The sequence below is a fragment of the Salvelinus namaycush genome, chromosome 12, assembly GCF_016432855.1.
Source record: "Salvelinus namaycush isolate Seneca chromosome 12, SaNama_1.0, whole genome shotgun sequence".
NCBI lineage: Eukaryota > Metazoa > Chordata > Actinopteri > Salmoniformes > Salmonidae > Salvelinus > Salvelinus namaycush.
The window spans coordinates 1,734,273-1,859,505 of record NC_052318.1 but is presented as its reverse complement, the minus strand read 5'-3'; the positions used below and the strand labels follow the sequence as shown (position 1 = coordinate 1,859,505).

General features: G+C 43.2%; 7 protein-coding genes, 3 long non-coding RNA genes and 3 other non-coding genes across 15 annotated transcripts; 7 read left to right on the top strand and 6 right to left on the bottom strand.

The window, feature by feature from the left end:
- Positions 1-6,018: 6,018 nt before the first annotated feature.
- LOC120056808 (pterin-4-alpha-carbinolamine dehydratase 2-like) lies at positions 6,019-16,625 on the bottom strand. The gene is made up of 4 exons (XM_039005010.1): positions 16,363-16,625; positions 14,786-14,917; positions 7,075-7,155; positions 6,019-6,188 (listed from the first exon to the last, which is right to left on the bottom strand). The coding sequence occupies exons 1-4, from the start codon at positions 16,459-16,461 to the stop codon at positions 6,093-6,095; spliced, it is 408 nt and encodes a 135-aa protein (XP_038860938.1). The 5' UTR covers positions 16,462-16,625; the 3' UTR covers positions 6,019-6,092.
- A 1,632-nt stretch (positions 16,626-18,257) lies between these two features.
- On the bottom strand, positions 18,258-22,908 carry txndc15 (thioredoxin domain containing 15). The gene is made up of 5 exons (XM_039004567.1): positions 22,718-22,908; positions 21,723-22,171; positions 20,598-20,761; positions 20,157-20,287; positions 18,258-18,932 (listed from the first exon to the last, which is right to left on the bottom strand). The coding sequence occupies exons 1-5, from the start codon at positions 22,812-22,814 to the stop codon at positions 18,736-18,738; spliced, it is 1,038 nt and encodes a 345-aa protein (XP_038860495.1). The 5' UTR covers positions 22,815-22,908; the 3' UTR covers positions 18,258-18,735.
- Positions 22,909-28,053: 5,145 nt separating this feature from the next.
- On the bottom strand, positions 28,054-29,814 carry LOC120056807 (UPF0461 protein C5orf24 homolog). Of its 2 annotated transcripts, none has more exons than XM_039005008.1 (2): positions 29,587-29,814; positions 28,054-28,945 (listed from the first exon to the last, which is right to left on the bottom strand). In XM_039005008.1, exon 2 carries the CDS (start codon positions 28,937-28,939, stop codon positions 28,334-28,336), a length of 606 nt encoding a protein of 201 aa, XP_038860936.1. In that variant the 5' UTR covers positions 28,940-28,945; positions 29,587-29,814; the 3' UTR covers positions 28,054-28,333. The 2 variants fall into 2 exon arrangements, with proteins under 2 accessions (XP_038860936.1, XP_038860935.1); XM_039005007.1 differs by having other exon boundaries at positions 28,054-28,942.
- Positions 29,815-30,899: 1,085 nt separating this feature from the next.
- On the bottom strand, positions 30,900-53,908 carry ddx46 (DEAD (Asp-Glu-Ala-Asp) box polypeptide 46). The gene is made up of 23 exons (XM_039005006.1): positions 53,770-53,908; positions 52,950-53,141; positions 52,696-52,815; positions 52,511-52,598; positions 52,240-52,408; positions 51,867-52,099; positions 51,615-51,725; positions 51,211-51,376; positions 48,425-48,545; positions 47,150-47,325; positions 46,792-46,913; positions 42,292-42,370; positions 41,168-41,250; positions 40,842-41,006; positions 39,101-39,263; positions 38,278-38,471; positions 37,598-37,735; positions 37,168-37,317; positions 34,904-35,125; positions 34,594-34,812; positions 31,932-32,076; positions 31,709-31,782; positions 30,900-31,442 (listed from the first exon to the last, which is right to left on the bottom strand). The coding sequence occupies exons 1-23, from the start codon at positions 53,784-53,786 to the stop codon at positions 31,395-31,397; spliced, it is 3,195 nt and encodes a 1,064-aa protein (XP_038860934.1). The 5' UTR covers positions 53,787-53,908; the 3' UTR covers positions 30,900-31,394.
- A 225-nt stretch (positions 53,909-54,133) lies between these two features.
- On the bottom strand, positions 54,134-58,524 carry LOC120056406 (calcium signal-modulating cyclophilin ligand-like). Its single transcript, XM_039004566.1, has 4 exons — positions 58,235-58,524; positions 55,921-56,396; positions 55,698-55,763; positions 54,134-55,566 (listed from the first exon to the last, which is right to left on the bottom strand). Exons 1-4 carry the CDS (start codon positions 58,371-58,373, stop codon positions 55,366-55,368), a joined length of 882 nt encoding a protein of 293 aa, XP_038860494.1. The 5' UTR covers positions 58,374-58,524; the 3' UTR covers positions 54,134-55,365.
- Positions 58,525-59,928: 1,404 nt separating this feature from the next.
- On the top strand, positions 59,929-61,583 carry LOC120056731 (proline-rich extensin-like protein EPR1). The gene is made up of 2 exons (XM_039004937.1): positions 59,929-60,033; positions 60,246-61,583. The coding sequence occupies exons 1-2, from the start codon at positions 59,929-59,931 to the stop codon at positions 61,581-61,583; spliced, it is 1,443 nt and encodes a 480-aa protein (XP_038860865.1).
- Positions 61,584-62,138: 555 nt separating this feature from the next.
- On the top strand, positions 62,139-65,110 carry LOC120056405. The gene is made up of 6 exons (XR_005477795.1): positions 62,139-62,461; positions 63,062-63,143; positions 63,427-63,469; positions 63,693-63,752; positions 64,248-64,304; positions 64,839-65,110. It is a non-coding gene; the product is annotated as an uncharacterized LOC120056405 (long non-coding RNA).
- LOC120057675 lies at positions 63,535-63,609 on the top strand. The gene has a single exon (XR_005477960.1). It is a non-coding gene; the product is annotated as a small nucleolar RNA SNORD65 (small nucleolar RNA).
- Positions 63,832-63,903, top strand: LOC120057676. Its single transcript, XR_005477961.1, has one exon. It is a non-coding gene; the product is annotated as a small nucleolar RNA SNORD65 (small nucleolar RNA).
- On the top strand, positions 64,090-64,164 carry LOC120057674. Its single transcript, XR_005477959.1, has one exon. It is a non-coding gene; the product is annotated as a small nucleolar RNA SNORD65 (small nucleolar RNA).
- Positions 65,111-72,130: 7,020 nt separating the features above from the next.
- On the bottom strand, positions 72,131-77,854 carry LOC120056730. The gene is made up of 2 exons (XM_039004936.1): positions 77,761-77,854; positions 72,131-76,517 (listed from the first exon to the last, which is right to left on the bottom strand). The coding sequence occupies exons 1-2, from the start codon at positions 77,852-77,854 to the stop codon at positions 72,796-72,798; spliced, it is 3,816 nt and encodes a 1,271-aa protein (XP_038860864.1). The 3' UTR covers positions 72,131-72,795.
- A 19,713-nt stretch (positions 77,855-97,567) lies between these two features.
- Positions 97,568-101,153, top strand: LOC120056404. 2 transcript variants are annotated; one of them, XR_005477794.1, is made up of 5 exons: positions 97,568-97,818; positions 98,158-98,288; positions 98,889-99,000; positions 100,153-100,499; positions 101,114-101,153. It is a non-coding gene; the product is annotated as an uncharacterized LOC120056404 (long non-coding RNA). The 2 variants fall into 2 exon arrangements; XR_005477792.1 differs by lacking the exon at positions 98,889-99,000.
- A 17,437-nt stretch (positions 101,154-118,590) lies between these two features.
- LOC120056403 lies at positions 118,591-121,485 on the top strand. Its single transcript, XR_005477791.1, has 2 exons — positions 118,591-118,684; positions 120,865-121,485. It is a non-coding gene; the product is annotated as an uncharacterized LOC120056403 (long non-coding RNA).
- Positions 121,486-125,233: the final 3,748 nt, after the last annotated feature.

Below are 125,233 nucleotides of genomic sequence, written 5' to 3'. Positions count from 1 at the left end.
CAAGTGTGTGTGTGTCCGATAAAGAGTTATGACATCTAACGTTTAAATGGAACATAAACAAGTAGTTTTTCTTTAGCCTACACATTCGAACCCGCCGCTGTTGCTGCTGCTCTCCCAACAGCGTCCCAGTCAGAGAATCTTCGGAGCGCTATCTGACTTGCTCCCTTTTCAATGATGAATCTAAAATATCCGCTTCCACTTTCTTTGACGTCTGCATTTTGCTCCATCTTCAGTACCAAACTCCTGAGGTAAAAGCATTGACTCTCGTCGAACTCCTCGGAAAAGGGAAAATAACCAGGTAGCACTCAACAACAATGACCTCGCAATGAAATGGAACGTTAAATAAAATAAAAACGTTCTTATTTACACATCACAATTGACACTTCACTAAGCCCCGCCTAATCATTTTGGGTAACCAATCGCAGCGCTCCGTTGGATAGCAACATCTCTAGTCTATTTGCCTCTTAACGAGTCCCCAACAACCGGATGTTCCGGTTTTTAGGAGAAATGGAAAGTGAGCCTGTGACACAACTTCCGCTTTTTGGACTTTAACAAGGTGACACCCTTGAGGTCTAATAAGAAACTGGAGACTGCTTCCAAGATGTCCAACCGTTGTTCTCAAGGTAATCTACTCACATTCGCATACAGAGTGCGAATTACAGAATTACACAATGACATTTAGGGGGGGGTTGCATGCACTAATCTTTTTTTATAGACCCAATAATAAAGGCATCATTTAAACAGTAAAAATGAATTACCTTTCAATGTGGCAGGAACACAACCAGTCATGATATTTTCATCTGATTGTCAAACAAATCACTTAAAAAAGTAGGCTACCTGTGCATGTTTGTCCACTCCAAAATAATTACAGCATCCAAACTACATGTAGGCCTATGCTCTAACCATTTTATGAATGGAAATAGACTTCTGTTACAAAACACCCAAAGGTGTGCCTAATGACATTCAGCGATTGCCATTGATTATGTCTATATTGATTAGGTCTACATTGATTAGGCCTACAAATTGATGCATCTTGCCAACAAATTGAACTTTTTTTTTGTTCCCTGAAAAGTCAGAGTGGCTGAAACTGTACCAGGAAAAGTGGGATGGTCAACCTAAAACACAGGTCAATTTACTAGACTAGGCTACAATGTGTATTACCATGAACATCAAATAGGTCTACTGGTAGCACGTGATGTAGTGGTAAAAAGAAAAAGAAAAGGTGGATAAACTCTGATTGCCGATCGCGGTAAAAAATAAATAATGCTCCTTATACATCCAATGTAGGTGGGAAAAGGTCTCCTCCACTAGGTCTACACCACTGCCAATAGTCTACCCTCTCAACCGAGGCAATTTTACACACCTGAACACACGCAGAACAGGCAGCCTACATTACATTTTAATACATGAGTTGAATCAAAACATGTTTTACACCCTAGTTTATGAGTTGTCCATAATTCACGAGTTAATGATTAGAGTCTTCACAGATCGTGTGACATGAAACACTACCTATCTTTGTGTAACCGATGTGAAATGGCTAGCTAGTTAGCGGTGGTGCGCGCTAATAGCGTTTCAATCGATGACATCACTCGCTCTGAGACCTTGAAGTAGTTGTTCCCCTTGCTTTTACAAGGGCTTCGGTTTTTGTGGCGCGATGGGTAACGATGCTTCGAGGGTGGCTGTTGTTGATGTGTGCAGAGGGTCCCTGGTTCGAGCCCAGGCAGGGGCGAGTCTATACTGTTACATTTGCATACATTAATGACAGTGTTACTTGTAATTATTAGCATTTAACAATTCAATTAGAAGATTGAACTTAAACCCTGTACGAATCATGGATCTTGGAGATCTCAGAAACGGCACTGTAGGTGTAGCTATGCCTACGTAACATTTCAATATGTTTTGCCGAAAACAGTTGTCATGGGAACAAAAATCCCAAATAATGTAGGCCTATGCCATTGCAAAATCAAATGCTTCTAACCGAACGTTAACCTCTTCTAACAGAAAGAATCACCTTATAGGCCTACTGTCATTAACGTATAGCCTACTTGTTGGATGGATTGGATGTGCATTGGTGTCTAGCTGTAGGCTACCTGTCTAGTGATATTGGTGTCTAGCTGTAGACTAGTTGTCTAGTGATATTGGTGTCTAGTTGTCTAGTGATATTGGTGTCTAGCTGTAGGCTAGTTGTCTAGTGATATTGCTGTCTAGCTGAAGACTAGTTGTCTAGTGATATTGCTGTTTAGCTGTAGGCTAGTTGTCTAGTGATATTGCTGTCTAGCTGTAGGCTAGTTGTCTAGTGATATTGCTGTTTAGCTGAAGACTAGTTGTCTAGTGATATTGGTGTCTAGCTGTAGGCTAGTTGTCTAGTGATATTGGTGTCTAGCTGTAGTCTAGTGATGTTGGTGTCTAGCTGTAGGCTAGTTGTCTAGTGATATTGGTGTCTAGTGATATTGGTGTCTAGCTGTAGGCTAGTTGTCTAGTGATATTGGTGTCTAGCTGTAGGCTAGTTGTCTAGTGATATTGCTGTTTAGCTGAAGACTAGTTGTCTAGTGATATTGGTGTCTAGCTGTAGGCTAGTTGTCTAGTGATATTGGTGTCTAGCTGTAGGCTAGTTGTCTAGTGATATTGCTGTCTAGATGTCTAGTGATATTGGTGTCTAGCTGTAGTCTAGTGATGTTGGTGTCTAGCTGTAGGCTAGTTGTCTAGTGATATTGGTGTCTAGATGTAGGCTAGTTGTCTAGTGATATTGGTGTCTAGCTGTAGGCTAGTTGTCTAGTGATATTGCTGTCTAGCTGTAGTCTAGTTGTCTAGTGATATTGGTGTCTAGCTGTAGGCTAGTTGTCTAGTGATATTGTTGACCATCATCAGCTGATCCAGGAAATGAAAAAAATATTGATAGAAAATAAAGCTAAATAATTGGTCTAGTACTTCTGGCCACAGACGGTATGGAGAACAACAGTACCCCTACGGTGCACCTGAAAAACAAAGCAATGAGCGCCGTAAACAGCTGACTGACAAAAGTAAACAATGATAAATCAATAGATAAATCTAATGCATTGGAACAAAGGTTATTTTCATCAAGGTCGCATGGAAAACAACTGGCAAAAATGAGGAAGTACAAAGGAAAATCTTGCGTTAAGGAGTTTAGCTGAGGCCGAAATTCAGAACTACTGAGTGGACAGCCCCCCACATAGAACGAAATGGTTTAAACCATGACAGAGAGGTGGGGGTGTTCGTTTAATTTGGAAGCTTTTATTTTCTTATTTACCACTACATTTTAAACAAATAGGATAATGGTTAAATTAGCATTATTTAGAGACGCCCACCCCCAAATTAGACTTTTGTTCCATTTAGGGGAGATAACGTCTCATTCAGGGGAGCTGAAACCCCCCCCTGATTCCCCCGTAATTTGCACCTTGTTCGCATACACCGATTCATGGACCATCTATATCCAGGTTGCATCCGGTTTATATGAACCAACCTCACATGCACACTATGTAACGACTTTCCTCTTCTTCTGACGAGGAGCAAACTAAAATAAAGACATAAAAAAGGAACTAAGGTCAGAACGTGACACACTAGCACTCAGTATGCACAGGGAGCAGCGCAAGCAACGACGATGTCATCACGTCTTCCAAAAACATGTCAAACATTGGATGAATATATTTCTTTCTTTTTTTATCGGCCTCAGCGACACAATTATTTGAATAATTCAATGGACGTTTTGTGAATTGTACATTGTTTCAAATAGCCCTTACACAGCCCGGAGGTGTGTTTGGGTCATTGTCCTGTTGAAAAACAAATGATAGTCCCACTAAACCCAAACCAGATGGGATGGTGTATCGCTGCAGAGTGCTGTGGTAGCCATGCTGGTTATATGTGCCTTGAATTCTAAATAAATCCAGTGTCACCAGCAAAGCACCCCCACACCATCCCACCTCCTCCTCCATGCTTCACAGTGGGAACTACACATGCAGAGATCATCCGTTCACCTACTCTGTGTCTCACAAAGACACGGCGGTTGGAACCAAAAATCTCAAATTTGGACTTATCAGACCAAAGGACAGATTTCCACCAGTTTCTTGGCAGCAATTCGACCATGAAGGCATGATTCACACAGTCTCCTCTGAACAGTTGATGTTGTGATGTGTCTGCTACTTGAACTCTGTGAAGCATTTATTTGGGCTGTAATTTCTGAGGCTGGTAACTCTAATGAACTTATCCTCTGCAGCAGAAGTAACAATGGGTCTTCCTTTCCTATGACGGTCCTCATGAGAGCCAGTTTCATCATAGTGCTTGATGGTTTTTGCAACTGCACTTGAAGAAACTTTCAAAGATGGACTGTCGTTTCTCTTTGCTTATTTAAGCTGTTCTTGCCGTAATATGGACTTGGTCTTTTACCAAATAGGGCTATCTTCTATATACCACCCCTACCATGTCACAACACAACTGATTGGCTCATAACACATGAAGAAGGAAAGAAATTCCACAAATTAACTTTTAACAAGGCACACCTGTTAATTGAAATGCATTCCAGGTGAATACCTCATGAAACTGGTTGAGATAATACCAATAGTGTGCAAAGCTGTCATCAAGGCAAAGGGTGGCTACTTTGAAGATTCTTAAATATAAAATATATTTTGATTTGTTTAAACACTTTTTTTGGCTACTACATGATTCCACGTGTGTTATTTCATAGTTTTGATGTCTTCACTATTATTTTACAATAACCTAAAACAAAAGGCCAAATATAAACCGCAGTTGCTTACCAAGACTACATTGAATGTTCCTGAGTGGCCTAGTTACAATTGTGAACTAAATTGGCTTGAAAATCTTTGTCAAGACTTGAAAACGGCTGTCTATCAATGATAAACAACCAATTTAACAGATTTGGAAGAATACAAAAGAGAATAATTTGCAAATATTGTACAATCAAAGTGTGCAAAGCTCTTAGAGACCTTTCCCAGAAAGACTCACAGCTGTAATTGTTGCCAAAGGTGATTCTAACAAGTATTGACTCAGGAGTGTAAATTAACTATGTAATTAATTTTCAATAAATTTTACTTTGTCATTATGGGGTATTGTGTGTAAATAGATGAGACAAATCTATTTTATTTATTTTAAATTCAGGCTGTAACAACAGAATGGGGAATAAGTCAAGGGTTATGAATGCTTTCTGAAGGCACTGTACCATGAGCATCATGGATTAAATGTATTGAAAATGAAGGCACATACGTAAACTAAACCCTTTAAACATTATACTTATAAATATTTGTTTTTATTGATACAGATTTCTGGTACCAAATTCATCTGTAAAAGTGCACCTTGGAGATTTAGGCTTGTGATTATACAGAAATCATATTAAAAACTTATCGGAATCATACTAGACACCTAAAAAAAAAAGAAGCACAATATATTACTTATGTTGATAATGTACAACTTTAAACTTCTCTAGAGCCTGTAAAATACAACTTATTTATTTTTTTACTATTGTGACCGATGGGATTAAATGGGTTAAAGTGAATATCCTGCAATTCTACACATTTTTCCATGAGGCAGAGAGAAAACTTTGCAGTTTTAAATCGTAAATTGCAGTGCATTTATGTAAAAAAAAATGTAATAATAATACTTTGAGGGGAATAGTTGAGTCAAAAAATTTATAATTGGTGGAGTACTGTGGATGTCAATATCCCTGTCAGCTTGCCAGGCCCATGATGCCTAGGGTTAAGTACATTAACAATAGGACATTGTATTACACACCAATTTATTACAGGGATTGCTTGGCCAAAAGTCATTTAATCTGGTAGTAACATTCATAAAAAAAAAAATGTAAAGCTATACAAATATTTTTGGAGCTGGCCACAGACACCCTGCACTACCTCCAGGGACCTGCAGTGGTCCGCGGACCCCACTTTGAGAACCCCTGGCCTAGGCAGTGCTCTATTTAATGATTAATTCCAACTGTAAAATATAATTACATCATGAATGTGTATTTCATAAAAAATTATTAGGCCTACACATTATAATGAATACATTTTATTTGAAATAAAAGGTTGTACAAAAAAATCATGTGACATATACAGGAAGAACATCTACATGGACAAGGTCACTTTGTCAATAAACTTGGCCATCTTGATATCCCGTTTGGACAATCCTCCACAGTCATGCGTAGTTAGTGTTATCTGGACCTGAAAACAAGCGAGAGTGGAAAAAAACAAAGTATGAAGAATATATAAATATATGACATATGAAAACAAAACAACTAAATGTTCCTCTAAACAAGATCATAGTTACAACACATCCATATCACAGCCTACACATCCATATCACCCTACACAGTGGCGCAGCGGTCTAAGGCACTGCATTACAGTGCTAGAGGCGTCACTACAGACCCTGGTTCGATCCCGGGCTGTGACCGGGAGTCTTATAAGGCGGTGCACAATTGGCTCAGCATTATCCTGGTTAGGGTTTGGCCGGTGTAGGCCGTCATTGTAAATAAGAATTTGTTCTTAACTGACTTGCCTAGTTTAAATAAAAGGTTAAATAAATAACCTACACATCTATATCAGACTACGCATCCAAGTCATATCATGTGTTTTTTCTTTTCTTTTTCAGAGCACAGTGGAAAGTATTGTGAAGGCCCAAAAACCTGTAGACACTTTAATAAAGAGAGGATTAATGTTGAATTCTTCTCAGCGCAGTCGGTCCGCCACACAGTAACTCAGTGGCTAAAGCTTAATGCTGAGAGATTTTCAGGGGCACTGTTTTTGTCATATCAACTGTGACTTATTTCTACACGAAGGGGGAAAAATACACTTATTAACAGAGATTTTCACCAAGAAAATGTCTGAATTACTGTTGAAAGCTACTGCTTTCCCCCTGCTCATCAGTTTGACTTGTGTGCGATGGCCCCTGAAACATAAGAAAGCCCTCCCTGTAGCCTAACAATTGTTTCACGTGGTAAATTCAACTCTAGCAAATGCCATTTTGTGAAGGATATCAAACCATAGCTAATATAAAATACGTATTCAGCAGTTCAACTCTTAAAATAAGGAAACAGCAGAGGGTTACTACCTTGTTATAAACATTGAACCACTCTGGATGGTGGTTCATCTTCTCTGCTTGCAAAGCCACTCGGGACATGAAGCCAAAGGCCTAGGTGAGGGAACCAGGAGAAAACAGAGTCAGTAAACTGCTGGCATCATGCTTTCTGAAATTCAGGAAGAACCCACACCACCAACACGCGTTCTCTCTCTCTCTCTCTCTCTCTCTCTCTCTCTCTCTCTCTCTCTCTCTCTCTCTCTCTCTCTCTCTCTCTCTCTCTCTCTCTCTCTCTCTCTCTCTCTCTCTCTCTCTCTCTCTCTCTCTCTCTCTCTCTCTCTCTCTCTCTCTCTCTCTCTCTCTCTCTCTCTCTCTCTCTCTCTCTCTCTCTCTCTCTCTCTCTCTATATATATATATATATATATATATATATATATATATATATATATATATTTCTGGTGGCATGTGTGCACTCCAATCAGAGTCAGGCATAAAGGGAGTGATTATGGTTTTTCTAATCTACAAAGAAGGGTGCAATGCCTCACTCCACACCGTGTTCCCACTGTGAATAAATCAGGCAGAGCCATTTTAGAGCAATTTCCCACTGCAATCTCAATTAAGCCCCTAAATACTTCCTCCTCAGTTAATTACATAAACTGAAACGCCATTGTTTACAGGCCATCTCTGCAGCCAAATCTGTAGCTCCACCCACCTGACATGACAGGTGTGTCTCAAATGACACCCTATTTCTTATGGGCCCTGGTCAAAAGTAGTGCACTATATAGGGAATAGGGCTCTGGTCAAAAGTATTGTACTATATAGGGAATGGGGCTCTGGTCAAAAGTAGTGCACTATATAGGGAATAGGGCTCTGGTCAAAAGTAGTGCACTATAGGGAATGGGGGCCTTGGTTAAAAGTAGTGCACTATATAGGGAGTAAGGTGCCATTTGGGAGGCATCCGACTAAGCAGAATCAGAGAGAGAGGAAGTCACGTTTAGTCTTTAGAGTGTTGTAACCAATTTGGAGACCTCCTTTTTCTCCCCGGCATGATGTAACACGATCGGCGAACTTGATCAAATTGGTTATCAAGGAAACCATCTCCTGATCAATTTAAGTAATTGGCATATTCCTGCAACTTGACCCCTTGGCACCAATTTAGGTTTGCAGTCAGTCTGCTTTTTGTCAACTCTCATTGGCAATAATGGAGATTATTAAATAGGCCCGCTGCCAGGTCAGGTGTTGTCTAAACATTTCCCTCCCTGTGCTAACCAGAACTAATCTGCACCCCGTGACTGACTGACTAGTCTCCAAAACCCAACCCTAGGCAACGGTGACTAGGAAACAGTGACTAGGGTCTGGTTTCAATGACGGACTCTTTTGGCATAGAGAAACTACGTCACGACCTACTTCACCGCCTTATCCGCTTGAATTAAATACTAAAGAGTAGCTATCGAGATGGAGTTTATATTATCTACAGAGTGCATTTCACAGGTGGCTAGGTTGCATCAACTACCTTCACTGCAAAGTTTTTGTCCTGCAAACGTTGGTTTCGAATCGCAACGGTTTGGCATGTCTGCCTCATGATTTGTTGGGAGACTCTCTAGAAGTGTTTTCTCCCTCAGACGTAGACAGTGACGTACTGTAGTTCCTTTATGCCAAACGAGTCCATCATTGAAACCAGATCTTAGTCACTGTGTTGCCTAGTCACTGTTGCCTAGGGTCGGGTTTTCCCGACTAGTGACTGACAAGTATACAGTAGGTACAGTCAACCGTGTTCAGTCAACCGTGATCATGTTAATTATTTTTAAACTAAGTCTAGTGTTCCTTTCAATGACATTCACACAGTGGACTATTTACACGGACCAAAAATATAAAACGCAACATGTAAATTGTTGGTCCCATGTTTAATGAGCTGAAATAAAAAAATTCCAGACATTTTCCATATGCAGAAAAAAAAGCTTATTTATCTAAAAATTGTGCACAAATTTGTTTACATCCCTGTTAGTGAGCATTTGTTCCTTGCCAAGATAATCCATCCACCTGACAGGTGTAGCATATCAAGAAGCATGATCATTACCAAGGGTCCACCTTGTGCTGGGGACAATAAAAGGCCACTCTAAAATATACAGTTTTGTCATACAACAATGCCACAGATGTCTCAAGTTTTGAGGGAGTGTGCAATTGGCATGCTGACTGCAGGAATGTCCACCAGAGCTGTTGCCAGAGATTTGAATGTTCATTTCTCTAGCATAAGCTGCCTCCAACGTTGTTTTAGAGAATTTGGCATTACGTCCAACCGGCCTCACAACCGCAGACCACGTGTAACCACGGCGGCCCAGGACCTCCACATCTGGCTTCTTCACCTGCGGGATAGTCTGGGGGGGGGGGGGGGGGTGGTACTGAGGAGTATTTCTGTCTGTAATAAAGCCCTGGGGATAAACTCATTCTGATTGGCTATGTCCTCAAAGGCCCACCCATGGCTGCGCCCCTGCCCATTCAAGCGAAATTCATAGATTAGGTCCTAATGAATTGTTCAATTGACTGATTTCCTTATATGTACTGTAACTCAGTAAAAATCTTTGAAATTGTTACATATTGTTGCGTTTATATTTTATATATAAAAATACGCAATGTTTTTGTAGGCTATAGAATTTGGCCTATATGTGTACAGGTATGTTGTAAGTTCTGTGGCAACGAGGGAGGTCTCTTAGGGCAGTAAAAGCAGTGTACGTCCCAAAGAGCACTCTTTTCCTTGTATAGTGCACTACTATTGACCAGAGCGATAGGGTTCCCGTACTACATAGGGAACATAGAGACACAGCCCAGTGTGGTTTAACCAAGGTCACCCAGAGGTCATCCCAACACCCCTCAGACAAGAGAAGGCACAACCCTCAGCTCCGACTGACACCAAAAGGTCAGAGGTCAAGGACTCTCCCGCTCTGGACTGTGTGTTTACCTATCATGAAGCCTAGCATTGGGACACACAACGCACCGGCCCGTTGGCCACACTACTACAGCCCACATACGAGCTGTCAGTGTCTGCTAATTTGACGTGACACAGCACAGACCCCCATCTCAAATAATCAGAAACACCCAACAGACGGGCCAGTGGGCCCTGGTTCCCCACGCACCGCTTTTTGACTGGCATTTTTGGGCTATTACCGCCGTGATTGTCATAAAACACTGGATGAGACCATTTGACGTCGGAGAGCTTTTCCCTCGTTGCGGCCGGGGCTGAAACACAGCTCTAGCTTCAAACACATGTGCCTGACATTTACAGATCGTTTTCCACCGCCTCGCGGTCCAAGGCTTAGGGACGCCTGGACTCTCTGCCAGGAGTAAGTGCATGCAGATTGTGCCACTCACCCCCCTCCCCACCCGCTCCTCTACTCTCTCTCTCTCTGGTGATTACATTACCATCCAAGACCCATCAACACTAAAGCTAGCTTCAAAATGTTCATAGCTCCACACACACATAGACAGACCACAGAGAGAGACAGAGAGAGAGCGGTCACAAACGCAATGATGGTGCTGATGACCACACCACCTTACATTTCCCCTCCTCTAGGTCGGAAGATACATTCCGTTGCCTCATAATTGGCTTCACATTGGCTCTCTATGGTGCAGTAGTGCATCAACGCTGTGTTGTAGTCAAGACTTTCAAAGGACACATGATCCATAGTAATCCCATGGGATTAACGTTCATAACATCAAACTTGGAATATTTCATGAAAATAAACTTAATTCTATCGCACTGACAAAAGGTGCAGCATATCCATGACCCTATGAAAAAAAAATTTTGGTAAAGCAAATAACATCATATGGAATAAATGTTGATAAAACCGTCAACTCCTATTTATGTAAGGTGTCGTGTAATTGTCTTCTACTACAGGGTTACCAGACGCTCCATAACTAACAAATCCTTGGCTCCTCAATAGACAGCAAACGTCATGGCCATCTTGTCTTACCAAGACTGATAGGCCGATTATCTAACCACCTCCGCTTGGGCGCCACACCTCGCAGGTCCCCTCCAGCCATTTCACAACACAAGCAGCTCATATCAGATCAATGGAAGAATGCCTGCAGTTCCCAGGGAAAGTGCCATTTCATTTGAGACGACACACAGGGGGGGGGGGGGGGGGGGGACTGTACTCCACTGAGCAGATTAAGCAGATTTAGCTGTACGAAAACTTACTCAATACAAACAGAGCCCTTAATGAGAGGGAGAGGCTTGAGAGAGATTTGGCGGAGAGGGAGGCACCTCTCAGAATATAAAACGGGGGATCAGCTTCGCACAGAGTGGATCTGGGGGATATCTCAGGCTCGTACAGAGTGGCACTGGGGGATGTATCAGCCTCGGACAGAGTGGACCTGGGGGATGTTGAGGGAGCTGTGCAGATAGTCAGACGGATAATATCCTCTGGAGCTGAAATGCAAATGTCTTCCACTCACATCTCATGTCTGTGACCCAGGACAACCATAGAGACAAACAAACTATTTTTAAGGTATTTTCTGATTTTATTGAACAGATAGAGGCTGGCTGTGGGGAAATACAGCGAGGTTGTGTCAATGGGCAGTAGGCCGGATTTGAACCTAAGCCAAAACTGTAGACGTGTGTGCCGCAGTCGGAGGCTGTGGCATTACCCTGCTAGACCAGCCAGGCCAGAGATAGATAGCTGTATCTCTATGGAGACAACCCTACGGGACAACCAGGTGGCCAGGCCTCCCTGATATTACATAGAAGCGCCTAGACATGCCAGTGATTTAAACCTTTACCAATGGCACCGCCTTGTTGACAAACACACACACACACACACAAACACACAAAAAAGTTTGTGAACTTTGAACTTTGTCTCATTGGCTGAAAATAGAGAAGATTTCTCATTCCTCAGCGGTTTGGCAGCAGCTCCTTCTGAAGAGAGAGAATCATCACCAGCCACCTTGTAAGTTTGAAAATAACATCCATTTGGCTTTAATGCGTGGTTACAGCTTTTATAGAGAGATTCTGGGGTCAAGTCCCATATTGCACCTGATTCCCCCCAGAGCTCTGGGAAAAAGTAGTGCACTAAATGGGGAATAGGGTGCTATAGTAGTGCACTAAATAGGGAATAGTGTGCCATTTGGGATGTAGGCTTGGACTTTTATCAAGGCTCGGAGATAAAAGCTTAGACTTTTCTCCTTGGTGGATGAAAGAATGTTAAGAGGTTGATGGAATGTGTCATTGATTTAACTCCAGGTCACAGGTCATGGAACAAAACGATATAGCTACTGCCTATGTTGCCTCTTAAATTCAGACATTAAAATACTGTCATGTGTATCCATCTGCTTCCCACTCCTCAATGAAAAACAGATGACTGTTAAATTATTATTCTTTTTTTAAAATCAAATCAAGGAGTTTAGATTTCTAAATATTAATGACTACAGCTATAAAAAAAAATGCACATACTGTATAAATAATTATCTGAGCATAGAAATATAACAAGAGACATTTCCACATGAGACCGTTTGGATGCCCGTCAACAAGCACTGCTCCAGAAAAGGGATTTTCAACGTTCAAACTGATTAGATTTTTCTCCGGCTTGACAAGGAATATAACTCACATTTACTTCTCTGACTATTACGAATAAGAATGTGCTGTACCCCACTGTCTGCAGATAAATTACTACTGGTTTGGTTACAGCATTATTTATGACAAGACTTCCACTTTCTGCTGTAATCAAAGTAATAAACATGAAAACTAAAAGCCTACTGTCTTGTTTATTCCTGATTGGCGACTGTGAGTGGCATACAGCCTTCACTGTCCATCCTCTCTGTTTTACACATGAATTGATGGGTAAAATACTAGCTCCCCCCAGAGGACAAGTGTGGAAGGGATCCCTTTATGGAAAGGGATGTGTGACTCATTAAAAACTCATGGGGATCTGATTTCCTTCAAGCCCATCACTTGGAGATAAGTGGCAAATGGAAATCAGCCAGCATGTCACTCTTCATCTCCATCGCCCTCTGGTAAAAAAAAAAAGGCCCTAAAGAACAGCCATGAAAAACAAACAACACAAATTGTGAAAATATATAAGAGAAAGAGGGAGAACAAGGGAGGAAAAATGGACGAGATGTCAAATTGGAACAACTGAAGCTCGTCCCCATTCACCATGAGGCACAAACAAGGAACAGGGAGGGAGGGAAAGTTCCAAAGCGGGATTGTAAGGAGGAATGGTGGGATTGTTAGTGGTTTCTGAAGCAGATGAAACATTTTAACCAATTTGATTGTTTGTGAAAGAAATAATTCTGATCAAAATCTCAATTGCTGCCAAATGCCCCTCTGGTCTGCCTCATGTTAATGTGTTGTGACATGTGGAGGTAAGAGGAGAGGCTTTAGAGCCAGAGAGGAAGACGGGGGAGGTCAGAGCCCAGCCTGCGACTTCAAACGCAGCAAAGTGTAAAAACAGAATATGTTAGGGGCTAAAACAGCTAACCACTGGATCAACGTCCGCTAAGTGGCCTTGAGATGCTGCACTTTACATCTGAAAAAAAAAAAAAAGAGACAAATTTACAAAAACGGTAAAAACATGGACCTTGTGAAAACACAACTTCACATTTCCATTTTCTTGTCTTGTCCTTGTTTGAAGGGGTGCAGATGGATTTTAAGGTCGCTCTGCTGACTGAGATACATGCATCTGCACTGCTCAAAATACTTTTAAATTCACTCCTTACTCATTGAGAAAATGCTGACTCACAAGCAAAGGTGTAAAAAAATTAAATAAAGAACAGAGGCTACTTATCTAGTATGAGGTTGGAAATAGGAGAGTATTATTACACAAAAGTACCTCACACACCTGTAGGCCATCATTGTAAATAAGAATTTGTTCTTAACCGACTTGCCTAGTTAAATAAAAGGTTACATTTAAAAAATATATATAATAATTCTCTAAGGGATTACACACTCCAGACAGGACTGATTGAAATGGGGGGGTCCAAAAACCTGTCCCTTCCTCACTGCACCTGCAACCAATCAGCTACAAAATACACACAAATTTGTCTGTTTCCGATAGTAACTATTCCAGCTGTCTTTCTCCTGATCCTCATGTAACAAGTCTGAAGTCCACCGCCCCCAAAAGAGCAGTATAACAGGACTAGGAAGTCACTACCTTTAGTGGAGGGAGACACACACCCCACACACACACACACACACAAACACACCCTGTACCAAACTAAGCGGGATATCGCACTCCAACCGTCTCTACAGAGCTCCTCTACTACAAATGCCATGGAAGGTGTAACCATGACTTTTATTAACTTCTACTGGCAGGGGGAATAGACTCCAGGTGTAGCAGCGGGTGTCACCTGCAATAGCACCGTGAGATAGTGCTATTCCATTGGCTGTAAGGGTAGCTGCCAGTTTACCCTTCCCTACGGAAACGCAGGGCCATATATATATATATATACATACATACACATTGTGACAATAATATTGGATCATGGAAATAATAACAGAACAAAAAAAGGTTTACATCCTGCTCCATGCAATGGGACATTCGCTGCAATGGATAGGGGGAGAAGATGTAAGCTGGCATACTTGTAATAATATTAACCCTGTTCCGTCAGGCAGTGGGGTTTCAAACATACTGACCTAAAACTGGGCTTGGGGGTCAGAATTAGGTTGATGGTGTTAACTTTATTGTTAAGAGGATGAGGATATGGGAGGGGGGGGGGGGGTTTAGAGGTCAGGGGTCAGACACACACACACCTGATTAAAGGTTTTGAAGTGGAGCTCTTTGTAGATGGCATCCCGCTCCTCTACCTCTACCCAGCCAGTAGCCTTCAGCTCCATTAGCAGCTGTTCTCTGTCAGCTGGGGGCAACCAGTTGGGGTCTCCAGACTGAAGGGACAACAGAGAGAAAACACAATGGCTGTAATATAGAATAATGTGTAAAACGACATCCCTTTAAGTGACCTCTCAGGTGTATTCAGTGAAGTTAAAATGTTCACAATATTGCATATAGAAATGTAACACAATACATTATATATGGCCAGTGGGGGTCTCCAGTAGGCTGTCAACGTAAATAAGAATTTGTTCTTAACTAAATAAAGGTTCAATTTAAATTACATTTAAAAAAATGTATATGAGCATTCTGTTACGAAGTACACCCCTGAACCCTGGTCTGACCGATTTCATTTGGTGAAAATCAGTGGTGTAAAGTACTTAAGTAAAAATACTTTAAAGTACTACTTAAGTAGTTTTTTGGGGTATCTGTACTTTACAATTTATATTTTTGACTTACTTTTACTTTACTACAATCCATAAGAAAATGTGGTACTTTTACTCCATACATTTTCCTTGACACCCAAAAGTACTCGTTACATTTTGAATGCTTTGCAGGACAGGAAAATAGTCAAATTCACACACTTATCAACTGAACATCCCTGGTCATCCCTACTGCCTCTGATCTGGAGGACTCACTAAACACACATGCTTTGTTTGTAAATTATGTCTGAATGTTGGAGTGTACCCCATGGCTTTCTGTAAAAATTTACAATAAACAAGAAAATTATGCCATCTGGTTTGCTTAATGTAAGGAATTTGAAATGTTTTACTTTTGATACTGAAGTATATTTAAAACCAAATACTTTTATACTTTTACTCAAGTAGAATTTTACTATGTGACTTTTACTTGAGTCATTTTCTATTAAGGTATCTTTACTTTTACTCAAGTATGATAGTAGGGTACTTTTTCCACCACTGGTGAAAATGATCAGATAATGGTTGGTTTAATACGTCTGCCATCGACCAGCTGAGGTATATGATATGGTTATAACCGTTTTTCCCTGTACATCCCCTAATCTTTGAGTAGTTTGTACCAGCCAGTGTTTATTCAATGACATTATGGGAAATATAGCTACTACTATTTAGCAGTGCAACAGGTTGCATGAGAAAGACCTATAAACGTAACTCAGCAATGTTGCTCTTAGCAATGTACCGTTCAGCAATGTCACTACACCACCTGCTGGAGAAAATAAAGTATGACGTGCCTTTAGCCACTCCCCCTTATTCATGGCGTACAGTATTTTGCAACACAGGTGAAAGTGTTACATTGTGGAAACATAGTGATAGTCTAGCTCTTCCACGATAAAGATATTTTGTTGACAATGACGTTTTTTAAACGGTTGCACAATGACACATAAAACGCTATCACGGTTCGCATTGAAATAATATTGGAACAGATGCAGCTGTCACGTTGCAAGTCTAACGATGCTATTTGCTGCAATGTACTCAACGACTACTAAATTAGTATTAATGTTATCGACTTAGCCAGCAGCACTTACCATTTTGGATATATATCTGGGCAGTAGTACGTTGCCCAGTCTCTGGTATGCACACGGCCATACACCGCTAGACCTGAGAGTAAACATTAACCTATGCATAACATTTGGTCAACAGATATATCCTCGTGCCCTGTCCCCGCTCACAAGTAGTCAATCTAGCATTTTTTTTTTAAATGTTCCACTAGATAGCACAGCCACAAAGGAAAAAGTGGCTATATCGTCAATAATTATAAAACTAAAATGTAGCTTTTTGTTCTTAATTTAAGGTTATGGTTAGGCATACGGGATAGCAGTGTGGTTGAAATTAGGGTAAGGTTTAAAATCACAACAAGAAGATATTTTTTTTAAATAGGCGGGGTTTAGGACTTTGTGGCTGTGGTAACTAGTGGCGACCATTTAAAATGGTGACTGCCTGTGAAGTTGCCTGATTTAAATATAAAATAAACTCTAATGGTCAAGTCCTCTTCAAATTCCAGGTTATTTCAAGTCATAATGTAGGCAGGATTCCTCTGCACATCTTGATATGTATTGTAAGGGGTCGCTTACACTGTGCCCCTACCTTCACATGTATAACCTGGTTAAAGCTAGCCCAAGAAGTACTCTTAAGGAGCCTACCTAACCTTATATGTTATTTTCAGAGGTAGACTGGGTTTTTGCAGCCAAATAGTCAGAATACTCAAATAGCAAAATACTCAGAATCGATTCACAATTGGAATACGGTTCTAGAAACATCAAAATCATTTCACAAATGCTAAATATACAGCTACTGTGTACACTGTTTTAACCGGCTTTATCATAGTTGCAGCCAACATTTTTCAGTGACAACACGTTTCTGGCGGCCTTCGGTTACACACAGGTGTTAGCAGCATGCTAGACAGCTAATTAGCACAAGTGTCTTCCGTAAACGCGCTGTATTATGGAGATATGGGAACAATAATCCTATAAAAAAGTTTGTATTGTTGATAATTGGATATGGAGAAGGGTGAGCCGGTCAAGGATCGATTCAGACAAGGTGATAAATTGTATGACAAGCGACAGTTTAATTATGAGTAAAGATATCTGGTACAAGCGTATACGGTCTCGTTCCTTTGGCTCATAGAGAACCTCCAGAAAAAGCCCAGATAACAGAATGCATAGACATTTTATACAACACAGAAAGTAGGTTGAGTCTGGAAGTTCTGGTCCTTTGGTTGGTTCTGGACAGGTTGTTGTCTTCTCAGATTGGTCCTGATGAGCTGGGCGTCATCCTTCTGAGTCTTATAGCAAAAGTTCTTTGTTATCAAATGTTCAGCTAAGCAGGAGATTTTGTGTGTGCGTAGTCAGCCCTCTTTCCTTGGGTATGTGTGTGTGTGTCTTATTATCTCGTGAAATGCGGACCCAAGCACCCTTTTCTTATCAGTGTTTATGAAAGGTTTACGTCAGCCCTCTGTCCTTGGGTGTGTGTGTGGGTCTCTGTATCTGTTTATGAGTTTGTGAGAAACCCTGCTTAGAAAGAAGTTAGTTATAACAATGTAATAGCAATATGCTTGTGTTATTTTAAATGGTATTTATTACAGTATCAATTTAACCTTTTGTTTTTTTTGCCTCTGATATAAAATATATGGTCCTTATGCTTCCAAAACCGTAACGCAAGCACTGCGTGTTCAGACCGAGCATTTGGGCTCTTATTTAATTTAACCCTTATTTTACCGGGTAAATTGACGAAGAACACATTCTCATTTACAGCAACGACCTGGGTAATAGTTGCAAGGGAGGAGGGTGATGAATGAGCCAATTGTAAACTGAGGGTGATTAGGTGGCTGATGGTATGACTGACACATTGGGGCTCTTTAACAGAATACGCCTAAATCCAATGACTCTTATGTGTAATGTAATGAAGAGTCATGATCAATGGCTAGGTTAAACCCTGCATTTAAAACATGTTTAATTTGACACTTAATCACAACACCATCAAAACATTTGCAAATAAACAGCATGTCACTCTGACTCATTGAACACGTGTGTTCAAACATCCAAGGGGTAATTCAATTCAGCAAACAATTATGTATATCCATATCACAGTAGCAATGTTACAGCGAAGCCAGCAGTTAACGGCGACAACCATCAGGGCTGAGCTGGGGCTGTGTCTTGGGCTGTCTCCAAAACCTGGGGTCCGTATTCGTAAAGGGTCTCAAGTGGTATGAGTGCTGATCTAGGATCAGGTCGTTCCAATCTTATTCATTATGAGCTGAGGCAAAACTGATCCTAGATCAGCGCTCCTTATCTGAGACACTTTCTGAATACATGTCCAGATTTACCACACTTATGCCCAACAACTCTCACGTCGAGAGGAATTTTATTCACAGGGGCTTACAGTCTGTGGGGTTGTATATATTAGTCCTGGTGCTCATGCTCTTGGCCTGGGATGAGCCAGCGGATGCTGTCAGTCCGTAGGATGGCGTAGGTGGTAAAGCCGGAGATGAACAAGATGGAGAACACCAGCAGCCAATCAATACTCTTCACTGGGACATTGGGAAGAGGTCCAGATAAGTCCTCCTCTGTTACATTCTGATCTGGGCTCACTTCGAAACCTTAAGAGGCAGATTGAAAAACAGTTTTAATGAATACCAATGACCTGTCTTTCAAATATTGGAAGTACATTTATGAGAACAAGCAGATGGGTCCCCAAGTTTACATTCTGTCAGGCAGGGGGAAATGCATCGGATGGGCAGTGCAGTTAAACTAGATTTTCCCGTTTTTTTTAATGATATTTACACACTATGATTTGATTTAGGAGGTCGGAATAGGACTCGAAAATTATGATAATTTCCTTTTTGTGTAAGAGCTGTTTGATAATGCCTGGAATTTCAGACTGTTCAGTGGGATGGAACTTTTGGCCCACATCATGATGTCACAATGTGGTTGATTATAATAGACCAATGACTGTTCATCTGGGTAAGGGGTGGGCTCTAGACAATCCTATCAGCCGATCAGGGCTGTAAATATCTTAAAATGTGTTTCCTAATGCCCACACAATCAGACTGAGCATTTCAAGGGCCAAAGTTGGCTGATTAAAATAATTGATCAAATATATTTTGGAGTTATTTTCATTAAATAAAACAATGATTCATTAGCAATGATTTATAAAATACAATTACAAAGACTGCATGGGGGCTTTTAAGGCTTACAACACCAAATCAAATTGTATTTGTCACATCCGCTGAATACAACAGGTGTAGACCTTACCGTGAAATGCTTACTTACAAGCCCTTAACCAACAATGTAGTTCAAGAAATACAGAGTTAAAAAATATTTGCTAAATAAACTAAAGTAAAAAATCTAATTAAAACACATTAAGATTACAAAACAATAACAAGGCTATATACAGCGGGTACCGATACTGAGTCAATGTTCGAGGATACAGATTAGTCAAGGTAATTTGTACATGTAGAGGTAAAGTGACTAGGCATAGATAATAAACAGTGAGTAGCAGCAGTGTAAAAACAAAGGGGGGGGGGGTCAATGTAAATAGTCCGGGTGGCCATTTGATTAATTGTTCAACAGTCTTATGGCTTGGGGTAAAAGCTGTTAATGAGACTTTTGGACCTAGACTTGGCACTCGGTACTGCTTGTCGTGCGGAAGCAGAGAGAACAGTCTATGACTTGGGTGACTGGAGTCTTCGACAATGTTTTGGGCCTTCCTCTAACACCGCCTACTATATAGGTCTAATCCTGCACTGTCTTTCATTTTGAAATACTATACATCCAATACTAAATGATCGGGGACTGATGCCTCGTTGCCTTTGTTTACATACCTGTCTGATTAGCTATGAAAGACACCAGAGTCTCCAGGTTTCTGTCAGTCTGGTTGAATCTGGCCATTGGTTTCACACCTTGAAACAGGAGGATGTTGGGAACTGCTACAGTCCCAAACCGTGTGGAGAGACTGGAGAGAAACACGTTACAGAAAGATAACATGTTATTGTTACGCTCAACACAACGACAGAAAACTAAAGTGACCTTTCTCATTGTGTTTTCATACAAATGAGGACATATTGATACACTGGTGTAGAGCTACCCTCCTGTAGGTTTTTGCTCCAACCACAGCTGTAACTAACCCGGTTCAGTTTATCAACCAGCTAAATTGTTAGAATCAGGTGAGCTAGTTTAAGGTTGGAGTGAAAACCTACAGGACTAGCCCTCCAGGAACAGGGTTGGAGAGCCCTGCACCGGTGTAAAGTATTTTGGTAGTTTACCTGCTATGCTGGGAGGCATCCAGTGCCAAGAAGTGCATGCCGGGGAAGACCCGGGGCAGTGCGTTGAAGTGAGGTGCCAGATTGGCAGAGAACTGGCACCAGGTAGTGAAGAACAATACCAGAGAGCACTCTGTGCCATTTACATTCAGGAACTCCATCAAGTCCTGTAGGGGGGGGGGGGGGGGGGGGGAAATCCCATTGGACATAAATAACAAGTTATCTTTGAGGTCTATGGCAGGGGTGTCTCTATCAGATCCTGAATGGCTGCAGTGTGTGCCAGGCCTTTGTTCCAGTCTGGACCACACCATGATTAGTTAAATCAAGCTAAGCTAGAACAAAAACCTACACAAACTGTTGCAACCCAGGACTGTGTTTCAGACACCCCGAGAGTGTGTTTGACACCCCGAGAGTGTGTTTCAGACACCCCGAGAGTGTGTTTCAGATGAGACGCCCCGGGAGTGTGTTTCAGACGCCCCGGGAGTGTGTTTCAGACACCCCGGGAGTGTGTTCCAGACACCCCGGGAGTGTGTGTCAGACACCCCGAGAGTGTGTTTCAGACACCCCGAGAGTGTGTGTCAGATGAGACGCCCCGGGAGTGTGTGTCAGACGCCCCGGGAGTGTGTGTCAGACACCCCGAGAGTGTGTTTCAGATGAGACGCCCCGAGAGTGTGTTTCAGATGAGACGCCCCGAGAGTGTGTTTCAGATGAGACGCCCCGGGAGTGTGTTTCAGACGCCCCGGGAGTGTGTTTCAGACGCCCCGGGAGTGTGTTTCAGACGCCCCGGGAGTGTGTTTCAGACGCCCCGGGAGTGTGTTTCAGACGCCCCGGGAGTGTGTTTCAGACGCCCCGGGAGTGTGTTTCAGACGCCCCGGGAGTGTGTTTCAGACACCCCGGGAGTGTGTTTCAGACACCCCGAGAGTGTGTTTCAGATGAGACGCCCCGGGAGTGTGTTTCAGACACCACGGGAGTGTGTTTCAGACACCACGGGAGTGTGTTTCAGACACCCTGGGAGTGTGTTTCAGGCACCCCGGTCTAGGGAGTATCAAGGCAGTGGGACCTACTATTTCAGGCACACTAGTTCATGTCATGATGCATATAGTTAAACAAACCCAGACATCTGATTACCTGTGAGGCATTTAGGACCTGCACGGTGAAGTTGTCCATCCCTGTTATGTTCCTTTTATCACAGTTGACTTTGTAAGTCTTTGTAGTTTCTGTGGAGTTCTGTTCTTCATTTGTCATGGCGTCTACGTGGACCATCCCCAATATGACTGGTTCCATGGGTTCTGAATTCTTGGACTCCTCTTGGGTCAAAGGTGAGGGACATTTTGCCTCATCGTCGCAGAGTGGCGAGAACCCTGTCTGAAAGTCTTTCACATTCTTGGGGATCAGTGACTCGATTCCTGCTGGGTTGACAGGTAGTTCGGTTCCCATTACCGCGTCTGCGATCTCTGCAGTCTTGTACTGCCTCTTTGGCTGAGACTCAAGGTCCTCCATTCCCACAAATTTGGGAATATTTTCCATATCAGAGGCCACGTCCTCAGAGAACTTGAATTCTGGTATTTCATCATTCTCTGTAAATAAAACAGGTACATATTATTACATCATTTCAGAAGAAAACTGTAGAAACAACGTTATGAAATCAACCTACTAGATGTGTTCAGTTGGTTCTAATAATTAGGCTATTAAACAGATGAATACACCATCACTGTAGACGAGGTAGAACGAATAAGAGCCATCCTACACATGTATACCACTGATCCAGCTTGCATGTGCTTGCTTGTCAAATACGACCAGACATTTTGGAATATGTTTCGCCTCTTCTTCTCTGACAACCAACTAACGTTACTAGCGCTAAATGATAACGTTAGAACATTTTGACCTGCACAACATACTGGGGGTAAACATGTACCTAAATATGTAACAAAGAAATAGCTAGAGCTATGTGACCAGGTACCATTTTGGACTCCTTTACACAAGAGCAAGTAATAAGATCGCTAGGCTGTCAACTTTGCTGGCTTTATAGTTGAAACTAAACAGTTAACGTTATAGCATGCTCGCTAACTAGCTACATTACAAACAGCTAACACTACCTAACTGCTGGCTCCCCCTTCTCTTACCTTGAGCTGTTACTGACGATGCTTTCTTTATTTCAGAAACATAAATCGTAAACCATACAATACATGTCAACATGAGCCTACTTGATATTCTGGACATAGTTACTATTAGCTACAACAATATATATAAGTTACGGGCATTTATGATAAGCGGAACCAATGTTGTGAGTCGCTGTCGGAATATCAAGCGATGCACTACTGTAAAAACTTCCGGGTCAATAATTAGAGCTTGTGCACGTTTGATATTGCAGCCGATTTGAAAGGCGTGTCGAGACTGACTGATCTGCAAATCACCTTGTATCATAAATAATTACTCAATATGATTTGTAGATCAGTCAGTCACAATTTTCCCATGTTACATCACGGGTTTGATGCTCTCGAACACTGCCAATGACAGAGGCAAAGACAAGTTCTGACAAATGACTGTATGGTTCTGACTCACAGAGAATGATAAAGGCCTCTAGTGGACAAAATACCGTATTGGCTGTGGTATTAGCAAATCATTTTTTTAAACTAACCCTCATTGTTCTATCTGTGGTATAGACACGGGCAGTGCCATTGAGGGCTTCCACCATGAAATGTAGTCAGCTGGGTAGGACTCCCAACTTAATTTGCTGATCCAACCTGATGGAGTCATGTCCAACTGGGTCATCAGGAGGGATCAGCTAATCGTGAAGAAAATTGACTACTTCAAAATGGAGATTGCATCAGTGGCGTTAGACACCATAACGGGAAGTATATAGGGATGCATTCTTTATCATACTATCTTCGGACCATAGAAATAGAACGAATAGAACGGCCCTGGAACCTCTAACCCTGGCAATTTGACTGGTAAATAGAATGAATAGAACGGCCTTGGAACCTCTAACCCTGGCAATTTGACTGTTAAACTCATGGGTCTATTCACAATGTCTGCCTGGTATTGTAATGCAATAATTTCCATGGTAATGTAGAATGTTCATTTAAATGATGCTAACTGATGTGGCTTATGCAACGGAATGTATTCTTTGCAATGTCAGTTGAGTTGTTTTTTAAAAAATCACAGGACAGACTGATGGGTACACTTCCTGCTTTTACATCGTGCTTTGCTCGTATGGGCAGCGACAGAACAGGAAGCGAACAGGAAGCACCCCACTCGCTGTTTTTTTCTGATTCAATGAAAGTCAATGAACTAAGTAGACCAGACCCAGCTGCTATTGCATTAGTGTCTATGGGAGACCCAACCCGTTAAGTAGACCGGAACTGACCATTTTTAATGGTAAACGGCATGAGTGAACTATCTGCATTTATCCACCAGCTTTGCTATAGGTACTCTCACAATGGCCGCCCGTCCACCCATTTGGAGAATTAACGTAGCAGGTTAGGATAATTAAGTGAAGGTTAGGGAAAATGCTCTCCTAACCTGCTACGAAAAGTCACTTCCGGTCGTAGCTTAATCAAAGTGCCGTGTTGATTAGGGAGTCCCTTGAGCCGTCATTTACTTGAAAGGGGATGTCTGTTCTAAGTATTCTATTTCTATGCTTTGGAATTGGTCAGTACCACAGAGGAAGAAGACATTTTGTCAATACTGGGCTGTGTTTGAAATCAGAATATTTTTGAAATGTTTATATCATTTTGTAAAGAATAATCTAGTACATACACCCAATGTAGGCTGTATTGCGATGCATCTAATGACAGCCTATCATTCAAGAAATATATTTATAATTTGTTTATTACACAACTTTCAACACTCAACAATCATGCAGGGATAGTAAAACAATTAATACAAATTCCTATCATAGTGATTACAATGTGTTCGTAGCATGGGCCTTACAATTCCATTGAAATAAATACTTGAATGTTCTGAGAAGGAAATAAAACGTTCTGAGAAGGAAATAAAACGTTCTGAGAAGGAAGTAAATTGTTCTGAGAAGGAAGTAAAACGTTCTGAGAAGGAAGTTTGTCATTGCAATAAGTTGCTAGAAGATATTGTAACAGATCCACGGGTATCTAGCAGAAACTGTGGCGGGGGAAAGAATACAGTAAAAGATAACCCCATGTAAATAGTTTGACATAGAAATTATTAATAATGATCATCAATTTCCAAATGGGTAAAAACAAATCTTCCCAGCCATTCATGTTGTTTTTTTTCACCTAAAAAAAAGAAGGTCCGTTTCATATTTTGGACTGATTGGATGCAGTGATAGGCCTACGTAATTACAAGTAAATGATTGCCTCTAATGATACAAGATAAAAGGTTCAGATAAATATACAAGATTAAGGTTGACAAGATAAATGTTCAAAATGTCCTATAACTGAAGTGCAACTAACTCAATGTTATAAATGCATTATTACATTTGATGCAGACAGAATGCAATAAAATGAATAGCCACGTGGATAAAACTTTGTGTTTCACAAACATATTTCAAGCAGAGTGACGAAGCAAGTATTTTCAAATAGAAGACTCTGGTATAGAAATCAAGTATACTCTTATGTAACCTGCACTTATGTTGACATGGGTGTAACCTATGTATGAATATATGAATAACAAGAATATTCACAAAACACCAAAGCAGAATGTACAATCCCCCCCCCCCCCCCCCCCCCCCCCCCCCCCCCCCCCCCCCCCCCCGTTATAACATAAAATAACATTGTGAACTTAAACTAATATATTTTTATTTCTTACCAAACATTAGTTTTTATAATGTCAATACCTAACCCATCGCAGTAAAGGGAATGGTATGTTACAATACATGTCATAACACAGTAGAACATTATAATATGGTGAATACTGTATGGCAATAAACAGTGAATGTAATATAAAACATTGCTACATAAGCACTACCTAAAAAGGCTTTTGAATGTATTGCAATGCAAAACGAAAAGCTCTTTGCTTTTTGACTAGATACGCAACTATTGTTTCTGTGTTCAGAAACTATAATGCATGTACTTTGATGCGCAGGTGTACATACTGTATACAACCGTCAAACAGAAATTGAGTATCGATTGTATTGATTATACCTGTGGCAGATATAGCAGATTTAAATACGTGTTTGTTTTTTTCTCCCAAATACAAGTTACAGAATGTTATTTGTTAAGAGGATTCATTTTTATATTTGTTCAAAAGATCTGATTAGTTGTTATGGGCTACGCTAGCATGCATTTACTTAAACATCTCAAACTGAAAGGCAGAAAACATCTGATTCTTTGGTTAAGATGATACAATACTGTAGATTGATTTGAACATAGTAGTACCCTATGTCATCATTATTCAATTAAAAAATGAATAATTTATTTTACATCCAAATGCAACTAATCTCTCCAATGGACAAAGCATAAATTATTGTGTGGGTCTTCAATGAGAAGGCCTCAAGTGCTGTACACAATTCAATAATAAACATGATCATATTTGAAAGAATAGTATTATTTTATGATGTAAAGCAATTTGTTACTTGTATTGAAAAGCACTATACAAGTTGTTGTTATTATTCTTCTTCTTCAAGATGGTGATAGAGAATAAATCATAACACAAAACATTGCACTGACACTATCCTTGCTCCGAGGTAAAACAGGGAAAAAATACCAAGTTAGAGGAAGTGGTTCAGGTATTTACAAAACACAATAACCCAGCCATTCCCATAAGAAGCCCCCCCCCCCCCAAAAAAAAATATCCCCTACTCAAATATACCTCGACTCTCCATAACATCCCATGTGTTCCCCTCAGAAATCACAGCACAAAAAAAACTATGAAGCAAGTATGCCTCTATTATTTTAACTGCATGGAAATGTTAATATGTCATTGGGATTACAGTGACATGTACTATATTGATGTGTATTCTTCATAGCTGTCAAAAATGATCAATAATTCCAAAAGTAAATCAAAACGTAACAGGTAAACAACACTCCGCACCTATAGAGACACTAGTTGCTGATTGTCTGATATTGAAATTACAAGGCAAATAATAATTCAAATGGTGTAAAATGTTGTGTTTTAGTACGAAGGGGAACCCAACGAAACGGACTGGAGGATCTCTTCCTGTGAGGAATTGTGCTGGCATATTTGGTGTAATACTAGACCAACACATACAGACACCACTGTGACACCAGCAACAGGTCACATTCAGTAGTCAAAACGTTCTGGAACCTAGCAGATAGAAATAAAACGTTCTGGAACCTAGCAGATAGAAATAAAACGTTCTGGAACCTAGCAGATAAAAATAGAGCTGACACAATGCCTTGTTCTACATGTCAGAGAGGCGTGTTTGTTCTACATGCTGTTTTTCTATCTGAACATTGAACAACGTCCTGCTGAACGCACCCCCAGGCCATGTTAGTCACGTGTTGACCTATTAATAGAGTGGTTCATATGAAACAATAGTTTGCTGTGCAGCCGTAATAGAAACCATGTCAATACATTCTGAGATACATAGCACCTTCAGGATCTGTTGATTTTAAAACAATAGCCAGTTCACAGTATAAAACATTCTACAGAGACTTTGTAGTAGGACAGCCTCAATACGTAGCCATTCTGACAGTAACAACAAAGACTGACCATCTGCTGTGATTTGTATCAACAATGTTTATACCCCATGTTCAAATTCAAATATAGATTAATTAGTGTAGACTCATAACATCCTAATTAAGGGATAGTTCTGTTTTTTGTTTTGTTTTTTACTGTTAACATCAGCATAAAATTCATACTGTATTAGTTCATTGAGAAAAGACACTGCAAACAATAGAGATTGGATTAACAGGAATCATGTTCTTAGGTGAATTACAGTTCTGTGGAGGAAATTCAGTGGAAAATAATATGTTCACTTTCTCATGTCAAACAATAACTACTCTAGTGTACCTGTACACCCGCTGTTCTTCATCACATGATGTATAAGCTATACCTATATCACATACACTGAGAATAACAACAAAACATTAAGAACACCTGCTCTTTCCATTACCTAGACTGACCAGGTGAATCCAGGTGAAAGCTATGATTCCTTATTGGTGTCACTTGTTAAATCCACTTGAAATCAGTGTAGATGAATGGGAGGAGACAGGTTAAAGAAGGATTTTAAAGTCTTGAGACAATTGAGACATGGATTGTGTATGTGTCATTCAGAGGGTGAATGGGCCAAGACAAAGTGCCTTTGAACGGGGTATGGTAGTAGGTGCCAGGCACACCGGTTTGTATCAAGAACTGCAACGCTGCTGAGTTTTTCATGCTCAACAGTTTCCTGTGTGTATCAAGAATGGTCCACCACCTAAAGGGCATCCAGACAACTTGACACAACTGTCGGAAGCATTGAAGTCAACATGGGCCAGCATCCCCGTGGAATGCTTTCGACACCTTGTAGAGTCCATGCCCCGATGAATTGAGGCTGTTCTGAGGACAAAAGGGAGGGGGGGGGAACTCAATATTATGAAGGTGTTCCTTATGTTTTGTCCACTCAGTGTAGTGTATAAGCTATACTCTATATTACAAAGGAATCCGGTTTGGATAGAAACATGCACACTGAGGCACATGCCAGTAATAGTACATCTGTACACTCAACCAGGGAAACGGTACAAACAACCCCTCTATTTGACAGCACTTAGGACATGCAGCCTTTTATTTCTCCAACAAGCCATGAGAAAAGTAGGACTTTACTCGTTGGTCTCCTTTTCCTTGCACGAGGGTTCGCAGAGGCTTCCTTTGTTCATCATAGTGTAGGGGAATGCTGCAGCGCTACACGTACCATAGCCTAGTTTGTTGAGGCGAGACAGGGTCTTGATACTGCCAGGGGGCCTACCAGGGCTGACCTTATATCCCGCTGCCTTGGTCGTTCCCAGGGGTCTCCCTGGGCTGGTCTTGAACCCGGCTGCCTTGGTGGTTCCTAGAGGCCTCCCTGTGCTGGTCCTGTAACCTGCTGATTTAGTGGTCCCCGAAGGTCTTCCTCTCCTTCCAGACCTCCCCGGGTTTTTCTTTTTCTTGGAGTCTTCCGGCTTTTCATTGTTCGTGATTCCAACAGCTTGGGGTTCACTGAGGCCATTCTGCCTCTGACAGGGCATGGGTTTCAGGGTGTTCTGGGGTGGCAGGGGCAGAGGGGGCAAGGTCATTTGCAAGGGAGGGGGCGGGGGAGCTTGGTAGAACTTGTTGGACTGGGCAGTGCATAGGTCAAAGTGACTGGTGGGGTGTCGGCCATCCTCTGCCAGGCATGACGGCCTGCCACTCATGCAATAGTCATTGTTGTTGGTCACCTGACGCATCATCTTCTGCTGGAGAAAACAACGGGATACACGAGATGTATTGTTGATAAAAATGCAAAAACTACTTCAAATGTAATGAATAACCTTTTTACAGGTCTAATGCTAGTGCAAGTTAGAGTAGACACAGGAATCCTATTCCAGTCTCATCCACAAACTAGTTGACTAGTCAGTAGTGGCATATTGTGTTTCGCTGTTCTGTTCAAATCAATGCTGGTGTAGAATACTTCAAATGACAGACAACGTCTGTACTGCACCCATAATGAATTATTAAAGTATATAAGTATAGAATATCTTGACTCTTGTAATGGTCTGTTGTCAACATCCAATGCTAGCTTCGTTGAACGTGCAGGGGTGGTGCAGCTCGTCATGATAAAGACTCAATGTTACAATGGGAGTTAAAATGACTAGCCTTCCCACATCACAGTTGCCTAGTAATGCCTACCCTCTTTTTCAGCGAAATATATTAATCAGCTAGTTGTTCGTTGTATTTAGCAGACAATCCTGACACAAAAGCTTTCGTTTTCGCAACACATTTAGGAAATCACTTACCACACGCTCATATACAAGTAATATGTTCAGAAATTGATGTTTCGATAACATTAAAAACATGGCAAATTAAAGTAATTCATAAAACCATGCATTTACTGTACCTCGATTGTTTGTGATTCATGGAAGGCAAAGGGTTAAAAATGACAGATCTTCTATCTTCAAATTCTACAGCCGATCCATTTTTCGTAGATCACAATCGATCGATTACTATTACTAAATCGATAACGCCTTTTGTCAGAGTTGCAAATAAATGTCGTATTTATAGGTTCGTTGTTTCGCAGGAGAGGTTTAGATGAGAAACGCAGCCATTGCCATTAAAAATTAATAAGGTACAGGGGACAGACTGCGCATGCGCGATACTCCAACAGGGAATTGCAGCAACTCCAAGCAAATTATGATTTACATTTTCATCGTGTTTACACCCGTTCTTGAATACATTCGCAATTGTAATATCAACTAATTTCTTCACAATATCAATTTGTTCTATTATTTGCATGCGCAGTAAAGCTACGTCATACACTATTTCTCCAAAGACCGAAACACTATTTGGAAAGTAGCAATATGATCAACGGACCATGAAATAGTTTCAACTACTTTTTCTGCAGACTAAATAATTTAGTCCAAAATAAAAAAAAATCCGTTGTGCTGGTTCTTTCCACAGTAGGTATGGCACAGTGCTATATTAACCAGACCATCCCCTGGCACAGTGCTATATTAACCAGACCATCCCCTGGCATGGTGCTATATTAACCAGACCATCCCCTGGCATGGTGCTATATTAACCAGACCATCCCCTGGCATGGTGCTATATTAACCAGACTTTTCCCTGGCATGGTGCTATATTAACCAGACCATCCCCTGGCACGGTGCTATATTAACCAGACCATCCCCTGGCACGGTGCTATATTAACCAGACCATCCCCTGGCACGGTGCTATATTAACCAGACCATCCCCTGGCACGGTGCTATATTAACCAGACCATCCCCTGGCACGGTGCTATATTAACCAGACCATCCCCTGGCACGGTGCTATATTAACCAGACCATCCCCTGGCACAGTGCTATATTAACCAGACCATCCCCTGGCATGGTGCTATATTAACCAGACCATCCCCTGGCATGGTGCTATATTAACCAGACCATCCCCTGGCATGGCACAGTGCTATACGTAATTATTAAGCAATCAAGGTTAGAGTACTTATACAAACCTCCATTGTCGTCATGGTTATGCTTGAATTCTGTCAATAGGTTTTCATCTTGTTGTTCACATATAATATGCCCTGTTTTTTAAGCCACTCAAAACCCAAATCATAGCCTGATAGGATTGTCACTACAATGTATAGAACACCAAATCCAGATGTAACACACAAACCATTGGTGTATAATGTATCTAACACAGACCAGTGACAACATGTTCCTTACCAACACATTGTTTTATTAGAGAGGGAAAGAAGTAAAAACACAATACATCATTCAAGGGCTGTTTAAAAAAAAAAATAATAATAATCAACGTGTGATTCCTTACTTGTTCAGATGACTGCAGACCAGTGACCCAAAATGTTATTTTACACACAAGAAATAATACAGGATCTATAACTACTTATGCTTAATGTTTAAGGACAAAAATAAGCAAATGTTTGAATCATGGTGGTAGAGAACCCGTTACATTTCAGCTGGTATATTATAGAACGGATATGAGATACATTTCGCGCCGTGAAACCAAAAAAAAAAATCACGACTAAATCTCCACTTAAAGTAGAGAGGAAAAGAGAAAGTACTCTCACAAGAACAATCCCTTCTGGAGGTCACTGGTCTTACAGTGAAACAATATATACTAATACATTCTGAAACAAATATGATGAAGCGTTGGAGAAAGAAGTCACTGCGTCTGAGCCCAATCCCATCGTCACTACAAGACCTTGTATCTTCCTTTGCTGGTGGGTTGGTAGGAGTTTTGCTAAAATGAGAGAGAACATTTATTGAGCAATGAGAAACATTTTTTATTTTGACATTTCCCCCCCCCCCCTCGCTAAGTTAATTACTTTCAGTACTTTTAATACATTCAACTTTTATTACTGGTGTTCATACAATGATGCAACCAACATGTAGACTGACACGAATGATTATAGAATGATTCCCTAGGCCTAGCATCAGTAATTAGATAGATAGATCTGAGATAACAGAACCATACATATGGATTCTATTTCTATGGACAGAACTTACTAATCTGATAAGCTCCTCCTTGATGAGCCGAGTGATCTCAGCCTTGGCCTTTGTAACGGCCAGCTCATTTGCACCTGTCAATCGAATACGTCAAAATATTACGACAAGTGACATCCATCAACAACAACAACAAAAAACACTCACTACTGCTAACATGCAACCCTCAACTCTTCAACATTGGTGAAGAATTGAAGTAGTCATTGCAAGTAGAATAGCTGCTTACTCTCAATAGCCAGGTAGATCTTGCGTTCTCCCTCTTTGGGTTCTTTGCCTGGAGGGAAGTAGGTTCCTCTGATGGTGATGGCTGCCTCGGAGTATTCTCCGATCCTCTGTAGGGCCTCCTTAGACGTGACCTTCCACCTCGCAGTCTGGTGGAACACAGGAAACAGACATTAAAACATCTTCCTGTTCGCGTAGGCCGTGTTCACAAAGCGTCTCAGAGTAAGTGCTGATCTAGGATCAGTTTTGCCTTTTTTTTTTAGATCATAATGAATAATATTATATGGACAGATCCTAGATCAGCACTCCTACTGAGACGCTTTGTGAGGTCAGTACCACCTAACACTTGTGGGATAAACTACTTAAACCACAATCACTTTGCCCTATCAACAAACAAATGTCAATCAAATGTGATTTGTTTCAGGAAACTAGGCGTATGTCGCATGCCACTACTTCACAGGAGAGGCATTTGAACGTAAAACTTTTTTTGTTGTTGATCTAAATGCGTTTTTTTGTTGTTGCAGAAATGCCTTCAGGAATATGGGAAATTTCATGTGCCTTAACACACTTCTATATCATCTGTAAATACGAATAAAATAGTTCAATTACAAGCCTAGTTGGTTTAGCCAAGGAAAAAAATCCGGAATCTTCCCGCTAGCCATGATTGGCTGAGATAATGGATGGGCTGGACATGCCGAGAGATGAGTTCGGATTGGTCTGCCATGTAGCACGCATCTGTCTATAACATGAGCTGCTCGGTATGTGTAGGTACTCCTTTCTAACGTGGCTTTTTTTTGAAAGACATCACGAAGAACTGCAAAAGTGTTACTAATGCTCTCCACTTTCTAGAAAACGAACGTGCTATGCCGACTCTCAAAATGAATCAGACGATGAGGAAATCCCTGATTTGGCAAAAATAGAAAAAAAGTTGTCATTGAACCAAAACATTGTGGTCTTCTGAAACACGGATCAACAGTGTTGTTGTCACGGAAGAAATCAGCAGAATGCCCGGTGGAAGCAGAGTATGAGGAAAACTCTGCTGTTTGATTGCAAATATGCAGAAGGAGTTGAAAAGAGAACACACAGAAGGCTGTTGTATAAAACTCTTGTCTTTTCAAATTAAGGGCAAGAAGCGTTCATACATGTATACGGGTAAGAGTCTATCTAGCTACATTTTCAGATATTATACGTTTCTTATTTTGTCAGAAAGTCATTTAAAATTGCAAGTTAAAGCGTACTGTTGGCTTGCTAGCTAATGTTATCTGGCTGGCTCGTTAGATAATTTTACGTGTTTGATCTGTGCAGTAATATTATTTGTATCTCAGAAATCCATTTGTGTTGCTAGCTTTAGCCTAATGTTAGCTAGCTAACATTGAAACTAGTCGGTTAGCTTTAGCTACTTGTAGATTCATGCATGGTAGTAACGTTATGAGTTGGAATTATGGTTCATTGTTTAGCTAGCTAGCTACATGTCTAAACAAAAAAAAGACTCCACTATGCAAGTAACCATTTCACTGTACCGTTCACACCTCCTGCATCCTGTGCATGTGACAAAAACGTTGATTTTATTTGATATAGGGTGTGTTTACCAGAGACGGTAATGTGAAGAACATGACCTGCACCAAAGCCAAATTAGGATATAACGTTAGGCCAATGAGACAGTGTCCAAGTTATAAAATTCTCAGGTAGAAAGCCCTGCTTTAATTTCGTCACACTCACAACCGTAAGCTAGCTAGCTAACTAACTAACATGCTAGAAACGAACCAAAACATTGTTAGAAAGTTGCATTTAGTTGCCTGGTTTGTTAGATTGACATCTACTAAATTCATTTTTAAAACAGATGGGTTTATTGGTTAAAATGCAACAGTTATGATATTTTGGACCACCAGCCAGCCAGCTCATGTCATGCATGTTTTTGTGTTTATACTTTTTCAAAATGACAAGTTTGATGTTGGACGACAACAGAATGTTCATGTCACTACGACAACCGTCTACAGACATGCGAATAGATGTAGTATAAACCAGCCTTTAGTCTTGAAATCTTTGGATGTTTAGTACAGTATCGTATCCACTCTGTGAAGCCTCACATGTCAACCCTTAAAGAGATGGGTGAGGCTAAGGCTTAAGAGGGTGTGAACAATGCTGAATGGATGTAGACAAAGAAGAGCTCTCCAATAGGTGTACCAAAACAAGTTTATCAACTTTCAAAGCAGAATTACTTTCCCCTTATTCCTCAACTGTACGATATACCATTTTCTAACTCTGAGTCTCTACTTTAATCTAAATGTAAAAAATAATAATAATAATCAAATTTTGCTACATAAGATCGAATCGAGCCGGTCGGTCACAAATACGAATAAGATCTACCAGCTAGTGTTTTACCGTAAGCTCCGTCCGTCAAGGAACAGACATGGTAAATAGACCATTCAATGTTCAACTGAAAGAGAATCAGCATGATAAAGTAATGCATAGTTCATATAGAAATGGTGAATACCTTTCATTTAGAGATTCAAATGAGCAGTCCTCCACCTACACCCTAGTGTTAAGTCCCAAAGACAACATATTCCCTATGTAGTTTACTACCTTTGACCAGGGCACATAAAACAGTAGTGCACTATATAGGGAATAGGGTGGCATTTGGGATCCAGGCCCATATAAAATCTGACCTGAGGGAAATCATTGATTTCCAGCTCCTCTTCGTATCTCTTGACGGTCTCGGCCTGTTCAGCCGCCTGCCTCTCCTCCTCCAGCTTCTCCACAGGGATGTAGTTGAGCTTGGCGTTGATCTTCTCAGCCAGCTGCTCGGCAATGGTTTTAGCCGAGACGGAGGGGGCCATGATGGTGCCTCCTCTCAGGATGGCATTGGTGGCCTGTTGCATCACATCCTGTCCAGAGAGAGAGCAATGGATTATGTCAGGACAGAAGGTTGAAGACTACTAAAGATCACACAGAAACACAGACCCCACCCACACCCACCTGAGCCTCAGCCCCCAAGTTCTTCTGGGCGTTGATCCTGAGAGCCAGTCTCTTAGCCATCTCCAGTTTCTGGATGTTTCCAGCAGACGGGGCACCGAGATTGGCTAGGCCCCCTGCTGCTGCAGCCGCCACGGCCGCAGCGCTGGGCGGCCCTCCCCCGGGAGCCGACAGATCCTTCACCCTCTTCTTGGAGTTGAACATGCTCTCGATCTGCTCATCAATCTGTAAGGACAGGGGTGAGATATTGTGTCAATATAGTACGTATTCTATGAGGTTTTAGAAATGTATTGTTTGACCCACAACGGAGGAGATGCGATATACATTATCAAGAGTCTGGAACCAGGTGAGTGTTCCCTACATAACCCTCTATAACCCTAGTCTGGAACCAGGTGAGTGTTCCCTACATAACCCTAGTCTGGAACCAGGTGAGTGTTCCTTACATAACCCTAGTCTGGAAACAGGTGAGTGTTCCCTATATAACCCTCTTCTGGAACCAGGTGAGTGTTCCTTACATAACCCTAGTCTGGAAACAGGTGAGTGTTCCCTACATAACCCTCTTCTGGAACCAGGTGAGTGTTCCCTACATAACCCTAGTCTGGAAACAGGTGAGTGTTCCCTACATAACCCTCTATAACCCTATGGGCCCTATATAACCCTAGTCTGGAACCAGGTGAGTGTTCCCTACATAACCCTCTATAACCCTAGTCTGGAACCAGGTGAGTGTGTATGTCCCAAATGGCTCCCTATATAACCCTATTGGGCCCTGGTTACTTACAAGCCCTTAACCAACAATGCAGTTCTAAGAAAAATAAGTGTTAAGTAATTTTTTTAAATAAAAATAACTAATTAAAGAGCAGCAGTAAAATAACAGTAGCGAGGCTATATACAAGCCACAGTTGACATTCTACTCTAAGCTTTACGAGAGTGTGGAACCTGTACTCGCATCCAGGGCCCTAGCTACACGATCAGAACCTGTACTCGCATCCAGGGCCCTAGCTACATGATCAGAACCTGTACTCGCATCCAGGGCCCTAGCTACATGATCAGAACCTGTACTCGCATCCAGGGCCCTAGCTACACGATCAGAACCTGTACTCGCATCCAGGGCCCTAGCTACATGATCAGAACCTGTACTCGCATCCAGGGCCCTAGCTACATGATCAGAACCTGTACTCGCATCCAGGGCCCTAGCTACATGATCAGAACCTGTACTCACATCCATGGCCCTAGCTACACGATCAGAACCTGTACTCGCATCCAGGGCCCTAGCTACACGATCAGAACCTGTACTCGCATCCAGGGCCCTAGCTACACGATCAGAACCTGTACTCGCATCCAGGGCCCTAGCTACACGATCAGAACCTGTACTCACATCCATGGCCCTAGCTACACGATCAGAACCTGTACTCGCATCCAGGGCCCTAGCTACATGATCAGAACCTGTACTCGCATCCAGGGCCCTAGCTACACGATCAGAACCTGTACTCGCATCCAGGGCCCTAGCTACATGATCAGAACCTGTACTCGCATCCAGGGCCCTAGCTACATGATCAGAACCTGTACTCGCATCCAGGGCCCTAGCTACACGATCAGAACCTGTACTCGCATCCAGGGCCCTAGCTACACGATCAGAACCTGTACTCGCATCCAGGGCCCTAGCTACACGATCAGAACCTGTACTCACATCCAGGGCCCTAGCTACATGATCAGAACCTGTACTCGCATCCAGGGCCCTAGCTACACGATCAGAACCTGTACTCGCATCCAGGGCCCTAGCTACACGATCAGAACCTGTACTCACATCCAGGGCCCTAGCTACATGATCAGAACCTGTACTCACATCCAGGGCCCTAGCTACATGATCAGAACCTGTACTCGCATCCAGGGCCCTAGCTACATGATCAGATACTCGCATCCAGGGCCCTAGCTACACGATCAGAACCTGTACTCACATCCAGGGCCCTAGCTACACGATCAGAACCTGTACTCACATCCAGGGCCCTAGCTACACGTTCAGAACCTGTACTCACATCCAGGGCCCTAGCTACACGATCAGAACCTGTACTCACATCCAGGGCCCTAGCTACATGATCAGAACCTGTACTCACATCCAGGGCCCTAGCTACACGTTCAGAACCTGTACTCACATCCAGGGCCCTAGCTACACGATCAGAACCTGTACTCGCATCCAGGGCCCTAGCTACATGATCAGAACCTGTACTCACATCCAGGGCCCTAGCTACATGATCAGAACCTGTACTCACATCCAGGGCTCCATCCTCGTCATCAGAGTCCTGCAGACCCAAAGCCGCCTTCTGCAGCTTCTTCCTCTCGTTAGCCAGGGCATGCTCCGTCTCGTCAAACTTGAAGCCCTTCCCTGAGAACCCGCTGCTGCTCTTGATGCTTTTACCCTCCTGGGGAAAGAAAAGGCCGTTATAGAGAGGGTGTGTTACATTCACCTACTGATGACACAGTGCTAGCAGCAATGGGAAGTAAGCCAGGGACAAAACCGGTCTAATCTTGTTGAATAGGAGTAGAAGATTTTTTTTTTTTAAAAGGACACAGAATATAATATTGAATTCGTCGCTGAAAATCATCAACTCTAATGCACAGTTTTTTTGCTGGGCACACATTCTGCATACAAAGACCGGGTAGTTTCCACGACAACACCGGAACAGCACGACTTCCTCTTACCGCTTGCCGTTGGTTTTTGAAGGACAGCCACAGCTGCTCCAGCTCCTTGGGCACAGGGGACCCTGAGAGCTCCAGGGCCTTGATGATGTCCCCAGCGTAGCGTGCCTGCTCATCTGTGATGAAGGTGTAGGCAAAGCCCTGGGACACAACAAATCAGGGTGGTTTTAAAATTAGGGTTGTAACGGTACACGTATTTGTTCCTGAACCGTTTCGTTACCTGGGTTTGGTCCTAGCGGTGAACCCCGAAAAAATACTTAACATATGTAAACGATTAAAACACTAGGCCTATGCCTTCCACTGAAATGTGTCTTCCGCAGGCGATGCATGCCTCGTGTAAATCTGAGCTGGGGAAAAAAATACATTTCAGGCTATTCCCGTTAAAACTACTAAAGCCTATGCAGACATTGTAATCAAAATTCAAGACTTAAATTGTCGCATTTCAAAACTGTTCTTTTGTAAAGGTGCAGCGGGGAACTAGTTCTGTACGATGGAGAGTGATGGGCTGGATAAACCAGGAGGATTCTCCATCATCGTTAGGATTAGGGTTTGAAAAAAAATCATTTTTGACCAGTGATTTGTTCAATTTTAGTAATCAGAATTGCTGGAATTCTTGATAAACTAGTAACAATAACTAATTAGTTTGATGGACTACTAGTGTATCCTACAGGACCACTACTCACTTTGTTCCCGGCTCTCCCTGTACGTCCAGCCCTGTGGACATAGTCCTCGTAGTGGTTGGGACAGTTGTAGTTGATGACCAGGATCAACTGCTTGATGTCCAGCCCCCTGGCTGCCACAGAGGTGGCCACCATTAGCCGACACGCCCCGTTCTTAAAATCATTGATGACGCTATCTCTGTCGTACTGGTCAATGCCTACAGGGAGGGGACGGAGATAAACAAACGCTTGTTATCAAATTATATAGTTCAAAACAACTAACATGATAGAGGCGAAATGTTTATCTGCCATAAACATGGTTTAATTAGAAGATATAAGGAAAATGGTCTAGGACACTGGTCACTTTCAAACCCTGGACTAACTCAACTTATTTATTTTACCAGGTAAGTTGACTGAGAACACGTTCTCATTTACAGCAACGACCTGGGGATTAGTTACAGGGGAGAGGAGGGGGATGAATGAGCCAATTGTAAGCTGGGGATGATGAGCTCAGCCCGGTCACTTTCAAACCCTGGACTAACTGAATGAGCTCAGCCCAGACACTTTCAAACCCTGGACTAACTCAAAATGTGTCCCAAATGCCACCCGATTCTCTACATCAGGGGTATTCAACTCAGACCCTACGAAGTCCGGAGCCGGCTGCTTTTCTGTTCTACCTGATAATTAAAAATTGCACACACCTGGTGTCCCAGGTCCACTGTCTTCAAGGTTCAGAGTTGAGTTTGAAGGTGCTACTTAATGACCTACTTTTGACCAGACGACCAATGTTGTGGGTGGAGCCTCAGACTAATGACAATAGAACACCGGTGTGTTTGTATGATATTACCTCCGTGCAGAGACATGCAGGGGTAGGAGGCCTTCATCAGGTCTTTGAGCAGCCCGTCAGCATGCTCCTGTTTGTCCACGAAGATGATGACCGAGCCCTTCTCCTGGTAATGGCCAAGGATCTCTAGCAGCTTCAGGAACTTCTGGTCCTCCTCAATTACCAGCTAAATGGAGAGAATACATGATGAGGGGAAAACATGGATGTCTGTGATGAGAGAAATGGCAGCAACACTAATTTAACAAATTACCAATATGGAATATTTAAAAGATGGATGGTGGTGCTATTGACAAAATAGGAGATATATTCATGGTGAATAGTTACGGACTCAAGACAATTCCGCTTTTCATTTCTAAACAAGTTCTAAAAACATAATTCCACTTTGACATTATGGGTTATTGTGTAGGCCAGTGTCACAACATCCAAAATCTAATCAATTTTTTAAATTTAGTAACACAAAAATGTGACATTTCTGAAGGTACCGAACAAAAAAATATAAAAATGTAAAAATGCAACATGTAAAAGTGTTGGTCCCATGTTTCATGAGTTGAAATAAAATCCCAGAAATTGTTCATACTACACAAAAGGCTTATTTATCTCAAATGTTGTGCACAAATTTGTTCACATCCCTGTTAGTGAGAATTTCTCCTTTGCCAAGATAATCCATCCAGCTGACAGGTGTAGCATATCAAGAAGCTGATTAAACAGCATGATTAATACACAGGTGCAAAAACCACTCTAAAATGTGCAGTTTTGTCCCATAACACAATGCTACAGATGTGTCAAGTTGAGAGAGCTTGGAATTTGGAATGCCCAACTGCAGGAATGCCCACCAGAGCTGTTGGTATAATGTTAATTTCTCTACCATAAGCCGCCTCCAACGTTGTTTTAGAGAATTTGGCAGTACATCCAACCGGCGTCACAACCGCAGACCACGTGTAACCACGCCAGCCCAGGACCTCCATATCCGGCTTCTTTACCTGCGGGATAGTCTGAGACCAACCACCCCGGACAGCTGATGAAACTGTGGGTTTGCACAACCGAAGAACTTCTGCACAAACTTTCAAAAACCGTCTCAGGGAAGTTCATCAGCGTGCTCGTCGTCCTCACCAGGGTCTTGACTGCAGTTTGGTGTCGTAACTGACTTCAGTGGGCAAATGCTTTTTTCTTGAGCGAATGTTCAGGGGGCCGGAACATAATTACAAATCATTTGTAAACTGCAAATTTTAGCCCAAACAGATATAATATTTGAATAAAAAAAACACAATTTCAAACGTTTCTTACATTGGTATACGATCACATACAGTATATACTGCATCTGTATTATGCGTTGGAATACTCTGGAACAGATTTCCAAAATGTTAAAATCATCTAGAGCTGATTTGCTAGTGTTTTATGTCCAAAAATAAAAACGTTTTTTTTGCTCACAAAACTTTAGGCGCAAAATAAAATCACCGGCCTGCGGGCCGCCAGTTGCGTAACCCTGCTCTGACATGATGGTTTACATATGATATAATATCCAGAGTAGAACAGGAGTTTTTCCTCATCACATGACTGACTGACCAGGAATAACTCCTGGCCCTATCCACGGGGCACCAAAAAGGTTAAAGAGATGGAAGACGCACCCTATTCCCTTTATAGTGCACTACCTTTGACCAGAGCCCTATGGTCCTTGGTCAAAAGTAGTGCACTATAAAAACAGTAACATTTAGGACACACAGAGAATGTAAAAGGCCAGTCTTACCACATGTTGCTCCACATCAGAGCACACCACGCTCCTGCCTCCCACCTGAACCTCGATGGGCTTGGACAGTATTCTCCTGGCCAGTGCCTCCATGGCCCGCGGGAACGTAGCCGAGAACATGACCGTCTGCCGGTCTGGACGCACGTTGTCCATGATACGCATCACCTGGGGGAAGGAACATTCCAGGAGAGGATATGACCTATTATTCTGGTGCCAGGGTCAGGTCTAAATAGCTGCTATAAACATGAATTGAAGCAAGTCTATTTTCCTTAAAAAACACCTCCTTGGATTAATTATTTACACAGGAATGATAATAACGTGTCTACCTGTGGCTCAAAGCCCATGTCGAACATTCTATCCGCCTCGTCCACCACCACATACGTGGATCGCCGCAGGTTTGTGACTCGACCTACACACCCAAGGAAAGTATAGTGACACAGGAAAACAAGTTAATCTCCGGAAAGTGGGCTCACCCAAAGCTTTCACACAAAGTTCCTGAACCTCCTGGTAAAATTTACCTCAACAAGCCAAAAAAAATAAAAAAAATAAAATAAAAAAGGGTCTTTCCTTTTCCTAAGGCATTAAATACTTCACTTCAATTCACACAACTGCCATTTATTGTGTTCAGGCCTACTTTTAAGCGGCCAGATTATTAGGTTTCTATATTTGTCTTGTCTTGCGTACCATCTCAGGGGCACGAGGAACCTGTAAAAATGTCAGAAAACAGCCAATACAATAAAAGAGACGAGGCCACGTCAAGCACTATGTGACCGCCGTTTCACCTACAAAATGAAACAGAGAGATTACCTGGCATGTGCGGAAGAAAGGAACGCTAAACTGTCAGTTTCATTACATGTTTTTATATTTTTTAAATTTAGCATTTACACACAGTCATAAAACACTGACTTTTTAAATACGGATGTAAACATATTCACACTTGTCAGACAACCATGTTATACTTTAGGCTTCACATGTTATTCAAATCCCATACGTGAGTGAAATGTCTGACTTTTTACATGACTAACAAGTAAACTTGACTTGTGGATAAAGGTTTGTTGAAAACTTGACTTACGCCTCTGAACGTGAGGACCACCCACGAGGCAGTATCGTCTCTTCACCTACTTGTAGCTGATCATTATTCTTCAGGGAACACTTCAAAAATGGTCGGATATGATTCCCAAGGCGGTCAGATAACGTTGACAGTTTTAGTAAAAGTGGTACTGACTTGACTCTCGTACGGAAACATTTCATGCAAAGCAGGACATTTACATCTTTCTATCAGTACCTGCGTTGCTCGTGTTTTCAGGGTCAGAAAGTGACATCTCTAAGTCAAAATAATTATAACACTGGACATTGCACACAGGTTTATCACATATCAGAAATCCCTATCATTATATGTTAACTGGATACAATAACACAAGAGATCTATGAGACAAGGTGTGTCACTCACCGCTGTTGGCACCTAACATGTCAATCATTCGCCCTGGTGTGCACACAATGATCTCTGCTCCCCTCTTCAGCTCAGCAATCTGCACCACAAGCAAGAAACAAACTATTTAAAGATAACGATAGTCAACCAATGTACAATCCTGTTTTGCCTTTTCCTAACTGATTACAGGGCTTGACATTTACATGTTTAATATTGACTTGCCCAAAAGCTCAAGGTCACGTGTCGTGTCGCCCCCCCCCCAAAAAAAGGTTTGTAACACCATGTTAATATTTATATGATGCAAGGAACAAATGTATTACAAATCTTTTTACCAGAGAATCCGACAGAGTTGGAGGATACACTATGCCTACTGGGCTTCTCTGCATATTCAAGCCTGTCTCAAAACACAACACTGCCCCTTTAAAAGGCTCTCCTGGAGGATGGTTGGCCACACTTGGGAGCTTATCAAATATAGCAACATTACAACCAAATACTTTTTATGTCTTTATAAAATAATTCCCTCCAGGGGCTTGAAATTAAGGGTGAACCGTTGATTTAAAATATAGACGGTTGAAAACAGACTCTGGGACAGACTCTGGGACGACATATCCAAAATTCATTCAACCACTGCACTTTAAAACATTTTTTTTTTTAAAGCAAAATGAGGCTGATGCAACAGATCAGACCGTTTCGCTTAAAATGTTGATCAAGTTTTATTTCTGATATAAATCTGTTGCATCAGCCTCATCGCTTAAAAAAATTAAAACAACTATATGCAATTAGCAGGAAACTCCCGTTATCAAAAGCACTCAAGGGGTTTCATGTGACCGATAAAAATATCTTGTTAGAAATTAAGTGGAGATCTAAAGATGTAACAACTAGCACGGTTTGCTAATATGACTACTGATGTAACAACTAGCATGGGTTGCTAATATGACTACTGATGCAACAACTAGCACGGGTTGCTAATATGACTACTGATGCAACAACTAGCATGGGTTGCTAATATGACTACTGATGCAACAACTAGCACGGGTTGCTAATATGACTACTGATGCAACAACTAGCATGGGTTGCTAATATGACTACTGATGCAACAACTAGCATGGGTTGCTAATATGACTACTGATGCAACAACTAGTATGGGTTGCTAATATGACTACTGATGCAACAACTAGTATGGGTTGCTAATATGACTACTGATGCAACAACTAGCACGGGTTGCTAATATGACTACTGATGTAACAACTAGCATGGGTTGCTAATATGACTACTGATGCAACAACTAGCATGGGTTGCTAATATGACTACTGATGCAACAACTAGCATGGGTTGCTAATATGACTACTGATGCAACAACTAGCATGGGTTGCTAATATGACTACTGATGCAACAACTAGCATGGGTTGCTAATATGACTACTGATGCAACAACTAGCATGGGTTGCTAATATGACTACTGATGCAACAACTAGCATGGGTTGCTAATATGACTACTGATGCAACAACTAGTATGGGTTGCTAATATGACTACTGATGCAACAACTAGTATGGGTTGCTAATATGACTACTGATGCAACAACTAGCACGGGTTGCTAATATGACTACGGATGTAACAACTAGCACGGGTTGCTAATATGACTACGGATGTAACAACTAGCACGGGTTGCTAATATGACTACTGATGCAACAACTAGCACGGGTTGCTAATATGACTACTGATGCAACAACTAGCACGGGTTGTTAATATGACTACTGATGCAACAACTAGCACGGGTTGCTAATATGACTACTGATGCAACAACTAGCACGGGTTGCTAATATGACTACTGATGCAACAACTAGCACGGGTTGCTAATATGACTATTGATGCAACAACTAGCACGGGTTGCTAATATGACTATTGATGCAACAACTAGCACGGGTTGCTAATATGACTACTGATGCAACAACTAGCACGGGTTGCTAATATGTCGACTGATGCAACAACTAGCACGGGTTGCTAATATGACTACTGATGCAACAACTAGCACGGGCTGCTAATATGACTATTGATGCAACAACTAGCACGGGCTGCTAATATGACTATTGATGCAACAACTAGCACGGTTTGCTAATATGACTATTGATGCAACAACTAGCACGGTTTGCTAATATGACTATTGATGCAACAACTAGCACGGTTTGCTAATATGACTATTGATGCAACAACTAGCACGGTTTGCTAATATGACTATTGATGCAACAACTAGCACGGTTTGCTAATATGACTATTGATGCAACAACTAGCACGGTTTGCTAATATGACTATTGATGCAACAACTAGCACGGTTTGCTAATATGACTATTGATGCAACAACTAGCACGGTTTGCTAATATGACTATTGATGCAACAACTAGCACGGGTTGCTAATATGACTATTGATGCAACAACTAGCACGGGTTGCTAATATGACTATTGATGCAACAACTAGCACGGGTTGCTAATATGACTATTGATGCAACAACTAGCACGGGTTGCTAATATGACTATTGATGCAACAACTAGCACGGGTTGCTAATATGACTACTGATGCAACAACTAGCACGGGTTGCTAATATGACTACTGATGCAACAACTAGCACGGGTTGCTAATATGACTATTGATGCAACAACTAGCACGGGTTGCTAATATGACTATTGATGCAACAACTAGCACGGGTTGCTAATATGACTACTGATGCAACAACTAGCACGGGTTGCTAATATGACTACTGATGCAACAACTAGCACGGGTTGCTAATATGACTACTGATGCAACAACTAGCACGGGTTGCTAATATGTCGACTGATGCAACAACTAGCACGGGTTGCTAATATGACTACTGATGCAACAACTAGCACGGGTTGCTAATATGACTACTGATGCAACAACTAGCATGGGTTGCTAATATGACTACTGATGCAACAACTAGCATGGGTTGCTAATATGACTACTGATGCAACAACTAGCATGGGTTGCTAATATGACTACTGATGCAACAACTAGCATGGGTTGCTAATATGACTACTGATGCAACAACTAGCACGGGTTGCTAATATGACTACTGATGCAACAACTAGCACGGGTTGCTAATATGACTACTGATGCAACAACTAGCACGGGTTGCTAATATGACTACTGATGCAACAACTAGCACGGGTTGCTAATATGACTACTGATGCAACAACTAGCACGGTTTGCTAATATGACTATTGATGCAACAACTAGCACGGGTTGCTAATATGACTACTGATGCAACAACTAGCACGGGTTGCTAATATGTCGACTGATGCAACAACTAGCACGGGTTGCTAATATGACTATTGATGCAACAACTAGCACGGGTTGCTAATATGACTACTGATGCAACAACTAGCACGGGTTGCTAATATGACTACTGATGCAACAACTAGCACGGGTTGCTAATATGACTATTGATGCAACAACTAGCATTGGTTGCTAATATGACTACTGATGCAACAACTAGCACGGGTTGCTAATATGACTAATGATACAACAACTAGCATGGGTTGCTAATATGACTATTGATACAACAACTAGCACGGGTTGCTAATATGACTACTGATGCAACAACTAGCATGGGTTACTAATGACTAGAAATATGCATTTGGTTGCCGGACAATAAAATAGTTAATTTGAAACCCAATAGAACATGAGAATGCCATGGCAACCAGCATTTAAGTGTTTATAAAATAATTCCCATCAACATTTCTATTGTCAGATTTCAGCTAGGCTAATTTGAAACAAAGACATGTTTCATAAAATGATAAAACGTCTAGGTTTTAATATACTTAAAGTCTCAAAGGTTGGCATCATTTTATGGCGCCTTCCTCATGTCGGCATCGGTTTGGACATAAGGCTGTAGCCAATATGCATATCACCTAGCCTTTTGACATATATTTTGTACATGAAAAATAGATTTGAATATTATGCCAATGTTGGCCTCTCTGATCCAATTCTGATTGGAGTAGGCTAACTGTTTGATAGTGATGTTTTTATTTATTTATTGTCCATTCAGACAACTTAAATCTATATTCTTCTTGTCTGACATTTATTTTACTTGTGCCAGACAAGAGAACAAGCATTAATGCTGTGTTTTTAAGTGTTGCTGCCATGCTATGGTCTTAGGTCTCTCTTTATGTACTCTTATGGTGTCTCTCTTGTCGTGATGTGTGTTTTGTCCTATATTTTATGTTTAATCCCAGCCCCTGTCGCCGCAGGAGGCCTTTTGCCTTCTGGTAGGCAGTCATTGTAAATAAGAATGTTCTTAACTGACTTGCCTAGTTAAATAAAATACATTTTCTTTATGTCGAGCTCAATATTATTCAAACCTACAACCCAGGATTTCTTTAAATACAATGTACTTTTTTTTTTTTATCATGGTAAATCGTAATTACAACCAGGTAACACTACTCCATGATGAGGTACTGGTTAACAATAACCCCATGACCCTACAGCGTTAGAGGAAGTGGTTCTACCTGTTCACTAATCCCAGTGCCTCCATATACACACACCACCCTCAGGTTCAGGGGCTTGGAGAACTTCTTGCACTCCTTGGTGATCTGCAGAGCCAGCTCTCTAGTGGGAGTCATGATCACAGCTGAATGGGGGAAGAGAACGGACAAATAGAACTCAGACAACATACTCTCATTGTTTATTTGCCCTTACAAAATACTTAATTGAACAGCTTTCATATCGTCTGATAGGACCATTCTGCTCAGCAAATTAAAATTGTGATTTACACATAGAAATCAGAGACGCCAGCTTTCAGGTTAATTTAGGTATAATTGATATCGGGTGGTATAACAGAAAACGAGTAAAAAAGGGGGCCCTTACCGATGGGTCCCTCAGCCTCCTCCAGGGGCCTCTGGTCCATGATGTGACGGTACATGGGAAGGAGGAAGGCGATGGTCTTTCCACTGCCGGTCTTAGCGATGCCAATGAGATCTCTCCCAGACATTATGGCTGGAATGGCCTGAGCCTGGATTGGGGTGGGCTTCTCATAGCTGTGTCTGGAGATGTGAAGACAACATTACTTAACACACACCCATCTAGAAGTGTATAGCAAGTGAATCACAGGCGACATCCGCACTGAGCTAAAAAGGCTAGAGCTGCCGCTTTCAAGGAGCGGGACACTAATCCGGACACTAAGCCCTCCGACGAACCATCAAACAGGCAAAGCATCAAACTATCACGGATTACAAATGGAAACCAAACGCGAGCTGTCCAGTGACGCAAGCCTACAAGACATGCTAAATACCTTCTATGCTTGCGTCGATGCTAGCAACACTGAACCATCCATGAGAGCCCCAGCTGTTCCGGACGATAATGTGATCACGCTCTCCGTAGCCGATGTGAGAAAAGACCTTTAAACAGGTTAACATTCACAAGGCTGCAGGGCCAGATGGATTACCAGGACGCGTACTGAGAGTTTGTCCTGACCAGCTGTCAAGTGTCTTCACTGACATTTTCAATCTCTTCCTGACCCAGTCTGTAACACCTACATGTTTCAAGCAGACCACATTAGCCCATGTGCCCAAGAATGCCAAGGTAACCTACCTAAATGACTAACAACTCATTACACTCTCAAAGCATTTCATGGCTACAGATGTAAAGCTGGTCATGGCTCACATCAACACCATCATCCCAGACACCCTGGATCCAATTCGCATACTGCCCCAACAGATGACAATCTCTATTGCACTCCACACTACCCTTTCCCACCCAGACAAAAGGAACACCTATGTGAGAATGCTGTTCATTGACTACAGTTCAGCGTTCAACACCATTGTGCCCTCAAAGCTCATCAATAAGCTAAGGACCCTGGGACTAAACACCTCCCTCTGCAACTGGATCCTGGACTTCCTGACGGGCCGCCCCCAGGTGGTGGGAAGGGAACACATCCGCCACGCTGATCCTCAACACATGGGCCCCTCAGGGGTGCATGCTTAGTCTATAGTCTGTTGTTTACGAAGTATGTGACAAATAACATTTTGATATGATCAACTGCAGATTACATAACAAATGTATGATAAGGTCCTATTCATTTGGACCAATACGTGACTTACTTATATCTGCTACAATATTAAAACTTTTGTCTGTGACACTCACCTCTTCAGTGCACTTAGAATCTTCATAGACGTGCCACACTGAACCCATGACTTGATGGGCTTGGGACAACCCTTTCCTTTGACAGCGATTCCCTCCAGGTCCAGCCTGTGGACATTCACCTCTGTATGCATTCACCAAAAGGAAAGGAGTTAGATCAAGGATGGGCAACTTTGATAAGGGGTGGGGACACACACACACACACAAAAAAAACTGAACTCATCATGACGGGCTGCAGTGGCTCGCAGGTCTGTGTTCATTTCATGCAATTCTACACATTTTGCCGTGGGGGCGTAGAGAAATGTTTGCAAATAAATATATGATTTCTGAGTGAGAGTGACTAACAAAGTCAATGCCACCCCCGGCTGGAAATTCGAACATGATTACTACAAGTTTAGATAGCTGGCCGCTAGACTAATTTACCAATCTACCATTTTTTTTTTGCTAATGTGCTAATTGAGTGACTGTCAGTGACTTGACATAAGAGAAAAACTGCTGATGCACAACCACATTTTGAAATTGCACTTTGTATATTCCACTACTCTCTCAACATTAGGTTGAGACCCCAATCGAGTTCCTAAATTGTTGAAAAAAATATATATGTGGGAGGGGAAAATCGATCCGTGGACCTACAAAAGGGGGGGCCAGTTGCTCATCCACGAGCAAAATTGACACGTGTCATTTAGAAAACAAAAGCAACAAAAAATATCCACACCAAGGTTTCCGTGAGCCGGTATTTGCCAATAAATTAAATTGGCACTGGACGGGAGAAGAAAAATCCCATTGGGAAGTGATGCCTTTTAGCCTAGTCATTGAAGGAAATACCAGTCGATGGAAATACATTTGACCGGTCAAGCTTATCCGTCTATAGGTTAATTTGCAAAACTAAGTGGAATTAAACTTGACTTACCTCCCTACATTTGCACACACTGTACATAGATTTTTTTTCTATTGTGTTATTGACTGCACATTTTTGTTGTTTTTAAATCGCACTGCTTTTCTTTATCTTGGCACGGTCGCAGTTGTAAAATGAGAACTTGTTCTCAACTGGCCTAGCTGGTTAAATAAAAGGTGAAATAAAATATATAAAAACTAGCCCGTGTAAATATTTGTTATGCATCTTATTTACACAGCATACCAGATACAGATTGAGAGGAATATCTGTCAGACAGCGCGGGAGCTGCTACTACAGCATCCCAAACAGTAAATACATAGGTAGGAAGGTGGGCTTCATCCGAGCGTCACACACCACTTTGCAATGAGCTGGAGGCAGTACGCATTTTGAAAACAGATACTTAAAAGTTTGAAACCTGAATGTTTTTACTACATATTTATGAGGCATGTTTTACCTTGCTTCAAAGTAGCCTAGCCAAAATCAGACCCTATCCGTGGAGGCAATTATTTTTTAGATATCAACTTTATTTCATTGTCCAGTAGTCAAAATGCACAATTCTAGTTATATTAGCAACCCATGCTAGTTGTTGAACATTATAGCTCCCCTCTTTCTAAATATCTAAACTGATATTTGAATGTCTGTCACAGGAAACCGCTCGCTTTTGACAACAGTGTTTTCCCGGCTGCTTTATGGAACAAACATTTAGCACGTAGCCTGCTGCCTTGTACACATTCCTGCGCTTATAAATGTGAAGAAAGAAAAAGGTAAACCATTTTATTGGTCAGTTTGTCAAGAAAGAAAGAAACTATTCCAAACACACTCTGGGACAGTTGTGGGATGATAGATCCAAAATTCATACAACCAGTAGGCCTAGGCTACATAAAAATAAAAATAAACGTTAAAAAGCAAATGAGTCTGATGCAACAGATCAGAATGTTTAAACTAGTAATTTTGCTGTTCGTTACTCATCTTGTTGGCTGAGGAAAAGTAAATGTGGGCATCGGAATTTAATAAAGGACCACAAATTGTTGTATCCTCGATTTGCATGTTCTGTTGAGATGAATTACCATATTCTAAAATGTGATTTGTCATTCTGAGCACCGTGGTTGGACACCCTAATCAGGTTACACACCCAATGGTTATGGGTCCAGTAAATTAAAATGCTGCTGGTCAAATTTCCTGTGCCACAATTTCCTAATGGAAACCCTGCCACACACATTGGTTCGGTTTGCTTTTGGCAGAACTCGGCTAGGCGACCATCTGTGCTCATACTCCTCAAAGTCCTTTGCTTGAAAAACTAGGGGGGGGGGAATTGTAATATTACTGTTGTTTGTCCCTTTTGAGCCACCATAGCAACAACATAGCCAGATACACTTCCTCAAAATAGTCCAAATTAATTAAAGACAAATAAAGAAATGTGATAAATTTTTATCTTTTGCAAAGGACTTAGTGGCGCAAATTTACATCTAGCTAAGATGTTTGGTGCAGCATTTCTTAAGTGAAAAAATGTGCATGAAAACTAGTCGTCTCTCATTGAATGACAAACAATTGTTGTTCTCATTCCTACTAGGATTAGTACTGTTGACTAATCACTGATGAAGGGTCGTAGACTTTGGCTACCGAACATCAACTTGCCTCAAGAAAAACATTTGTGAGCACAAACAGCCGGGTAAACTTGCAAAGACCAAAGTGGAAAAAAACGTCACAAAAAGTATTCATGATATACATGCAAACAGTTTCGACTGGGAAGTATACGGTAAGCTTTACAGTTAGTGCAGTCAAATAAGTTTTACGGGGACAACGACCACTATCACAGTCATTGCAAATAGACCCTTCCTCAAAAAAATAAGTGTGGGTGTGATTTAAAAATATATATATATACACATGTACATACCCTCTGGAGACATCTTGGCCAGCTCTGGCACCTCTACATAGAAGTCCTTGCGGTATGGTTCGTACTCAATCTTCTGGTGATCCACTGGCTCCAGCACCTTCCTCTGTTTGGTCTGGTAGCCAGTCAGGGCTGTCGCCAGATCCACTTCCTCTTCCTCTGATGAGTACTGGGAAGACAGTGACACAACATGTAGGAACCTGCTCTCTTCAGTGAGAGAACTTTGAGAGAAGTTCTTGAGACTTCTGGAAGAGAGTTTCCAGGGAGATGGACCGCGTACCAAATGGCACCCTATTCCCTACACAGTGCACTACTATAGCACCCTGTGCACTACATTTGACCCCATGAGCCCTATACATTTACACAAACAATCACAATGAGAACATGACAGGACAAAAACTGCTTACCTCCATTGCATCCTGGTCATTCTCCATCAGCTCACCCTTCTTTTTGTGGACATTTGGTCCCCTCTTAGTTTTGCATACGGTGACAACTTTGGATACGTTTACTCCTCCCTTCTGTTTGTGTGGAGGGCCAAAAAAAAAAGTGAGATTGCATCACACACAAAAAGACCAAAGCAGCACATACTGACAGCAATGTTTCCAAAGATCTAGATAGTGTAAGTGTGAAGGAAACTATTGGGGGATGGTCTAACTTACCTTGTCGTTCCCTTTAGACTGGGGGCCCATGTTGAACTTCTTGACTTCCTCCTTGACCTCCTCCATGTAGGCGTCTAAGGTATCCAGCTCATCCTCTGCTTCCTGCTCCATGGGAGTAACCTCTTCCTCCTCTTCCTCCTCCTCCTCTTTCTTTTCCTCCTTCTCCTCCGGCCCCTTACCCTCTTCGCCTTCTTCAGGCTCTTCCTCGGGAGCTGTCCCTTCCTCATCATCATCTGAAAGGAAGAGAAGTCTGGTGAGACCCTGTATTGGCAGTTATCTAAATCAGTCTTTGAAAGTGGAAACTAATGCATTTAGGTACATCTGAAACCCACAACACAACCATGAAAAGTAGAAGTGTCAGCTTGTTCCTCACCGTCATCATCCTCCAGACTCCACTTCTTTCCCTGCTTCATCTCCTCAATCTCTCTCTTGATCTCCTCGATGTTCCCTAGGGCCTTCTTTCTTTGGTCCTCCCTCCACTTCTCCACTCGCTCCTTCCTCTTCCTCATCTCTTCCTCCAGCTTGTTCTGGTCAAAGTCTTGCTGTGGGGACAACACATAAAGAATGCACAAATATTCAAGTGTCATATTTCGGGTCAGAGTTTCCAAATTGCTGAACAACATCTACAGCGGAATAGGACTCACATCCTCAACAACCTCCTCTTGCTCTTCTTTGATTTTCTTCTTCTCTGCAGAGGCTTCAGGGTTGTCTTTTTCCTTGCTTTTAGACAGACTGGCAAACCAAAACAGACAAAGGAGAACAAGTTAAGGTTGGGTGTAAGTAGGATTTATTGAGGGGGGGGGGGTATAACCCTTTGGTAAAAACTCACGTCTCATCAGTTTTCCTGCTTTTGCTGGGGCTTGCGGATTGTGATCTGCGTCCTCGGCTCCTAGACCTTCTATTCCTGTCACGGCTCCTGGAGCGCCTCTTCTCCCGACTCCTAGAGCGTCTGGATCACATCAGCCAAATTCAGTAACAATATCAGACCAGGTATTTATTTCACATTCAAAGACACACCCTTATTACTCTGATGACTTTGATCAATCACTCACTCTTGGTCTCTCTCTTTCACACACAGCTCACCTGGGGCGCTTCCTGTCTCTGGACCTTGATCGGCGGCGGTCACGGCTGCGTGACCTCTCTCCACGCCTGTTGCGGTCCCTGTCTCGGTTTCGTGAGGCAGCCCCATCATCCTTCTTGGAGCGTTTGTCTGGGGAACGGCTCTTTGATCGACTCCCGGACCGACCCCTCGATGCCGACCGTTTCCTGTAATGCCTAACAAACATTGACAAAAATTATTTAAAACACTTCAGAAACATCAATCACTTAACTAAAACGACATATATATATATTTTATGTCAGTTTTAAAAACGTCGTTAGTGCGAGAGAGTAATGCCGCGTTCGGAACAACTGGGGACTCGGAAATGTACGACTTCATTACGTTCAAGACAACTGGGAACTCTGAGGAGAAAAAAACACGCTCGGACTGGGAAAATCGTTTCGAACAGTCATCCAATTCAGAATTGCAAGTCGGAAACTCGGCCATCTATGCACAGATCTTTGGCCTCCGACTCCGACGAACGTCATGATTTGACCTCGTCCCCCCCCCACCCCACCGAGTTCCTAGATTTCTTGAAAGCTCCATATACAACTGCACAGCACCTGGTCAATGTGTTTTAAATAATTGTGTCGTTTGTGAATGCATTATCAAGTATTTTTACTTTGTCTATTAAGCTAACTAGCCAGCTAGCTAGATATCTATCACATTCAATGGTCTGTAAACGTTAGCTAGCTTATTAGCTAGCGCGTTGGATCAACGTTGCAGACTTGATAGCTAGCTCGGTTTTTTAATCCTTCAAAACAGACAAAAATAATACAAGAGACCCTTAAACTCCTCACTTACCTTGACTCGCGCCCCATATTTACGTTGAGTCCTCAAAGAGATTAAATATCAATGTTTTATTGTTAAACTTTGTGCATTTGTTTTCATGCGTGATCACGTTAGCTGTTTCCTGGAACGTAATCAAAAAGTGACCGTTCTTCTTAGATTACGTAGCTGCATTGAATGTGTGCGCCTCTAGTGGTGGGATGATTATTTTAACGTCATATTGTAGAAATATTGTTAGTAAAAAGTTGAAAAAATATTAGCATTTACTCTCCTAGTGCATAAACACATCAGACATAGTTGACATAAACCCAAATGTACAAGGTCACTGCCTACATCTAGGAGTTTAATGACTGATCTAAAAATCAACCAGAAACAATTGTGAAATGTTCCAAGGTTTTATTTGTTTAACACAGCATATTCATTACAGCATGTTGTTAGCAGAACTTAAATACCACTATAAGATGCAACATTCCCATCTCTTTATCTTTGTGTTTGATATTGATTTCAATATTTCACATACAATAAATAAAGCATGAATAAAGCATTTACCCTTAACAAAATTATAATTTTCAAAATTATGAAAATGAATCAAGTCGATCTGACAAACAAGATCACACCAATGAAGTTACAAAGAAAATAAAAAAAGCCTCACACCAACTGAATAACTTAATTTGGATGCCATGTAGGATTTGGGGAGGCAGGTAGCCTAGTGGTTACAGTGTTGGACTAGTAACCGAAAGGTTGCTAGATCGAATCCCCGAGTTGACAAGGCAGTTAAACCCACTGTTCCTAGACTGTCATTGAAAATAAGAATTTGATCTCAACTGACTTGCCTTGTTAAATACATTTGTTTTGTTTAATTAACAGATGATGTAGCATGCCACAGAAAGACAGTATTAGTGAGGCTGGGATAACTAGGAGAGCAATACATGACATTTCCACAAATCAGAGTTATTCAGCACAGATAATATACAAGCTAATAAGACCCCACCGCCCAACACTGAATAGCAGTGACAAAACACACGTTCCAAAAAGACAATCCTAAGCAATTATTCTCCTAGTTCAGATGACACAATTGAACTCTTTTAATAAGAGCTTGCACATGTACAGATAAAGTCAACAATGTCTTTAAGCATAAAAGGGTGCAAAAAAAACATTCAAAAAAAAAAGACAAGTGCTTCTCCTGTCTTCCATACGAGATAGATTAATTCACTTGAAACAAACAAAATCGCAAAGTAACTGAACCCCTTATGTAAACACTGTAGGGAGCTACTTAAACAGTAACTTAAAGCAGCTCCTATGGACAAGATTCATATGTAAGATGTTTAATATACAACAGATAGGTGCAGTGAAATGTGTTGTTTTACTGGATAGTAGAGGGCCAGAACACCAATGCATGTTATGTTACCTTGTTCAACCAGTTAGTTCTGTCTTCCTCTCTTATCCACCTGCGGACCCTGCACCTCCGAACACCCTCCCCTATGGGGTGTACTGACTCAGGATGGGACATGGTTGGGAGGTAGGGTGAAGGATCACTATCAGGGGTCATGCCCTCTTGTCACCCAGAGGGGGTGACATTGCCAGCGCCATAGCACGGCGACCTCCAGTCCATCAGGGAGTATCAGTCTCTTCTGAACTAACCAACAGCAGGATCTCGTGACTGAGGACGAAGGTGAAGAAGTAGACACAGAGGTCGGCGAAGACGTCAGCCATCTTCCTGTAGGTGTCCATGAAGCGGTTGATGACCTCAGCGGGGATACCAGACAGCAGGAGGGCGGCGGTCAGCACTGTGGTCTGCATCTTCTTCTCAACCTGGTGGAAAGTTATTACACGTTTATGGATGTATAATAATACTGCACAGGATAATGACTACATACATCTGACCCATTTGTTATAGCTGTGCTCCATTCACTACATAGTAACGGTGTAGACGTATCTCAAACCTTTGGAAAATACTTGTACAACCCCATGTAGGCCAGTTCGAGGGTGAGAAATGGTGCGAATATGGACTGCAAAAGAAAAGAGAATAGCCTAGTTAGTGAACTGCTACAGGTCTACTCTCATATCACAATCAGTGCAGCCGAATCGAAGACAGAATTGGTCAGTTGTATTGAACAAATTCCAAAACCTCAAGGGAAGATGCAACACTTTTCTGATCCGACTCACCAGATACTTGCAGACAAAACCTCTGACAAAGATGGCGAGGAGGACACTGCCGACAAGCCTGAAGAGCCTGAAGGAGTCCAACTCTTCTGGGTCTGAGCCAGCTGCATCCTGGGCTTGATTCTCATTGGCCAGTTGGCCTCTGAGCTTCATGGCGTCATCAAAGCGGGACAGATACTTCTGCAACCCTCTGCGTGGGGATTCGGAATGGCTGGGCTCATCAGCTGCCAGCTGGGCCTCTCCCCGTGGCCTGTGTCGGACCCCTGGAGTCACATCCTTGTCTACACCCCCCCCACCCAGCACCTCACTGCTGTCTGGCAGGGGAGACCCTTTCCTCTCTGGAAGATCGCTGTGGGGGTGGCTGCTGCCTACTGCCTCTGGGAGGAATGGAGACAGTCTTGGGGATGAGGATGCTGACCACGGCTTGTTCCTGTCCAAGTCCAGATGGAACCTAGGCTCTGTGACAAGACTTGACGCTCCTGTATGAGACGGCATTGTCAGTTTAACGGATTAGGCTAACTAGACTTCTCTGTGAAGTAAGATACAAACAGAGATTCTATTATTGGATATACACAGTACCAGAATCTTATTCAAGAGTTTCTTTATTTTTACTATTTTCTACATTGTAGAATAATAGTGAAGACATCAAAACTATGAAATAACACACATGGAATCATGTAGTAATCAAAAAAGTGTTAAATCAAATTATATTTTAGATGATTTTAGATTCTTCAAAGTAGACACCCTTTGCCTTGATGACAGCTTTGCACACTCTTGGCATTATCTCAACTAGCTTCACCTGGAATGCTTTTCCAACAGTCTTGAAGGAATTCCCACATATGCTGAGTACTTGGTGGATGCTTTTCCTTCACTCTGCGGTCCAACTCATCCCAAATCATCTCAATTGGGTTGAGGTCGGGTGATTGTGGAGGCCAGGTCATCTGATGTAGCACTCCCCTTCTTGGTCAAATAGCCCTTACACAGCTTGAAGGTGTGTTGGGTCATTGTCCTGTTGGAAAAACAAATGATAGTCCCACTAAGTGCAAACCAGATGGAATGGCGTATCGCTGCAGAATGCTGTGGTAGCCATGCTGGTTAAGTGTGCCTTGAATTCTAAATAAATCACAGACAGTGTCACCAGCAAAGCACCCCCACACCGTCACACATCCTCCTCCATGCTTCACGGTGGGAAACACACATGCGGAGATCATCCGTTCACCTACTCTGCGTCTCACAAAGACACAGCGGATGGAACCAAAAATCTCCGATTTGGACTAATCAAACCAAAGGACAGATTTCCACCGGTCTAATGTCCATTGGTCGTGTTTCTTGGCCCAAGCAAGTCTCTTCTTCTTATTGGTGTCCTTTAGTAGTGGTTTCTTTGCAGCAATTCGACCATGAAGGCCTGATTCACGCAGTCTCCTCTTTACAGTGGATGTTTTGATGTGTCTGTTACTTGAACTCTTTGAAGCATTTATTTTGGCTGCAATCTGAGGTGCAGTTACTTGCTGATTTTTGAGGTTGGTATCTCTAATGAACTTATCCTCTGCAGCAGAGGTAACTCTGGGTCTCCCTTTTCTGTGGCGGTCCTCATGAGAGCCAGTTTCATCATAGCGCTTGATGGGTTTTTGCGACTGCACAAATGTTCCACATTAGCTGACCTTCATGTCTCAAAGTAATGATGGACTGTCGTTTCTCTTTGCTTATTTGAGCTGTTCTTGCCATAATATGCACTTGATCACCCCTACCTTGTCACAACACAACTGATTGGCTGAATCAATTGCTCAAATTAACCATGAAGCTGGTTGAGAGTGTGCAAAGCTCTCATCAAGACAAAGGGTGGCTACTTTGAAGAATCTCAAATATATTTGGATTTGTTTAACACTTTTTTGGTTACTACACGATTCCATGTGTTATTTCATCATTTCGATGTCTTCACTATTATTCTACAATGTAGAAAATAGTAAAATAATGAAAAACCCTTGAATGAGTAGGTGTCCAAACCTTTGACTGGTACTTATATATAAAAATGCACATTTATATTAGTAAGCTTTTTATATATTACAGAAGGGCACTGAATTGTCATGACTACAGTACATTCCACACTGACGCATGGTTTCTCTTCAACTCACTGCACCATTATGGTCCCTAGCTAGCTCAGTAAGTGTGTACTGTGCAGCTAACATTTAGATGGTAACAAGCTACCGTTAGCTGCCAGTTTCGATGGTAGAGATGCAAGCTAATAAACTAACAGGCAATGCAATTTGCTTGTCTGATCAGCCAGCAAACCATTTACCATCAGTTAGATTTTCCTTACCGTTCTTTTCAGCTTCAGCTTTGGTGAAACCCACGATTCTGTTCATTCGGTCTTCGGAATTCATGAGCAATTTTCGCCTCCGAATTTCTGCTCTTCTTTGCGCAGCAGAAAGACAAGTTTTCTCTTCGGGGGCGTCCATAGTTTCAGAAATATTAAGATTATTTGATATATATAAAACACACTATTTTCTGATCTGTGTAACCGTGCACACAAATCCTTAGATTATTACAGCAGAGAACAGCGAACACTAAGTGGGACACGTCATAATGGGCCCTATTGTCTGTATAAGTGCGCACGTTGATGATCTCATGCCGCGTTCATGTCCTACCGGAAACTCAGAATATCCGAGTTAAAATGAATTTAAGTTATTTGCTAAGAGATTTTTCTTTTTTGGTGTGAATTTCCGGCAGACGAGGTGCTGTGTTGTGTATTTCTGCCTTTCGCAGGTCGGAGTGTGGATTGCACATTTTAGTTACAAGAAAAGGGGAAACATTTGAATTGCACCACCATCTAACCCTTCACCTATACACAACAGGAGGCTGCTGAGGGGAGAACGGCTCATAATAATGGCCGGAACGGAGCAAATGGAATGGGATCAAACATCTGGAAACCATGTTTGATGTATTCGTAACCATTACACTAATTCCATTCCAGTCATTACCACAAGCCCATTCTCCCCAATTAAGGTGTCACCAACCTCCTGTGCTATACACTATCCCCCCCCAAAAAACAACCACCCCATCCCACTACTTTGGGCCTAAATGATCCTACACCAGGCCGTCGGCCTGGGAGGATGGAACCCCTTCTCTCAAAACTACCTGTAGATCATCTGCACTAAAATCTCTCACCCAAATGTTTCTCTGCTGCTGCAACTACCTCATCTATCTTCTGTGCTTTCTGCTCCATCAGTGCAGTGCAGTTGATCACCATGGCTATAAACGCAAGAAATCCAACCTTACTAAAACTCATCCCTTCTGGCTCTCTCTCTTCAGGCCTACTCACCAGTTGAATCCCTCACCCTTTGGCTATCCTCTACTGTCCTTACTGCTTCAGCATATGAAACCTTCTTCCCCACTCAAACTCTGGAAATCTCAACTTGTCTCTCTCGAACAGGCCACTTCGGAGAGTGGCGCAGCAGTCTAAGGCACTGCATGTTAGTGCTAGTAAGCATCACTACAGACCCTGGTTCAATTCCAGGCTGTTTCCCAACCGGCTGTGATTGGGAGTCCCGTAGGGCGGCGAACAATTGGCCCAGCGTTGTCCAGATTAGGGTTTGGCCGGGGTAGGCTGTCATTGTAAATCAGAATTTGTTCTTAACTGACTTGCCCGGTTAAAGACTAGCAGGTAGAAACTCCATATCAAAGCTCAACAAGACAAACAGGGTATCCTCCATCTCACCATTTCCACAGATTCTGATTCTCACGAAATGCTGGGCATCACAAACACCAGTAATATTCTTTCTCATCTTATGATCTCAACGCCACCCCACTGATCATTATTTTGAGCGACGCCCTGCTCCGGAGAGCGGAGCACGACACAGGAACACGTGATGCGGAGCACCTGCTGCCTCTGGACGGACGATGCACAAAAAAAAAATCATCACATTTCCATTTCCCCGAGACTTTGACAAATGTAACAGTTCCCAGTTTGTTCTTCACCCAGCTTCACACAACATATGTATCGGCCAAATAAACATGGATCCACTTTCTGCAAAAATCTCACTCCTAACGGTCCATAATCATTTCTGGTTTGTTCATCGGGGCAAAGCTAGGAAGTCTCCGCCACACCTGTTGCCACAGGTAAGGCCGACCTCATCTTGGTCAGGCTCAACTTCAGAGCAATCATTACTACCGGCTGACTCCACCTCGAGATCCTTACAGTTCTCAAGAGAGTAAGTAAAGGTAACTCCACTTGGTTTGTACTCAGGAGATGAGGGTCTGTACTTCGCGCTATTCTCATCGCACTCCCTAGCTTCCTCCCCAGCCTACAGACTCCCTACCTTCCTCCCCAGCCTACAGACTCCCTAGCTTCCTCCCCAGCCAACAGACTCCCTCCCTTCCTCCCCACCCTAGACTCCCTACCTTCCTCCCCAGCCTACCTTTCTCCCCACCCTACAGACTCCCTACCTTCCTCCCCAGCCTACAGACTCCCTACCTTCCTCCCCAGCCTACAGACTCACCTACCTTCCTCCCCAGCCTACAGACTCCCTCCCTTCCTCCCCACCCTACAGACTCCCTACCTTCCTCCCCAGCCTACAGACTCCCTACCTTCCTCCCCAGCCTACAGACTCTCTACCTTCCTCCCCAGCCTACAGAGTCCTACCTTCCTCCCTAGCCTACAGACTCCCTACCTTCCTCCCCAGCCTACAGACTCCTACCTTCCTCCCCAGCCTACAGACTCCCTACCTTCCTCCCCAGCCTACAGACTCCCTACCTTCCTCCCCAGCCTACAGACTCCTACCTTCCTCCCCAGCCTACAGACTCCCTACCTTCCTCCCCAGCCTACAGACTCCCTACCTTCCTCCCCAGCCTACAGACCCCCTACCTTCCTCCCCACCCTACAGACTCCCTACCTTCCTCCCCAGCCTACAGACTCCCTACCTTCCTCCCCAGCCTACAGACTCTCTACCTTCCTCCCCAGCCTACAGACTCCCTACCTTCCTCCCCAGCCTACAGACTCCCTACCTTCCTCCCCAGCCTACAGACTCCCTACCTTCCTCCCCAGCCTACAGACTCCCTACCTTCCTCCCCAGCCTACAGAGTCCTACCTTCCTCCCCAGCCTACAGACTCCTACCTTCCTCCCCAGCCTACAGACTCCCTACCTTCCTCCCCAGCCTACAGACCCCCTACCTTCCTCCCCAGCCTACAGACTCCCTACCTTCCTCCCCAGCCTACAGAGTCCTACCTTCCTCCCCAGCCTACAGACTCCTACCTTCCTCCCCAGCCTACAGACTCCCTACCTTCCTCCCCAGCCTACAGACCCCCTACCTTCCTCCCCAGCCTACAGACTCCCTACCTTCCTCCCCAGCCTACAGACTCCCTACCTTCCTCCCCAGTCTACAGACTCCCTACCTTCCTCCCCAGCCTACAGACCCCCTACCTTCCTCCCCAGCCTACAGACTCTCTACCTTCCTCCCCAGCCTACAGACTCCCTACCTTCCTCTCCACCCTACAGACTCCCTACCTTCCTCCCCAGCCTACCTTCCTCCCCACCCTACAGACTCCCTACCTTCCTCCCCAGCCTACCTTTCTCCCCACCCTACAGACTCCCTACCTTCCTCCCCAGCCTACAGACTCCCTACCTTCCTCCCCAGCCTACAGACTCCTACCTTCCTCACCTACAGACTAGAGGAGCTTACTATTAGTCGATTCTGGTACTTTCAAGTGGGAAACTCAGAGCTCATGTTTCTTCAACGAATTTCCAAGTCAGAAATGTCCGAGTTTCGATTAGTACGTGAACGTGTCATCACCCTCTCAATATAATGCCCGGAGACCAATGGTGCGTTCTCGACAACTTGGAACTTCAACCTAGCTCGGGAACTCGGGAATCTCCAACCTCCGACTTCAGTGCGTTCAAAACAATTGGGAACTAATAAAAACGACCTCTGACTGGAAAAATGTGTTTTGAACGGTCATCCAATTTGGAATTACTAGTCGTAAATTCGGGCGTCATGCCGCTTTCAAAACAACTGGGAACTCTGGATAATATGAGCTCGGACTGGGAAAAATCATTTTGAATGGTCATCCAACTCGGAATTCCAAGTCACTCTTTCTACGTCGTGATTTGACCTCGTTTCTTCCGAGTTCCCAGTTGTCTTGAAAGCGCCATCACCCAAGAACTCTAATTTCTCTGACATGAAGGTCACTGACGTCACGATCCAGAGATTTTTTTCCCCCATTCCGCGCTCGTTTTTCCCGAGTCCCCAGTTCTCTTGATTGTACCAAGAGAGTTTATATAGCGCAATGGACTGGCCAGCCACATGCTCGCTCATTCGATTAGTCTTGTGATCGACCTGGAGACGTCTTTCTCAATGTCGAAGTTATATCTTAGAAATGCTTCATTAGTGTTTAACGTTAGTTATTGGTACACTGCTGCCACTTGAGTCTTGCAATGCTCCTGAACTGGTCATTAACGTTAGCTCCAAGTAGCTAGATTGGTAGTTGTGGAGGGTTGGGCCTTGCAGAACCATGCACGTGGGGAACTGAAGATACGTAAACCATGCCGGGGTAAGTCTGTGTTTGGCGTGGATGTTACTGAATTAATTGATCATGCGTAACTAACGGTCGATTTTGACAATTTGTGGGTGTGATCTTCTAGTAAGACGAAGATTCCTTAACTGTTAGACATCTGTTAGTTTGCTTGCTATCCATCTGATACACGGAAAACCAGTTTACGCAATGGAAATGAGCGTAGTTAACTGTAGCCGATTAAACTGAACTCCACGCTATATGATTGAGCTGAGGGGCGACTAGTGTGGTCGAACTGGCGTTCCTACGTCACATAAAATGGAAGTTAACAACTACTGATTTCAACACCCAAAGAATATCCCGAAATTACAGCAACATGTTTAATTGCGGCCTGTTCTTTGGGCGCTGAAGTCAGTCGTTTTTTGTAAACGTAATTTTTGTGACGTCGGAGCTCCAGTCCGCCCATTAGTCGCAACTCAACTCAATCTTAAATTTACATTTACATTTAAGTCATTTAGCAGACGCTCTTATCCAGAGCGACTTACAAACAAATCGTTTAGTTGGCTAAGCTAACTAGCCCACAGATTTTTGAAATGCAAGTCCTGTTAGTCCTCATGCATTAACCAAATTGTACATCAGTTCTAGATTCGGGAGACCACTCCTTCTGGACCTGGCCAGTGTGGAGTGGACTGGAGCATGCACCATTGACTGCACATGGCTGGTAAATTCAACGGGCTATTGAGGCCTGACTAGTAATGTCTAGTTGGGTATTCAATGGCACATTTGTTTATAATTTAAATGATTTGGTGTCCTCTGATCAATGATTTTGAATAGGCACCATGGCCACAGCTGTCGATGATGAAAGCTTAAATAGGAAGAGTTTGATGCAACAACTGATGATTAACGACTTCTGAGCAACAGCTGTTACGAAAACGTCAGCCATGTTGAGGAGATAATTGCTTTCATATAGATGCTCATAACCCCCCTGTGATTGTTTTGAACAGGAGTGACACTGCCCCCAATGAGTTGATGACTAGGAGACTCAAGGTAAGACTACCACACCCACTTCACCTAGACTTCACTTTGACATTTATCTTCTCTGTCTAGTCTCGTTGTGATGAATACTAAACTGAAAATAGCTGGAATTACCGTCAGATTGTAAAGTGGTGATATTCGGTTTTCTGAACATGACTGGCAGTGACTTGGAACTTGCCTATATAACATTAGTACATTTTTCACATATTGTAATCTTAGATTCTCTACTTTTCAGGTGGTGTCCCTTTGAATAACATCCCTATAAGGTCTCCCTGAACTGGACATGTAGACTGAGGTAAGGACATTCACTCTGGGCTCAAGCTGCCCTAGCTTGGTCAGCTGGAAGAAAGGAATACTTGCCTGTGTTTATGCTATTGTGAATACTAAACTGAAAATAGCTGGAATTACCTGCAGATTGTATTGTGGTGACATTTGTGTTTCTGAAACATTTGAGCATGTTTTAATTTGACAGCTCTAGGTTTTTTGACTAATTATTTATTTTCCGTCTTCCTCGTCTGTCTGATTGCCCCTTGCTGATTCTCATCTATCCTTCAGGTGAGTAGTCACTTTCACAATCTATGAAACCCGATTCTATATCTAAGCTGTATGAGTTTTTACGTGTCCTGGTGTGGTAATGATGAATACTAAACTGAAAATAGCTGGAATTACCGTCAGATTGTTTAGTGGTGATATTCGGTTTTCTGAACACATCAAGTGGCAGTTATTGACTTGACCGGAGTTCAATGTGATAAAATGGGAATTAACTCTTACAATACTCAAACATTTTCAGATTCTCTTCCACGTGGCCGGAGTTTCCAAGATGGTCAGCGCTTCCTTTCTTGCTCTGGTAACTTGACACAGAACTACCACTAGAGGCCAGTGTTAAGATCAACAACAATGATTTTACATATCCATTCTACTATCCCCAGGGTGCAACTTCTGCAGCAGCCCTGGCTTTAAATGATATAGTAAAGACTATGGATAATAAACTGTAATGTGCTGATCATTTTAGTGATCTCTCTAAAGCCGTATACTGTTGATCGTTCCTTATTGCATAGACTCCTCTAATGGGTTGGGTAAAGCAGCATTTAACTGGTTCCATAAGTACCTGACTGATAGGACTTGACGTATTACTACTGATGGTCTACGATCTCACTGCAGTTCCTCAAGGTTTTATTTTTTAGGACTGTTTAATTCTATTGACATGACGGTAAAATAATGGTACAGACCCTGCTTGTGGAGGACTAGTTTTTAGACTTGTCTTTGATTTTAATTGAATTGTTTGTTCTGTATGGTAGGAAATTATATAATATATGCTCATATTTTGATACATTGAATGTTAATGTTGTGAATCTGTTCTTTTTTTTATCTCCCGTTTCAGGAAGTGATGTCACTGAGGGGAACAGCCATCAACTGGAGGAAGAAAGGAATTGTGTGGTAGCCCATATGGGACCCACCTGAGACATGGAGACCTAAAGCTCAAAACATTGTTGTAATAAATATCACTTGGGAGCAGCAGTGTACATTGTTCTCCTTATGCATGTTCTGCTTTGTTTATTTTGAGGTTTTGCTGAGTAATGGTGTTTTTTTGTCTGTGATTATAGAAGAGACAGTCTCATTCTTTGAACTTCAATAAATAGGTTTTAACCCGGGTCTTTGTTTATCTGCAGTTAACTTGTGCATGAATGTGAAATAATCCTTTGACTGTCATATGGATGTCAGGTAAGCAATGACTTGATCAGCAACATGAGTGCAGGAGTTATGTCAGAAGGGTATGTTTCCCATGCCGCTGATAAACATTGCATGGCCCTGGTATAGGATTGTACAAATCGACCGTTTTGAAGTCAAATGGCAAATTGTTCACCTCGCAGCAGAATGAGGGGATCCGACCTATGCATGGAAGAGGATCTGCATCTACACACAGCTCAGTGCAGAGCTGCAGAAACAGGGCGACCTTCAATGATGTGAGATTCCAGCTAAACCTGCCAAAATTCATCTTGACCTTAAACGTTTTACACTTTCAAGGAGGCTCAAGACTTTTTAAAGGAAAAACATCAAGCCCAGCAGACAAGGGGATGAGCTGACAGCTCTGGGATTGGCTCTATATTCAGGTATGCTATCAAGCACAAATGTAACTAAGCCTTTGGCTATGATGCTTCCTTCCATAAGACGATGAGGACACCCCTCAATTGGGTAAAAGGAGCACTATTGCATAACATTGGACTTTGTTATATTTTTCTATGGTCCAGGCCATTCAGACAATATATTGAAGTGTCATACAGACTGGGGCTGCTTCCTGGTGGGGATATAGTGTTGCATCACTATATGGTAATATAAATGGAAGCTAGTCTTTATTTTTATTGTCCTATGGTTTAGGAAAGATGGCCAGTCCTGTAAGATCTACTACACAATTCCTTTTTTCTTCCTGTTGATGGCTGTTCCCCTCTTACGCTATGGAATTTATCTCCCAGGGAGGACTTGGCCTACAGGCCACTAATTATTTATCTCCCAGGGAGGATTTGGCCTACAGGCCACTAATTATTTATCTCCCAGGGAGGATTTGGCCTACAGGCCACTAATTATTTATCTCTCAGGGAGGATTTGGCCTACAGGCCACTAATTATTTATCTCCCAGGGAGGACTTGGCCTACAGGCCACTAATTATTATGAGGATCTATATTTGACTGCATTGTGCAAACCCCTGTCTAATTTTGTTGGTTTAGAGCATGGTTCTCCAGTGCAGTTCCTGGAGAGCTACTGTCCTGTAGGTTTTCGTTCCAACCCCAGTTTTATCTGACCTGATTCAGTTTATCAACCAGCTAATTATTAGAATTGGGTGCTCTAGATTAAGGTTGGCTCAAAATCCTACAGGACGGTAGCTCTCCAGCTACAAGGTTGGAGAGTCCTGGTATGAAGCACAAAGGCTTCATGGATTCCAAAGGAGCTCATACTCCTTTGCAGAGGACTACAGCGGAGAAGTGGCTACTCATAGCGAACCTACACAAGCTACTGTGGAATCCATGCCCGCATACTTTTTTTCTGTTCTACCCCAGTAGCCGGATGTTGCTCTGACCTGGTGGAAGTGTTGCCTGCCGTGTCCACAGCCGACTGGCCGGGAACTCTGCAGGGATCCCTTCCCAAAGGGGTCTAGAAATGGCTTCTCCACCCTAGATGAAGAGGTTCCGGTGCCTTATTCCCTGGGGGCAAAGACTCCGGTCATTCATCATCCACAATGGATACTAAAGCTAGTTCGGGTCCATCGGGAGCCATCGCCCTTCGGTCCTCAAGGGGTTTGCGAAACCACTCAAGGCGAAAGAACCAGCTGTTGTCATTGGCAGGTCTATGGTAATCAACATCTTGGTTCCTGGGGCAAAACCCCTGTGCTATCTTGTATATCTTGTAGCATGAGTACAGGACATAAAAAGCCTACTTCCGACCGTTCTGCGACAGCTACCGGGAGCTGACACTGCCGTAGTCCATGTAGGGTCAAACAACAGGAGGGCTCGGCACTGCTGAAATTGCCTCTTCAGGATTGGTGTCCCACCCACGGGACGGTTGAGCTAACGTGATTAGCAAGACGTAAGGAACAAGAGAATTTCCTAGGACATAGCCATGTCTTATATGGACAGAAAGCTTAAATTCTTGTTAGTCTAACTGCACTGTCCAATTTACAGTAGCTATTACAGTGAAAACATACCATGCTATTGTTTGAGGAGAGTGCACAGTTATGTACTTGAAAATATATATATTGACCAATTAGGCACATTTGGGCAGATCTGATACATTTTGAACAGAAATACAATGGTTCATTGGATCAGTCTAAAGCGTTGCACACACACTGCTGCCATCTAGTGGCCAAAATCTAAATTGCGCCTAGAGTCCTAAATCAGATAATGGCCTTTCTCTTGCATTTCAAAGATACAAAAAAAAGAGAAACGCATGTTTGTTTCGTTACCTTTTACCAGATGTAAAGTGTTATTCTCCTACATTAATGTCACATTTCCACAAACGTCAAAGTGTTTCCTTTAAAATGATATCAAGAATATGCATATCCTTGCTTCAGGTCCTGAGCTACAGGCAGTTAGATTTGGGAATGTCATTTTAGGCAAAAACTGAAAAGGGCCCGATACTTAAGAGGTTTTAAGTATTCAGACCCTTTGCCATGAGACTCGAAATTGATTGATAATTATTGAGATGTTTCTTGGAGTCCACCAACTTGGAGTCCACCTGTGGTAAATTTAATTGATTGGACATGATTTGGAAAGGGACACACCTGTCTATATAAGGTCCCACAGTTGACAGTGCGTGTCAGAGCAAACACCAAGCTATGAGGTCGAAGGAATTGTTCGTAAAGCTCCAAGACAGGATTGTGTCGAGGCACGTATCTGGGGGAGGGTACCCAAAAAATGGCTGCAGCATTGAAGGTCCACTAGAACACAATGGCCTCCATTCTTAAATGGAAGACGTTTGGAACCACCAAGACTCTTCTTAGAGCTGGCCGACCAGCAAAACTGAGCAATCGGGAGAAGGGCATTGGTCAGGGAGGTTACCAAGAACCAGATGGTCATTGATCGAGCTCTAGAGTTCCACTGTGGGGATGGGAGAATCTTCCAGAAGGACAACCATCTCTGCAGCACTCCACCAATCAGGCCTTTATGGTTAAAGGGGCAGACGGAAGCCACTCCTCAGTAAAAGACACATGACAGCCCACTTGGTGTTTGCCAAAAGGCACCTAAAGACTCTCAGACCATGAGAAACAAGATTCTCTGGTCTGATGAAACCAAGATTGACCTCTTTGGCCTCAATGCCAAGCATCACGTCTGGAGAAAAGCTGGCACCATCCCAACGGTGAAGAATGGTGTTGGCAGCATCATGCTGTGGGGATATTTTTCAGCGTCAGGGATTGGGAGACTAGTCAGGATCGATGGAAAGATGAACGAAGCAAAGTACAGAGATCCTTGATGAAAACCTGCTCCAGAGCACCCAGGACCTCAGACTAGGGTGAGGGTTCACCTTCCAACAGGACAACGACCCTAAGCACACAGCCAAGACAACGCAGGAGTGGCTTTGGGACAAGTCTCAATGTCCTTGAGTGGCCCAGCCAGAGCCTGGACTCGAACCCCATCGAACATCTCTGGAGAGACCTGAAAATAGCTGTGCAGCGACGCACCCCATCCAGCCTGACAGAGCTTGAGAGGATCTGCAGAAAATAACGGGAGAAACTTGCCAAATACAGGTGCGCCAAGCTTGTAGTGTAACGGATGTGAAATGGCTAGCTAGTTAGCGGTGATGCGCGCTAATAGCCTTTCAATCGGTGACGTCACTTGCTCTGAGACCTTGAAGTAGTGGTTCCCCTTGCTCTGCAAGGGCCGCGGCCTTTGTGGAGTGATGGGTAACGATGGTTCGTGGGTGACCGTTGTTGATGTGTGCAGAAGGTCCCTGGTTCGTGCCCGGTTCGAGGCGAGGGGACTGTCTAAAGCTATACTGTTACAGTAGCATCATACCCAAGAAGACTCGAGGCTGTAATCGCTGCCTAAGGTGTTTCAACAAAGTACTGAGTAAAGGGTCTGAATACTTATTTAATTGTCATAAATGTGGAAAAAGTCAAGGGGTCTGAAAACTTTCCAAATTACCTGTAGTTCATCTAGGAAAACTAAAGTTCCAAAGACTGGGCCTAATATGGTGTATAAGAGGTCATTCAAGAACTTTTGTGGTGATTCCTATGTTGCTGATGTAAAGAATAGTTGCTGGTCTGTGGTGTGTAATGAATTGGGATTGGGAGACTAGTCAGGATCGATGGAAAGATGAACGAAGCAAAGTACAGAGATCCTTGATGAAAACCTGCTCCAGAGCACCCAGGACCTCAGACTAGGGTGAGGGTTCACCTTCCAACAGGACAACGACCCTAAGCACACAGCCAAGACAACGCAGGAGTGGCTTTGGGACAAGTCTCAATGTGCTTGAGTGGCCAGACACTGCACTTGACATATTTATGAAATTGCATATTCCTGTTACTAGGTAGCATGCACCCATTAAGAAAATGTAAAAACTGTTAAATCCCTGTATTTGTATTTATTATGGATCTCCATTAGTTCCTGCCAAGGCAGCAGCTACTCTTCCTGGCATCCAGCAATATTAATTAAGGAAGTTGTACAAATGTAAAAACATTACAATACATTCAACAACAGATTGATGAGGAATTCAAAAACATTGTATGGTTAAGAGGAATGAGGCAAAAGAAACGGCTAATATGTCTGGCTGCATTACCGATTGGCAAACGTATTGCGTATTGAGAAAATGTTGACTCAACAATAAAAAATAAACTACTATGAAAGCAAGATATTTGATATAAAAAAAGATGGTAAAAAGCTTTGAAGCACCTTAAATAAAAACTCGGCTTCATCATTCATTGAATCAGACGGCTCATTCATCACAAAACCCACTGATATTCCCAACTGCTTTAATGATTTGTTTAAATTGGAAAGATTAGCAAATTTTAGGCATGACATGCCAGCAACAAACGCTGACACGGAATTATATCTGATAAAATTATTTGAAAGACAAGAATAGTAATTTTAAATTCTTGTAAAGTGAGTGTGGAAGAGGTGAGAAAAATATTGTTGTCTATCAATGATGACAAGCCTATTTTACTAGGCAAGTCAGTTAAGAACAAATTCTTATTTTCAATGACGGCCTAGGAACAGTCGGTTAACTGCCTTGTTCAGGGACAGAACGACAGATTTGTACCTTGTCAGCTCGGGGATTCGAAATTGCAACCTTTCAGTTACAAGTCCAACGGTCTAACCACTACGCTACCCTGCCGCCCCATGCTACACAATTGCGCACATTCGACTTTGTGTCCAATAAATCTTTAACTCATTACCTTGACTCGTTCTCTGTCCAATCTAACGTGACCCTGCTGTAAATCAAGCAGACAGATGATCAACATCAATTATCTGCTAGGGATGTTAGATCTAATATGGACCACGGCACAATGGTCTTCATCGGGTTAACGAAGGAGACAACAAAACATTCTGGACATTCCACGCAAACAATATTTTCCCCGCACTTTGGCTGTTGCATCGAGTGCTGTATCACAACAGCTGTTTGTCACTTGACTGTCATTCAGAAAATACATTTGATGTGTGAAAATATCACAACTTAACTAAAACAGCTGGACAAATGCTCATCCAACAAGTATTATGCTGAATTATTGAAGAACCACGTTAATGACTTTATATTTTGGTTTTAAATATCAAGTTAAGAATATATCAGTTAGAACCAATCGATTTTGTAATCACATACATTTTTGATTTGTGTGCCCATGAAAATTATACTCACACCAAACACACCAAACACTAAATGTTAATAATCTCTCTTGGGTAGGGGGCAGTATTTAGAAGTTTGGATGACAAACGTGCCCAAAGTAAACTGCCTGTTACTCAGGCCCAGTATTGGATAGAAAACACTCTTAAGTTTCCAAAACTGTTAAAATAATGTCTTTGGGTATAACAGAACTGATATGGCAGGCGAAAACCTGAGGAAAATCCATCCAGGAAGTGGGATATTTTTGATGTGGGTACTTTTCTATTGAACGCCTATACAGTATGTATTTGGATAGGACCCAAATTGCAGTTCCTATGGCTTCCACTAGATGTCAACATTATTTAGACATTGTTTCAGGCTTGTATTCTGAAAAACGAGGAAGAATGAGAACATTCTTTCAGTGGACTCTAAATGAACCAGAGCGGTTTTGAGCGTGTGACCGATTGCGCACCGTTCGTTGTTTTTCTTTTCTATTGAAGACGCTATTGTCCGGTTGAAATATTATCAATTATTTAGACAATAGACAACCTGAGGATTAATTATGAACATCGTTTGACATGTTTCGACGAACTTTACAGGTACTATTAGCATGTTTTCATCTGCATGTCGTGACCGCCTTTGAGCCAGTGGATTACTGAACAAAACGCGCCAACAAAACTGAGGTTTTTGGGACATAAAGAGGGACTTTATCGAACAAAAAGAGCATTTATTGTGTAACATGGACTCTTGTGACTGCAAACATATGAAGATCATCAAAGGTAAGTGATTAATTTTATCGCTATTTCTGACTTTTGTAATTCCTTTACTTGGTTGTAAAATGTTTTAAATGCTTTTGTGTGCTGGGCACTGTCCTCAGATAATCGCATGGTATGCTTTCGCCGTAAAGCCTTTATGAAATCTGACACAGCGGCTGGATTAACAAGAAGTTCATCTTTAAGCCGATGTAAACACTTATATATTTTATGAATGTTTATTATGAGTATTTCTGTATTTTGAATTTGGCGCTCTGCAATTTCACCGAATGTTGGCCAGGTGGGACTTTACCGTCCCACCTGCCCATAAGAAGTTTTAAGTAAGTTACAGTGCATTTCCAAAATCGCCATACAAAGAACTGTCCGAGCAAGATCCAGGATTCTTACCGGGTTCAAGTTCAATGTCTCATTTAACAAAAAAATTGTTAATATATTATATAACAACAAACACGGCCATAAATGCAAGGTAAGAAATGTAGTGTTTTATGTCACACGATTTTGGACAAATTTGTCAAGACACCAACCATGAGAAAGGGTTAAACTGAGTTTGTGAAATTAACTTGTGAATTTTATTGAATGTTCCTTATATCAATTACTAGTTATCAACAGCTGTATCTGTAAGTTGTCCACCGCAGGAAATCCTCACTGGTACTCTATCTTATAGAAAGACCCTTAGGCGATGTCAGAGGTGTTACTGTGTTTCCCGGCGTTATACCTATCGCGGACATTACCATTCGATGCACTGAGTCACATTATTAGAAATCTCATGCATCCGTTTGACAAGTTTGAACATAGGAATGTGTGTTGTAATACACAGTACACCTCCATTAGGATGAGATCAATCCTTATTCTTTCATTTAGTCATTTTCAATGTGTCATTATTTCTATATAGTCTACACTTTCTCCTTCTGAACTTCTAACATGGGTAGGATGGGTGTGGCTTTGTGACAATGACCGCAAGAACAGCCACTCAGGGATTTGATGCAGTTACACCTCTCACATTGCCTGAACAAAAACAATGATTTTCTATAGAGTTCTGATTTAATCTAGGCCCTAATTTTTGTTCAGTTACCCTGAGGTGGACAAATTAACATAAGGCTTTACACAAGGCTAAGAGTTTTAATACAAATACAATGAACCTCACATCTCAGTTGGATCTTCCCAGCAAATGCAAATGTTCCTACAACATTGGGAAGCTTAATGTTCAAATGGAGACCCAATTCTGTTTCCAGATAATGTTAGCAGGACAACATCCCTGACTTATGTTGGAACCTCCTGCACTCTATCCTCTTTATCCTTTAAGAATGATCGCTCATTTGGGAGTAAATCTTCTCCTTTTGCAATCTTGTCCAGAATCTCAGACTCTTCCTTTATTTTCTTCAACCCAACGATCCGATCCTCGAAGCCTGGCTTGCGTTCGTCCTCCTCTGTGCGAATGAGTATGTCAATGTACTCCATAGTGGAGAGAGAGCTTGGTTTCAGGGCAACATCATTAAGTCTCTTGAGACAGTCAGAAGACTGCGTGATCAAATTCATCAGCGCGTCCTGGATCATGTGAAACTCATCCTCAAGCTTATCCAGCATCTCCTTGGTTTCCATAGATTTGCCCCACGCCTTCATGAAGTTGTCCTTCAGTTCTTGAATAGTCTTTTTCTCAGTCTTTGTTTCATATGTCAACAAGACTTGTTCCCTGTCGTGGTCCGTGGAAGAGCATTTTTCTGGACATATGGTGCAGTTGCCATCATCATCCATCACGGCACAACTGTTGGTGTCATCCTCAATTGGGAGGAAGCAGCAGGTGTGACATGTGAAATTGCATATCTTGCAGTTTGTCGCAAAGTCCTGGGCTAATTTGCTTCTCTTCACCTGCAGCACATTTACCTCGGTCTCAAAATTTTTGTTTTGTTTCATGTTCTCGTCCTCGTTCTCCAGACACTGTTTGAAGCTTTTGATCTCACTTAGCTTTGACAGACCTGCTGTGATCTGAGGGGTCAGGCGTGTCATGGTCTTCTCCAGAAGCTCACGTTCTTCCAGAACTTTCTTTGTCAGGGTTAGATCTTTACTCTCAATGCTTTCCAGTGCTTGGAAAAATTTCTTCATCTCCTTGAAAGTTGACCTCCATTGCTCTGGACACTGGGCCTTATGATCATCATCAGTATCATCCTCTTCAGAGCTGCTCTCCGTCTCCTTTGAGAACAGAAATGAACTGTTGAATTTGAAATGGGTTGGTAGCCCCTTCTTGTCTTTCTTACAGGGCAGATTTGCAGCTTTGATGGCCTCTAGCACCGGTATGTTCTTCCCATCAACAAATGTCACAAGCATCAGGATGTTTTCAGCAACATCCTTTCCAAAGATGGACAGGATGGAATCAAAGATGTATCTCTGGGAAGGACTGAGACGAACAAGTGGTGCCTGCACTACAAAGCAGACTGCATCAATGTGATTAATCCCTAAAGGATGACACAAGAAATCCTTCACCATCCGGGTGAGCAATTTATCTTGAGCCATTCCTCTGGTGTCTCCGAACCCTGGTGTGTCAATGATAGTCAGAGAATAAGGAATCTGAAAGCCTGGCTGGTTGTAGAGCTCGTATGATGTCACAACCACAGTCTGGCTCTCAGCCTGTGACTTGTTGGTCACCTCATGGATGAGCTTAAAGCGGTAACAGTCTTCCCACTTTACCCCAAGAATGTAGTTTATCATGGTATTGACCAGAGTTGTTTTTCCTGAACCTGTGGCCCCCAGAAGCAATATCACCTTGTTATTCCGTTGCTCAACTTTCCTCCCAAATCTGTACTGATCAAAACGTTCATTTCCACCCAACTTCTGTTCCAGATTCAGCCAATGGATTGAGGGGTTGCCCTTTTCCACCTTCTGGGATTTTGTGAGGAATTCCTCACTTTTTGCTCCGGTTGATTTGCTTGTCTTCGGTTGGGGATCAGAGACCCTAAGGGTAGTCAGCACAGTCTCAGGACTGGGTTCACTATTCCCTGCTTTGCCACAGTTAGCAGAGACTCTGATGCTGTATGCAGTGTCAGCCTCTAGTCCTTCCAGTGTACTCTCTCTAGTGGTGGTTTTGATGGCGTGCCACATCTGGTTGTTTATAGCATTTACACTCTTTCTGTATTCAACCACATAACCAATGACGTCAACATCATCTCCCACCATGGTAGGAATGTCCCAGGTCACTCTGATACTTCCCGATTCTATCCTCTTCTCTGTGGGTGGTCCAGGGGGGCTACATGGGCGGGTCCTGAAGTATTCTGTCCAGTCACTGGAGAGGCTCACACCAGGTCTACACACTGCCTTGCAGCTAAAGCGGTACTTTTTGTAAGGGTCCAAACGACTGATGGTGACCTGGTTAGTTGTAGCATCCGATTTGACCTCGGTCCACTCAGAGTCAGCCTGCTCAGCCTGGTACAAAACCTGGTACGACTCCACAGAGGTAACACCAAGGTTGGGAGGGTTGACTTGCAAGTGGACACAGTCATGCTCCAGATTTTTGATGGTGGGAACACCTGGCTTTGATGGCAGCTCAAACTGTGGACTCAAAAGTGTCCCTCTTTCATAGACATGGATGGAGGACGCAGTGAGGTGTTTGTTTGGAATTGATGCAATGCAGAATGCAAGATTTTCTCTGCCTTTGTTTGACTCTTTGAAGTCTAGGAACAGATTTATGGTTTGCCTGGTTAGGGTCGTTACCTCCCCCGAGCGAAACCACTTTTCTGCCGTAGTCTTCCCGGCTGCGTTGGGGTTGTAAGGTATCAGTGAAAAATCACTCTTAGATTCTTCCAGCAAGTAGTTCTCCAGGACTACCAGATACTCTTCTTTCTCCTTCAAATAGGAAAATGCAAAACACACTACATAATCATTAGCTTGATCAAGCACTATTCCATCCAATTCACTGCTTGAGTACACAACTTGTACCTCTTTCATTATGTCAAGGTAAGAGCTGACAACATTCATCTCTCTCTCTCTGTCGTCCAGGTACGTGATCATGAGGTCATTCTGGAATGGAGAACGTTCTTTGCTGTTGAGCATTTTAATCAGCTCTTCCTCCTCCATTCCTCCTCCTCTTATGTTGGGAAGAACCTTGCAGAGAACTTTCTGGAACACCATCTTATACTCTGAGCACAAGTCCCTGAATGTGTTGAGCTTGGCTCTGATTTCAGGGAACTTAATAGCCATGTCTTCCTTCATCATGTCCTGGCATTGTACATCAGTATTGTCCAGTCCGTCCAAGATTCGCTGTGCGCGACGCACCAGGTTAACACTGATCTGCCTGACTAGCTGGGCAGCTGCAGAGTCCAGGTTCTTGAGAGGATAGAGCCAGACGGTCATGGGCACAGCATGTTCTCCATTATCCCCTAGGCGACTTGGCAGGCCAGCATACACCTTGATGGCATCTTCAAATGTGACAGGGTTGTTTTCTAGTGCAAAATCACCATGGAAAGTGCAGTTGAATTTATTGGCCTTTTTCTTCTCTTCCTCACTCATCTTCAAATCTCCCTCCCCTTGTATTGATGTGAGAGGGATCTTTTTTATTGTGCACAGCAGGTTTCCCTTGATGTCCTGGTGATTTTCTCCTGAGGAAACCTCTTGGTCAAAAACGAAGAAGGCCTGTGCTCCGTAGAGCAGGCCAGTCACCACATGGGTTGCAGAGCCCTCTTGGAAGACATTACAATGTTTCACATTTCCTGCCCCCAGGTGGTCCATGGTCAACTGCTCGAAGCGAGTGGTGGTACGGTACTGCAGAGAAACCCTAGACTGACGCTTTGAGGTCTTTTTGTCATGTAGGAATTCAGCAGAACCCTTCACACTGACTAAGCCACCAAGAAAACTGGCCTCAAGAGATGCAGACACATTCAAAGCTTCTGACTTGTCTTCAGTTGAGTCTGAAGCAATGATTTTGAAGTCAGTGTTCGGTTTTGGACGGACATTGATGTGTTTCTGCAACACCTCAGAATCCCAGAGAGTGATACCTGCAGTTTAAAGAGAATGACCAAAGAACGTTATTGTGAAAATAATACTCCAACATGTACATGAAAAATTATTTCTATATGTAAACATGGTTTCATTCAAATAACTAATTCAAGGTAAATATTGAACTCAAAGTAAATATTCTAGGTGTCAACCCATAGTTAGAAAACCTCCACCTCCTACACTCAGAAGTAAAGAGTGCTCTGTAGCACCATTTGAACCAGTCTGGAAATGGGTTCTATCTGGAGCTTCTTTCAGGTCAAATAGAACCTTTGTTCCAAATAAAAAGTGCTATTTGGAATAGAGTTCTAGCTAGAACCTTTTTTCAGATGGTACCCTACAGGGACAAATGGTGCCACATTACACTCTCAGAAGGGAAAAAAAAGAGTGCCATCTTTGCCATTGACAGAATCACTACTATATGAACACTTCAAAAATAACCTGCCATCACTCTTTTGTCCCAAGTGCGTCCTCTAACTTTTCTTACTCTGTGGTGACCATAGAGATGCACCAGAAAGCTCGTCTCTCTCTGCAATGGCTGATTCTGTGACAGCATCATTTAGTGCCCAAAAGCCTGTTTTAGCATGGGCAGCGCCATTCAGGACTTTCACCATTTGAAGTAGTCAACTGGGAGATACTTCCTTTGGGTTAAGGAAGGATTACATAATTCAATCTGGGTCCTCAAGATGGATCAGACAGAATATAAATCCCTGCCACCTGGTGAGGTTAGCATAGGGCTAACGTATGCCATGTTATCTGATGGGACAAGCTACAATTTAGCGTTCTGTCACATGCAAGTAAATCAACAATTTTTATGAGCTGAGATGCATTTTGAGCTGGAGAAACTGTTTAAATGTAAATGGTGGCTTATGTTCACAATTATGGCCCCAATGTCTTCTACTTCTATGAGTGTATTAGCAGTTTATAAATAAACTGTAAAGGTGTATACCCCCACCTACTATGTGGAGTGTGTATAGTCTGAACAGGTATAAAGCCAAGGTTGGTGATTTACTGACATCTGCAGTTATGGAATGTTTGTTCAGAAGTGCAATTCATTGGCTGACCCCTCCTGCTGATTCTTCCTAAATCCATAGTAACTACTTTAAAATGGTGAAAGCCCTCAATGGTGTTCCCCCTGCTAGAACAGTGTGCCCTCTATCCAACTCAATGGTGGAAACACTGTCAATGAATTTAAGATGATGCATATTGATTACCTCCAAACCAAAGAGGAATAGTTTCCTGTACCTGGGATGAGGACATCTCTACGACAGTCATACAGCATCCCCAGCTGGAAGGGTCGGCCCAGAGCGGCTAGCTCGATGGTCTCCAAGTCAGACATGACTCAGTGTTCTGTAAACATATCAGTACTGGGGTTACTTCAGCAGCCACGGTATTAGAACATTTCAACAGATCATTTGGCTGTTAACATAAATACTTGTTTTTTTGCTCATTGCCCAGGCAATGCAGCGTGTGTAAAAATCACTGATACAATATGTTATGCAAACATTTGAGTCACTCACATTTTTGTCTCCCAGTCTTCTGTTGGATTGTTTATTTTAATGAAGGTAATAAAATAAAATAAATACTGCATAGCGCAAGTGATGTGTGGTTATGAAAACTGAGACTGAAATGTAATTTTTTTAAATAATATCATCAAAAGGGTCGGTACTGGACCAAATATATCCAGGGCTGAAGCCCCGGAAGCCCAGGCCTAATGACGCCACTGGCCAACATACTTCGTCTGGTCAAGGCACATGTACATTTGACAAATAAACATGTTTTGCATTGAATGCTGGTGTTATAAATTGCATTGTGGCAACACGGATTGTAGACAGGGAGGTGGGCATAATGAGCCTGTCATGAATATGTAATTGCAATGAGGAAATGTGTTTTTGAAGGAAAGAAGGAAGGAAGGAAGGAAGGAAGGAAGGAAGGAAGGAAAGAAAGAAAAAAGAAAGAAAGAAAGAAAGGAAGGAAGGAAGGAAGGAAGGAAGGAAGGAAGGAAGGAAGGAAGGAAGGAAGGAAGGAAGGAAGGAAGGAAGGAAGGAAGGAAGGAAGGAAGGAAGGAAAGAAAGATGGGAAGGAAGGAAGGAAGGAAGGAAAGAAAGATGGGAAGGAAAGAAAGATGGTTAGAAATAATAAAAGAAAGACAGAGAATGACAGCACACCACCTGGCATAATGTTAAAGGCAGTGAGGCATGTGAAGTTGCAGAACAAATCAATCAGGAATACAGCGAAGGATTTTTGACATAAATTACTGTACTCTGATTCGGTATTGTCAAAAGGTTACCAGAGAAGAAGTTGAAAGTCAGACAGCCACGCCAACAACAGTGGTTGGCTAGTCAAAGCCACGGCAGGTTTTTTTCACCTGATTTGGAGATGCAGCTTGTTCAGTGTACTACTAGGTCAGCTGACATTTATTTTGGTCTGTCGCCAATTGAGATCAGAAGACTTGCCTACCAGTTTTGCTGTGGCACACCAGCTGAAGTTCGCCCCAATGTGGGCAGAAAAAGGCGGGCTCGGAGTGGTTTACAGGCTTCTTAAAGCGGCACCCAATGCCGTTGCTCAGAAAGCCAGAGGCAACTAGCCTTGTCAGGGCAAGTAGCTTCAACAGAGAGAAAATGTTCATGCTTTCTTCGACAATGTAGTAGAAGTGCTAAAGAGATATCAATTTGGACCAGGAGACATATGGAATGTTGATGAACCTGGGAACCCTCGTCACACTGGCTGAAAGAGGAACCCTCGTCACACTGGCTGAAAGGGGAACCCTCGTCACACTGGCCTGTGCCGTCTCAGCCACAGGGAATAGTATACCTCCATATTTTATATTCCCCCCGTGTCAACTTCCGGGATCATTTCCGGATCACTGGGCAGCAAAGGAGGGGAAAATCTCTCTGGGTGGATGAAAGTTGTGCACTTTGTTGACTTCCTGAAACATTTCGTTGAGCATACAAAGTGCTCAAAGGAGGATCTCTGTTTACTCCTTTTGGACAACCACGAGTCTCATCTGTCCATTGATGGACTCAATTATGCCAGAGAAAATGGCATAATTATGCTGTCATTCCCACCCCATTGCTCTCACAGGCTTCAACCCTTAGACAGGTCTGTCTACGGGCCTTTCAAACACTGCGTGTGATGCCTGGATGAGGAACAATCCCGGGAAGACAATGTCAATTTATGACATTCCTGGTATTGTGGCAATTGCCTATCCTCTGGCTGCAACCCCCTTGAACATTCAGGCTGGCTTTAGGGTGGCTGGGGTACAACCCTACAACAGGGATGTATTTCTGGAAACCGAATTTGCGCCATCCTACGTTACAGATTGCCCCATTCAGAGCCCAACCCTACCAGGCCCCAGCACCAACCCTGCCCTGCCAGGCCCCAGCACCAACCCTGCCCTGCCAGGCCCCAGCACCAACCCTGCCCTGCCAGGCCCAGCAACATTCCAGACCTGCCAGGTCTCAGAACCAACCTGCCAGACCCCAGCACCATTTCAGCCGCGCCAGGTCCCAGCACCAACCTGCCAGGCCCCAGCACCATTTCAGCCCTGCCAGGCCCCAGAACCAACCTGCCAGGCCCCAGAACCAACCCGCAAGGCCCCAGAACCATTTCAGCCCTGCCAGGTCCCAGAACCAACCTGCCAGGCCCCAGCACAATTTCAGCCCTGCCAGGCCCCAGAACCAACCTGCCAGGTCCCAGAACCAACCTGCCAGGCCCCAGCACAATTTCAACCCTGCCAGGTCCCAGAACCAACCCGCCACTCCCCAGCACCAACCTGCCAGGCCCCAGCACCATCTCAGCCCTGCCAGGTCCCAGAACCAACCTGCCAGGCCCCAGCACCATTTCAGCCCTGCCAGGTCCCAGAACCAACCTGTCAGGCCCCAGCACAATTTCAGCCCTGCCAGGCCTCAGAACCAACCAGCCAGGCCCCAGCACCATTTCATTCCTGCCAGGTCCCAGAACCAACCTGCCAGGCCCCAGCACAATTTCAGCCCTGCCAGGTCCCAGAACCAACCCGCCAGGCCCCAGCACCAACCTGCCAGGCCCCAGCACCATTTCAGCCCTGCCAGGCCCCAGAACCAACCTGCCAGGCCCCAGAACCAACCCGCCAGGCCCAAGCACCATTTCAGCCCTGCCAGGTCCCAGAACCAACCTGCCAGGCCCCAGCACCATTTCAGCCCTGCCAGGCCCCAGAACCAACCCGCCAGGCCCCAGAACCAACCCGCCGGGCCCCAGCACCATTTCAGCCCTGCCAGGCCGCAGAACCAACCTGCCAGGCCCCAGAACCAACCCGCTAGGCCCCAGCACCATTTCAGCCCTGCCAGGCCCCAGAACCAACCTGCCAGGCCCCAGAACCAACCCGCAAGGCCCCAGAACCATTTCAGCCCTGCCAGGTCCCAGAACCAACCTGCCAGGCCCCAGCACAATTTCAGCCCTGCCAGGCCCCAGAACCAACCTGCCAGGTCCCAGAACCAACCTGCCAGGCCCCAGCACAATTTCAACCCTGCCAGGTCCCAGAACCAACCCGCCACTCCCCAGCACCAACCTGCCAGGCCCCAGCACCATCTCAGCCCTGCCAGGTCCCAGAACCAACCTGCCAGGCCCCAGCACCATTTCAGCCCTGCCAGGTCCCAGAACCAACCTGTCAGGCCCCAGCACAATTTCAGCCCTGCCAGGCCTCAGAACCAACCAGCCAGGCCCCAGCACCATTTCATTCCTGCCAGGTCCCAGAACCAACCTGCCAGGCCCCAGCACAATTTCAGCCCTGCCAGGTCCCAGAACCAACCCGCCAGGCCCCAGCACCAACCTGCCAGGCCCCAGCACCATTTCAGCCCTGCCAGGCCCCAGAACCAACCTGCCAGGCCCCAGAACCAACCCGCCAGGCCCAAGCACCATTTCAGCCCTGCCAGGTCCCAGAACCAACCTGCCAGGCCCCAGCACCATTTCAGCCCTGCCAGGCCCCAGAACCAACCCGCCAGGCCCCAGAACCAACCCGCCGGGCCCCAGCACCATTTCAGCCCTGCCAGGCCGCAGAACCAACCTGCCAGGCCCCAGAACCAACCCGCTAGGCCCCAGCACCATTTCAGCCCTGTCAGGCCCCAGAACCAACCCGCCAGGCCCCAGCACAATTTCAGCCCTGCCAGGTCCCAGAACCAACCTGCCAGGCCCCAGAACCAACCCGCAAGGCCCCAGCACCATTTCAGCCCTGCCAGGCCCCAGAACCAACCCGCCAGGCCCCAGCACCATTTCAGCCCTGCCAGGTCCCAGAACCAACCTGCCAGGCCCCAGCACAATTTCAGCCCTGCCAGGCCCCAGAACCAACTCGCCAGGCCCCAGCACCAACCTGCCAGGCCCCAGCACCATTTCAGCCCTACCAGGTCCCAGAACCAACCTGCCAGGCCCCTGAACCAACCCGCCCAGCCCCAGCACCATTTCAGCCCTGCCAGGTCCCAGAACCAACCTGCCAGGCCCCAGCACCATTTCAGCCCTGCCAGGTCCCAGAACCAACCTGTCAGGCCCCAGCACAATTTCAGCCCTGCCAGGCCCCAGAACCAACCTGCCAGGCCCCAGCACAATTTCAGCCCTGCCAGGCCCCAGAACCAACTCGCCAGGCCCCAGCACCAACCTGCCAGGCCCCAGCACCATTTCAGCCCTACCAGGTCCCAGAACCAACCTGCCAGGCCCCTGAACCAACCCGCCCAGCCCCAGCACCATTTCAGCCCTGCCAGGTCCCAGAACCAACCTGCCAGGCCCCAGCACCATTTCAGCCCTGCCAGGTCCCAGAACCAACCTGTCAGGCCCCAGCACAATTTCAGCCCTGCCAGGCCCCAGAACCAACCTGCCAGGCCCAAGCACCATTTCAGCCCTGCCAGGTCCCAGAACCAACCTGCCAGGCCCCAGCACCATTTCAGCCCTGCCAGGCCCCAGAACCAACCCGCCAGGCCCCAGAACCAACCCGCCGGGCCCCTTCAGCCCTGCCAGGTCCCAGAACCAACCTGCCAGGCCCCAGCACCATTTCAGCCCTGCCAGGCCCCAGAACCAACCCGCCAGGCCCCAGAACCAACCCGCCGGGCCCCAGCACCATTTCAGCCCTGCCAGGCCGCAGAACCAACCTGCCAGGCCCCAGAACCAACCCGCTAGGCCCCAGCACCATGTCAGCCCTGCCAGGCCCCAGAACCAACCCGCCAGGCCCCAGAACCAACCAGCCAGGCCCCAGCACCATTTCATTCCTGCCAGGTCCCAGAACCAACCTGCCAGGCCCCAGCACAATTTCAGCCCTGCCAGGTCCCAGAACCAACCCGCCAGGCCCCAGCACCAACCTGCCAGGCCCCAGCACCATTTCAGCCCTGCCAGGCCCCAGAACCAACCTGCCAGGCCCCAGAACCAACCCGCCAGGCCCAAGCACCATTTCAGCCCTGCCAGGTCCCAGAACCAACCTGCCAGGCCCCAGCACCATTTCAGCCCTGCCAGGCCCCAGAACCAACCCGCCAGGCCCCAGAACCAACCCGCCGGGCCCCAGCACCATTTCAGCCCTGACAGGCCGCAGAACCAACCTGCCAGGCCCAAGAACCAACCCGCTAGGCCCCAGCACCATTTCAGCCCTGTCAGGCCCCAGAACCAACCCGCCAGGCCCCAGCACAATTTCAGCCCTGCCAGGTCCCAGAACCAACCTGCCAGGCCCCAGAACCAACCCGCAAGGCCCCAGCACCATTTCAGCCCTGCCAGGCCCCAGAACCAACCCGCCAGGCCCCAGCACCATTTCAGCCCTGCCAGGTCCCAGAACCAACCTGCCAGGCCCCAGCACAATTTCAGCCCTGCCAGGCCCCAGAACCAACTCGCCAGGCCCCAGCACCAACCTGCCAGGCCCCAGCACCATTTCAGCCCTACCAGGTCCCAGAACCAACCTGCCAGGCCCCTGAACCAACCCGCCCAGCCCCAGCACCATTTCAGCCCTGCCAGGTCCCAGAACCAACCTGCCAGGCCCCAGCACCATTTCAGCCCTGCCAGGTCCCAGAACCAACCTGTCAGGCCCCAGCACAATTTCAGCCCTGCCAGGCCCCAGAACCAACCTGCCAGGCCCCAGCACAATTTCAGCCCTGCCAGGCCCCAGAACCAACTCGCCAGGCCCCAGCACCAACCTGCCAGGCCCCAACACCATTTCAGCCCTACCAGGTCCCAGAACCAACCTGCCAGGCCCCTGAACCAACCCGCCCAGCCCCAGCACCATTTCAGCCCTGCCAGGTCCCAGAACCAACCTGCCAGGCCCCAGCACCATTTCAGCCCTGCCAGGTCCCAGAACCAACCTGTCAGGCCCCAGCACAATTTCAGCCCTGCCAGGCCCCAGAACCAACCTGCCAGGCCCAAGCACCATTTCAGCCCTGCCAGGTCCCAGAACCAACCTGCCAGGCCCCAGCACCATTTCAGCCCTGCCAGGCCCCAGAACCAACCCGCCAGGCCCCAGAACCAACCCGCCGGGCCCCTTCAGCCCTGCCAGGTCCCAGAACCAACCTGCCAGGCCCCAGCACCATTTCAGCCCTGCCAGGCCCCAGAACCAACCCGCCAGGCCCCAGAACCAACCCGCCGGGCCCCAGCACCATTTCAGCCCTGCCAGGCCGCAGAACCAACCTGCCAGGCCCCAGAACCAACCCGCTAGGCCCCAGCACCATGTCAGCCCTGCCAGGCCCCAGAACCAACCCGCCAGGCCCCAGAACCAACCCGCCAGTTCCCAGCACCAACATGCCAGGCCCCAGCACAATTTCAGCCCTGCCAGGTCCCAGAACCAACCTGCCAGGCCCCAGCACCATTTCAGCCCTGCCAGGTCCCAGAACCAACCTGCCAGGCCCCAGCACAATTTCAGCCCTGCCAGGCCCCAGAACCAACCTGCCAGGCCCCAGATCCAACCCGCCAGGCCCCAGCACCATTTCAGCCCTGCCAGGTCCCAGAACCAACCTGCCAGGCCCCAGCACCATTTCAGCCCCGCCAATCCCCAGAACCAACCCGCCAGGCCCCAGAACCAACCCGCCAGGCCCCAGAACCAACCCGCCAGGCCCCAGAACCAACCCGCTAGGCCCCAGAACCAACCCGCCAGGCCCCAGAACCAACCAGCCAGGCCCCAGTACCAACCCGCCAGGCCCCAGAACCAACCCGCCAGGCCCCAGAACCAACCCGCCAGGCCCCAGAACCAACCCGCTAGGCCCCAGAACCAACCCGCCAGGCCCCAGAACCAACCCGCTAGGCCCCAGAACCAACCCGCCAGGCCCCAGAACCAACCCGCCAGGCCCCAGAACCAACCCGCCAGGCCCCAGAACCAACCCGCTAGGCCCCAGAACCAACCCGCCAGGCCCCAGAACCAACCCGCCAGGCCCCAGAACCAGTGAAGCAGGCACTAGAAATGGAAAAGAATAAGGCACAATCTAGCAAAAGGCTGTTTCCGAAGAAAGGGAGTCAAGGTGTGGAGCTTTCCAAAAACAATCTGGATCTGCAACGAACAAGAAGGCAGCTAAAAAAAGAAAAGTCGTAGAAGAGTCATCATCAGATTAAAATCAATATTCACAATTCATTAGTTGTGTTCTTATTTGTTGATAATCCAATGTGACAATTTACCCGCTGATGGGGCAAATTGTCACGAGTGCACACTCTCTATTTAACGGTTTACAACTCCGTACTGAAATAAGATATGATCATGCAATGAATACAAAATATGTGCCCAAGACTTCCTTCTTTCATTTGTTATGATATTTATACCATTGTGATGTATTGTGCCCAGTAAATGTTAGACAGCGTGAAAAGTGTGACGACATACCTCGCTCTCCCCTACAACGTTTGAACGTTTCCTTATGGCGCTACAAGAGGTACAAGGGAATCATCCTTTAATGAATGTCTCTTTTCTCTGACCACATCTGATTGAACCAATACGTTTGATAGATTTATTGGTCGTTTATAGGTGAATAAAGATGGATTCTGGAAGGCAGAATTTAAAGAGGAATCTGATAATAATATGTGCCAATGTTGATTGACAACAGACTTGATGCCATTATGGCTATCACTGAACGTGATAGTTTACAGAAAACATTTTCATATGTTCTTGTTTATTCACCTATAAACGATCAATAAATCTATCAAACATATTGGTTCAATCAGATGTGGTCAGAGAGAGAAAAGAGACATACATAAAAGGATGATTCCCCTGTAGATCTTGTAGCGCCATAAGGAAATGTTCGTTATAAGGAATAAGGAAACGTTGTATGCCCTCAGACTTCTAGGACCTATGAGATAAAGTCATGTATAACTTTCACTACTAAAGGAGTTATTTATATGTTAGTGTTATTGTAATTAGAAATATTTTGGCAAAACATCTCGCGCCTTGAAAGTACGTCTTGGAGAACATAAATCTACGATTAGACGTCAAGATATCACCTCGCTAGTTGAGAGACACTTTATAGAACACAGAACACAATCATTCTATTAATGAATTGCGTTGCGTTGGGATCAAAAACGTTCATCCACCAAGTAGAGGTGACTGACAACAAATTACTCCAAAGAGAAGCCATGTGGCTATATAAATTACATTCTGTATCTCCACACGGTTTAAACGAAGAATTAGATGTCACCTCCTTCCTATGAGCCACATTTGAACTGTTATACAAGAACACTGTCCATATCGTTTATGAGTTGGCCCCACATATTTATTATATACAGGTACACGAGAAATGCCACACCTCTGATTGGCAGATGAGCGCCAACCCTGATTAGAAGCACCTGTTGCTCATCTGTTCTTTACAGATGTTGTTTTGAATTTAAATAAAGTTGTACCTAAACACTAAAGAAGGCTGTAAAGCCGAAACGTATGTCTACGCTATCCCTGATGCAGTGAAAATAACTAAAAACATCGAATAATGAAGTCAGCTTTATGCACAATTTTGAGTGCGAACCCATTAGACCCTTTGTTTGTCTGAATTCGGTGGATTTACGCACCAGCCAAGCATCTGAGAGAGCGCGATGGTTCACTTTCGTTCAGTAAATTATCCACATTATTAAAGCTACAGTCTGAGATTGGTTTTTGGACATTTAAATGAATGACACAGTATAACCATCAATTTTTGAAGAATACAATTTATAAATACGTCATGAGCTTATTACCACATTAGAACCCGAAATAAACTCTTATTTGTTTGTAAATGTAAAAAAAGCGATGTATTGATTCTAAACATGGTTATTAAAACTGTAATGCAGAGGTCATGGACTGTCAGTCCTGGCATCTGGAGCACTTTAGAATTCGAGAAGGATTACGTTTCCCGAGCCCCATCCCTCAGTTGTAGACCACAATAACTGGAGGCACTGACAATGTTATTTTTCAAAGATCAATTAAAGTTAGAATCTACATTTGGTGAAGCAGCGCCAGCGCCGTTGATATTGTTTCAGTGATGAAACGGAGGAGAGGAGCGTCCGGCAGTGTTATTTTCTTTGCAATGATGTCCGATGGGGGGGGGGGGGGGGGTAAACGGTGTTCTTCCTTTGAAGTAACTTCTTCTTTGTTGTAATATCCCAAACGGACGTGCCAGTTTCACCAAATGCGGATTGTAGCTTTAATGATTGGACAGTAAAGGTTTTGCTAAGCAACCATTTAAGCCTACAGCTGAAATTAAATAAGGGTTAGTAGCCTACCTTAAGACAACGAAACTTGCCGATGGATGTCAAACAGACAAAAATTCACAAGATGTTCAAAATAGAAAAGCCAAGTATACAAAATAAATATGATATGTGTCTCTACCAAGATGTAGACGGGGTGTTACACACTGTTTTATAGACCAAATCACAGAGTTTCTAAACCCAGAGGCGCAACATCGCGAGACATCCAGGAACGCTTGTGAAACAGACTAAACAGAACATGCCGGGGTTTGGGGCTTGAGAAGTCAATGAGAGAAGTGAAAATATCTTCCTCAGTTGTTAATTTTCTCGAAATCAAAAGGCAAAACCTAGATTCGAGACAGTTTCTTAAGTAGTTGAACATGTTATTTCGCCAACCTCGTGAAAGTGATAAACTGACACGTTTTAATTTTCGTCAAAAACAAGTTTATATCGAAGCAGTGGCTTTGAGTTGACGGCCTGCACATGCGCAGTTCGGCGTGAGACGCCCATTAGATCTGATGACTTTCTTCTCTAAGTATGAGCTTTGCTAGCCAACGTCGCCATGACATCGCCTACAAGTGTTATCTGGGATTTCTATTGAAGAAGCAGTTTTACCCTATCTTCATACTGTCTTTGACCAAATCTCCCACCCCAACACTCGTCTTGTAAATTACATGACTACAAGTCCGTCTCTGTGGCTGTTATACTGTAGCATTGGAGACAGAGCTCATCCTAGACAGACTGCTTCAGTAGACTACTGGTGGTCATGGAGTTGATCTGATTAATTGTATTTCTGCTTTGTATGCTACTTTGAGTACAGTACAACTCCAGTACAATGTCCATGCACTGATGGGTGAAGGTGAATATAAACTTTATTACATTGTCCTTACTGCAGAGTAAGTTTTGAATGACATTCACGTAGATACAGAATAACAATGTTTGTTGTTTTAAACGTTTCACCTGCATCTGCTTCTCGACTCACAGCGTCTTCGTTAACAAGGTTTAGTTGAGCTACGGTCAGCCTCGATTTTAATTGCCATAGTAACAACTGACGCCAGTGCATCACTGGCAGGAATCAGCTAATTGTCTGCGGTATTGAGTGGTCGCGCAGAGAGTGAATGGAAGAGATTGAGGTTAGGTGAAGACAACGAAGATGGCAACAACAACAAGTAGTAATTCAAACAAACTGTATAGCGCCAGGCTGTATGAATTGGCTCCAACAACAATTCCTCGGTAAACTAACATCGGCCTACCCAAGGACCCTCAACTTTTGAAGAAATGGCTCCATGTCCTGAAGAGGAAGGACGTGCCAGCTCGAGCTACTGCTACCTAACGTACATCACAGTGTTCCGTACACTTGACTTTAGCAGAAATTAGTTTATACTACAAAGTCAACTGTAATGGTAATACCATTGTAAAGTACAATTTCTCCACTTTCCAGCAAAATCAATGACGAGACCTCCCCGCTGCCCTTCTCTGCATGATTGAAACAGGTAATAGAGTTTCGCTAAAAATGGTGGCTGGGGAAGTGAAGGTTACTGAGTGATAGTGAAAGGGGAAGATATGTTGTGTTGGGAAACTGCTTTTTTCACCCGATTTGTCCAATTTATCACCTCTAAAATGTCAATAAACCACTATAAAGAGTTTACGTAATGTCTCATTACACACAGTGCATTCAGAAACTATTCAGACCCCTTGACTTTTTCCACATTTTGTTATGTTACAGCCTTATTCTAAAATGGATTAAATAAAATACAAATCCTCATCAATCTAAACACAATAACCCCATACTGACAACACTAAAACAGAGTTTTAGACATTTTTGCAAATGTGTTCAAAATAAAAACAGAAATATCATATTTACATAAATATTCAGACACTGCTATGAGACTCAAAATTGAGCTCAGGTGCATCCTGTTTTCATTGATCATCTTTGAGATGTTTCTACAGCTATGATTGGAGTTCACCTGAGGTAAATTCAATTGATTGGACATGATTTGGAAAGGCACACACCTGTCTATGTAAGGTCCCACAATTGACAGTGCATATCAGAGCAAAAACCAAACCATGGTCGAAGGAATTGTCCGTAGTGCTCCAAGACAGGATTGTATCGAGGCACAGATCTGGGGAAGGGTAACAAAACATTTTCTGCAGCTTTGAAGGTCCCCAAGAACACAGTGGCCTCCATCATTCTTAAGTGGAAGAAGTTTGGAACCATCAATACTCTCCTAGAGCTGGCCACACGGCCAAACTGAGCAATCAGGGGAGAGAAGCCTTGGTCAGGGACGTGACCAAGAACCCGACGGTCACTCTGACAGATCTCCAGAGGTCTTCTGTGTAGATGAGAGAAACTTCCAGAAGGACAAACATCTCTGCAGCACTCCACCAATCAGGCCTTTATGGTAGAGTGGCCACTCCTCAGTAAAAGGCACATGACAGCCTGCTTGGAGTTTGACAAAAAGGATTCTCAGACCATGAGAAACAAGATTTTCTGGTCTGATGAATCCAAGATTGAACTCTTCGGCCTTAATTCCCCACTTCATTAAATAGTACCTGCAAAACACCAGTCGACTCTGGGATGCTGGCCTTCTAGGCAGAGTTGTAAAGAAAAAGCCATATCTCAGGCTGGCCAATAAAAATCAAAGATTAAGATGGGCAAAAGAACACAGACACTGGACAGAGCAACTCTGCCTAGAAGGCCAGCATCCCAGAGTCGCCTCTTCACTGTTGACGTTGAGACTGGTGTTTTGTGGGTACTATTTAATGAAGCTGCCAGTTGAGGACTTGTGAGGCCTCTGTTTCTCAAACTAGACACTCTAATGCACTTGTCCTCTTGATCAGTTGTGCACCGGGGCCTCCCACTCCTCTTTCTATTCTGGTTATAGCCAGTTTGTGCTTTTCTGTGAAGGGAGTAGTACGCAGCGCTGTACGAGATCTTCAGTTTCTTGGCAATTTCTCACATGGAATAGCCTTCATTTCTCAGAACAAGAATAGACTGACGAGTTTCAGAAGAAAGTCCTTTGTTTCTGGCCAATTTGAGCCTGTAATCGAACCCACAAATGCTGACACACCAAATACTCAACTAGTCTAAAGAAGGCCAGTTTTATTGCTTCTTTAATCAGAACAACAGTTTTCAGCTGTGCTAACATAATTGCAAAAGGGTTTTCCAATGATCAATTAGCCTTCTAAAATGATAAACTTGGATTAGCTAACACAACGTGCCATTGGAACACAGGAGTGATGGTTGCTGATAATGGGCCTCAGTATGACTATGTAGATATTCCTAAAAAAATGTGCCGTTTCCAGCTAGAATAGTCATTTACAACATTAACAATGTCTACACTGTATTTCTGATCAATTTGATGTTATTTTAATGGACAAAAAATGTGCTTTTATTTAAAAAACAAAGATATTTCTAAACGACCCCAAACTTTTAAACGTTAGTATGTGTATATATATATATATATATATATATATATATATATATATATATATATATGTGTGTGTTTGTGTGTGTTTTATTAATTAGCAACATTTACTAAAAAAACTGCTTTTGGTTTGTCATCATGGGTCATTGTTTGTAGATCGATGAGGAAAAAATGTAAGGCTGTAGCGTAACAAAAAGTCAAGGGGTCTGAATACTTTCCAAATGCACTGTACTTGTTTGAAGGTTTATGTTGAATTTGAAGAGGGGTTTTAGGGTGGCGCTAGTGTTAGCTTCACAAGAACAGTTGAAGTCGGAAGTTTACATACACCTTAGCCAAATACATTTAAAAATACAGTTTTTCACAATTCCTGACATTTAATCCTAGTAAAAATTCACTGTCTTAGGTCAGCTAGGATCACCACCTTATTTTAAGAATGTGAAATGTCAGAATAATAGTAGAGAGAATGATTTATTTCAGCTTTTATTTCTTTCATCACAGTCCCAGTGGGTCAGAAGTTTACATACACTCAATTAGTATTTGGTAGCATTGCCTTTAAATTGTTTAACTTGGGTCAAACGTTTCAGGTAGCCTTCCACAAGCTTCCCACAATAAATTGGATGAATTTTGGCCCATTCCTCCTGACAGAGCTGGTGTAGCTGAGTCAAGTTTGTAGGCCTCCTTGCTCGCACACACCTTTTCAGTGCTGCCCATACATTTTCTGTAGGATTGAGGTCAGGGCTTTGTGATGGCCACTCCAATACGTTGACTTTGTTGTCCTTAAGCCATTTTGCCACAACTTTGGAAGTATGCTTGGGGTCATTGTCCATTTGGAAGACCCATTTGCGACCAAGCTTTATTAACTTCCTGACTGATGTCTTGAGATGTTGCTTCAATATATCCACATAATTGTCCTGCCTCATGATGCCATCTATTTTGTGAAGTGCACCAGTCCCTCCTGCAGCAAAGCACCCCTACAACATGATGCTGCCACCCCCGTGCTTCACGGTTGGGATGGTGTTCTTCGGCTTGCAAGCCTCCCCTTTTTCCTCCCAACATAACAAGGTTCATTATGGCCAAACAGTTCTATTTTTGTTTTATCAGACCATCAGAGGACACTTCTCCAAAAAGTACAATCTTCATCCCCATGTGCAGTTGCAAACCGTAGTCTGGCTTTTTTATGGCGGTTTTGGAACAGTGGTTTCTTCCTTACTGAGTGGCCTTTCAGGTTATGTCGATATAGGACTTGTTTTACTGTGGATATAGATACTTTTGTACCTGTTTCCTCCAGCATCTTCACCAGGTCCTTTGCTGTTGATCTGGGATTGATTTGCACTTTTCGCGCCAAAGTACGTTCATCTCTAGGAGACAGAACGTGTCTCCTTCCTGAGCGGTATGACGGGTGCGTGGTCCCATGGTGTTAATACTTGCGTACTATTGTTTGTACAGATGAACGTGGTACCATCAGGTGTTTGGAAATTACTCCCAAGGATGAACCAGACTTGTGGAGGTCTACACATTTTTTTCTGAGGTCTTGGCTGACTTCTTTTGATTTTCCCATGATGTCAAGCAAAGAGGCACTGAGTTTGAAGGTAGGCCTTGAAATACATCCACAGGTACACCTCCAATTGACTCAAATTATGTAATTAGCCTACCAGAAGCTTCTAAAGCCATGACATAATTTTCTGGAATTTTCCAAGCTGTTTAAAGGCACCGTCAACTTAGTGTATGTAAACTTCTGACCCATTGGAATTGTGATACAGTGAATTATAGGTGAAATAATCTGTCTGTAAACAATTGTTGGAAAAATGACTTGTGTCATGCACAAAGTAGATGTCCTAACGTAAACTTCCAACTTCAACTGTGTCTGCGCCTGTCACGGCTTTTTAGAGTCACGATAGCTCGCAGTGATGATGCAAAAAATATATTATTGATTGAATTAACTACTGGATTGATGAACTCACGAGTAATTAACGTTACACTCACCGCTGATAATGTCTTGATAAATAAATAAATACCGTATTAATTGATGAATTACACAAAGTAGGGAACTTTATTTTCAGAGAGGAAGGATGTGATTCTGTTCAATGAGAGATGAAGGAACATAATGTTGCTTTATATAATGTTAATGGACAAAGCATGAGAATGATTAGGGTTAATATAAATTCCAATAGCATGAGACAAACTACGTAACATTAATAAATTAATGTATAAAACAACAATATTAACATATAAATATAACAACAATTGCAACACCAACTGACCTCTGACCTCTCACTCCATCATATACACTGAGTACTAACACTTATGAACCCCTGTTCTTTCCATGACATATGCAATAACGTTATGTAAGTAATCCGTGAGTAATGAAGTCCGGGTGTGACTGATGATGAGACGCAGGTGTGTGTAAAGATGGGTTGCCAGGACCGGTGGTCAATAGGCTGGTGACGTCAAGCGCCGGAGCGGGAGTGGACGTGACATGTACAGAGGAAGTTTCTGCAAGACTCCTTTGTAAATAAATAAATGAGAATGCAGCTCTCTTGTTACAGACAGAGAGGTCCATCCGACATGTTTGTAAAAGAATACAAGTGACAAGAGTAGTGGGCTAAAGGCCAGTTGTCTGTGACATTTTAGAGACACACTTGCCATACATGCACTCATGAAGAAGTTTCACTTTCACACAGAACATTGAGAGAGAACTGACATTGAAAGAAAATAAGAAAAATAAGACATTTATTTTTTAAGATAATCAAAAGGTTACATATGTTGAATGCATGGTGAAACATACATACATACATACGTATATTAAAGGGTGATGAGGTAATGCAGTAAAATGGTTAACAATGCTCTAAATGTAATGTTGTTTGCTTTAAGGTATGATGCATATAGACGGTTTGTTAAGCTTAGAGGAACAAGGCCTTAGGGCTTGTAGGAGGTTGATAATGAAATGTTTAAGTTGGTGGATGTTTAAGATGTAATGAGAGTGATAAATTAGGTTAGAGTGGGACTATAACTGAGTGGAGTAGGGAATGTTAATGATTAGAAATTCACGATTAAAAATGTATGTTTTAAAAGTGAATGATAATGGAGTGTACTAAGGGTGCTAGCTTGAGTTGGAAATTCCCTGGTCATAGCGGCCAGGAGGAGACATTCTGTGAAAGCAAGCGGCCTGCCTAGGCGAGGAAAGGCGAGGGTTACTGGGTAGCTTTTTAGCATAAAATGCATTTAGCTTTTTATTATACTTGTTTTTAAGTATAATAAAAAGTACAATTCTAGGAGGATTCCCTTATGGTTACCTCATTGATAGAAGTGTGTTAAAGTAGTTTAGAGTTTTTAGACGCCATCTGAGTGACTGGTCATCCCAAGGGGGAGACAAAAAACTGTTTACAGAGTTGTAGAAGGTAAGAAAAACGTTTTTCTTGCTAATTAAATACTGTGCTTCTCATTAAATTGTAATAGACAATAAATATTCTATTGGCATCACAATAAGGGTTTAGATAAGGGCGGTGAAGGGGTCGATCAATTTAATTGACTGGTGATGTTCGCTTATCATGGATTGGTGGTATTGATTTGTGATTGATTGATCTGGGATTTTTACGCTCGTTTCTGGAATTTTTAATAAACTTGCTTTGTTGTTCTGAAACAACGTGTCATCAGAGTCATACAAGTGCATGTCGTTTTACTCCTGGTTTATGAAATAGACTTGATTAATTGAGGATTTTTTTGCATTTGGTTAGTTAGTCTATCGGGTACCCGAGTGGCTGGTATAAAGGACCCTAACTTGAGACCCAACTAAAGTTCCTAAGTGTATTGGTAGGAGTCGTAGGAAGGGGTGTCTCTGGGCTAAAGCCAACCCAGAGGAGGGCGACCCGCTCATAGTGTGTTGAGGTTGAAACTCTGGCCCGGACAATCCTGAGAAGGCGCTGGGTTTATAGGATTAGGGTGAGAGAGCGTAGGCACTCGACTTCGGGGATAGCCTACTTTACTGTAAGGCCCTTACTGTTGAGCTTGAGGAACAGTCCCTAGCTGTAGACTAGCTCAGTGGCAAAGCAGAGCAGCATCTATCAGACCAGTAGGTATTAGGGACAAAAAATAACCGGACAGGCAGGGTTGAGTTAATACTTTACAGCACTGGTTAATTGAGAACTCCCCTGAAAATGTAACTAAAGAGCACTTTATGTTACCTAGGGTGTAGAAGCTGGTTTGAGCTAGTCCTAAACCACAGGGGTTTAGGTGCGATAAACAAAAAGCTAGAAAAACAAGGGCTAAGCGAAGAAGATAAACTGAAATAGCAGTTGTGGTTAACGCTGGAAGCTGGGCGCACCCAATCTAAGACGTAGTAGATGAAGACACCCGAGGCTCTGCTCAGAAAGCAAAGAATCAACATAAAAATAAACAAAAAAAACGGGGCCTCAGATCTGATATAAAGATTACCCGCTTGTGAAGAAGGCCTAAAGAAAATAATGGGCCAATCATATAGATTGGTTGCCATGACAAATTTGACGCTATGCGACCAACTGCTGGAGACTTCCTTCAGCAAAGATGTCTGACAAAAATACTAGGACCGAAGCAAATGTTATGTAATTATAACGCCATAACGAATCAATCAACAAATGCACAGTTGAGGGAATATGTTAGTTAATGTAGAGACAAACGATTATAACATTTTTTTGGTCATATAGTCAATTGACAAAAATCGCTATTTACCTAGCTAGCTAACTACCTAACATTAGCCCGCTAGCTAGTTTTATGGGTGTTGTGACATGAGTATGACATTGTAATTCGTGTTTAATGTTTCAGTGACTCCCGAGAAAACAACTAAACCAGGCTGTCGTCTTGTGAAACAGTGGATGTAAGGAATATAACTTAGCTAGCTAAAGTTTTACTGAAAATGTAATGTACATTTTGTATGCTTGCCTTGCTGGTATTTGCCATGAAATGCAGCTGAAGTAATGTAGCTAGCTAACCATTGTCTTGCTTATTGTGTAGTGGAGGATAAAAATACCTGTATGCCTATGGATGTGTAGCTAGCTATAAAAAATATAGCTAAGAATATATTCACTGATCATGTGCTCTACCTTGGCAAATAAAGGTGTGGTTCAGGTATGAATGTCTGTGACATTATTTTTCAGTCATATCCAATAACAAGAGTATCAAACTCCAGTCTTTGAATGATGCTTTGTCTCCATGTATGTATTACAATTATACACTTCAACCATGTTTACCAATCCTGGTCCATCTATGATTACACATTGTAACTATGCAATAGACTATAAACATGATTTAACTAGTTAAAGACTGATTTGTAATTCACATATATATAGAAACAGAATTTTAAAAGAAAGGTACCCTATACTTTCTATGCATCATGTACATACTTGAATAAACAGTTCATCTCAATATCTAATTTCCTTCATCTGCACTGATCTGAGGACACAGGATAGGTGTAGTATTTCATCAAATGAGAGACTTTATTTCAACCAGTAGAGAATGTGAAATGCTTTGAAAAAAGTTCAAGTGTTATAAATACATAATATTACAATTATAATAAATGTATTATGAATAAAAGTTCTGTACTTCATTGCACATCTGGTGTGCATTATAAAAACAGGAAGAAAGAGGTGGGGAGAGAGGTGTGAAAGGGAAAGAGGTAATAACAGAGGAGCAGGGAAGACAGCATATGATTAATGAATTACAATGCTACTAAAATTAATATTCTCTCAGTTCATCACAATTACATAATAGTGTCTCTAGTGGTGTCTCCTAACCAGCCTTGGGCTCCCAGTTGACCTGAAGGTTATCTTAAGAGCGGGTGATGTGGCGATGACGGGACTGGGGGTTGGCATCCTCTCTCACGTCAAAACAAAGCTGCAGATGAGACAGATGGAGAAGAGAGACATAATTTAAAAAATACAAGGACTAGTCATGCTAACTGAAGCTGTCAGTTGAGGACTTGTGAGGCCTCTGTTTCTCAAACTAGACACTAATGTACTTGTCCTCTTGGTCAGCTGTGCACCGGGGCCTCCCACTCTTTCTATTCTGGTTAGAACCAGTTTGCGCTGTTCTGTGAAGGGAGTAGTACACAGTGTTGTACGAGGTCTTCCGTTTCTTGGCAATTTCTCACATGGAATAGCCTTCATTTCTCAGAACAAAAATAGACTGACGAGTTTCAGAAGAAAGTTCTTTGTTTCTGGCCATTTTGAGCCTGTAATCAAACCCACAAATGCTGATGCTCCAGATACTCAACTAGTCTAAAGAAGGGCAGTTTTATTGCTTCTTTAAATCAGAACAACAGTTTTCAGCTGTGCTAACATAATTGCAAAAGGGTTTTCTAATGATCAATTAGCCTTTTAAAATGATAAACTTGGATTACCTAATACAACGTGCCATTGGAACACTGGAGTGATGGTTGCTGATAATGGGCCTCTGTAAGCCTATGTAGATATTCCATTAAAAATCTGCCGTTTCTAGGTACAATAGTAATTTACAACATTAACAATGTCTACACCGTACTTCTGATCAATTTGATGTTATTTTAATGGACAAAAATAATTTGCTTTTCTTTGTTAACAAGAAATTTGTGGAGTGGTTGAAAAACAAGTTAGTCCTTGTTTTTGAAACTATAGTTTTGGCAAGTCGGTTGGGACATCTACTTTGTGCATGACACAATTAATTTACCCAACAATTGTTTACATACATTACTTCACTGTATCACAATTCCAGTGGGTCAGAAGTTTACATACAATAAGTTGACTATATCCACAGTAAAACGAGTCCTATATCGACATAACCTGAAATGCCCCTCAACAAGGAAGAAGCCACTGCTCCAAAACTGCCATAAAAAAGCCAGACTACGGTTTGCAACTGCACATGGGGACAAAGATCATACTTTTTAGAGAAATGTCCTCTGGTCTGATGAAACAAAAATAGAACTGTTTGTTCTCCCCGAGCTGACAGGGTAAAAAATCTGTCATTCTGCCCCTGAACAAGGCAGTTAACCCACTGTTCCTAGGCTGTCATTTTAAATAAGAATTTGTTCTTAACTGACTTGCCTAGTTAAATAATGGTATTTTTTAAAAATATTTAAAAAAAACTTGAATATGTTTGAGGCCATTTGATACACTGACTTGGTATTACTGCTTGCGTTTAGTATGTCAATCGCAGGACCCACTCTGCCATTTGTCCTGGATCCTACTGGTTCCCCTAATGCGGCGCGCCATATGAGTGAAAACCTGGTCAAGCACATCAGGTATGGTAAATCTATTCTATGGTCTGGCAAAATGATTGTTCAGCTATATCTCCAATGTCCGGCATAGTATTCATAATTCATTAAGTTGACCTGTCAATGATGTTGAGCCTATTGTTACATTTATAGTGCAGTTGCATATTGAATACTCAATTAGTTGTATTCATGCTATGAAGAGATCATTATGAAGAATTATTGATCTCCGTTCAAGCATGCCATCTCAATCATGAGCAGCCATTGTTCATGTGTTATGCAATGCAGGTGTATGAATATTGTTGTTACTAGTGAGGAGAGAATGTCATGGTATATGTATAAACAAGTCATGTTTTCCTCCCCAACCAGATACTGGTTTGAGCAACGAAACCCACAGAACCGGCACAGAATCTGTGTTCAGCAATGTTCCCTGCCAGGCGACAACAATACCTCACACCAAGCAAAGAGACGGCTACAATTGTGTTGTTTATGTGCTTCTGGTGAGTTCATATGCTAATTAGTTCCCAGGATAATTCAGTAGGCAAATCTATGGTATGTTAGAAATCTGTGCGTAACCCTCTTTGAGGGTTTAGCCAAAGTCATTCCATTGAAAGGATTAGATTAGCATAACAAGTTAGTATATGTGTTTCACACTGGTCATGTTCACACCTAAGAAAATGGTCTGAAACAGGAAGGGACCCCATGTGCATGTGTTCAAGGAGAAACCATTTTTCCCCCTGTTGCTAACCGATGTGCTATGTTGTCCACTAATGAATATGACCCAGGTCAATGGAAAACCTGGTTGCTATGACCCAGGTCAATGGAGAACCTGGTTGCTATGTGACAAACTCTATATGAAATGTTGGTGTACTATCATCAAATCAGTGGCGCTTCAACATCACCAGTGTTCTGGCTTGTTCTCATGATTACAGTCAAGCAACAAAGGTTTTCTAAAGTCTAAGACTATCACAATGAATCAGATGATCATTATTGTTAAGATGCAAAGGCAGTTGGAGGCCCTGCTTTTCACATTTCCCCCAATGGCTCTATAGATGGTAGACATGATTTGTCCCATCGTCTGTTGTTTATATACTACCTAGATGGCCAGAGAGTTAATGCAGAGGGAGAAGGCACTACGTGACCCAACTGTCCCAATGCATGTTAACATCAGTGGGGCCAGAATGGAGGTGGCCAAAGAGATCCTTGACAAAGGTGAGATTGTCAGATTTTTAAAAAGAAAAGTGATAGACAATGTAAAGCTGAAGGATTGTAGCCTAGTCTACATCATACACTGTAGCGTGTGTCATTACCGTGTGATGGAATATAAGGTGCCGCAGCCCAAGTCATCTTGGTGTATCTCATTTAGTGTTGCTACATCGGGCCCCTACTTTTATATAGACTATTGATAAGTGTTTTGATGGCACTATTGTTTAACTTGCCACGTTTGAGGTTGGCAACGTTTTGCTGTAGTTTCAGCCTACATGGAGGTCAAAGTAGCTGACCGACTACATTAGAAATCCTAAGTAGCCTTATAACCTAACATAACCTCCCCCATGTTTGATTGTAGGGAAGTTGTAATTTTCTTTGAATGATTCATTTGGTTGTTGGTAAATATAGAAAGACCCCACTGTTGAAAGAGACACAAAGACCGACAGAACTTAAAACACCTAAAACATTTTGGGGGGGAATTATTCAAGAATATTGTAAGGGTGACCATATATTTGGCAGGAACTGTATATAGTATATCATCTTAAGGCATTATGTGATATAGGTGACATGCTTATTTTCTTCTTTCAAAACTTGACAGGAAACTCTATTGCCGTTTCTATGCAACAGATGAGGGGAGGGGGGCTGGGTGATAATTATTTCACACAGACAAAAGCAAACCCGAGTGCCTGTCAGTTTGCATGCCAACTCCATGTCACACAGTTGACGTGACAATTCCATTTGAACGGGGCCCAAACATGTCCGTTGCTCTATGAACAATGGTCGGAGTCTAGGCAATTTTCTGTGGTCTGAGAGGTGTTGACTTTTGTAGTAATTCTATGTCTATAACCTTAAAAAGGGGTGGATTAGGAATTTCATTCGTTTAATCTGTTTTCTTACATTTATAGCAGGTAGTGATTAATATTCAGGTTTAACTAGCCACTGCCAACAAATGCTAATTGCCATTTAAAAAATCTCCCCTCTTTGCCACATTTATGGCCAAATCATCTCTTGCATGGATTGTCGGTCAATGATTTCACCTAGAATTGAATGGCAGTGGTTAGTTAAACAAAACCAAATCGTGGATTGCTGAGCAATCCTTTAAAATGTGACATCATATCATGGAATCAATGGCCTAATTGACATGTACTTTCACAGAGGGAGTGCTCCACATGCTCCAGTTGGTACCACACCACCTGTGCCGGTGTATCATCACCATCTACCATCAACACAGAGATAATCCTGCCTTACAATGGATGTGCCCACCCTGCTACCATTGAAGGCCTGCACACCAAGGCTACTATTGCGTCAATACGGTGTCAAGATGTTTCAAGGATGGGGTCCAACAACGCAGCAAGAGAGGCAATCCGTGTGTGGGAGATCTTCACCTCATACTTCTTCGAAGAGGGTGCTGTTCCAAGGGTGCAAACACCATAGACTACACTATGCACAACCAAAGGCTCTTTTAAGAGCCATCCACACTGCACTAAGAGTATTCTTCCCAGGTACTCTTCATATAATGAATTCAAATGCCTTTATTTGTATGGCATGTTCAATAGAAACATGGCAGCAGCCGAAACGCTTCCCATTTAAAAAAAAACGTTGTTTCTATTGAACATGCCATACAAATAAAGGCATTTTAATTCATTATATGAAGAGTGCCTTGGTCCTCCTTTTTGATGAACAATTTACCTCTTTTACCAAAGAGCCCCTTCTGTCTACCTAAATGTACTATTGTGTACCTTAGTAGCGCTTCCCTTCCTCCTCTTTCTAAGAGTATTCTTCCATTTACTTAGCTAATGTCAACTGCAGTTATTCAATTCCCAGTTTCTCTCCCTTTGATTTCTACTTCTCAGGTGAAGGTGCTGTTTAAGGGTGTGATGTCTGTACAAAAACAAACAGGCTATTTTAAGTCACCCATATTTAAAACAATTAGACACCTTATAACCCACACATTCATTTATCAATATGTTTGATGGATTGTGTTGTGCAGTAAAAGCAAGCTCAGATGTATAACTGTGGCTCCTTTGACCTTCAAAAGAATAGGCAAGAGGAAACTTCTTTATTTATATAACTACGCTATATTGTTTGTCCTCGTGTGTCTGTGCATGTTTTTCAGCATAAAGTACTCTGCAGCCACTTAGTGTGGACACCAGGTGAGGCCACACACAGATTCCTGTTGAACAGTGTCTCTTCAACTACCTTATTTTCTCAATAACGGTCTCTCCTTCACTTCATCCTTCTCTCCCCTTCTCCCTAAATCTTGTTGGTTATCAGCTGTGTCGGTGAACCCCTCCTGCATCTGAACTGGCTCCATAGAGGGCACAGCATGATCAGAGGTGAGAGGTCACATGGTCAGGTCAATAGGAAGTATTAAAGAGATGCTTTACATTGAAATACAGATAACTAGTAGTCCCAGAGTTAATGATCCTTGGTCATTTTTGCATTTCACCTCCTGATGATGACTGACAGTGTTAGAATAAAACAAGACAAGGCTTAAACATGCTATCTCTCTCCATCTGTCTCATCTGCAGCTATGTTTTGATGTGAGAGAGGATGCCAAACCCCAGTCCCGTCATCGCCACATCACCCGCTCTTAAGATACCATTTGGACCAACTGGGAGCCCAAGGCTGGTTAGGAGACACCACTAGAGACAATATTATGTAACTGTGATGAACTGAGAGAATATTAAGTTAAGTAGCACTGTAATTCATTAATCATATGCTGTCTTCCCTGCTCCTCTGTTCTTACCACTTTGTGTCTTTTACACTCACACCTCTCTCCCCACCTCTTTCTTCCTGTTTATATAATGCACACCAGACATCCAATGAAGTACAGATGTAACTTTTATTTATATTACAATTATAATATTTATAATTCATGTATTATGAATTTATAACACTTTGAACTTCTTTCGAAGCGTTTCACATTCTCTAATGGTTTAAATAGTCAATAATTTGATGAAAAACTACACCTATTCTGTGCCCTCAGATCAGTGCAGATGATTAATTAGAATATTTTTTTTCAAGTATTTACATAATGCATAGGAAGTAGTGTACTTTCTTTTAAATTCTATTTCTGTATATATGAAATACAAATCAGCCTTTAACTAGTTAAATCATGTTTCTAGTCTACGGCCTATAGGGAAATCAGAGACCTGGCAGTGTGGTGCAGGACAACAACCTCTCCCTCAATGTGAGCAAGACAAAGGAGATGATTGTGGACTACAGGAAAATGCCGAACAGGCCTCCATTAACATCGAAAGGGGCTGTAGTGGAGTGGGTCGAGAGTTTCAAGTTCCTTGGTGTCCCCATCAACAAACTATCTTTTTAAAAATGTTATACCTTTATTTAACTAGGAAAGTCAGTTAAGAACAAATTCTTAATTTTCAATGACAGCCTAAGAACAGTGGGTTAACTGCCTTGTTCAAGGGCAGAACAACAGATTTTTACATTGTCAGCTCGGGGATTCGATCTTGCAACCTTTCGGTTACTAGTCCAACTCTCTAACCACTATGCTACCTGCTGCCCCAATCATGGCACAAACATACCAAAACAGTCGTGAAGAGGGCACGACAAAACCTTTTCCCCCTCAGGAGACTGAGAATATTTGGCATTTGTCCCCAGATCCTCAAAAGGTTCTACAGCTGCACCATCAAGAGCATCCTGACCGGTTGCATCACCGCCTGGTATGGCAACTGCTCGTCATCTGACCGTAAGGCGCTACAGAGCGTAGTGAGAACAGCCCAGTACAACACTGGGGCTAAGCTTCCCGCCATATAATAGGCGGTGTAAGAGGAAAGCCCATAAAATTGTAAGAGACTCCAGTCACCCAAGTCATAGGCTGTTTTCTCTGCTACCGCACAGCACGTGGTACCGGAGCGCCAAGTCTAGGACCAAAAGGCTCCTCAACAGCTTCTACCCCCAAACCATAAGACTGCTGAACAATTAATAAAATCGCCACCGGACAATTTACACGCCCCCCCCCCCCCCCCCCCCTTTTGTACACTGCTGTTTTATCTATGCATTGTCACTACATGTACAAAATACCTCAACTAACCTGTACCCCAGCACACTGACTTTGAACCGGTTCCCCCTGTATATAGCCTAGTTATTCTTACTGTTACTTTTTATCATACATTTTTATTTTTGTCTACTTGGTAAATATTTTCTTAACTCTTCTTGAACTGCACTGTTGGTTAATCGCTTGTAAGTAAACATTTCACTGTAAAGTATACACATTGCATAGTTACAATGTGTAACCATAGATGTCCCAGGACCAGGATTGGTAAACACTGTTGAAGTGTATAATTGTAATACATACATGCAGACACAGCATCATTCAAGTTTGATACTCTTGTTATTGGATATGACTGAAAAAGAATGTCACAGACATTCATACCTGAACCGCAACTTTATTTGCCAAGGTAGAGCACATGATCAGTGAATATATTCAATGTACAGGCTACAATGTGAGGATCTCATGCTTGGTAATAACTACATATACATATATATATATATATTCCATCCTTGGCACAATAAAGTAAAATTATACTCAATCCATAGGCTTCATTAATGCCCTTTGACTGTTTTGAAGTGGATACAAACAGCTATGATAGCTGAGGTTCATAACTAATATTTATACCAAATGTTTCGGGTCCATACACAGATCGGCTACATAGCTAGCTACACATCCATAAGCATACAGGTATGTATTTTTATCCTCCACTTCACAATAAGCAAAAAAAATGTTAGCTTGCTAACGTTACGTTACTTAAGCTGCATTTCATGGCAAATATCAGCAAGGCAAGCTTACAAAATTGAACATTCAATTGGCTGTAAATGCTTTAGCTAGCTAGAATCTTTACATCCACTGTTTCACAAGACGACAGCCTTGTTTGGTGGTTTTCTCAGGAGTCCGTAAAACATTAAACACGAATTACGATTTCATCTTCATGTCACAACACCCATAAAGCTAGCTAGGTGGCTAATATTAGGTAGTTAGCTAGCTAGCTAAATAGCGATTTTCGTAAATTGACTTCATGACCAAAAAATATTTATAATAGTTTGTCTCTACATTAACTAACATATTCCCTCAACTGTGCATTTGTTGATTGATTCGTTATGTCGTTATAATTACCTAACATTTGCTTCGGTTCTAGTATTTTTGTCAGACATCTTTGCTGAAGGAAGTCTCCAGCGGTTGGTCGCATAGCGTCAAATTCGTCATGGCAACCAATCTATATGATTGGCCCATTATTTTCTTTAGGCCTTCTTCACAAGCGGGTAATCTTTATATCAGATCTGAGGCTCCGGTTTTTTTTCTTTGTATTTTTATGTTGATTCTTTGCTTTCTGAGCAGAGCCTCGGGTGTCTTCATCTACTACATCATAGATTGGGTGCGTCCAGTTTCCAGCGTTACCCACAACTGCCATTTCAGTTGATCTTCTTCGCTTAGCCCTTGTTTTTCTAGCTTTTTATTTATCGCACCTAAACCCCTGTGGTTTAGGACTAGCTCAAACCAACACCCTAACACCCTAGCTAGCAAAGGGCCCCTGAGTTCAATTTTCAAGAGAGTCCTCGATTTAACCAGTGGTGTAAAGTAGTGAAGTAATAATACTACTTGAGTAGTTTTTTGGGGTATCTGTACTTTACTATCTATATTACTTTTACTTCATTACAAGAAAATATTGTACTTTTTACTCCATACATTTTCCCTGACACCAAAAGTATTCATTACATTTTGAATGCTTAGCAGGATGGGAAAATGGTCCAAATCTAATTTTATTAGTCACACGCGCCAAATACAACAGGTACCTTACAGTGAAATGCTTACTTACAAGCCCCTAACCAACAATGCAGTTTTTAAAAAATACGGCTAAGAATAAGAAATAAAAGTAACAAGTAATTAAAGAGCAGCAGTAAAATAACAATAGCGAGACTATATACAGGGGGGTACCGGTACAGAGTCAATGTGCAGGGGTACCAGTTAGTTGAGGTAATATGTACATGTAGGTAGAGTTATTAAAGGGACTATGCATAGATGATAAGAGAGTAGCACGGTACAAAGGGGGGGGGGGGGGGCAGGCAATGCAAATAGTCTGGGTAGTCATTTGATTAGGTGTTCAGGAGTCTTATGGCTTGGGGGTAGAAGCTGTTTAGAAGCCTCTTGGACTTAGACTTGGCGCTCTGGTACCGCTTGCCATCCGGTAGTAGAGAGAACAGTCTATGACCAGGGTGGCAGGAGTATGGCAATTTTCAGCGCCTTCATCTGACACCGCCTGATATAGAGGTCCTGGACGGCAGGAAGCTTGACCGCAGTGATGTACTGGGGCGTTCGCACTACCCTCTGTAGTGCCTTGCGGTCGGAGGCCGAGCAGTTCAAATCAAAAATAAAATTTATTTCTATAGCCCTTCTTACATCAGCTGATATCTCAAAGTGCTGTACAGAAACCCAGCCTAAAACCCCAAACAGCAAGCAATGCAGGTGTAGAAGCACGGTGGCTAGGAAAAACTCCCTAGAAAGGCCAAAACCTAGGAAGAAACCTAGAGAGGAACCAGGCTATGAGGGGTGGCCAGTCCTCTTCTGGCTGTGCCGGGTGGAGATTTTAACAGAACATGGCCAAGATGTTCAAATGTTCACAAATGACCAGCATGGTCAAATAATAATAATCACAGTAGTTGTCGAGGGTGCAACAAGTCAGCACCTCAGGAGTAAATGTCAGTTGGCTTTCCATAGCCAATCATTAAGAGTATCTCTACCACTCCTGCTGTCTCTAGAGAGTTGAAAACAGCAGGTCTGGGACAGGTAGCACGTCCGGTGAACAGGTCAGGGTTCCATAGCCGCAGGCAGAACAGTTGAAACTGGAGCAGCAGCACAGCCAGGTGGACTGGGGACAGCAAGGAGTCATCATGCCAGGTAGTCCTGAGGCATGGTCCTAGGGCTCAGGTCCTCCCAGAGAGAAAGAGAGAATTAGAGAGAGCAGACAAATTCACACAGAACACCGGATAAGACAGGAGAAGTACTCCAGATATAACAAACTGACCCTAGCCCCCCGACACATAAACTACTGCAGCATAAATACTGGAGGCTGAGACAGGAGGGGTCAGGGCCAAACAGGCAGGATATAACCCCACCCACTTTGCCAAAGCACAGCCCCCAGACCACTAGAGGAATATCTTCAACCACCAACCTACCATCCTGAGACAAGGCCGAGTATAGCCCACAAAGATCTCCGCTACGGCACAACCCAAGGCGGGGGGGGGGGCGCCAACCCAGACAGGAAGATCACGTCAGTGACTCAACCCACTCAAGTGACCTACCCCTCCTAGGGACGGCATGGAAGAGCACCAGTAAGCCAGTGACTCAGCCCCTGTAATAGGGTTAGAGGCAGAGAATCCCAGTGGAGAGAGGGGAACCGGCCAGGCAGAGACAGCAAGGGCGGTTCGTTACTCCAGAGCCTTTCCGTTTACCTTCACACTCCTGTGCCAGACTACACTCAATCATATGACCTACTGAAGAGATGAGTCTTCAGTAAAGACTTAAAAGTTGAGACCGAGTCTGCGTCTCTCACATGGGTAAGCAGACCATTCCATAAAAATGGAGCTCTATAGGAGAAAGCCCTGCCTCCAGCTGTTTGCTTAGAAATTCTAGGGACAATTAGGAGGCCTGCGTCTTGTGACCGTAGCGTACGTGTAGGTATGTACGGCAGGACCAAATCAGAAAGATAGGTAGGAGCAAGCCCATGTAATGCTTTGTAGGTTAGCAGTAAAACCTTGAAATCAGCCCTTGCCTTAACAGGAAGCCAGTGTAGGGAGGCTAGGACTGGAGTAATATGATCAATTTTTTGGGTTCTAGTCAGGATTCTAGCAGCCGTATTTAGCACTAACTGAAGTTTTAGTGCTTTATCCGGGTAGCCGGAAAGTAGACCATTGCAGTAGTCTAACCTAAAAGTAACAAAAGCATGGATACATTTTTCTGCATAATTTTTGGACAGCAAGTTTCTGATTTTTGCAATGTTACGTAGATGGAAAAAAGCTGTCCTTGAAACAGTCTTGATATGTTCGTCAAAAGAGAGATCAGGGTCCAGAGTAACGCCGAGGTCCTTCACAGTTTTATTTGAGACGACTGTACAACCATCAAGATTAATTGTCAGATTCAACAGAAGATCTCTTTGTTTCTTGGGACCTAGATCAAGCATCTCTGTTTTGTCCGAGTTTAAAAGTAGAACGTTTGCAGCCATCCACTTCCTCATGTCTGAAACACAGGCTTCTAGCGAGGGCAATTTTGGGGCTTCACAGTGTTTCATTGAAATGTACAGCTGTGTGTCATCCGCATAGCAGTGAAAGTTAACATTATGTTTTCGAATGACATCCCCAAGAGGTAAAATATATAGTGAAAACAATAGTGGTCCTAAAACGGTACCTCGAGGAACACCGAAATTTACAGTTGATTTGTCAGAGGACAAACCATTCACAGAGACAAACTGATATCTTTCCGACAGATAAGATCTAAACCAGGCAAGAACTTGTCCGTGTAGACCAATTTGGGTTTCCAATCTTGCCATACCAGGCAGTTGCCATACCAGGCACTGATGCAACCAGTCAGGATGCTCTCAATTGCGCAGCTGTAAAACCTTTTGAGGATCTGAGGACCCATGCCAAATCTTTTCAGTCTCCTGAGGGGGAATAGGTTTTGTCGTGCCCTCTTCATGACTATCTTGGTGTGCTTGAACCATGTTAGTTTGTTGGTGACGTGGACACCAAGGAACTTGAAGCTGTCAACCTGCTCCACTGTAGCCCCGTCGGTGAGAATGGGGGCGTGCTCGTCCTCTTTTTACTGTAGTTCACAATCATCTCCTTTGTCTTGATCACATTGAGGGAGAGTTTGTTGTCCTGGCACCACACGCCCATTCTCTGACCTCCTCCCTGTAGGCTGTCTCGTCTTTGTCGGTGATCAGGCCTACCGCTGTTGTGTCATCGGCAAACTTAATGATGGTGTTGGAGTCGTACCTGGCCGTGAGTGAACAGCAGGAAGTACAGGAGAGGACTGAGCACGCACCCCTGAGGGGCCCCTGTGTTGAGGATCAGCGTGGCGGATGTGTTGTTACCTACCCTTACCACCTGGGGGCAGCCTGTCAGGAAGTCCAGGATCCAGTTGTAGAGGGAGGTGTTTAGTCCCAGGGTCCTTAGCTTATTGATGAGCTTTGAGGGCACTATGGGGTTGAACGCTGAGCTGTAGTCAATGAATAGCATTCTCACACAGGTGTTTCTTTTGTCCTGGTGGGAAAGGGTAGTGTGGAGTAAAATAGAAATTGCATCATCTGTGGATCTGTTCACACACTTATCAAGAACATTTCTACTGCCTCTGATCTGGCGGACTCACCAAACACAAATGCTTCATTTGAAAATGATGTCTGAGTGTTGGAGTGTGCCCTTGGCTATTCATAAAAAAAAAATTTAATCAAGAAAATTATGCCGTCTGGTTTGCTTAATATAAGGAATTTGAAAATATTTATACTTTTACTACTTAAGTATCAAAAGTAAATGTAGTTGCTAAAATATACTTAAGTTTATTTCAAACCAAATACTTTGACTTTAAGTCAAGTAATATTTAACTGGGTGACTTTCCCTTCTACTTGAGTCATTTTCTGTTAAGGTATCTTTACTTTTACCCAAGTATGACAATTGGGTACTTTTCCCACCACTGCGATTAACCTTTTGTAAGAGAAATTAGAAGATTATGTTATAAATACTGTTATTGCATTAAATTATTGTTTTATGCAACAGAAGAGGGTTCTTAGAACACTGTCATCTGTGTGTGTTCTACTGAGAATTGGCCTCTGGGGGCTTAATGCTGACAGAAGATTTATGATGCCTTGGGTGATAAATCTTAATAAGACCGCATTCCATAGCATGAGTTTGTGTTTTTATTCTGAGGTACCAGGGTCAAGATGGCAGAAGTTTGAGGGCTAGACCCTGGTTTCTACACATAATGAGAACAGTCTTTTACACCAGATACTGTCTGCTGTGAATTATTAGTATCTTTCATACGATTCCTAACCTTGTGACCCATTCCATACATCTGTTGTTTGTCATGAACATTCAGGAGGGTGTATCTTTGGTTAACATGTTTACTAAACTGCCTGCAACCTCTGACCTTTCCTCCACCAGTGTAGTAGGCCCTAGTTATCATGTTAGCCTCTTGCTCTTGTTCCCATAGAAACCCTGTTGTACACTTATTCGCTACCACATTAATTTCCTCCCTAAGTTGCAGCGATGAATCTGCTGACCCTGTCTTATTCGGACATGTATGGTCAAACAAGTCACTACTATTTTCAAATTCTAGTCTTTCTAACCATTTATTTAGCTCTTCTCATCCTTTTATTACCTGTCCTCCTAAACCTGAGCACTCACCTTGTCACGTCTTCTCCTGGTCCTGCTCCTCCTCTGCGGCACTCGACGTTGCCGGTTTACTAATCACTGGCTCTGACAACCATCATTATGCACACCTGGCAACATCGTTATGCGCACCTGTGCCTCATTATGAGACACACCTGGACTCCATCAACTTCACTGATTACCTCCTTTATATCTGTCACTCCCTTAGTTCCATTCCCCAGGCAGTATTGATTATATGTTTCATGTCCAGACCCTACTCTCGTTTTGTATCGGTCCATGTTCATCGCGTTATTAAACTCACCACTTGCTTCTCGACTCTGTTATAGAATACTGCCTCTACAAATGGAAGCAGCAGGAAATCAGAACATCTCCCAGACGGTCGACAAACAGGGATACCTACTTCGTCAACACCACGACCAGCTGGCGCAACTGGAGATGGCTATGGAAGAGGTTCTCTGCGGTCTTCAACGTCTCGAACATACCCGAGAAGTGTTGCCTTCAACTTGCGGAAGATACTCTACCGCCAGTCGACCCAGCAAGCCAGCATGCCAGTCCATTCAGCAGTCCACACAGGTCAGAGATGCCCGTTTGTTCTTCCCAGACAAATATGATGGAACCCCATCTAAATTCCGTGGCTTCCTACTCTAGTGCTCCCTCTATTTTTCACACCAGATGGGAGCCCCCACCACCGAGAGGTCCAAGGTTACCACGGTTATTTCTCTGATGACTGGGAGGGCGTTGGAGTGGGCTACAGCCGTCTGGAGGAGAGGAGCAGCTGGCTTCGTATGAGGGGTTCATGGCTCTGTTCAGAGGTATCTTCGATCATCCACTGGAAGGCAGAGGGGGGGTGTGAGCATCTACTTCAGGATGACCAGACTGCTGCCGAGTACACGCTCACCTCCCGGACAGTAGCAGCATCCAGCGGCTGGAATGAGCTGGTGCTCCTTACGCTATTCAAAAGAGGACTTCGTGAGGAGGTCCAGACGGAACTGGCATGTCGAGAGGACAACACCTCCTTGGACACTCATTGCGATGGCCATCCGTTTGGATAACCTACTTCGGGAGCGTCGGTACCCTCATCGTTTCTCTCCCTCCCTAAGTGACTAGTCTGTATCACAGCCTGAACCCATGTAGGTAGGGGTCACACGCCTCCACGTGACGAAGCGACGGAGACAGCTGGAGTTCTGTCCCTATTGTGGTCAAGGAGGGCACCAACTTCAGCAGTGTTCGGTATGTCCTAACACGGGATCCACGAGAGCAGAGGGATGGTCACGTGACCATTTTAGTGTCGATCACACTAGTTGACTGTCCGCGCTAGTGGATTCCGGTGCCGCACGGAACTTTATTGACCAGACCCTTGTCTCCTCTCTTAACATCACCTTATACCCGCTCTCCTCTCCATTTATGGTTCAAGCCCTTGATAATCGGCCACTAGGATCCGGGACCATCATACACATCACACAACTCACCCTCATCCATATCCATCAGGAGAACATTCCCTTCATCATTAGTGCACCAGCTCACAAGATTATCCTCGGCCTCCCATGTCTCCAACGCCATAATCCCACCATCTCATGGTCGAGGATGAAAATCAGACTGGGCACCCGGATGCCGGAGGACCTGCTTTCCCGTCCCCTGTGGTTCCACGTCATTTGAAAGTCCTGTGGTTGCCCTTCAGTCCAATATCCCGGAGGTACAGTTGAAGTCGGAAGTTTACATACACCTTAGCCAAATACATTTAAACTCAGTTTTACACTATTCCTGATATTTAATCCTAGTAAAAATTCCCTGTTTTAGTCAGTTAGGATCACCACTTTATTTTAAGAATGTGAAATGTCAGAATAATAGGAGAGCATGATTTATTTCAACTTTTATTTCTTACATCACATTCCCAGTGGGTCAGCAGTTTACATACACTCAATTAGTATTTGGTAGCATTGCCTTTAAATTGTTTAACTTGGGTCAAATGTTTCGGGTAGCCTTCCACAAGCTTCCCACAATAAGTTGGGTGAATTTTGGCCCATTCCTCCTATCCGAGCTGGTGTAATTGAGTCAGGTTTGTAGGCCTCCTTGCTCACACTTGCTTTTTCAGTTCTGCCCACAAATTTTCTACAGGATTGAGGTCAGGGCTTTGTGATGGCCACTCCAGTACCTTGACTTTGTTGTCCTTAAGCCATTTTGCCACAACTTTGGAAGTATGCTTGGGGTCATTGTCCATTTGGAAGACCCATTTGTGACCGAGCTTTAACTTCCTGACTGTCTTGAGAGGTTGCTTCAATATATCCCCATAATTGTTCTTCCTCATGAAGCCATCTATTTTGTGAAGTGCACCTGTCCCTCCTGCAGCAAAGCACCCCCACAACATGAAGCTGCCACCCCCGTGCTTCAAGGTTAGGATGGTGTTCTTCGGCTTGCAAGCCTCCCTATTTTTTTCTCCAAACATAACGATGTTCATTATGGCCAAACAGTTCTATTTGTTTCATCAGACCAGAGGAAATTTCTCCAAAAAGTACGGTCTTTGTACCCATGTGCATTTGCAAACCGTAGTCTGGCTTTTTAATGGCGGTTTTGGAGCAGTGGCTTCTTCCTTGCTGAGCGGCCTTTCAGGTTATGTCGATATAGGACTCGTTTTACTGTGGATATAGATACTTTTGTACCTGTTTCCTCCAGCATCTTCACAAGGTCCTTTGCTGTTGTTCTGGGATTGATTTGCACTTTTCGCACCAAAGTACGTTCATCTCTAGGAGACAGAATGCGTCTCCTTCCTGAGCAGTATGACGGCTGCGTAGTCCCATGGTGTTTATACTTGCGTACTATTGTTTGTACAGATGAACGTGGTACCTTCAGGCGTTTGGAAATTGCTCCCAAGGATGAACCAGACTTGTGGAAGTCTTGGCTGATTTTCTTTAGATTTTCCCATGATGTCAAGCAAAGAGGCACTGAGTTTGAAGGTAGGCCTTGAAATACATCCACATGTACACCTCCAATTGACTCAAATGATGTCAATCAGCCTATCAGAAGCTTCTAAAGCCATGACATCATTTTCTGGAATTTTCCAAGCTGTTTAAAGGCACAGTCAACTTAGTGTATGTAAACTTCTGACCCACTGGAATTGTGATACAAGTGAAATAATCTGTCTGTTAACAATTGTTGGAAAAATGACTTGTCATGCACAAAGTAGATGTCCTAATCGACTTGCCAAAACTATAGTTTGTCAACAAGACATTTGTGGAGTGGTTGAGGAATGGGTTTTAATGACTCCAACCTATGTAAACTTCCGACTTCAACTGTATACCAGGACCTGCGGGAGGTTTTTCCAAAACCCGCGGTACCCGTCTCCCTCCTCATCGCCCCTAGGACTGTGCCATCAACCTGCTTGCAGGCTCTGCGCCCCTGCGCAGACTCATCTACCCTCTGTCGGTGGCTGAAACCAAGGCCATGGAGGAGCACATCCATGAGGCGCTCCAACAAGGTTTAATACCCACGTCCACCTCTCCTGCGTCTGCAGGCTTCTTCTTTGTGGCGAAGAATGATGGAGGATTACGCCCGTGTATTTATTAGAGGACTGAATGAGATCACCACAAAATACCGTTACCCTCTCCCGTTGGTGCCGGCAACCATGGAACAGCTCCACGGGGTCCGGTTCTTTACCAAATTGGACCTGCGGAGTGCATACAATCTCATCTGCATCCGGGAGGGGGATGAATGGAAGACAGTTTTCAGCATGATGTCTGGTCACTACGAGTACTTGGTGATGCCTTTGGGCTTAGTGTTCCAGGCATCGTCAACGAGGTGTTCCGGGACATGCTCGGACGCCAGGTGGTCGTGTATATCGATGACATCCTGGTCTACTCGGCTACCTTGGAGGATCAAATCGCTCACGTCCGAGTGGTCCTAGAACGTCTCCTGGCCAACGAACTATTGGTCAAGGTAGAGAAGTGTCAATTTCATTAGGAAGCTGTCTCCTTTCTAGGCTACCAGATCAGCCCGCAAGGAGTGATGGACGTTAAGAAGGTAGATGCGGTCAGGTCATGGCCAGTCCCAACCACAATAAAGGAGTTACAATGGTTTTTGGGGTTTGACAACTTTTATCACTGTTTCATCAGGAACTTTAGCACCATCGCCTCTCCTCTCACCTCAAGGGTGGGGTCCCCCTCCATCTCTGAGAAATATTGGTGACTAAATCCCCCTGGCACGCTCCAGCAGGGAAACTCCTCCCCCTTCCTGTGCCTCAGCGGCTCTGGTCTCATCTATCCCTTGATTTGTCACTGATCTCCCATCTGACGGTTTCACCACCATTTTGGTTGGTTATGGATTGATTCTCAAAATCCTGTCGTTTCATCCCCCTCTCTGGTCTCTCTACTGCTCTCCAGGTCGCTGAGGCACTATTCCAGCAGGTCTTCCGGCATTATGGCCTTCCGGAGGACATCGTCTCCGACCGTGGCCCCAAATTCACATCACGGTTATGGAGCCTTCATGGAGAAGCTTGGGGTCATGGTCAGCCTCACTTCCGGGTATAGGCCTCAGTCTAATGGGCAGGTGGAGAGGATGAACCAGGAGCTGGGTAGGTTCCTGGGGAGCCACTGCCAGGACTGGCAGAGGGAATGGGACCAATTCCTTCCATGGGCGGAGTACGCCCAGAATTCGTTACATCACTCCTCCACCAGGCTGACTCCCTTCCAGTGTGTTCTGTGTTAGCAGCTGGCTCTGTGGACCCCGGGCCAGATTGAAGCTCCTGCGGTGGATGAGTGGTTCAGGTGTGGAGCGATGCCCCTGTGAGACGCCGTATAGATAGATTACAGCTTCCCAGTGACTACCGTATCTCAACTTCTTTTTATGTCTCCATTCTCAGGCCGGTGGTTCCTGGTCCCCTGGCTGAGGCTGTCCCCACAACACACCTCCTCCTCCTCTGGACGTCGAGTGAGGTCCTGCTTATGCTGTCAGATCCCTACTGGACTCCCGACGTCATGGGGGTCAGCTCCAGTACCTGGTGGACTGGGCGGGGTACATTCCAGAGGAGCAGTGTTGTGTTCTGGGGGAGTACATTCTGGATCCCAACATCATCTGTGATTTCCACCTTCGCCATCAGGACCGGCCTGCTCCTCGCCCCCTGGCCGGTGTTGTCCTGCGGCCGGAGCCGCACGTCCGGGGGGGTTACTGTCACGTCTCTTGCCTCTCCCCCTCTCCGGCACTCGACGTCACCGGTTTACTAATCACTGGCTCTGACAACAATCAATACGCACACTTGGCACCATCGTTATGCGCAACTCCGCCTCATTATGAGACACACCTGGACTCCGTTACTTCACTGATTACCTCCCCTTTTTTTCTGTCACTCCCTTAATCAATACTGCCTGGGGAATGGAACTGTGTTTCATGTCCAGACACTACTCTTGTCTTGTATCGCTCCATGTTCATTGCATTATTAAACTCACCAGCTGTACTCGACTCACAACGTCTGATACACCACATTATATGTCTATTTTAGTTGTGCGTTCCTCCTTTAGTAAATTGTTTCTACTGTTTCGTTTAGCGTACACATATAATTTCCTTGCGCAATATTTTTAATATTTTATATCTATTTTAAACGCCCACACAAAACAAGCAGGACCCTACAGGAAAAGCAAGCAACAAACAAAAAGCAAAACTTAACTACTCATCCAATCCTTTTGCTTCAGCGTACGACCTCCGCTCTCTCCATTCAAAATGTTTATTTTTGTAAGGATTCCAGGGATCCCTTACCCCAAATTTATTTTTGGCACCCCTAGGTCGCTGAAGGCATCTACCAGGATTCCTTTAACCCCTTCACTGGTAGCCTGGCGTGTTGGCCTAGTCACAGTAAAGCCTGTGCATACGTCAAATCACAATTTAAAAAAAAACGTATTAACCTGATTAACATAAGCGTCCATGCAGAGACTTCCCCATAGGACTGTACTCTTTGTTAATAATCCTGGAGACCACATTACTCCTGACAAATGTCACACTAGAACTCATTACGTACCCAATGTAATGAAAATAAGTAGTGTTTCCCTGATGCATGGCTCATCACATTGGCTTCTATGTGACTTGTCTCCTTTTTGTACCTCAACAGCTGGGTCAACACTCCCTCTACACATAGACAGGGGCGGCAGGTAGCCTAGTGGTTAGAGCGTTGGCCCAGTAACCGAAAGATTGCTAGATTGAATCCCCGAGCTGACAAGGTAAAAATTTGTCATTCTGAACAATGCAGTTAACCCACTGTTCCTAGGCTACCATTGTCAATAAGAATTTGTTCCTAACTGGCTTGCCTAGTTAAATAAAGGTAAAATAAACATTCTTGAGGTACAAGTCTCTTTCCCCTGGGATCTATTTATCCACCGCCTCCCATCATTAAACAGACTTCCCCCTTGCCATCTCTTGGTCCTCTGTCCACGTGCCCCTTTGGTGGGCCTTAACATGCACTATTATATAATCCCCAGATTTTAGTATACCTGCTATTCCCATGTGGCCATTCCCATATTTCCCATGTGGCCCTAGGTTTCAACTTAGTCTGTTTTCAAAGTAATTCCTCTATTCATCTCCTACAATGGAATATCTTCAAATACAATTTTCTGTACATCTTTGTCACGCCCTGACCTTAGAGATCCTTTTTATGTCTCTATTTTGGTTTGGTCAGGGCGTGAGTTGGGGTGGGTATTCTATGTTTTATGTTGTATTTCTTTGTGTTTGGCCGGGTGTGGTTCTCAATCAGAGTCAGCTGTCTATCATTGTCTCTGATTGCGACCCTACTTAGGTATCCCTTTTTTCCACCTGTGTTTGTGGGAAGTTGACTTTGTTTAGGGCACTTATCCTTTGAGCTTCACGGTTTGGTTTTGTAGTGTATTGTTTTTGTTCGGCGTCATTTTGATTTAATAAAGAAAATGTACGCTCACCACGCTGCACCTTGGTCCTCTCCTTTCAACAGCCGTGATAATCTTGTTGCTTCTAACAGGGCCTCTACTTCTCCTCCTACGAGCCTGTCACCTCACCTCTAGCCCTGCTTATGTCTCCACTCTTTCCTTTAATTATTTAACCCCATCCAGCATCTCTACCTTCTTATTTCCATCAGTACAGTGCATTTGGAAAGTATTCAGACCCCTTGACTTTTTCCACATGTTGTTACTTTACATCCTTATTCTAAAATGTATTGTAATGAAACAGCAGGGAGCAGGTCTCGAACCCTCGACCTCCTAGCCCGAGGTCCGGCGCGCTATCGACTGTGCCGCAAAAGCATGCTCGAGCGGCAGAGTCGATTTCCGCGCTTATAAACCCAGGGTCGTTACACTACTCCCTCCTTTCAAAGAGCGCGTCCTCGCGCTAGCTTGCGACTTTACGTCTTACAGGAACGCGCTCACCGGCCAAGCACACGCACTGTCGTGGATGCGAGGTCCGATCACTTCTGACACCAGTGTAATGAAACAGCAGGGAGCAGGTCTCGAACCCTCGACCTTCTAGCCCGAGGTCCGGCGCGCTATCGACTGTGCAGCAAAAGCATGCTCCAGCGGCAGAGTCGATTTCCGCGCTTATAAACCCAGGGTCGTTACACTATTTTTAAAAATGTACCTAATCTACACACAATACCCCATAACGACAAAGCAAAATTATTTTTATTTATTAAAAACAGAAATACCTTATTTACGTAAGAAATTCAGACCATTTGCTATGAGACTGGAAATTGAGCTTATGTGCATCCTGTTTCCATTGATCATCCTTGAGATGTTTCTACAACTTGATTGGAGTCCACCTGTGGTAAATTCAATACACAAACTCTTTAGAGTGGTTTATTGACATTTTAGAGGTGATAAGTTGGACAAATTGGGTGAAAACAGCAGAAAACGTCCTTCTCTTCAGGACATGAAGCCATTTCTTCAAAAGTTGTGGGTCCTTGGGTAGGCCGATGTTAGCTTACCAAGGAATTGTTGTTGGAGCCAATTCATACAGCCTGGCGCTATACAGTTTGTTTGAATTACTACTTGTTATTGTCATCATCGTTGTCTTCACCTAACCTCACTCTCTTCCATTCACTCTCTGCGCGACAACTCAATACCACAGACAATTAGCTGATTCCTGCCAGTGGCTCACCGGCGTCAGTCGTTACTATGGCAATTCAAAATGCCGCTGACCGTAGCTCAACTAAACCTTGTTGACGATCAAAATACTAAATATAGAGATTTTTTAATGTTAAATGCACGTTTAAGATTAGTGGATTGAATACATCTCTTAGATTTACTTCCTGAAGTGTTTCCATTCCCCTTTAAGTGATGCTCTGTTTCTGTTATTTTTCATGGTTTTAGAATTTGATGATGTAGGCCTTATTGGAATTTATTTTCCAACTGAAGGCCTCGGTCCATTATTCAAGGTTTACCAATGATTACATTGTTATTCATGTAGGTACAGAATAACAATCAAAAACTTACTCTGCAGTAAGGACAATGTAATAAAGTTTATATTCACCTTCACCCATCAGTGCATGGACATTGTACTGGAGTTGTACTGTACTCAAATTAGCATACAAAGCAGATCAACTCCATGACCACCAGTAGTCTACTGTAGCAGTCTGTATCCACTAGGATGAGCTCTGTCTCCAATGTTACAGTTTAACAGACACAGAGGCTGACTTGTAGTCATGTAATTTACAAGAAGAGTGTAGGGGTTGTTTTACAAGAGAGATTTGGTCAAAGACCGTATGAAGATAGGGGAAAACCGCTTCTTCGATAGAAATCCAAGATAACACTTGTAGGCGATGTCATGGCGACGTTGGCTAGCAGAGCTCATACGTAGAGAAGCAAGTCATCGGGTCTAATGGTCGTCTCACGCCGAACTGCGCATGTGCAGGCCGTCAACTCAAAGGCACTGCTTCGATATAAACTTGTTTTTGACGAAAATGAAAACGTGTCAGTTCATCACTTTCACGAGGTTGCTGTAATAACAGGTTCAACTACTTAAGAAAATGTCTCGAATCTAGGTTGTGCCTTTTGATTTCGAGAAAATTACCAACTAATGAAGATTTTCTCACTTCTCTCATTGACTTCTCAAGCCCCAAACCTCGGCATGTTCTGTTTAGTCTATTTCAGAAGAGTTCCTGGAAATCTCGCGATGTTGCGCCTCTGGGTTTAGAAACTCTGTGATTTTGTCTATAAAACAGGGTGTAACACCCCGTCTACATCTTGGTAAACACATATACGTATGTTGTATACCTGGCTTCTATTTTGAACATCTTCTTGTAATTTTTGTCTGTTTGACATCCATCGGCAAACTTCGTTGTCTTAAGGTAGGCTACTAACCCTTATTTAATTTCAAATGTAGGCTTAAATGGTTGCTTAGCAAAACCTTTACTGGGCAATCATTAAAGCTACAATCCGTATTTGGTGAAACTGGCACGTCCGATTGTGATATTACAACAACGAAGAAGTTACTTCAAACAAAACACCGTTTTTTTCCATCGGACATCATTGCAACAAAAAAAACACTGCTGGACGCTCCTCTCCTCCGTTTCATCACTAAAACAATATCAAAGGCGCTGGCGCTGTTTCACCAAATGTAGATTCTAGCTTTAATTGATCTTTGAGAAATAACATTGTCCGTCCCTCCAGTTATTATGGTCTACAACTGAGGGATGGGACGAGGGAAATGTAATCCTTCTCGAATTCTAAAGTGCTCTAGATGCCAGGACTGACAGTCCATGACATCTGCATTATAGTTTTAACCATGTTTTTAATCAATACATTGCTTTTTTTTACATTTACAAACAAATAAGCGTTTATTTCGCTTATTTTATTTCGCACATTTTGATAGCCATAATGGCTTCAAGTCTGTTGTCAATCAACATTGGCACATATTATTACCAGATTCCTCTTTAAATTCTGCCTTCCAGAATCCATCTTTATTTACCTATAAACGATCAATAAATCTATCAAACATATTGGTTCAATCAGATGTGGTCAGAGAAAAGAGACATTCATAAAAGGATGATTCCCTTGTACCTCTTGTAGCGCCATAAGGAAATGTTCGTTATAAGGAATAAGGAAACGTTGTATGCCCTCAGACTTCTAGGACCTATGAGATAAAGTCATGTATAACTTTCATTACTAAAGGAGTTATTTATATGTTAGTGTTATTGTAATTAGAAATATTTTGGCAAAACATCTCGCGCCTTGAAAGTACGTCTTGGAGAACATAAATCTACGATTAGACGTCAAGATATCACCTCGCTAGTTGAGAGACACTTTATAGAACACAGAACACAATCATTCTATTAATGAATTGCGTTGCGTTCGGATCAAAAACGTTCATCCACCAAGTAGAGGTGACCATGACAACAATTTACTCCAAAGAGAAGCCATGTGGATGAATAAGTGACATTCTGTATCTCCACACGGTTTAAATGAAGAATGAGATTTCCCCACATTTAGACCGCTATACAAGAACACTGTCCATATCAGATTTTGCATATAATTTGAGTTGCCCAACATATTTCTTAACGGCTTTGCCTAATGTCCTTTGTGGTGGGCTATTTCATGAATTGACATTAGTGGGGCGATTTGACACACGGGGCGATTTGATTTGTGAGTTGCCCATCAGGCCCGCCCCCTATAATTCTGTATTTCTTTGTGATTGTAACTTGTATACAGGTAGACCAGAGAAGCCACATCCCTGATTGGCAGATGAATGGCAACCCTGATTAGAAGCACCTGCTGCTCATCGGTTCTTTACAAATGTTGTTTTGAATTGGAATAAAGTTGTACCTAACCACCGATGAAGGCTGTAAAAGCCGAGACATTTGTGTATGCTATTCCTGATGCAGTGAAAATAATTAAAAACATTGAGTGATCTTTATGCTATAATCTACTGAAGCATTGTTGTGACTTCAAAAGAACTTGAACGCAATCATATCTTATTTACAACTTCACCAACATGGAAAGAGATTCAGAGGAAGACAGCATAACTACTACTTTACACGGAAATGTTCTAACGTTGTATGCCCTCAGACTTCTAGGACCTATGAGATAAAGTAATGCCAGCACCATTTCACTTGAACAGAGAGATGAGAAAATAGATTTTCACAATCAATATGTTTTATTTTAAACTTTTATTTAACTAGGCAAGTCAATTAAGAACAAATTATTTACAAATGTTTATTTACAGTGTTTCTAGATTAGAAAACAAAGAGGCTGGTGGCAGTTATATTGTCTCAAGGTATTTAAAGAAATTACAAAGTTAGCCTTGTTCGACCATCCTGTTTAGTCATGCTGTTGGGTCAGAGTTGAGATGCATGTTTGATCACAAATAGCTTCTACTGAGCCTAAGAACACATTTATCAAAACAAAATGTAGTCGAAGCAGGCACACTTTCTTCAGGAAACAGTACCAAATATACAGTAAAAAATTACTGTTTCCGAGAGCAAAAGCATTCACTGTCTGTTTTTGGTTATTTTCATATCTCATCTCTAAGAAAGTCAGAGACCTACAAGATCAACAAGAGAATGGGTGGAGATAAATCAAAAAACCGAGCGGATAAGGCAGAGAAAGACCTCAATCAAACCAAAACGGAAAAAAAGAAAGTGAAGAAGGGAAAGACGACTGAAAACGATTACAACCAACTCCTTGCTAAGAACGTGAGAATGGAAACAGAACAAAAGATGGAAGAAGAACGAAGACAGGAGCTCGAGAAAGAAAGACTACAATTAATGGAACACAATAGACAGCGAGAGAAAGATGAAAGGACCAGGATTAAGCAGGAAAAAGAGATTGTAAAAGGAGAAGAGATTGCAAAAGGAGATCAGAACACTGTATAAAAAAAAAGGGCATAAACTGTTTAATTTATCCACAAAATGTATTATTGAACAAAGCACACAATCATTGTAAACTTTTAATATCCACAATTGCACTGCCTGTTTTATTTTCCTCATTCTGTGTTTAAAGGGATAGTTCACACAAATGACAGTGGTTTTATAATCCTGTTTGCAGTCTTTGGTTTTGTTTACCTGGCTGCTGCCACCAAATGCTTTTCAAAACCAATGCCTGTCAATATCTTATAATCCTCTGTAGCTTTGCAATAAATAGATTCTATTGATGCCTTGTTGTCTGATCTCTTCTCTGACACGTTACACCTGACACAGAAAAATCCAAACAGCTTATTCAGGACTCTTATAGGCTGGCATTCAATGCATGCAGTATATAAAAAGTACATGTATCTTGACCCAGAAGCAGTATGTTGGTCGGTAGTGAAGCCCCGGATGTTTTTGGTCCAGCTCCGACCCTTTTGATGGTATTATTATTATTATGGAAAAAAATATATACATTTCAGTCTGAGTTTTCATAACCACACATCACTTGCGCTATGCACATTTTAATGACTAAAATAAACAATCCAATATACTGTGCTTGGCAGTAGCAGGCACTGCAAGAAGCCCCTGATGTGACTCAGTGTCTGCTGTGATTGGTAGAGATATAACAACTCAGTGGACCGCTCTCATCCCTTAACCCCACCCCTACAGCACTGGTTAGGTGTCAATCCCGTCACTCAGTAAAATGCCTCAAAATAACACAGCAAATATGGATACTCCAGAATTTCTTTCGAAAGGCAAATAAAGTGAGCAGGTTGAGGCAGTAATAAATGCGGTAGAACAGCCAGAAAGTCAAAGGGCAGCAGCAGAGTTAGCCACAGGTTTGGCGGCAGCTAACTAGTCCCCATCAGCATAAGGGTAGGCTAATGCTAATAAATTAGCGTTCAGTATCCTAAAGGTATTTGATGTGAGTTTGAGTTATTTAACAGTATATTTAGTGAATGGGAAAGCTAAGAATGTTCATGATATAAGTCATGATATTAGGAAAAGTAATTATTTCCAGAGTGTATTGGATGGGTTTCGTTTCTGTAGCTAGCTAAATAAATAAAAATAAATAAAAGCTGAGACCGAAGAGATGAGCAAATGTTTTTCTGACTGAAGCACATATCTTCTGACAGTGACACAGCGCCCCCCTGTGGACTGAAGCTGAACTTCACCCCAAGATATTTAACCCTTTTAAAAATGAACAATGTTGGTGGTAGAACTAACTAAATTAAATTAATCATAGGTCTTACAACCTATATCATTCTACAAGTAAACACGATTGGCTCATGTCTGTTATTTCCATATAGGCTATGTAACTATTTGAGGCGTTCTGCATTAGCATCGAATAGCCCCCGCGATATGCAACTTTTCAGGGAAGTCAGGAACCAATATAACTCAGTCAATTTTGTAATCTAAAAATCTCACATTAGCTGGTAGAACTGACGAGGTCTTATACCTCATTCCTTTCTACAAGTACATTCGGATTATATTCATAAAGCCTAGGGGGCTATGCAGCTCATCTGTCGTGTTTGGAGTTGTGTTGCGCTGTTATGTGAACACTTGCATTTTTCTTTAGTTGAGTTGACCTGGTTGTGTCAGTATACTAGGATAGGGCTGTAACGGTACAGGTATACCTACCAAACCGTTCGACACGGGGAACACTGTTCAGTCCGCACTGTGAACCTGAATGAATACTAAAAACATTTTAAAAATAATAAAAACGCCATGCCTACCATGCCACTGCCTCGTGAGTAAAGCTGAAAAAACATTGTAGGTTATTCTGTTAAAACTACAATTTATGCGCACATTGTAATCAAAATGTGAATGTTAACTGACGGATTTAAAACGCTCCTTTTGTGAGGTGCAGCCGAGAACTCTGTAGATGGTGAGTGGTGGGATCGATAAAACAGAATTGGAGGATCCTCCATCGTTTAAATCTCCCGTTTTGGGAACATTTTGGTTTCACTGTCGATTACAACAGCGATGGACAGAGTTGTGGATAAAATGTTAAAGTGTTCTCCACTGCTCAACGAGAATAGCCCAGAGTGGCGCGTGTAGCTTGTCGGCCAATCACAAGTCATCAAAGTGCCACTACAGTCATAGAGCCTCCGTGTGGTACTAAATTATCATATTGGGTGATAAATAACCTAGCTATGATAAGCTACAAGTTTGTATTATTGCGCAAATCGGCTTGTTATGGTTGGTTTCTATTTCTCCCTGCCTCCGTCTTCTGTGCGTTTTATGGCAGACAACACCCCAAAAGGTGTACTGCCGCCACCAACTGGACAGTTTGAAAACCAAAACATTTAAATAAAATAATGTCGTAAATAAATCCATACGTAATAGTGAAACTAACTTAATCCATCCTAATAAAAATGGTACATTGCCAAAACAAACAAAACTCCCACTTCCTTCCTTCTTTTAATTCTCCATATCTCCCTTCTCAGGGTGGTACGTCTTGTGACAATATTGCATGTAACTCCTTCGCTGGGAAATCTTCTCTCCACCTTGGCAGTGCCATTAATTACCACAGCTATAAAAGCCACAAAATCCACCTCCTTAACCTTTAAAATGCCAGGATCCTGCTGGTGAAAGGCAACCCCTGCAGCCTGCAGTGTAGGCCTATCCACCACCATGGACTCTTCTGATGCACCATTCAAACCCTCAACCCCTTTTAACAGCTGCTGCATATGAAATGCTCTGTACAACCCTGCCTTTGTCCACCTCATTCTCTTTCACCATTGTAAAGTATTCAGAAGATGTGGCTTCATGGTTCCCACCGCAATTGCAACATGTCACATATTCATAATTTTTATAACACATAATAGGATATTTTCCATAACTTTGACATCTCGGCTTCTCCCTTCTGCAAACACTTTCTACATGACCAAAAGCTTTACAATGATCCCATAGTTAACATACCCTAACTGCACTTGAGTAGGGAGAGACTTCATATCAAAAAACTAAATAACAGATAAACTCTTCACTTTTTCTTCATTCACCACACGATTCATCCGACGTGCATCAATCACTCTCTTCAACATCTACTTCCCACGATACGCCAGATATTACCCCCTTGATAGGTGCCCTGCTCCTAAGAGACACACGCAACACTTCAAACTTATCAAATCGGGTGAGAAACAACACAAGCCCGCCTCTAGTGATCCTCTCAGCCTTCACTCTACCCAGCACTCTCTCTACCAGTTTGGATATCTCAAATGGATTCCTCAAGGTTGGTAATTTGTGTATCTGCTCCTCCTTTACAAACTGTATTCCTACAAGATACCAAGTGACATTCTCTTCTCTGTACTCTACTTTGCTCCGTTTTCCATTCTTTTGGACAATATTCCAATTCTCCTGGATTCTACCGCCATTAGATTCAGAATACACTTCATCATCTGCTTCCGCCATCTTTTTCACTAATTCACATCCTAGCGACACTTTCTCTGTTACCAGGCGAACTGAGGTCACCTGTCAGCCTTTTTTCCAAAACAAATGTCAGAAAAATACTTCCCGCTCTCCCTGCCTCCTTGCTCCCGTGTCACTCGCTCACAGTACATATACCACAAGGCCCCTCCTCCGCCCGTTCTCCCTTGCGCTGTATCAGCTCTGGTTAACAAAGTAGCAAACAAATGGACTTTTCTGCTCTTACCTCACTCGGATCAGATCATGTCTATAAGGAACTGGTTGTCCTCGGGTCAACCAGCTGCACACATTCGTAATGGCTGTGGTAAATTTGGGTTGACTTTGGATATCCCTATGGGTCTAGTTAGGGACCATCAGTAAATGTATTTATTGACAGTGCCTAACTATTCCGGGAGCTAGTGTAACCGATGTGAAATGGCTAGCTAGGTAGCGGTGGTGCGCGCTAGCAGCCTTTCAGTCGGTGACGTCACTTGCTCTGAGACTTGAAGTAGTGGTTCCCCTTGCTCTGCAAGGGCCGCAGCCTTTGTGGAGCGATGGGTAACGATGCTTCGTGGGTGACTGTTG

Coding starts and splice junctions, on each gene's coding strand:
- LOC120056808 (XM_039005010.1), bottom strand. CDS start 16,461: ATGCATAGGTTAATGTTTACTCTCAGGTCTAGCGGTGTATGGCCGTGT. Junction 14,918..16,362: donor CCAGATATATATCCAAAATG/GTAAGTGCTGCT, acceptor TTGTCCCTTCAG/TCTGGAGACCCCAACTGGTT. Junction 6,189..7,074: donor GGTTCAATGTTTATAACAAG/GTAGTAACCCTC, acceptor GCTTGTTTTCAG/GTCCAGATAACACTAACTAC.
- txndc15 (XM_039004567.1), bottom strand. CDS start 22,814: ATGTCCAGAATATCAAGTAGGCTCATGTTGACATGTATTGTATGGTTT. Junction 22,172..22,717: donor ATCGTCAGTAACAGCTCAAG/GTAAGAGAAGGG, acceptor TTTTATTTACAG/AGAATGATGAAATACCAGAA. Junction 20,288..20,597: donor GATGCCTCCCAGCATAGCAG/GTAAACTACCAA, acceptor GTTTCTCTCCAG/TCTCTCCACACGGTTTGGGA.
- LOC120056807 (XM_039005008.1), bottom strand. CDS start 28,939: ATGATGCGTCAGGTGACCAACAACAATGACTATTGCATGAGTGGCAGG.
- ddx46 (XM_039005006.1), bottom strand. Junction 52,409..52,510: donor AAGAGGAGGTTGTTGAGGAT/GTGAGTCCTATT, acceptor TTGTCCCCACAG/CAAGACTTTGACCAGAACAA. Junction 46,914..47,149: donor GGAGGCTGAGGGACCCATCG/GTAAGGGCCCCC, acceptor TCCCCCATTCAG/CTGTGATCATGACTCCCACT.
- LOC120056406 (XM_039004566.1), bottom strand. CDS start 58,373: ATGGACGCCCCCGAAGAGAAAACTTGTCTTTCTGCTGCGCAAAGAAGA. Junction 56,397..58,234: donor AGCTGAAGCTGAAAAGAACG/GTAAGGAAAATC, acceptor CGTCTCATACAG/GAGCGTCAAGTCTTGTCACA. Junction 55,567..55,697: donor TGTACAAGTATTTTCCAAAG/GTTTGAGATACG, acceptor ACTTTCCACCAG/GTTGAGAAGAAGATGCAGAC.
- LOC120056731 (XM_039004937.1), top strand. CDS start 59,929: ATGGATCCACTTTCTGCAAAAATCTCACTCCTAACGGTCCATAATCAT. Junction 60,034..60,245: donor CGCCACACCTGTTGCCACAG/GTAAGGCCGACC, acceptor CTTCCTCCCCAG/CCTACAGACTCCCTAGCTTC.
- LOC120056730 (XM_039004936.1), bottom strand. CDS start 77,854: ATGTCTGACTTGGAGACCATCGAGCTAGCCGCTCTGGGCCGACCCTTC. Junction 76,518..77,760: donor TAGAGATGTCCTCATCCCAG/GTACAGGAAACT, acceptor TTTAAACTGCAG/GTATCACTCTCTGGGATTCT.